This window comes from Crassostrea angulata, chromosome 1 (assembly GCF_025612915.1).
Source record: "Crassostrea angulata isolate pt1a10 chromosome 1, ASM2561291v2, whole genome shotgun sequence".
Lineage (NCBI taxonomy): Eukaryota > Metazoa > Mollusca > Bivalvia > Ostreida > Ostreidae > Magallana > Magallana angulata.
This window is the reverse complement of record NC_069111.1, coordinates 38006177-38137380: the sequence shown is the minus strand read 5'-3', so window position 1 is coordinate 38137380 and position 131204 is coordinate 38006177. Positions and strand designations below refer to the sequence as shown.

General features: G+C 33.5%; 9 protein-coding genes across 25 annotated transcripts; 3 read left to right on the top strand and 6 right to left on the bottom strand.

Moving 5' to 3' along the window:
• Positions 1-7140: 7140 nt before the first annotated feature.
• Positions 7141-30580, bottom strand: LOC128182299 (cytoplasmic dynein 2 intermediate chain 1-like). Of its 9 annotated transcripts, none has more exons than XM_052850884.1 (36): positions 30475-30580; positions 30252-30305; positions 26842-26920; positions 26599-26663; positions 26449-26490; positions 26191-26253; positions 25798-25996; positions 25302-25534; positions 24950-24994; positions 24642-24704; positions 24079-24162; positions 23701-23784; positions 23364-23393; positions 21108-21161; positions 20399-20455; positions 20145-20204; positions 18189-18275; positions 17543-17824; positions 16986-17097; positions 16640-16740; positions 16317-16437; positions 15705-15781; positions 15001-15077; positions 14667-14742; positions 14347-14455; positions 13778-13850; positions 13084-13112; positions 12493-12557; positions 12194-12312; positions 11864-11966; positions 11315-11381; positions 11125-11183; positions 10774-10819; positions 9727-9910; positions 9162-9228; positions 7142-8713 (listed from the first exon to the last, which is right to left on the bottom strand). In XM_052850884.1, exons 1-36 carry the CDS (start codon positions 30487-30489, stop codon positions 8603-8605), a joined length of 3192 nt encoding a protein of 1063 aa, XP_052706844.1. In that variant the 5' UTR covers positions 30490-30580; the 3' UTR covers positions 7142-8602. The 9 variants fall into 9 exon arrangements, with proteins under 9 accessions (XP_052706861.1, XP_052706844.1, XP_052706865.1 ...); XM_052850890.1 differs by having other exon boundaries at positions 7143-8713; positions 25302-25527; positions 25797-25996; XM_052850901.1 differs by lacking the exon at positions 30252-30305 and having other exon boundaries at positions 7141-8713; positions 30475-30573.
• An 878-nt stretch (positions 30581-31458) lies between these two features.
• Positions 31459-36061, bottom strand: LOC128157406 (protocadherin-16-like). Of its 2 annotated transcripts, none has more exons than XM_052819932.1 (10): positions 35865-36061; positions 35624-35758; positions 35394-35516; positions 35114-35302; positions 34788-34981; positions 33873-34230; positions 33544-33702; positions 32034-32247; positions 31842-31909; positions 31459-31715 (listed from the first exon to the last, which is right to left on the bottom strand). In XM_052819932.1, exons 1-10 carry the CDS (start codon positions 35959-35961, stop codon positions 31639-31641), a joined length of 1614 nt encoding a protein of 537 aa, XP_052675892.1. In that variant the 5' UTR covers positions 35962-36061; the 3' UTR covers positions 31459-31638. The 2 variants fall into 2 exon arrangements, with proteins under 2 accessions (XP_052675892.1, XP_052675900.1); XM_052819940.1 differs by having other exon boundaries at positions 31459-31712.
• A 292-nt stretch (positions 36062-36353) lies between these two features.
• On the bottom strand, positions 36354-43422 carry LOC128192318 (uncharacterized). Its single transcript, XM_052864919.1, has 8 exons — positions 43353-43422; positions 41514-41609; positions 38925-39086; positions 38750-38825; positions 37946-38118; positions 37276-37437; positions 36782-36897; positions 36354-36596 (listed from the first exon to the last, which is right to left on the bottom strand). Exons 1-8 carry the CDS (start codon positions 43402-43404, stop codon positions 36354-36356), a joined length of 1080 nt encoding a protein of 359 aa, XP_052720879.1. The 5' UTR covers positions 43405-43422.
• A 3305-nt stretch (positions 43423-46727) lies between these two features.
• Positions 46728-52452, top strand: LOC128161486 (uncharacterized). The gene is made up of 7 exons (XM_052824777.1): positions 46728-47008; positions 47514-47698; positions 47960-48198; positions 48791-49056; positions 49398-49622; positions 50699-50821; positions 50960-52452. The coding sequence occupies exons 1-7, from the start codon at positions 46750-46752 to the stop codon at positions 51352-51354; spliced, it is 1692 nt and encodes a 563-aa protein (XP_052680737.1). The 5' UTR covers positions 46728-46749; the 3' UTR covers positions 51355-52452.
• A 1849-nt stretch (positions 52453-54301) lies between these two features.
• On the bottom strand, positions 54302-59081 carry LOC128185131 (zinc finger protein ZFP2-like). Its single transcript, XM_052854808.1, has 7 exons — positions 58948-59081; positions 58347-58416; positions 58122-58170; positions 57660-57747; positions 56780-57433; positions 56344-56519; positions 54302-56036 (listed from the first exon to the last, which is right to left on the bottom strand). Exons 1-7 carry the CDS (start codon positions 58958-58960, stop codon positions 55461-55463), a joined length of 1626 nt encoding a protein of 541 aa, XP_052710768.1. The 5' UTR covers positions 58961-59081; the 3' UTR covers positions 54302-55460.
• Positions 59082-59676: 595 nt separating this feature from the next.
• Positions 59677-66224, top strand: LOC128185118 (sperm-associated antigen 16 protein-like). Of its 2 annotated transcripts, XM_052854798.1 has the most exons (16): positions 59677-59768; positions 60181-60258; positions 60558-60625; positions 60852-60884; positions 61809-61933; positions 62291-62428; positions 62928-63035; positions 63134-63324; positions 63458-63600; positions 63793-63926; positions 64088-64231; positions 64393-64493; positions 64631-64842; positions 64959-65024; positions 65328-65519; positions 65837-66224. In XM_052854798.1, the coding sequence occupies exons 1-16, from the start codon at positions 59729-59731 to the stop codon at positions 65945-65947; spliced, it is 1884 nt and encodes a 627-aa protein (XP_052710758.1). In that variant the 5' UTR covers positions 59677-59728; the 3' UTR covers positions 65948-66224. The 2 variants fall into 2 exon arrangements, with proteins under 2 accessions (XP_052710758.1, XP_052710762.1); XM_052854802.1 differs by lacking the exon at positions 60852-60884.
• Positions 66225-66264: 40 nt separating this feature from the next.
• LOC128185142 (uncharacterized) lies at positions 66265-68811 on the bottom strand. 2 transcript variants are annotated; one of them, XM_052854825.1, is made up of 5 exons: positions 68655-68811; positions 68195-68320; positions 67710-67811; positions 66454-66587; positions 66265-66356 (listed from the first exon to the last, which is right to left on the bottom strand). In XM_052854825.1, exons 1-4 carry the CDS (start codon positions 68691-68693, stop codon positions 66462-66464), a joined length of 393 nt encoding a protein of 130 aa, XP_052710785.1. In that variant the 5' UTR covers positions 68694-68811; the 3' UTR covers positions 66265-66356; positions 66454-66461. The 2 variants fall into 2 exon arrangements, with proteins under 2 accessions (XP_052710785.1, XP_052710778.1); XM_052854818.1 differs by having other exon boundaries at positions 66265-66360; positions 68655-68810.
• A 1550-nt stretch (positions 68812-70361) lies between these two features.
• On the top strand, positions 70362-92795 carry LOC128184277 (sorting nexin-14-like). 4 transcript variants are annotated; one of them, XM_052853716.1, is made up of 32 exons: positions 70362-70538; positions 70634-70702; positions 72450-72501; positions 72705-72784; positions 73361-73439; positions 73774-73817; positions 74024-74111; positions 74499-74583; positions 74768-74924; positions 75177-75252; positions 76037-76081; positions 76845-76925; positions 77297-77417; positions 77829-77984; positions 78630-78687; positions 79110-79176; positions 81102-81160; positions 81970-82008; positions 84164-84231; positions 84532-84602; positions 85404-85651; positions 85826-85875; positions 86563-86666; positions 87062-87164; positions 88998-89038; positions 89214-89284; positions 89766-89989; positions 90224-90388; positions 90486-90516; positions 90655-90719; positions 91055-91146; positions 91872-92795. In XM_052853716.1, exons 1-32 carry the CDS (start codon positions 70441-70443, stop codon positions 91929-91931), a joined length of 2847 nt encoding a protein of 948 aa, XP_052709676.1. In that variant the 5' UTR covers positions 70362-70440; the 3' UTR covers positions 91932-92795. The 4 variants fall into 4 exon arrangements, with proteins under 4 accessions (XP_052709676.1, XP_052709667.1, XP_052709693.1 ...); XM_052853707.1 differs by having other exon boundaries at positions 84529-84602; XM_052853733.1 differs by lacking the exon at positions 81970-82008.
• Positions 92796-96506: 3711 nt separating this feature from the next.
• On the bottom strand, positions 96507-128948 carry LOC128173962 (B-cell CLL/lymphoma 9 protein-like). 3 transcript variants are annotated; one of them, XM_052839620.1, is made up of 7 exons: positions 128847-128948; positions 112439-112507; positions 111941-111992; positions 109135-109403; positions 108601-108654; positions 106279-106628; positions 96507-102142 (listed from the first exon to the last, which is right to left on the bottom strand). In XM_052839620.1, the coding sequence occupies exons 4-7, from the start codon at positions 109304-109306 to the stop codon at positions 98870-98872; spliced, it is 3849 nt and encodes a 1282-aa protein (XP_052695580.1). In that variant the 5' UTR covers positions 109307-109403; positions 111941-111992; positions 112439-112507; positions 128847-128948; the 3' UTR covers positions 96507-98869. The 3 variants fall into 3 exon arrangements, with proteins under 3 accessions (XP_052695580.1, XP_052695587.1, XP_052695584.1); XM_052839627.1 differs by lacking the exon at positions 128847-128948 and adding an exon at positions 121603-121872; XM_052839624.1 differs by lacking the exon at positions 128847-128948 and adding an exon at positions 113722-114572.
• Between the last annotated feature and the right edge of the window lie 2256 nt (positions 128949-131204).

The following is a 131204-nucleotide window of genomic DNA, read 5'->3' as shown; positions in this document are numbered from 1 at the left end:
TTTGTAACAAAAACGTTGATTGCTTGTTTTCCCTGGTTTTTAATTACCTCTTTATTAAAAAAAAATCCAAAAGATTTTCATACAATGCTTTACTTTTAACATGACTTGCATAGATATGCCCTCATAGAAACTTTGAATTATTGTTTGTTGTTTTATTTATCTGGCCTTTTATTATACATACAAAAATCGGTTTGTCATTAGAGGGGGAGAGTAATATAAAGGCTGGGTATTGTAACAAATCCTATTGTAATGAAATAAAATACACCGTATCTTTAAATCAAACTAACGACCCAACCCTCGAACAAACAGTCATCTAGTTGAACGGGAAATGAGCTGTTGTAAATTCTTTATTAGCGGCCTTGGTGGTGAACAAAGCGCTCATCAGACCTGCCTTTAAACTCCTTAATGTGATATGTTCGGTAGTATATTATTATTACTATTATTTTTTGTTTCAAACAATTACAAAAACCTCCAAATATTTTAGCTTTTAAATTTTGAACATTTCTTCTATCTTTATACAGCGCCCTTTTTCCTGAGGATGTTAATATAGTATGAATATAGCTACGACCGTCCATCTAAGGTGGCATAGTTCTGCTATCATATGTCAGGTAACTTTGACGGAAAAACATTTCACAATCATCGCTTTTTTCTATTTTTCCGGGCTGTATGGGCGTTTCTTCGCGAAAGTCTGTAAGAACCCGTCTAGCGGCTTTTTCTCGTTATAAATCTAATCCTATTGTCTTAAAAGTACGTCGAATAAAATGATACAGAGTCACACACACCAAAGCATTCTTCCAATACGTTGACTCAAGGGTGTATTATAGCAGAAATCATTAATTACTTCTTTCAGACATTATACGTCATTTCAGAAGACGATAAGAAAAAAACCCTGATCGATTCACATTCATCGTTATGTAATATGAGGTGCTTTACAATAAACGCCTGTTGCAATTGTTCTGATAAAATGTTATTTCGCATCTCAAAATGAGCAATTCTTCATAAAGTTGAGATTATTGTTTTGATGGTCATCATGGAAAATGAATATTAGAAAAAAAACACGCCAATATATGTGAACAACAAACCGTTTAAACTTGTTCAAAGTGTAAAGAAATACAATAATTATTTGTAATGTGGTTTCATCATTTTTTCGTTGAATACCAATTTTTATGGATTTCGATGTTAAGTTGATCCACAAAATACAGTTTTCATTTAAGTGCTTTATCTAATAACAGACAGAATCCTTGGCCACGAATTTGCGTATCTTTAAAACTGTCATTTTCACGAATATTTATGCCCACAAATATAAATGAAATCACAGTATACACAGTATGTATAAAAATTCTATGTATTACAATACATTGATTATCTCCAAAATGCTGTGACTTTTTAAAATTCAATTCAAGTATTTTAGTAGGACCTTCTAAAATAAAAACTTAAGGAAGCGTTTATGACAAGGATATGTTGTTGTTTTTTTTATTTCACAATTTTATTTACTTTCAAAAATGTAGCATTGTGGCATCTATATCTACCCACTTTATTTACTTCGGTAGCAAAGATGATTATATTTCACTTCATCGCTGCTTTTAATAAATTATATCACGTTCGAAAGTCATTGATTCATGATTTCTTTGTCGTGTTATAATCTTTTCATGAATTATTTTGTTTGTTTAAAATATTTGACTAGTGCACGCTTTTCGATAAAAAAAAACCAAAAAAAACCCAAACGAAATACAGGAAACCTAATTAATTAAATGCATTTTAAAACTTGTATAAAAAAAACTTGCCGAAACTAGAAATAATTAACTTCCTTTTTCAATTAACCTTCCCCTTTCCAACCCACCTATTGCATTAAGTATTCAAAACTTTATGGTCCAAAGGGACAATAAGGATTGGTTCAAATAGCATGTACTTATAATGTTTAATTAATTCACCTGATCTAAAGTTCTTATATATTTGATGAAACAATTATGCTACATAATTTATAACTGACATATAGCTCATAGAATGAAATTGATAGTCAACATCGTCGGAAACGAAATCCTAGTATCTGTGGTAGACGAAATTAGCTATCGATGTTTCAGGAACCACCATATTCATATCAAGTTTCCTGGAAACAAAATCAACCATGATGTGGGCCAGGCAATAGTGTACACAAAATTTGATATAACAATAAAAGGTGGATTGCTTTTTTGTTATTAGTACCAGCTAATTTTTACATATCAAACACCACATCGGTATACAAGTTGTAATTAATTTTCCTTTGTATTAATTACCCCATAAATATTGTTGGTTATGTGCAGATACCCGATGGGCGTGGACATTATGGCATGAGGGAGCGTAGCAGCTAAGTAGAAATGCGGATATCATGTACAAAGATTTTGTAGAAATCTTAATCATGTGATAAGAACGCGTTTGAATAAACAACTTGTTTTGTGGACAATGTATAAATAGCGCTGGCCAATCGGAATTGACGTGTATCCTTTATGGATTTCTCAATCATCTTTGCCTATTCGCGATCAAAATACATTCCCAACTTTTTTCCATGTAAACACAAACTGTATGCATAGCACATAATATTGGCATCGCAACACTAACAATATGGAGAAAATATAGGAACTGGTGAGAATACAAAAAAATTACAGAAATACTGAAACACTATATTGCTGGTTAAATTATTTAACATAAATATCCATTAAGCTTATAACTCTGTACCGAACCAACAGCCATACGATTGTCCTCTAGGGAATTGCATTTAAGGATCCCTTCATCCTCGGTTCACGGCGCCGCCATTTATTTAAATGTGTCCTTTGGAAGACCCCGGGAGTTATCGTCGATCGATCAATAGAGCAAGAGAAGGTCATGACACAATTTATTTCCTTTTGAAAGTGACCATTGCGGATCTCTGAACCAGGCATTTCCGTTAATTGAAATCCCAATTAGCATAGCAATACCTTAATCATGTCTGTTAGTTCAATGGACAAGCCAAACGTTGTATGTCAATGTTTATTTTGTACGTCATGCAATGTACCAAATGGTTTTGCTCTGTACGTTTACCTTTATCTCGTCAGCTCGCAAACTTATGATTATGGGTGTGAAACAACAACTTACTATTACATTGTGTATCAGTACATGTCGTTTTTTAATATGCTGTGCAACAAACAAACAAAACAAAAAATAAAAGGAAAACCCAAAAGATAATACAAACATGGACTGATTGCGTGTCAATTTGCTTTCGTAATAATCTCACACTAGGTTTATATTTCATTACTATTTTTTTTTACCCTACAAGCAGGATATGTGAAATAAATACGAGATATATAGGAGTGCCATGATTTTATCAAATGTGAGTCATGTGGGATTTTTTCAAAATATAAATTAGGCTTCATTGAGAAACTTTTTCATATCAGTGTGGACTCTGAATTAATTATTGGAGTTAATGATGAATTATTTACATTCACTTTCTTTCTCCCTATTAAATTGCATTGATTGATTTGAGTGATATTTAAGCATAACATAGAAGACCCAATCACTAAATCTGGTGCGTATAAATACATTCAATCTTCCTTCAGTATTTCTCGTAGAATATGACTGACTCTCCTCGCGACTTCTAAACCGGAATTCGGCCTGATGTTATAATGACTCTGACATTTTTTTATGTCTGATTTTCTGAAAAACTGATTTTTTAACAGTTAAATAAATTCAGTTTATTAATTTCTTAGTACACCAAAAGTTTTATTCTTCAAATAACAGAAAGAAAAATAAAATTGTGTTATTAGGAATATAAAGCGCTTTGCACTATTTTTTTCAGCATAATTCGGTTGTTCTAATGGCTATTCCGTTAACTGCGCATCACTCGTTGAATAAGGCAGATATTTTGAAAAATGAATAATAATTGTGGAAGTGGAATATATGTTTATTAACCTAAATGTAAGCGATGAATCATTATTTTTTGAAAGACTGCAACGGTGTGTGCAAACAACTTTTCATAATGCACTAGCGCACGGTATTGAATTCGTATGCACAAACCACCACATCTTATTAAAAAATAATGATTTAATGCTCAAGTGCTCTAGGAAGATTATGACGGCAAATAAAAGACAAGTCTTGTGATGTGGTGCCGTTGCCATGCTTACAGAGGGTAGACATGAAAGAGGAACATTTTAATGAAGAAAAATATCACCTGACCAAAACTTTTCAATAATTAGTGAAAGTGTTTTTATTGAGTATTCTTTTAAGAAAACGTTTGTTCTATTGTAAAATGATCGATGAGAGTACCGGTATGTTGCGAGACGGCTTATTTTGTTAACATATACACGTACGAGTTACACGTTGTTAAAATATGTTAAAATGTGCACTTTTGAAAAGTAGTCCTATTCTTGATATCTTTTCATTTTGTGGGCATACATCTTAAGCAATTTGAATTCCAAGTAGATTAAGAGAGAACAAATTCAATTCAAAATATTTGTTCTACCTGATTTTGATTAAACACGTGCAAGTTTTGATGCCAACAACCATTAAATATGCAGGCAGGTACTTTTATTCCGCTTTGCATCAAGCTGTTCTGATTTCATTTAAACAATAAAATGCTTTCTTTTGGTAATTAATGGGGGAAATGAAAGTGGCGACAAATTTATAAATTTATTCAGTGTTGGTCCATACAAGGTGATAATGTAAATTGCACAGTTGGTTTTAATTTTTAAATCAATAATACACGAACCACGGCTTTCTTTTTTAATATCTTTGATGTGTATATTTCAATTTTAATTTTGCAAGCAAGAAAAATATTCAAACACCATCCTCGGTTTAAGCACGTTCTTGGTCCGGGATTATTATGTTTTGAAATCATCAAACTTTAAACAAAGTATCTATCAAATAGGAGTGCAATAAATAGTTTTTGCTGATGTGTTTGATTTACTCTATGTTAAAAAAAATGAATACCGGTATTCTTTTTATGGCTATTTCCAAAATCTTTTTTAGTAATAAGGAATAAATGTTGGGTAGGCGTTACTTATTAACTGAATTAAGGCCTGTGCTGAATAGGAAAACAAACAACTGCCGGGGAATGTTGTAAGAGTGAGGTTGTTATTTTTTCATGTTGGGTGTCATTTACTGCCAATCTCTTAAAAGGTTTATTTTGTAAACCACTGCAAATCTAAGCTTTTGATAAACGTCACGGGACTCTATTCATACATCAAACATTTATAGCTTGGAATGAATATTGAAATATTTCATACATGTACATGTAGTTAAGTACTGAGAGGGCATATTGTTAAATGATTGGTGCTTTTTTCCCTAAAATCGGAAAAGAGCCGAGAAGTTGCAATAGTAATTGGGGACCTCAATCTCGTTCACTGATCAGCCTTTACCAATGTCATAATGAACTTAATTCCAAGATCTGTATCTGACTAATACTTTTCTAGATAAAATGCTGGTGTTGCTAAAAAATTAACATTCAATTCTAATCGATCCCAAGGATCGAGACGCCGTTATGTAATAGCAACCGTGAGAAGCTAACATTACAGAATTTTGCCAGAAAGCAAAGCATTAAAGCCTTTGAAATACTTTGAAAAATGATTGTCGATTAAGCAATTACATAATCTACTCATCAGAGCTCAGCATGGGATTTATGCTGTATGAATGCACAATTCAAATAAAATCAGCATTGGTTGTCAAGATCTTTTATTGCCGTAGTGATAAATTTAGCTGGCATGTATATTGGTGTGGGATGTGGCAGCGTATCTATTTGTTTAGCTAGTTGCTACAACGGCCCCCTCCCCTCTCTCATAAAAGAAGTGTCCCTAAATCTGACACCGCCTGGATTTACTATGTGAACGTGTCACCTAACACTTGTTAATAAAGAGGACTCAATGGCAGTGGCCTCGTTTTAGACTATAGTTACTTCGATCTTTAGACGAAGCTCTCTATCTAGAGATATAGGAAAATATTCAAAATTCAAAGCTAAAATATTTGGATTATTTCTTTACTAAATGATAGTTTATGGCAAAAAAAATTATCATGTTTAAAAGTTTAAGGCAGATCTCATGGTTAATTTAATGACCACCCACGCTCCCTAGTATAGACAAATATGCACTGTCCCCCAGCGCTTCTTGTAGTTACAGGAGTCGTGGGGTGCGTTTATTAGTTTTAGCTCATCGAGTCAGCGAATTAAGGAGAGCTTCGATTCTATTTGATACTCTCGGCGTCAGCATCAACGATTTGAAGTGTGTAGCTTATACAGAGATGCTTAGAGTAAACTAGAATTGAAATTTTGTAACCGAATTAATGAGCTAATAATTGACATCTTATTGGTCTAAAACTTCCTTGACAGAATTTATCTTATATAGATCCTCAATCTAGCATATTAGATTTCAAAAAGATGCTGATAAAAACATTTCAAAACCAAATGGATTTCACTAAACAGGTGAAAAAAATTACCAATATCTGGATAAATTATCTACGTATTTGTATTTATTGACCGAGTTAAAGCAATTAGATGGATTAAAGGATTGTACATTTCGCAAACAAAATTGCCAAGCTAATGATACTATTACCAACGTAAAGAAGTGGATTGTTGCGTGTGCTACATTTGTGGATAAAAATACTTATAGGGTGCAAGGTCGATTCACAGTAAACCTACATGAATATGAAAATCAATTTCTTAAAACTTCAGAATGAGAATAATAGTTCATAGTATATAACGCTTCCTTTTATTGACCAAAGAAGTATGCGAGCGTAACGTTTAAACTGAGAAACTACTAAAATATTTAAGAAAACTCCGTTCGACATTTTATTACCCTAACAGCTTAGACTATCAATTTGATTCAAATCAATTTTTTCCGCGTTTGTTTTATGGTTTAAATTACACGACACTCAATGCATTTCGTGATAATGCATAAATTAACCCATTCAAGCCTTTATGATATGTTGTAATTTTGACCCGTTCAAAATTACAACATATCATAAACGTTGTCTTACAGGCGGACATCGTAAAAATGTGGCTTAGATGTCAAAAAATCGAAGTAAATTTCTATAGTATTCATACTTATTTTTTTTACCATTCAAAAGAAAAATCAAATAAGCATCCATTCCCAGAGAGAGAGAGAGAGAGAGAGAGAGAGAGAGAGAGAGAGAGAATTTTTTGTTAAATTAAATATTCATTATTTCTTATATTTCATAATACACAAATTGAAGTAGTTCTCACTTTTAAGAAATAATTTATTAGACAATGTTTGTAACAATCATTTTGTAACCAGCAATAAAAGTTTATTGGTCCTTTAGTACTACACAATAATCAACTTCAGCTTGTGCAGGAATGAACCGGACGGTTTCACAAAATACACACAACGAAATACAATACCACTTTATCACATTAGGGCATTAAAATAAATAATTACACCCCCCCCCATCCCCCGCTAAGCACAGCTTAGATTTCTCATTAATTTTTCATTTTTGCATTCATGAAACTCCACACAAAAAATACATAACAATTTACAAAACAATGAAAAAATATAATTATGTACAAATTCATCTTACAGGGAAAAAAAGGAGAGAAATAACCCAGACCCCAACATAAGAAATTTGAGTGCATCAGGATATCCATTGATTTACTTTTAAATGATTAATGACAAACTTAAAATGATGAAGAAAAATGAACCCAAAATCGTTTCCAATACTAGGCAACATTGAATTTGTTTTAATATTTCTGTAAACAATCAGACATTTTCTTTGTGTGTTTTGCAGTTTGTTTAAACTAACTAAAGGTAACTCATGACAACACACACGAATAGAATCAACGTCTGAATCATAGCACAGGAATAGCATTAGGATCAAAGTTAAGTGGCTGCAAAATTCTGATTTGTCATTAGACTATTGAAAACCAGTACAAAAACTGTTAGCAATCACAACAGATGTTATACCTCATTGATACTGAAAATCAGAAGTAGAAGGTAATGTGAGACCATTTTTTAAAATAGAAATACCGTAGTCATTCATATCAAAACTTATGAAAGATTAAAAATAAACAGAATTTCTCTAAATCAAATGGGAAAAACTCAACAACTTGGCATTGCAATGTATCTAAAATGTAAAGGGAATTTTTCCTATTTTTTGAAGGGGGGGGGGGGGGCAGGATGGTGACTCGTGACAAACAAAATTTAACTATTGAAACACTGTCTTTATCAAATTTAAACATATACCATGTACATATCGCTGAATTAATGATGCTTCAAAGTTTGAGTCCTTGTCAAGTACTTAAAAACGCTTCAGAACTACCAATATCATGTCATAGATGAATCATTATGTTATATGGATCACAATCTAGCTTTTTCTAAGAGTGATCATCACATGCCCAGGAAAGGGGTGGGCTGTTTAAAATTACTGATTGATTACACATAATTCATAATCATGCCACATTGATAATTAACTGTTACGAAGCTATGGACAGGGGCCAGAGTCCACTGCCCTGATATGTAAATCAAAATCTTCTAGTTATTACTAAATTTTAAAATAAAAAAAAAAGACAAAGAAATGAACAGGATTCCAGCTAATAAATTACAATATAATTATCACAGACGATTGAGAGGTCAGTTGTCATGGAGACTGTTCAGAACCTGGCTAGATATGACGGAAGGAATTCGTCCTCCAGTGTCTGTTGTTCCCGGAATTCTTTAGCTATGGTGTGGATCTGTGTCACTCCAGACTCCATGCAGATCAACTGTACAAAATGATAACACAATTTAATGCCAAGGTATTTTCATATTTTGGTAACAAGTTACTGTAAACTGGGAAATATTTGTTTTTTTTTTTATTTTCGCCCCTTTCTCCCTTGTTTTCAGCGGGCGAATTTAAGGCTGGGCAAATTCTGTTCTTGCAGATAATATCTTGTTCATCACAACTGCATCTATCGAATTCAAGACGGGACGAAACCGTTTGCAAGTGTAGAAGGGTGAAAATAACACGGGGTGAAAATAACCCTGTATACAGTATCTCATTGATATTATTATTAACGTAATGTTCATGTAAAATAATGGTTTTTAAATATTCATTTTTCAAAAATGAAAATATCATATCACTTTATTTTGTTGACTAAATGAAAAAAAAAATCAGCAAGACTTCAAAGATGGCTTGTTGTTGCTATAAGAAGTAGGATAACTGTAGTTTACCATTTGTGGATTTCTGCCTCCTTGACCCGCTGTTCGAACGTCAGATGTGAAAGCTAAACAGGTTACCCTGAAAGTGTGCACATAAACACGGTTGTATTGCTTAACCATAAAAGCTTTTTTTGTTCTTTCATTTCTCAATTTAACATAGATGCAGAACTGTAGCTCTCCGGTTAGGAAAAACTTAGATGGCAACCAGTTTTTTTCCAGTAGAGCTACAGATCTGCTACTAAATCTAACATCAATGACCTTTATCTACTTGAAGTTGGTTTCTACATTTCTAATTTCGAATGAAGCAAACTGAACAGGAGTATACCTAACATTAAAACAAATATTTTATAATTACCTTGCTCAATAGTCAAGCAGTATCTAAATTTTCATTGAACAATATGACCTGTATCTAAGGGGTGACCTTGATCTAGCATTTGATATGGATATTTTTGTCACTGCTTTTTACGTCGTTGTTATAACATTGTGATGCTTTTTTGTTTCAGTAGCCAGGTGTGAGAGAAAAATATAAAGAATTAGGGTGATAATCAGTAACATCATTTTTGAGCGAGATCCTTACTTGGCGTCCGGAGACAAAGTTTCTATCTTAGCAGGCATGGAGTCGCCCTCTAGCAGATCAAACGTGTAGAGCCGGCTGTTGTCGTCGAGGACGTAGAACACACAGGGGCGACTTGGGGACCACTTAGCACACCTCACCCCCGTGGTTCCCCACACACGGGCGGGCCAGGACACAAGGGCCGTGTCTACAGAAACAATGATAGATATATACAGTAAAACACAGTTATAGGGAACACATCAGGACACAAGGACGACAGTAAAATACAGTTTTACGGAATATAATTGATAGACAAAGGCCGAATTTATAGACAAAATCACAATAGAAAAACATGTACCTTACTGATAATTTATAGAGTACTCATGATATACATACAGATACCATATAATATTTTGTCATTTATATGTACATGTCCCAGTATGTTGAAATGAGATGGATTATATACCGGTACTAGAATGTACTAATCTACATGTACAATACCAAGATACTCTAGATCTGCATTGCATATTTACAATGTTAAATCTAGTATCTGCTGAAAATTTAACTGCTGCTCATCAAAGTTAATAAATATCATATTTTCTGTTGAATGTATAAAACACAATAAAATGAGTTGAACGTTAACATGCGAAGAATCATACAGAGATAGATGTAGTTTTTAATTTTTAATTTTGAACTTTCTAGAGGTCGATATTCCTAAGATTGAGAGCTGAGTTTTGTACGGGCTTCAAGACGAAAATTTCGATTCAAATCAAGATAACTTTGAGAAGTCTGCTGTCAATGATAAATCCAGGAGATAAATTAACAAGATTAGTATCTTATGGGCATAAAAGGCGAAATCTTGGGCGATCTTGTGGTATCATATGATCACACTGCCAGATTATACGATGTGTAGAGAGTCAGAGATAGAAATCATGTGATATCTTGAGGATCATAGTGCGAGAGATTGTGAAAGAGAAACAAGTACATTTATAAAGAGAGATGAAGAGAAAGCTTCATTGTAAATTAATATGATAAAAATGTTTTATTTTGTGACACTTCATGGACATGTACCTGTTTTTGTGCTGAATAAATGAACATCACCATCTCCTGTGGTTGCCTGAGGAGAAAAAATATAAGATATAAGAATAAGATAATATCTGATTTACCTCTCAATGTTTTATTCAACAAATTTAATCTTTATATTTGATATTAGCCATAGTGCACCTGTCTGCACAGGATCAAGATATAAAATATCTTCACTCAAATTAACTACATGCGTTAGGATCCTTTGCTTAAGTCAATCATAAGTAGAGTCTTAAAAAACATTGAAATGTTTGCTCTTCTGTAATTTTCGTCAATTCATTTTTGACAGGAAAAAGTACACTGAAGTACACTTAAGCAAACAAGTGTTGAATATCTTACCAGAAAACAAGGATGACAAAACGGGGAGAAGTCGAGCGTCCGGATGTCCACAGGAGCATCTGAGAGACAAAACATTGAAATACAGACATTAAGAAGTAAACAGGAGCTTCAGCCTTTATATAGAAAATGAAGAGAATTGTTCATTATTTATAGATACTCTAAATAAAGAGATTTCTATCAAGAAACAAACCACTGAGGGCTGTGAACATTCTGGGATATGCTTTGGATCCAAATCTCAGCCCATGGTACACAAAACCCTGAAATTGTAATGCACCGCATATCAACACACTAATCAATAAAAGAACTGACAATGCTGACACATGTATGCCAGTATGGGCAAAAACTATTTTCATTTAACCATCTGATAGACTGAAGGCAAGGAGGTTAGAGTTACAAAATAACCAGGTCCAATAATCAAGGCACCTGTTAAGGGATAATGCACTAATGACTTTTGATCAGAAATCAATGCAAACTAAGACAACACTGTCAAGCTTTTAGCACTATGATTTGCACTTTAAATGGAGTGTGAACAATAATATTTTCTTCTCCCTTCCCTTCTCTTCTGTATATACATTCATAGCTTGCAATCAATATCAATTATAGGTATTTCAAAAATAGTCAGTACACAAATTTTAAAAGTTTGCAAACAATGAAAGCAATATTCTGAAGTTTCTCACAGTTAAATAAAGACACAATCTGGTTACTGTACAAATAATAATGAACGAAGAACATGTATTACCTTCTCAGTCCCGACGTAGTAATGATTTAAATCCCCTGGGGACAACTGTAACTCAAACGTACGTAGGTAACCCTGCTTCTCTTTGGTGGTCTCTGTTTTCTCTCTGCATTTGTAAACAAAAGAAAAGTACAATCAACATTTACCCTGTTTGTACAAACTATGAAAACCTCCATTCCCAGAAGTTAAAAGATATGCCATCAACTTGCAACACACACTCAAGTAAAAGCACCTATCCTTTTAATATACAATCTGAGCACTCTTATTGAGAAAGAACCTCTACTATTCCCCCTCCCCCCCAAAGCCCTCCAAAAAGAAAAGAAAGGTTTTTACCTGAGAGGGTTTCGTAGCTTCATTGAGGAACTCAGCACCAGTTTGATTCTTCCCCCTGGGGACAGTCCAAGGTCAACCTCTGACCCCGCCATATCAGGACTGGAGATTTCAGCTACAACCTGTCACATATACTAGTACATTATAACTTTATTATATGTATATGTAATACTAGTTAGTAAAAAGAACTGCAACTTCAAAAACTCTACAAATATTCTCTCTCTCTCTCTTTCTCTCTCTCTCTCTCTCTCAGTTTCTCTCTCTCTCTCTCTCTCTCTCAGATGTTTAATGTATGTTTTTACCCAGAATTTGAGGATGCCCATCTCCTCACAAGATACTAGCTGGAATGTAAGTCCACCAGAGGAATCTACAACAAAAATCAGGCAAAGATTCGAAAAACTTATTTTTTAAGTTCAACAAATCTTAATCTTAATAAAACTGAAATACCTCTTTATCTAAAGTACTATTATTAAAGTTTAACAAATTAGTTTTACAACTTTTACTACTACTTACTTTCATCCAAGTACCAAATAGTTTGAATATGAGACAATACAAGATACATTGTATATCTGCATGAAATTAAAATTTGAAGTAACAAACCAGAATTACATAAAAAATTAATGGAAAGTGAAACAAATATCACAGGTGTCACTTTATGTAGAGTCTTATGATAGTTATAAGCCTTAATCCAACAGTCCTTTATGCCAGATATTGGATGGTCCACACGTTTTTGGTCAAGCACTATCTGATACAATGTGTATTCTGAGACTTTAACATTACGTAGAAACTTATTGGACACCCAAAGTTTAATTATAACACAAAATGTGGGAAATTTACTACACGTAATCAAACAAAAGACATTGTCAATAAATTGTTTAAGTATAAGTTATTACCTTCATGAGAATCTTGACCTGCTGAGTCACTGTAACAAGAAAAAATTTACAAACTCAATTATTGTAATAGCTTGTTTTATATTGTAAACCAACTTTTAATTTCATAAGATTTGCCAGAGTCTCACCATCAAGAATATACCTCTCACCATGAGAAAGCCCTTGCAAATAGCTGAGATGAAACATTTTCTCACTAATAAATGAAGAATTAAATTACCGGTATTGTGAAAATTTTGATGTAAGGCTAATGTTATAGTCAAAGGGCAATAACTCTCCAAAGACTTACTCATCTGTATCTCTAAGTTGTGTATTTTCCTTTTAATCTTGTTCATTGATAATAGTTGCCATTACATTATTCATTAACACCATCTGAGGATGCTTCCACACAAGCTTCAGCTTTTCTGGCCAGAGAGTTTTTGAGAAGAAATTTATTGAAAAATACTAACAAATTTTTGACAATTCCTAATTATCTCCCCTTAAAAGAGGGGGTGGCCCTTTTTTTCAACAAATTTGAATCTCCATCTAATAATGCTTTGTGCCAAGTTTGGTTGAAATTGGCCCAGTGGTTCTGTAGAAGAAGTCGAAAATGTAAAAAGTTTACAGATGGAACCTGGGAAGACAGATAAACAGACAGACAGGAGTGGAGAGACAGCTAAGAAAACTATTGTGAGCCCTCTGGGACTGAGTGAACTCTGACCTGTCAGTATAGGACACGACCGGGGTGAGGGTGGTGATTGGGCTGTGATGATTGTCCACCTCCACAATACCAGCTGTAACAAAAGGATTCAGTCACAGAACAATCATTTATACATTTACTGTAAATATATCTATCTAGTTTAGAGTGAGCAAATGATGTTAAACATAGAATTTACTTTTGATAGTTTTTGCATTTTTATTCACTTTCTTAAAATCTAGAAGCAAACATAAATATTTATAATGTAACATACATACATGTATGTTACATACAATTTCTGATCTTTTCTCATTTTTAATTCATTTTTATTTGCAAGGTGTCATCTAATATTTGAAATACACAAATTCCTCGAATAAATACCTTTAGAAATGTCAATGAATATTACAATATTTGTCACTTTTTATTCGAGATATTCTTTAAAGATCGGCATTGGATATACCTATACATTAAAAATTACATTAAGATATATGTAGGTTAAATGCACTCTGATTTGCATCAGATATATAAGTATCTATATACATGTACATATTGATATGTACATTGATGGTTAAATGCTCATTTGATGAACTTACCTGTGTTGTAGGTAGGATAACGTAATAAATGGTCCGAGTTTTCATAATGTACAGACTTGTGTAGAGCCGGGGGTTCCCGGAGATCCCAGGCACATACAGAACCATCAACCTATGCAATGTTAAATACACTTAATTGCACAGAACAAAACTTTCTGACAATCTTGTGAAAACTTGAAATTATTGAAAATCAAGACAACATTTCATAATAGACCTAAAAAATCTACAAAATAAAACTTTATACAAAGTTGGTTAAATCAGAATTTAAACATATTTTCTCCCTCTTTAATCAGCTTTAAATGAGATGATAGGGATTAACTTACCATCCCCGCAAAGACTAGAGTGGTCTTGTATGGACTGAAGCAACAGCACACAGGTTGAGATTCACAGGCCAGGATCCTGGAAAGGAATTCAACAGCTAATAATCATAACGTCAACTCAAAGAGACACTAGAAATATTAACTGTAACAGCTAATTATCATGATGACAAAGCCAGTTCCATGACACTCTTTATTTTCAATAAGAGATCAAAATAGGATCCTATGAAAATGATTCAAATTGATTATACTGAGATTTTTCTGATGATAAATATGATTTTTATTACAAACAATATTTATGTAAAAAACACTCGACAGAAATTGCTTCACATTGCCATACCTTTGAGGATAAGATGGCTCATTCGTGTTCCAAACACAGATGATACCTTTCCTGTCTACAGGGTTTGACTCTGATGCCTAGAAATAGAAAACAAACTTAAACTATGGAAAAAGGTAGAATCAAACACTCAAATCAATAGGCGTTGGGTAAATATGATATAAACATGTATTAAGATGTGACTACTTATGGCAATAGCCAATCCACCTATTTGAGCTAAAAGTTATCAATGACATTTCACTTGAATAGTCTTGGGTACGTTCTTATGACCTTGACATTCAGGTCACAACGTATATACTCTCTTTCTAATGTATGAAACTTAAAAGAAACTAAATACATGTAGTCTTAAAAACAAATATACACAGGTTCTATGATTTTGGTTGCAAAAAGTCATTGGTTGAAAAAGATTCCAACTAGCAGACAAGCTAGTACCTAACTGAGACAGAATGCCACAAGTTTCACTTGAAACAGGTTTTGTTCAAAATTATTAACTATTTGTTTCCAATCACCCCTTTTTTTATTTTACTAACTGAATGAATTCATTCAAAAGGGCCATTTTCACTTCTTGTAGCATTTGGTGACCAAGAGGGTTCTATATTGTAAATAATTTACTGACACACACAAGGTATGGGTACTTGTAAAGTCATTCCAAGTTACACATTGAAGATAGAATATAAAGTTTATAGAAACAATATGCCTCGACTTACCTCAGCAGGTTTGTTGTATATAGTAAGTAAGTAGTTTGGCTGGGTGGGAGAAAAATGAGCGAACTGGACACTGCGCCCTGCAAACAGAACAAAGAATGCACAATGAATGCACCCGAGTCCATCGACCAATCATTGTGTTACTTGTGTCACTATTAAACAATTGAACAGTGATTACAAATCATACCAATTCATCTGTTGATTAAATGCCAGTTGATTTGAAATCTAATGTTTGGCTTACCATGTTCAAATTAACATTGATACGTAAGGGAATTATTCAATGGATAAAAGTGGCTGATTATAAGTGACTGTAAGTTATCTTGTTCATTTTAAACCTAATTTAATGAGGTTTCATTAATATTCGTGGGCAACAATTCTCGAAGATTAAATGAAAATAACATTTTCAAGGATAGCTACATTTGTGGACAATGATTCTATCAATACAATGTATTTTAAGAAATTGCACTTCAATGAAAATTTTATTTTATGGATCAACTCATAAGTGAAATCCAGGAAAAGGTATTCACCAAAAATTGCCAAATCCCCAGTACATTTTCAATGTACATGTAAATCTAAAGACAAAAGACCTGTCCTAGGTAGACTTTTTGTAGATACCTTTGAGTATGGAGAGACAGGTGAGCTGGGAGTAGCCCTCACTCAGGGCCAGGTTTGTCCTGTTATCTGCCTTCTCCTGTCTCTGTTGATCTTTCTCTTCATCCAGCAAAATGGATATCACCTACAACGTTCAAGAACAATCTCTTTTGAAAGATACCCAACTTTCACTTCTTTCATAAGCATTTGACAAAGGTCCCAGTAGAAAGCAGATATTATCTTCAATCCAGTAACACAACATATTGTATCGCCAAAGCAAGGCAATTTTTGAGTTTTTTTCATTATAATATTGATTACATTGGTTTTAGTTGACATTGGAATTTTACCTGTCCTGCTTTCTGTATAAAAGAGTTGAGGCGACCCAGATCTTGCTGTTTGTTCTGTTGAGCTGATTCCTCCTCATCAAGGTCCTTCTCACCATCTCCTCCTGGGGAGATACAACACACAGGTATAGATTATACAAACTACTTGTATTGCAACATTGTATTGGTACATTAAATTCCAAGCTTTTTTTTTTAATTTCAAAAGTAAATGATACAATTTCATCCATGTTAATTGAGAATCTCTTTCAAAACTTTATTAAAAACTTCATTGAAACTTTTAGAAATCAATAAACAGTTTTGATATGTTTTGAGATGTTCCCTATTCTTGTCTGTCTGTGTCAGTGCTTACTTCCACATCCTGTGAAGTCCTCTGGAGGATGCTGAGTCCACTTCTGTCGGAGATCTATCTCGTCTGTCTGTATGTCTCTGTCTATGTTGTCATCGTTGGTCTGGACGTACGCCTAAAATATCAAGACCAAATATTGTTATTCCATAAAAATAAGACTTATTATGATGTGCATAAAGATATTATTTAAGTATAAATAAATTTATTTGTTTCTTTCCTAATTACTTACTCATCAACCCTCACGATGTGGGTGTAATTGTATGTATGCTTGTATTTCATAAATAAATGAATTATCAAAAAAAAAAACCAACCTCACGATAAATGCTCAAACTAAAACCTTTTTTCCACATATTATTTTAAAAACACATTTCTCAAAAAACAACTCCAGAGTTAATGCAATCACACTTTCCTTTTTTTTAGCAATGGAATCTAAATTACATCCATAACTTTTTTTCTGCCAGACAAATTATACATTTCCATTATATTTCTTTGCCAAATGCTATTACATCAGCACCAATAACACAAAACAAAACCTCAGTAAAACAGCAATTTAGTATGACCTGTTTGGTATCTGTCCTCCCGAAGCTTCTGATGTAGAGGTCATACTCCTTGACTGGAGGGAGGTCAAACAGGTCATAGGACGAGACGTCCAGCTCTATCATCTGTAGTAGGTCGTGGGCGCGCTTGGTGGTCTTACTGTGAGCCTTACGACTCATTGCCCTCTGTCTGGCCCCTGAGAAGTTGATGAGGCCCCTGGTCACTGGTCTAGCAGGTTCCGAGTCTGAGTCCTGGTCATCATAGTTGTTGTTGTAGCGGTTGTAGCTGGATTCCCTCTGATCTCTCTGCAAGTTTATTAAATGTCTATCTAAAGGCTCTTTCCGTGGTTACATTTTGTGGGGTTTCATAAAACATTTAAAAAAGAAAGATGAAAATCCATATGAAACATTTTAATACTTTCTTATTTTACTTGATCCACAAGATTTGGCCCACTTATGCTGTTCTCACTTTAGAGCACCTCAAGATATATACATGTACAAGTTCCATTAGTATAGCCAATAAGAAGAATCTTTGACTCTTTTACAATCTCTGATTTTCATCTACATCCACATTAATCTGAATTTTAGACTGTATTTTTTTTTTTTAAATTGATACAGTCTTTCATTCTCATCTCTTCATTACAACCATTGCTGTTCACATTACATTTACTGGTGACTCCGGTTGTTGTCTGGAATCCTGTTGCAGTCTTTCATTCTCTTGATCCAGGGCCTTCAGCACTTCATCCATCTCTGAGTCCTAATTAATTAAATTAATTGTAATACATATATGTACATGTAGAATTAGAAGCTCTTACTTTTAGAACTGAAAATGAGAATAATCAAAGATTAAAATATAAATGTACAAGCAAAAATGTATCTGATTCAGAGATATGTGAGAAAAAGACAATCCACATTTCACCAGAATTTAATGATGAACCCCCCCCCCCCCAAAAAAAAAATTCTAACACTTAAATTCTAATATTTCAACTAGTATATCTCTATTGATTTCACCACTGTTTTTTATACATTGACTTGCTCTGTAGCCTTAATTTGACCTGACTAGCACTTTTTGTCTGAATTGACAAAAAAATGTAGATCATTTTAAGTAAGTACAATACATGTATAAGTAAACAGCATTAGTCATATACATTGCATTGTGATCACATCTTTAGTGGTTAAACTTCATCAATCATTAACTGTTGTTCTTCAGTCCATTACCAGTAAGTATTGATCAAAACAAACTAAGGATATTGATTTGACCATCATTGACAGTAATAAGTTACCCAATGCAAAATTCATATTCATTCAATATTAAAGATATTGTCAAAATTGTGATCTTTAATATTGTGCATTGTGTAGGAGTATATTAGACACTGTAATAGTAATGAGACTATCTAGGATTTTGCATACATTCAAAAGTATTTGGCAGTATATGCATGCATAAAAATGGGATCAAAATTATAGCTGCGTTAATACCAAAACTAAGTTATTTAATATTTCATTTTTTTTTTTTATAAAAAAAACCCTGAATTCCAAGCCAGCAAAAAAAACAATTACAGGTTCTAGCATTATTCTCAACAGATATGTGTCATTAGAATGTTAATTTGAATATATAACATGTAGATATTGATCTAAAAATTGACTTGATATTGCAATGAACCCCATCACAAGCAATTACTGTAAACTTCAAAATTATTAAACCTAGGAGACTCGATCTAAAAAAAAGTTTGCAATTAAGCTTAATGTCCCATATCCCCAAACTTTATTACACTGTGTACTCCAAACTGCCTTTGTTCCTTACAGTGTTGAGAATATGCTAGAAAATAATTAAATCATTGCTAGCTAAAAATGCAAACAAATGTCAAAAACCGAAATACAGATAAATTATCAAAATAATTATAAATATTTTTAATGTCAATCATGAACAAGAAAAATAAATTTTAAAAACAGTCATGGATTTTTATCTTATCAGAGTTTTCTTCACACCCATAAAAATTTGTCTGACATACTGAGGTCAAGATTTGCTGAGATTTAAGGGTACAGTACATGTAGCATGTGCAAAGAAAGATTTAACAGTTCATCACAACTGTCTGTGCTCCTCTATGGTTCCAGTGGATCACAGAAGTGAACTGAGTGTGCTTGCATGTAATTACGTATTTCAAATGTCCAGTAAAGGGAGATACAGGGTGAAAAATTGATCTGCATGCATATTAAATCAATTCAACTGTGTCAAACCAGACAAGAGGCAAATCCAAACACTAATCAATTTAAGGAACCAAAAAATGGTGACTGACTAAGGTGGATTCTTTTAAATTCACGGGGACTAATTTTCCTGGATTGTCAATTATCAAAAGTTTCGTTGGGATTTGTTTCAGATCTACATATATGAATAAGACTGTGTTTCATAATTTGTCGGGAATGTTAATCATTCTGTTTCCAGTGAAATCCTGGAAAATGGAGAATATCATTATTCCACATCATTTTATCCCACCTTCCCTCTCTTGAATTTCGAACACTTTACATGTATTTGATTTATTTTTATACTGATCAAAATTTGGATTGCCGCCCAAGTGTTGAACACGCCCAAACAAACAACCACGCAATACAATGATGTTAATATAGTTACAGAATAGTCCAATCCATGCCCGCCTTTAGGTGGGGACTTGTGGAGCTCAAAGTCTGACAACTGTTATGGAAACAAAAGGATTATCACCAGAATTCATAAACAGGGCATGCAAGTGCGGCATACACAACAATGTTTATTCTTTTTAAAAACATTTCAAACATCATAATTATTATGCTTTCAGCTTTGTAACACTCTAAGCATTCAGCTTAAGACTGTAAAATTTCACGGCATCTGATTGGTTAAGATTTTCTCACCTTTCCTTTCGCAACAGGTGCTTCATCTTCCTCATCTTCGAAATCATCTTCATAGTCCTACATAGATATACAATGTAAAACAAAAAATAAAATAAAGTCAAATTTTAAACCTCAGCAATGAACTCAATAGCAAAATCTTGTTTTAAATTCAACGAGAACTGACTAAAATAAATATGCAATATCTGGATTGGTAATACATGTGTAGTTATGGATGTATTTGCAAGAAAGTTTAACAAATTTTTTCAAATATTTACAAAGTGTTTTTCCATCTTATATGGACATGTAGAAGTATTTAGATATACAAGTACAACAGGTGCTCCCTATCTATAAAATCAACAATCAAGGTTTGCAAGTAGCTGCCATTGTTGGCTCCTGATTTCAACTTAAAATGACTTTAGTCTGAAGCTATGCTTTTTTTTGAATGCTATTTTTTTTATCAGAGTACAAACACTTCACATTTCTAGATGAACAGTTATGATGTCTAGAAAAAAAGTTGACTATGCATTAATTAAACTTTGGCAGCTTCCATCAAGATAATTCAGATTAAAATGCAAAATGTTTTGTTGGTATTTTAGCATTAGTACATGTATAGGGATGCTTTTTATTTTTTTAAATACATGTACATGTATATACACTGATTAACACATAGAGGGGAAAGCCTATATATACACATGCTTTCAAAAGGAAATGTCAAAAACTGTCTTCTGACCTCAAAATCGTCTTCATATTCATCATATCCATTCTCCTCCTCCGCTTCTTTGGCCTGGAATATAATTTAAAGTTAATGTGGACTCATCCGCTGATGAAATACTATCATAATGTATTTAACATATTTTGTAGAGATATTGTGTGATTTGGGATATAATGTCAAGTAACTAAAATAAATCTGTTTTTTAAACAATAATTTTCAAACCTGTGTAAAATAAATGTACAATGAAAATAGATAAATAGAATGTTTGCTTGTAAGAAAGTTATCTTTATCATTAATTTATTCTTTCCATAAAAATAAAACATTTTTTAACTGAGATAATTCTAAGATCATTATAATTTTTACCATTAATATATAATGTAGCACTCTATACTAATAACACTAGTCAGGGATATAAGTGGTAGAGGAAGAAACATGAGGAGACCGATTCAATCAGGGGTCTGCACTGATCTACAGAATGACATTTTTTATTTCCAAATCAATGGAAATCTGTGTTTCTGCATACATCCCTGACTAGTACTTAAATAGTCTAAATAAAATTTAACACTGCAAAAACAAAATGTGAATCTCTATATTCTCTCATGCCTTATCAATTATTAAATAATTAAATGTACAAGCATGAACAATAATTCACTTGTATGGTAAAAGAAGCTGAAAATTGTTCCCCTGGCCAATACAAAAATCTCCATTGAATGGTACATGTATATATAACACACAGTTATAATTTTATATTAACATGGAGATATATTGATCATTAAAAAAACGTGCAACCTTCTTTCCCTAAAAAGTCTCCAGTATACTGTAGATTCCTAATTAAATGCGAGGATTTAATATCCGCGTAAAATCGCGAGAAGTACATCTCGCGGAATTTAAAATCTTGCTTTTAATTTTTGGACGTATGTAAACTAAATGAAACTATGCTAACAATTTGGTGTTCGCGATTTTATATTCTCGCAATTTGATGCAAACCGATTGAATCGCAAAATTAAGTACTCGCATAAAATAAGGAATCTACAGTAATAAATTGTAATAATTTGCTGAATTTTCCCTAAAACCATAACTAAACTTTAATGTTGTTCTTTTACAAGCATACATGTATATACCACCAACAGGATATATCTTCAGATAAACCAAAAACCCAGAGCTGTAAACCGCCTTGGATATTTACATTTATTTTTTAAAAAGAATTATTAGGTCTTATGATTAAACTGCATGGGAGGTACCAATAGTTTATGGTCTTGTTCCCATTAAGATTTGTTGGAGCATGGAAGCAAGCAGTTGGCTGATACTTCATTGTTATAATAGCTTATATTTATATATGATGTAAACATCCATGAACTTAAACATGCAAGTATGTTAAAAGCCATTTTATATGTACCATCCCAACTAATCACTGGTAAAATGTATATCTACTTGGGTGCATCTAGCAGGCAGCAATATATGTAAGCTGGTCTTAAGCATGAGATTTCCCAAAATTCCAAATACATGTATATACTCATGCAGTACTAAAGGGACTTTAAAATTCACATTTGCATGAAGCATTTTTTTAATCACCAACACCTTCACTAGCCAAGGGTTTCTGATCCACACTGCTCCTCACAAACCCTTGGCATACTGTGCTATCAAAAGTCAGGATTTTTTTCCTTGATTTTGATTGGGGTTTACTGAAACCGTTCGACCAATCAAAAAGTGAAAAACATATTTGATTCAATCAACAATGATTTAGTAGTTTATTCACGAATTTCTCTAGCTCAAAACTTTTATATTTTAAGTCTTTCTGTTTGAGCCTTCATGATACATGATTGCATGCAATGGTGCAATACCAAGTAACCCTGATTGTACGGTATATCAACAGAGGCATCCATTTGTAGATTAAGGATTTACCGCTCCAAGTCTTCCACCCTTTGAACAAATTCCATCTATATGTAACTATGAACACTGTTCCTATTTTTTAAATACACTGGGCATTAAAATGTTCTTTCTACTTGTCAATATCAATGTCTTTTAAGGCTGCCATTATTGCACCCATGACGTTTAAAGTACAGAATCTTTCATCATTTTGCTGATTTGTAAATAGGCTAGGATATCACATGACAAAAAGAATCCCAACTTTTGATTAGAACGATATGCCAAGGGTTCATGAGGAGAGGTGTGAGTCAGAAACCCTTGGCTAGCAAAGTAGCATCACCAAGTGATATACTGGTACATGCACATGTACATGTATATGCAGTGCCTTTGTCCTTAACTAAAACTCACATGTTTGCTGCTAGTTTTGGCTGTTTTTTTCTGAAATATGTCACTTATTGATAACTTCATACTCATCTTATATATAATCAAATCAATATTATATGATTACACACATGGGACTTGGAGAATATATAATATACTAAACTGCACAAATCCCAACTAAATACTGTACAATTATCTCAATAAAGTAATATATTTCTTTGTTTCTGAAAATATGAAAATGAACCAATGAAACAAATTACAAGTACTTATTAGATTTTTTTAAATACATGTAATACATGTACATTAATATTCCTATCAAATGACAGTCTGTTGATAATTAAATCAATAACAATAAGCAGCTCACCTTTTCCCGTTCTCTTTCTTTCTCTCTCTCCCTTTGTTTTTCCTTTTCTCTTTCCTTCTCTTTCCTACGTCTTCTTTCTTCATCCTGTTTATATAATGATTGTGGAAAGATTCCAGTAGTACAAATAACAATTCCAAAAACTTGAAACACTGGTTTACCTTAGCTACATGTATATCAGTGACAATTTACAAAAAAAAACAACTCATTCTTCTGTAATACTTAAATATCTGACACAAATATTATCCAGAGGCAAGGGTTCTATTCACTTCCAAAAAGCAAGTATGCTTATGTTTAACTTATTCGTTTGATAAGAGTTTTAAGTCTTTTTGAAAAAAAAGTGTTGTTTATAAATGCTATCTGACATATGGTGTGACTTACATCTTCATCCCTGTGTCTACTTTTACCCCCTTCTTTTGATTCCCTTTTCTCTCTTCTCTCTTGCCTCTGTCTTTCCCTTTCATCCTATTTGTGCAATTTAAAGACGAAATTTACTTATTCAACTCAATTTATTTTCTGTATGCCCTCAATATCCCTTGCCCTTAAAACTCAATACATCTATCATAATTCTAAAGACAGGAATTATTTAAAACAACAAATTCCTATTTTTCCACACCCTACTAAAAAATGTTATTTTAAACATTTTAAAAGCTTTAATAAAGTCTTGGACATGTAGTTCACAATTTTCATAATGATACAAACATAAAACTGCTATACTCTGTAATAGACTTGCGAAAATATTGCACTAAATAAAAGATAACAAACACATGGAATGATAAATCCACAATTGATAATGAATGTCAATATTGGCCAGGTACACTAGCAAAATTGTGCAAGAATCATGCAATGCAACTGGAAAAATTTACTCCAAAAGTGATCTGTGCATTAAAACCATCATAATGATAATTGCATGATGTTAGCAGATCAACACAGAACTGAGAGACCTCATCAAGTGTGCTTCTCTCCTCTTCACCGTCCTTCTGTCGATGCCTTCGCTTTTTGTGGCCCTGCACAACAGGCAAAGTGATCTTGTTGTTTATTTAATTCTAAGGGCAGAATCTGTTATCATAAAGGGGGGACCTAATGCATGCATCAATCCAGGCAGAGTGATTATGATCATTCAAATCAGCAGCTGGGCTCTTTAATTTCTTCTTATAAGTTTGAGAGGGAATCTTAAATCTATTTCAATTTGTTCTAATTATGTACGGTGTGTTATAATACATATACTATAAATTAATAAGAAATTCCTTACATCCTCATCTTCCTTGTGTCTGTCTTTCCTTCTTTCTCTGTCATCCTGCAAAACAAATATTGATCACTTTAAATTATGAATTCAGAGAAATTTACTTTTAAATTAAAAAGATGGGCAAGGTTAATTATCTTTACACTTTGCTAATCAACTGCAAGAAAAAATGAAGGAACCTATTTAATCTAAAAAGCTTAAACATTTCATTTTATCCTTTATTTAGTACAGTGTCCTAAATAGTTAATGCCAAAAAAAAGTTGCACTTAAAATTTTGCATGTGGCTCCGATTGGTTATTTATTGATTACCCAGAGCTCCTAAATGCCTAAATCTCTCAATAACAAAGTAAGAATATCCTACCTCATCTTTTCTATGTCTTCGCTTTCGATCTTCATCCTCTTCATCCCTGTGCCGCCTGCGTCGATCGTCACCATCGTCTTCTTTATGCCTCCTCCTCCTGTCATCTCCATCCTCCTCTTTATGTCTTCTTCTTTTATCATCACCATCCTCATCTCTGTGTCTTCTTCGCTTATCATCATCATCCTCATCTCTATGCCTTCTTCTTCTATCCTCACTCTTTCCTTCCCTATCACCGAGAATAAAATCATTTGATTCACAACATTTCATAACTTTGTTTGATTCAAGTAGAGCTAGCTAAAGGTTTTTTTTTTTTAACAATTTAAATGATTAAATTTAAGATCAGGTTCTTCAGTAATAAAAAACAGTACATGTATAACTTCTCTTTTTTAACGAATGTAATATTTCACATACAAAATACATATCATATTATATATCATTAAAACCAATCAATAAAAGTTATGATAAAATGGCTTTATAAGTCAACACATATAATACCGATGCTTTTCATCTTTGTCTCTATGACGTTTCTCTCTCTCTGCCTCCTTCTCTCTTCTTCTCCTTTCTCTCTCTTCATCTCGATCTCTGTCGTCTCTGTCTCGATGCCTTTCCTCGTCTCGATCTCGGTGTCGTCTTTCCTTGCGTTCATCGTCATCTCTATGACGTCTTTTATCTTCATCCTTACGTTTATCATCAGTCTGTGTCATGCAAAACCAAAATACATACATGTATTTCACTGTATAAATGAATGGAAGGGACTACACAATTTAGCAATGTGATAAAAGGAAATATATTTGAAATGTCAAAAAGATTGTTTTGAATTTTTTTTCTATAGATTATCAGTCTTTAATCTAAACATGAGTCTTTATGTATGAAATACTATAGTACAAACCTTGGAAGAGCTCTTCCCTTCTTTTCTTTCCCTTCTCTCTCTTCTCTCAGCTTCTCTTTCCTCCTATATTCAATTTTGATGCAAATTCTTGATAAATATACATGTATACTGGCAATATTAATGTTAAGTACATGATCAAAATTGTTAGATCATATTACAGTAGAAATTTTTATTATTTTTTTAGTTTTGTTTACATATATTTTTTAAAGATTAACTTGAGTAATATCACAATTGAAAACTTTTTTTTTTAAATTTTACCTCCGTCTTTTCTCTCTTGCTATCTCTGTGTTTCTTTCGATCCTTAATATAAAAAAAATTTGAAACATAAAATTCTATATATATCTTTAGAAAAATCATCATCATCATCATCATCATCATCATCTTATATTATGTGACATGGCTGCTGACCTCATCCCCTCTGTGACGACGTCTTTCATCATCATCATCCCTTCTGTGTCGTCTTTCTTTTTCTTCTATAACACAATAAAATAAATCAATACTTCATATTAAATTCGTAACATCTGAACATATACATGTACATTGATTTAATGCCATAATTAAGTGATGTTATTTTTCAAAATTCTTAAGACAATATGTAATTCTTTCAAATCTGTTGTTAGTAGGTACCAAGGGAAGATTGTGAAGACATACCATATTCATTTATATCTTCCCCTTTTCCATCTCTTCTTTCTCGCTTAAGTCTTTCTCTTTCTTTTCTGATCTCATCTTTCTAAAGTTTATAATATTAATAATAATAAAGTAAAAGAAGCTAAAACAGGTGCAGACACTTTTTCCATCAATAACTTAGGAAATTTTAAACAGATGTCACCAATATAAAGAATAATTGGGGTGTCTATGAGATACACCAGGTAAATTTTTTCTTCAGCAAAGGAAAATCAGTGTTATTCGTACTTAATAAATTCAGTATCATCAGTTTTGTGATTGTCAAATTAAACCAACTTTATACATTTCTACAATCTCATAACATTATAATCATATTATAATTATTGTTATATTTTTTAATGTATATGCCCCGAGGGCCCTTGATTGTTGAATAAATAAAGAATATAAGTCATTAAGTGACCATTCCAACCTATTCAATTCAGTAAAATTGTTCTTTCATTTAGTTCTTGTTAAATTAAAATTTTCAATCATTTGAATGTGTTCCAGGAATGTATACTCATTCAAGATAATTAAGCAATAAATCCAAATCACATGATACTGTATCTCATGTTATATGATTCTGCTAGGGTCTGAAATCAAAATTTTGAAGATCTGTTATGTTATTAAAAGTATAAACTCTAAGCATGCTATAGCTAGTGTATTTTGATGTTTGACAAAATTAAATGAGTGCAGAATTTGTGAGTAGCTAGGTATGTATGTATAGATAGAATGTTCTATCGTTAAAATGACAGATGTCCTACAGACCCGGTTTAACGATAGAATTTGTCCCATATACTCGCTTCGTTTCAAATAAAAAAATTATATTGTGCTGTATCTCGCATAAATTTTCATATGATTGGTCTTAAATACCTACAATGTTGCTCTTTTATAATCCCATATTACCACATTTACTGTTTTTGCAACAAAATCACTGCCACTTTTAACATCACGTTTGAAAATCTGCTGTTTATGGTCGCCATGTTAAAGGCCGAACATTTTTACCAGGTGGTAAATCTCAGGTGAGGGCGGGGCTTAATTATTAGAGGTGTGAAAGCCTCCGGGGCTTGCAGTCTACCATGGTCGTAAACGCTGCTAATCGCTATACACAGGAAGCAAATTAATACACAGGAAATAAAGAATTAGTCAGAATTGGTCTTAGTTTAAATATCTTATTGTTCTTATGACCATACGAAGCGATTTTATACGGAAATGGTATGTGTTGTCCGAATTTTCTCTAAGCACACGTGTATAATGCACAATTGAAAAAACGCAGTAAATTAATTCTGCTATAAAAGCATAACTCAGTACATTGTGTTTAGCGCTTGACATTGTTTAAAAACTTAATTTTAACAATTATAATAGTATAAGAAAACCATACGATCAGTATTAAAGAATGTGGAATATAAAGACAGCCATTATACGGTCGACAATTAATGGAGTTCGTTTTCCATGGAGTGACATTTACATGCACCAACTTCCAACTGAGTGAATTACCAGTAAATATAGCTTTAGTAGCACTAGCACAGTGTACGTTTGTTGTAAAAAGAAAATTTTATGTTTTGGAGCTGTCCATGCATTTTCGTGGAATTTATTAGGTCACACACATTCATTGACAACATAATTCAAATATAAATTTTCAATCACTGAATAATTATTTTTCATAATGAATTTTAATACTGGTAATGTTTAAAAATCAATTTTCAATTCCTTCTTTTTAATACATTAAGGAAGATATCAAAGATAACGTTGTTAATTGCTAGTCAACAGAAATCAGCGGACCTGGCAAGATCACGCTCCGACGATCACGTCAATCAAACTGGGTGCTATTGTTTCAAACTTGATTGACAAGCGGCATCATTTTGAAGTTTGTACAGGTAAAAAAAGGGGGCGTTTGTAAAATGTTCGGCCTTTAAGGATTAAATCTGAGACATTGTGAGTGCGATTTCCGACAAAATGGCAGGCAAATTCAAACGTATTTTTTAACAAAATGCCTTGGTACGACTCATTTAGGATATTTTGTGGACTAAACTTACAGGCACTTGTTTCTGAGAAAAAAATTTACCCTATTATTATACTATAGGGTAAATTTTTTTTCTCAGAAACAAGTGCCTGTGACTTAAACTACATATGCATGTTCAAAAAGGTTTGTAATGTATAAAAATGAGTTTTTCCCCAGCAGATTATTCTTAAGAGACTTAAAATCGACGCGAAGCTGATTCGCTTTGGGCTGCTATGTTGCGAGTATATGGGACGAATTCTTACTGTGACCTGAGCTTAGCCTGGTCATGGTAAGATTATTTTTTTAATGTATGTATAGATGTAGCTTTCAGAGTCTAGCATAAACTTAAATTTCAGAATTTTTTTTATCCACTTTTATGTCAATTAAGTTATTTTCTTAGTGTCTATCTGTGTATCTACAATGTATATACAGTCATGTTTTCTTTTCTACTACATTTGACATGTGGCCAAAAAAAAAAATATTCATGTTTCCTGTCACCTGACCAAAAAAATTAGGGTAGGTAGGTTGGAAAAAAATTTTATTTTTAAAAAATATTTTATTTTTAAAAACTTCAAGAGTGTGTGTTATAATGAAAAAAAAATTATGTTCACAGTGACAGTATGTTAATGATGATTCAAAATTTCCAAAGGTATATGTATTATTATGCATGTAATGTATAGAAAACAACCTGCATCGAAAAAAAAATCGATTTTTTTAAAATAAAAACTAATATTATTTGCAAAATTTAATCTACATGTGTATGAATGTATTTATCCTTTTCTGGATAAATATTTCTGTTTTGTTTAAGCTTAATGTCAATACCAAATCAGTGTCTGTACTTTCGTGTATTTGGGGTATTAGACCAACCCTTGACCCACTTACTATCGTACGTTATTATGTAGAGGATCTGTTTAATTTTCAAGATAATATAGACAGCAGTTTTATGATAATTTTAACATTTATTGCAGTTATTAACTAATAACAGGTTATTAACTAACTGTTATATCGGGATTCAAAGTAATAAACATCGTTTTTGTAATTTCCAATGCACAGTATGTTGTTGCATCACCCATATTTATAAACCCTGAAAATAAGATAGTTGCAAGTTATACTATAACCACAAGGTCAATTTATGCAGTAAAAATGTCTGTATATTAGTTTACTATCATTATTTTGCCAGTGAGGTCAGTTTACACGATTGTGAATTTAGAAGACCGGGCACTTTCACTTCTCTTTTTGAGGAAATTCTGGCGAAGTTACCGATCACCATCATGATCACAAAAAAACTTTTAGGGTCGGAGGGTAAAAGATAGGGTCGGTCGGGCGACAGGAAACAGGAATAATTTTTTTTTAGGCCTGTTTATAAGAATATATTTGTAATAAAATTTGTGCTTCTTACGTTCAAGGCCTTTTTGAGCTCGTTGGTCGACCAAGTGTCTTCCTTTGAGCGAATCTGTAATTTGTAACCATTAAAAATGAAAAATTTCTATAGAATAGGTGAACTTACCGCCAAACAGTTTATCTATTTGCAAATACCTTTAAATAGTATTTACACTATGTCTCTCGAAATACAAAACAAAATACATCATTTACATAACTGAGAAAATATCTAAGACTCATACTTTTTCAGAAGGCATTTTTGGAGAGCTATCTTGAAGCTAAAACCACAGCTCTCAATATTTTATCATCACTAACGTCGCCATTTTCAAGCTTTCCAAGGTATTTACGTAAATGGGATTCTAATATTACGACATATAGGTTTTAATTCGGCTTTGTAATTAAAGATCTTCTGTTTAAAATGAACAGAAATAATAACAAAGAAATAAAATTACATTTTTTTATAATGTAATTGGAATAATAATAAATGAAATATACTTTTACGACAATGAGCGTTAAGATTAGATATGTCGTACAAAATTCTTTCGGACAAGTGCGCTCTTGAGAGAATGACATGCGCGGATCTTAGGGGGGGGGGGGGTCTTCAACAATTTTATATACATTATACAATTTTAGAAATTAACATTTGTCCGACTCCAAGTTTTGTCTACGTAATTATCATATTCCATTCGAGGCAATCTATAATTTCATTATTTTAAGCGTTCAATCAGTATGTTTTTTCTAATGTTGATATATCCTCGTATTGATCTCATCAAAATGTTATGAGTGTATAATTAATCCACATTACGTGATTTTTTTTGTTGCGTGACGTAATGTTCGCCCTTTACAATGATTTACATAACCTGCCTTGTTCACCTTGTTCAGGAACTTAGCATCGTTTTTCAAAGTGTGTGTGGGGGGGGGGGGGGGGGGGGGCAGACTCGTCCAAATAAAACCTGAAAAACTATAAAACAAAAAGAAAATTTCTTAAAATCATAAAATTTTTAATCCGTGGGAATTGGAGGTGCCTGTTGTGATTAAAATTTCGTTTGTTTGTTCTTCGAGTGCAATGAATTAGAATTTCCAATGTACAAATGAATACCAAAGAATCGATTGACAATTACTGAAATATTAAATTTTATATCCAGATTTCAATATGGTATCGTGTATATACATATATGTATATTCGTTAAAAACAATTTAAATTACAGAATGAACAACACAAGAAATGAAATGCTGTCTGGAAACTTTTATTGACATAAATGTTTAAACATTATTTTTGAAAATAGCCATTTTCAAGATTTTTACATTCTAGTTTAGCGAAGGTTTTCTTGGATTAAAATTTTGATTGGTTTTCGTAATTTGCACAGTTTTATTTCGCCTGAATTGATCACTGCTCCATGTCCTTTTCAGTTCATTTGGATGGACGTTGTCCAGGGTTGCTCATGCAGGGATCGGTACTTCCGGTCATTGCCCCTCCATTCTGCTGATAGAAAAGAAAATTGTTTTATTTCAAGTACCCATAATAAACAATACTTGATAATTCTAAACCAAGCTTTAAACAATAACCTATGCCAGAATGATTTATGACAATATTTATAAATGTTATTACGTTTGGTTCTGTTATTTCGCTCTACATCTCTGAAGGTTTGTGAATCCCTTGGAACAGTCTTAGATGGGCTTCAGTAAAAAAAAAAAAAGAATAAAAGGAAAAGGTATTAGGCAAATGTTACATTTCCACAATTCACTACGATAAGAACATGGATGTTAAATGAAATCTGATATCATGACAAAATGTGTATACCGCGATCTCCGGCACCACTTTTTGAGCTGTGCGATGCTTCCATATCGGGCCACAAGGTATATTATGAACAGTCCCAGTCCCCCAAACACAGCACAAGACGCAGACAGCCAGGCGACGTTACGGGGGTCCTCCAGAAACCGGATGTGGCGGTCAGTGGTGGTTGGGATGGCGACTGTGGTAGTCTCGATAATTACTATTGTGATGGCAACAGAGTCTGGTAAAAGAGATATCGTTAGAAAACAGTTAAAAAATACTATTAAGGGAGTCAGCAAGATTTCAGTTCCCCGAGAGCAAATCTTTTTCCCGAGTCGAAGCCGAGGGAAATAGGATTGCTTGAGGGGAACTGGAATATTACTGACTCCCTCAATGTTTTTTTATATTATACCGATATACAAACTACCGACCAGAAAAAGATCAAATTCAAAAAAATATAATTCTTCGTATATCCAACAGGCTATAATGTCAAAATAAATAAAATGAAATTGCACGCGCGTCGTACTGTGACGTGGGTAAGTTATAGATATAAATATAAATATGAATAAGTATAGACAATCAAAACGGACGTTGCAACTAGAATTAAATCGTATTGTTATAAATGTTCATGATTTTATTCAGAGTATATCGGAGCCTTTCCTTTGGTTAACAGAAATAACTATGTGTTCCGAATCAGTTCATCGAACTGACGCACCTTTTTGCAGGAAATCAGTCTTTTTTAGGGAATCAGTGAAATATATCAAATTACTCTTATATAAAGAAAAATACCGCCGTTAATTTGTATTTCTTTATTCAGTTTAGTCATCGACATATTACAGAAACTAAACTGACTAGTACTGTCCACGGAAATATATCGGGTTGTTAAAGTCTACATTGACGATTTTTCAGCAAAAAGTTAGTAAACTACTAAAAATATTTTTTTTGCACCAGAAAACACAAATTGTCCAAAAGCACATTTTCAAAATCACAAAAGGAAGATTCACCTACATCAAGTGCTATACTCTGTCCCGAGTTTTTGCTTCCATCACTTTTTGCTTGATATTTCAATAATAGTAAATACCTTTGTGCTCAAACTACGTTCATCCACTAATATGAAAAATATCCAGATTATCTGTTTTGAAACGCCCCCTCTACCGCTTCAGGTTTCAATACACATCCAAAAATTGAAAGTCTACGGAGATTGTGCATTGCATTAGCCATTAATAAGCCCGGATGATAATGTTAAAAAATTGCGCGATGTATTCCGAGTGTATTCCGAATGGAGAAAAGATGTAAACATTTCCCATTACAAATCTCAGTAGGAAAATTGTTTTCGTTCCTGTGGAACTTTATGAGTGAAAAGGGATAATTGTTCAATGAAGATATCTTGGATATATTCCCTTTCATCGATTTCAATTGTATTTCTTTCACAGGTATGTGTATTTTTATTAAAAATCATCAAAAATTGATGGAAGCAATAACTTGGGACAGACTATAACAAACTTGCGCTTGTACAAGTACTATAGTGTATCATAACCTGTCAACCCCCCTGTGTCTGTGACGGTAGCAGTGAGGGACAGGGCCTGTCCGGCTGAAAACGAGTCCAGACTCTGCTTTACATACACGCCCCCGGTAGAATCCACGCTGAAATACTCAGAACCCAGGACTGCCTGGTCCAGTGCATAGGTTATTCCCCCTGCGTAATATGAATGAAAGGTAAATCGTATCACACTGCGTGTAATAAAATGTTTTTATAAACATTCAGTTTTTGTTTACACTTTATAAAAATGTACACTGTACACACTATTTTGCGTAGTCATGAAAAATAGATATAGATGTTACTGATGTATAGTAACAGCTGTTTACCGTACTCTCCCGCGTCTCTGTCTGTTGCACTGATTGACCCCAGCTGAGTACCGTGTGCTGAGGTTCGGGACACGTAAAAAGTGTACGATGGAAGACCAAAAAATGGCGCATTGTCGTTGACGTCATTGATTGTTATAGCAACAGTGGCGGTGCCAATAAGGTCACCATCTGATACCGTCACTACACACGTGACGTTGGACGGGTTGGTGGATTTGTCAAGGTCGTAGTCCACCGCTAATATAAGTTCTCCGGTGTTTTTCTCAATGTCAAATTCAGGACACCCAATGCTGTATGTGTGAGTTGAAAGTGCGTCCGGGTCATTCACGTCAAAGGAAGGCGTTCCGAAACTGGTACCTGCCTTTATATAGTAATTATACATGTATTCAATTAGAAAGATAGTTGAAAATGTTCATGTAGTATTTTAATATTCATGTCTGATGACCATATGAAATCCCAAAATATCTATATATAAAACAATTTATTTATGGAATGAATTCAATATTCATTAGTTTTATACGATATAAAATGGTTTGGGGCAGTTTACGTTTATTAAAAAAACCGTAAACCGTTTCAAACCCTTTTATATCCTATAAAACTAATAAATATTGAATTCATTGCTTGTAATTTAATTTTTTTTTACTCTTCATTGTAGATAAAAATGGTAATTTGACCTTTAAAATGACGTAAAATTGTACAAAATTCAAACGTAACGTCAGGTATATTGATACGTTTTTCACGTTAGTCTTACTATGACGTAGGCAACATTCTTTATACGATATGAAATAATTTTTTAGCCGTTAGAAAGCGCGTTACAACCAGAATTAAATTATAAACCAATATCTCTAGTAGATCAATTCAAACCAACTTAGAGTTTAGAAATCACGATAAATATTGATATCTAGAGATTTGTATTACTGAGCCTTCATCGCCATTGGCGTAGTAGAGGTTTTTGGAGAAGGACGGGGCTTCATTGACGTCAGCTATTGTAACAGTTAGAGAACTTGTTGTATACGCAATCCCATCATACACCATAACGTGAATCAAATATGACGTCACAGACAACGTTTCGTAGTTAATGTTCACCGTTGGTGAGGTGGAAATCAGTCCACCTACAATTAAAATTCAAATTTACCATTTCATTCAATATTCATTAATGAACACAAATTACATAAAATATGTAATATAAACCATGTTGGACATTAAAAAACAAAAAATTAAAACAAGTAAATTATTCTACTTACTACTTGTGTTCATACTGTAAAGGCTGCTTCCTGACGTTGGGGTAAAAGAAGCAGTGATCACGTGGCTATCCCCAATATTACGGTCTGTATAGGACACTTGGAACACCGAGGATCCAAGAGGCGCGTTTTCAGCCACTATGACGTCAGACATCAAGGGTAGATTGATAATGACTGGTGCGGAGTTTAATGCTAAAGATAATTCAAATATGAGAGAAATAAGTTTCAACCAAAGTGTTAATCTTTGTATGCATTCTCATCCCAATAGCTTTATCATACTAACATGGGAATATTACTGTGAGGGTTTTAGGTCCAACTAAAGTTATTCCGTCATAGACATAGATGTAAAGGTCATATCCGGTCACATTGACATCGTGAAGGTCAGAAGAAACTCGAACATCACCAGCTGCCAATAGAAGTGTTTTGCATTAATTACCACGTTTGTAACAAATACATTTGTTCATTGTAGGCAACCTTCCTCTTATTAACACATTTGAAGGAATTGTAACTTACACTGAAAGATTGTGAAAGGGCAATGGTCTGGAATACATGACATGTTGTAAAATAGTTGGTCATTTTCAGCATCGAATGACGTCACTGTATAGACGTTAGTTCCCACTGTAGCGGTCGTGGATACACTTACTGATGCTGAAAGAAATGATCAAAAGTTTTCTGTTTTGGTATGATATGCAGTTTTAAAATTAATTGATAAGACTTCGTTTTTAATCCCAATTGCAGGTAGTATACAACATACCTTGTAAGTTTGTAAATACAGGTGCCGAATTCCTAAGAATGTACACTCTGAAAGTTGATGTCACTGTGTCTTTCGTGTCATCACATGATATCGTCATCGTATACACATTTCTTCTGTCGTATGACAAAGATGGTAGTGCTCGAATGTAAATTCCATAATCTATAATAAAGAAATCATTTCGATTTTTATTTTATCCAAAACTTTGTAGTCTAAATATAGCAGCACTCCATTCAGTAGAATACACTTTGTGTGTGGTTTTGCCCTTTCACTTTTAAAGGTGGTAAGGGACATCTGTCGAAATTAATGTGCATGGATTAAAGTACATGATATAATTAGAACATTCAAATTTTACATATTTAACCACCAAAAAAAAATGCGTTTTAAAAATTTCAAAATTTCCCGCGGGATTTGAACTCATGACTTAATTAACTATTTATAAACTCAAATTTTTTTTTTCGATAATATGTTGGTGCCCCATACAACCTTAATTTATGTTTCTATATATTTGAAATTTGGAAATCTATTGAACCTTATCGTTGGAATAATGTACTTGCATGTTCCTTGTGCTATTTTTGTGAAGAAGATATCGGTGACAGGAGTAACAGACGCTACGTCACACGTGACCGTGTCTGACGGGGAGTCATCTGTAACGTTGATGACGTGGAGGAGAAGCTCGTCCGTCTGATCCTCAGATACATCCACATTATAAGGCAGGTTTATAATCCTAGGCGGCTGTAACACCAACATAATGATATTTTCCATATGGCATGGGAATACGTACATAAAATATTTTTTGGTAAAAAAAAATATAATTTTAATATGCAATTTAATGTTCATTGAATACTTCCGGCATATTCTGTTGAGTTAAAGGGTAAATACGAAACCAAACACACAATGTGAGTCAATCTTAAACTTACAGTATTGGTGACCACCACTGTCAATGACCCAGTCTGCGTTTGTCCACAGATGTCAGAAACTTGCAGGGTTAGGTTTGTCGATCCTGCCGACATTAGAGCGATGTTCTTTATTTGTACTGCAAATACACAAGAAGATGGATGAATGACGCAAACAACATTTATATTTATAATATTTATATTTATTTATATCTATATTTAAAAACAATCGAGCTTTTTAATGGTTTATGGTTCTACACCACCAAAACTTTCGAATCTTTGATCTTTCTCTCGATGTTTATTTAAATATCTAAACCGACTGTAGACTTTGCTTTTTGCGGGATTTCATAATGAATAATTTTTATAGAGCAGTAAATCCCATTAAGAAGGATTTTTTATTCCATAAACCAATAGGCTTTGCTTCATCTCATTGCCCATGTTCTTTCAGATCTTTACTATTGTTTTCGTTTAGTTATAGTCAAAATACATGTATTTACAAACTTGAAAACAGTTCGTACAAGAAGAGGAGTCGAAAGCAAACACGGTACTCGGTGACGTCATGGTAACCGTGATGACATCTCCTACGTCAACATCTGAAGCTGTGACGGTTCCTAGTACAGTCCCAATCGGTGTTGTGTCCGGGAAAGTGACGGTCGCAGATGATATTGTTGGTGTATTTTCTATATCGATAGAAACACATTTTGCACAATTTAAATGGGATGTTAGTTCAATAGCTCAATATATACTGTAATAGTACTGTAGCCTAATCTCAAATTTTGAAAACACTTTGATATGTAAAAAGTAATTTTGCATATTGTATGGATTTCTCGTTCTTTATTGTATTTTATCCATAACTGAGTATCAAACTTCCCCCTAAATTCTTCAAAAATGAACCAAATATAATGTTTTGAGACATTATATGATTTGAATACCCCTGTCTGCTAAAATTCGATTTATTGATCGATTGTAGTAAACAGATGTCCTGCATTATTATTTTGACGATCATTTATATAACATTTAATGATACCTTACATTAAGGCATATAAAAGAAACATTTCAAATTAAAATTATAATTATTTAACAACTATAGCATACACTGTATCATAGTATACACTAAAATAGATTAAATTTCTGTTTTCCCTGGCATTTTTTCATGTGATTTTTACGCTATAGTTTCGGCTAATTCACCTGTTAGATCTGCTCGTATACTGAAATGGCGGTCTGTAGCAGTGGTGATGGACTCCCAACCAAAGCTGGAACCAATCGAAAAATTGCCCAGCTCCGTTGCTGTCGATTGCCGATGTCTTTCACCTTGTACATTCTTTTCATCATACCCGACAACAGACTTTCCCGGACAATAGCTAGAACAGTTTGAAGATTACAGAAGGTAAAATTTAGCTGCCTTTTGTGATTTCCTTGATCACATTTATGCTGCGAATGTGTTGTTTTGATGAAAGTTTTTGTATGTATTTCCTATCCCTATTAAGTGCCTTTGAATTACATACAATTATTAGAAAAAATTAAATGCCCTAAGTCGTAAAAACTTTATCATATTATATTTTTTAAAAAAAGCAACAACAAAAAACACCTTTAAAACTTAAAAAAATATTAGAATTATAGTGGTAATTTTAATCTTAAAGTTAATTTTTCCAACTTTAATCTCCGAATTTCTAACTTTAAAATTGATTTTCCAACTTGAATTTGAGAATTTTCAACTGTTTTGTTTGAATTAATTTCTTGTAAATAGAACAGTAGGCAACCTGTGCGTAAACTCATAGTTGTATATGTCTGAACTAGAAGTTTTCAAATAATGCACAGTATCAGATATCAAAATAATTGTAATCTTAATATGTTAAACAAGAGGGTGTCTTTGATTAAATTGAGAATAGAAAAGAAGTACACAAGAGAGACAATTAAGATAAAGTTGAGAGAGAGAGAGAGAGAGAGAGAGAGAGAGAGAGAGAGAGAGAAAGAGAGAGAGAGATTGCTTACAAACCAATGGCGTCTCCATTTTGGACTAATATTCTCTCTGAATCTGGGACAGAATATGTTACTTTTTTGTCCGTTTCTGAAATAAAGAGAAACTTGTAAGTTATCATGGAACTAGAATGTATAGTTTGTGGCTGAATTTAAGTCCGTTTTAAACAGTAATATACTTGATTCCTGCCTTGAACGTCGTAGACATTTTCTCCCAGCAGTGACCAGGTTGATCCCGAGGGTCGCCACACCTGTAAACGGGCTTGACCTGTCTCTTTCTTTGCATAGAATTCCCATTGACTGAGAAAGGCACAACAACCAAAGACCAATCCGTCTATCAGAACGCCTTCCCCTTTATAAAACCCAATACATAGCAAGTTTAGCTTCATGGGATTGTCTACATCAACACGTTGAAACAGAACATTGTACTAGTATTATTTAATATCAACTCAAGGAAGCTTTATCGTTAACAAATTAACAACCAGATCTTCCTCAAAATTTTGGAAAGGACATTATCTATAATTAAATAAAGAGAAACACCTTTTATTTCAACTTTAAATTTCGATATTTTCCAATTTATAAAAATCATATTTTTTAAGCTCTTTTAATAAATAAGATAAATATAGTCTAGGAATTGCCACAACCATCCAGCCCTCTTAATTAATATATAGGACCAGTCAAGACACAGCCACAGGTGCCTGAGGACAAGACCCCCCCCCACCCCCCACCCCCGATTTAGACCTCCGGGGTTGTTGATGCTTTTAAAATAGAAATTCCTCTAAAGTCATGTTCACAACATGTATGAAAATTAATTGAAAACAAGTTGCTGTCCTTTAAAAAAGGACTACAATACGTGGACCATTTGCATGTGTTTCCAACGAAAACGTGAAAGCTTTTTTTAAGATTATCAGAGATTCCACTGACTCTATAGCCCTCTGCTTTTAACCTGACTAAATTTGTACGTTGTATTACGTATACATGTATGTATAGCCCTGACTTTTTATCTCAGAATTAAAAGGGTTCATACTTCTAAAATAATTATGATCTATTTATGAATGAAGATTTCATACATGTATAGTATCAGACATTCGGTGAATTCTATTATTTGCGCACACATTACGATTCGCACTACTTTGTTAACTAAGCAGTGACAGCTTTGTGTAAATTGAAAAATTCAATTTTTGATGCATTTTTCTTGAGATTTAAACTTTTATACAGTGACATAACTATTCAATCGCACTAATATGCTTGAAAAATTTTTGATGCATTTTTCTTGAGATTTAAACTTTTATACAGTGACATAATAATTCAATCGCACTAATATGCTTTAAAAAATTTAATCGGGAAGTTCTCTAGCCTCGCCTACTATAAAAGTAATGTTAAGTTACTTATGTATTCGGAAAACAAGAAAACTTTGCAAATTATGCCATTTGATGCATGTTGTAGTTTTGGCATAACATTAACTTATTCCATAATACAGATAGTTCATATTACATGCCAATCATTTCTTTAAAAGGAATACTTTGTTTCTGTACTGTTTACCGACAACTTTACAATTACAGCGCCTTTGAACTTCAATCTCTCACCAGAGGGCGCGTTCCGCAAGCTTCACTAGCACAGCATAATACGCCCTCTGGTGAGAGATTGCCTGGTTCCATGAGCTACCCATTACGCACAGGAACCAGGCTAGCTCATGCGCAGGTTGAATTTTCCCCATAGCATCCGGTTTAACCTCGCTTATATATTTTCTGCGTGGACCTCAGGGTCCACGCAATAAACGATTTATTTAAAACAACCACAACTTGCATATAAAAAGCAAGGGGTGTTTCACATTAATGGTTTTTTTCCTTTAAGTTTTAGATATTTAAAATGGAACATGTTGTGTACATGACTTTAAAGGATTTTTTTTATGAAAAACTCAACCGCCCCGGGGGTTTAAATCGGGGGGGGGGGGGGGGGGGGGGTCTGGCTAGGTCCTGTCCTCAAGCAACTGTGGACACAGCGTCAAAAATAGATTCTCGAAAAAACTACTGTTCACTTTCTGTCATGGTGTAAATTAGTCAAACCGCGTTTCTGGACACCCCGTTTTGGAAAGTAAGTTCTTTTGATCAAAACTCAAATCGCATCAAATTGTTCAATTTTATTTGATAACTTTTTTTCATAAACCAAAGATGTTCCATCCATGGTATCCCGTGATGCATGATGAACCCGTACTACACTTTTCGCCATGACGTTAAAACGCGTTCTTGGTTATCCCGTTCTGGAAAGTTCCATACCATTCTCTTTCGCTAGAGGTCGCGCTTCGCTAGCTTCTATCTTTCAAAACTAAAATCGCATTCAAGAAACGAATTGCCTTATTTCATTTATTCAGCATTTGTCAAATCTTAACTTCATGTATAATCCATGTCATTTCCTGTTAAATATATTGTTTACGTAATAATTCAATATCATTTCATTGCAAGTATATATTTTAATGCTCTCTCCTATTAAATTGGATCCGCCAATGCGTGTCCACCACCTTACTCTCATTTTTGCTATTTCGAGCTGGTTTTTCGAAAATGAAAGTAGGTGTTTGATTAATTTTACAATAATTACCTATCAGGTAAAATTTAATTGTAGCTTACGGCCATCATATAACACGTGTTGAAACTATAATACCAAAAGTGTAAACTCTGGTGCAGGCATTTTTTGGTTTATTGGCAAAAAGCCTTCATTTGATAAGTATAGATGTATAAATTCATTACCGGCCAATATTTAGTAAAATTGCAAATATCTATACCTTGATCATTATCCACTTTTTGGTCGAACTTATCTGGATTATCAGCTCCAAGAACATTGCCGTTACAGGAATCATGAAAGATTGTATTCTGAGTCTCTGCAACAAGAGGCATATGGACCGTATAGCTCACCTGAGTAATAATGTACTATGACTAAGTATCTAATTAGCAATTACACAATTTTCCTTGAAGTCAATTTTACCCATTTCTGATTACTGGTGTATCCTTTGTTATTGGTATAAAATGAATTCGTTATACATGATTATAAATTAATTAATTTTACTTAAGCTTCTTGATTTGATTTGAACATATTTTTATTGTACAAAAATACAATTGGGATTGGGCACAAGTTCTATAACTTAGACCGCCCTCTCCCAATACAAAGATATAATACAATATATGTGTACACATCATAAATAAAGGTCAGTGGATAGAATGGACGTATACATATATGCAATTGACATGTATATAATAAACAACGGTGTACTAGTAGTTATAAGATAAATTAAATCTTTCAGTATTTTTGATAAAATTATAAACTAATGTAAATAAATGCTTTTTTTCATTGTCACTTATTGAATTGTCACCCCAAAGTAAAACATGAGTATTGACAATGTTAAGATTTACAATTTGAAAAACGTCATTAAATAGAACATTTCTAGCATCTTTTTATTTATTACATGTGAAAAAATAATGATACGTATCTTCTATCTTACCACACGAACAGAGTGGACTGTTGATAATATTACATCGAAATAAATCATTATTTAGTGCACAATTGTGACGAAGTTTGGTATGAATGATATTCAAAAATCTATCCCCATATGTAAAAAAATTAGGTCTAGTTCTACATGTAAGTACATTTTCGTTTTTGACAGAAACATGTATTTTTTCCTTTAAAATGCGAACTTAAGCTTCTTATGATATGCTCTTTTTTTACTGCCTTTTTTATTAACACAAGGGGATTATTTTTAAAGAAATTGATTTATAATTTTAATTATATATATATTTATATAATACAAGTATTTACCAATACTGGGGTTGAGGACAATATTGATTATGTTAGCCTCCGAGGAACGAAATAATGCCCGACGCGAAGCGGAGGGCAATATTTTCGTCCCAAGGGGGCTAATATAATCAATGTTGCCCGAAAACACAGTCAACATTTGTTTTGTTATATAAAGAAACAAACCAAAATTTAAGAAAGTAATTAAAAACAAATTGTCGTAATTTTTCTCAGCTCAACAAAGAATTCACGAATTCAATTTTGTGACCCACTCGATGACCTTCGCGTCGGGCAATATTTCGTCCCTCGGGGGCCAATATAATCAATGTTGCCCTCAACCCCAGTCAGTATTTGTATAATATAACACAAGACTCAAGCTATGTTTAAAAACCAAAAATTTCAAACTCTATATATATATTACTTGTTACTCGATTTTGACTTTCAAATTTTGCATTAAAATTAACCATATAAATCGTTCTAGACTTTAAACATGGAAAAATAAAAATTGATGAATTTTTTAAAAGCTCAAATCATGTCTAGGTCCCTTTAAAATTAAAGTCTACTTTTATTAGAAAAAACCGAAATCACAAATCTTATGTTACAAAATAATATTTCTAATTCATAGCCGATCATGATCATCGCTCCATTTTTCTTTCAAATACCGACGAGTTTTATTTGTTTAAATGTGAAATATTTTTTTGCAACAAAAAGAGTGTCATCTAATTAACCCCCCCCCCCCACCCCCCCCCCCCCCCATCTCTTTGAAATACTAGTAAATATTGAAAACCTACATTCTGTAAAACGAAATAAAATATCGCATAAACATGATACTCACCATAAGAATTAAAACATTGAAGAAACAAGAAGAGAACAGTGAGTTTGTACATCTCTTGCAGATATTCTGAATTCTGTCAAAGTTATAATAGTAAAACTAAAGGAAGAATTCTAATATAAATCCATATACTTCGTATTTAATCGAATGCGTGCTCGTCCAATTTTTAGGCATGCAGACGAGGATTTAAAAATCGCAACTTATTTTAAATGTTAAAATATGCTGTCCATAATTATAGCCCTCGCGCTTTATGATAATTAGTATAGAACCAATTTTCTGTGTGTCATTTTTCCCCTATTTCTAGATTTGAGAGAAGTAAATAATAAAGGATACTTAAAATCTTCCAGAGTTTCAATGAAGTCCACGGATTTTTGAGTAGATAATTTGAGACAAGATAACATAATTTAAACCACTAACTACTGTTTATGCTTCTCATAGCTTGTTTCATCTCTTTGTGTAGCTATGTGGGCCTAAGGTTTATGTCTTTAATAGGTACTGTTCTTTATAAAATCCCATGCAGTGGTTACACTAATATGACCTCGTTTAAGTCCAAAATTTTGAAAACTCAATGAAATGACAAATGTCGAATATTGTAAAAAAACAAAAACATTCGGTATCTTTGGGAGTTGATTTTAATCAACTCTCCTATGCAGTTACCCTGGCAAACCGAAAGTGAAACAGTGTTTGGACCTAAGCACAAATCATCACCGCTGACAAGACGTAGATCTTGAAAATAATAGATAAATTCAGTGTACTGTCTGGTGTACCATTGTTTTTCAAAAGAAAAGTATCTATAAATACCTTGAAAATAGTCAGATTTTATAAAGTACGAACAATTCAATTGTTTTTTTTTTTTGTAGTTGCATGTATTCCTACGCTTGAGTTCAATGTTGTCTCGTTCAACCAGACGTTTGGCTGTCTCCCGTAAATCTCCGACAAGCAGAGAGTCTCTCTTGGTAGTCGAAGATTAACGGAGACAGCCGAGCGTCTGGTTGAACGAGACTAGAGTTCAATATTGCTTGGATCCAGACGTGTACAATTTTTAGAAACATTTCAATTACTGATACACAGTTTGATGGAATTAATTCTATCTTTAAATATTATACAACATGATTCATGTGGGGTTTTCTCGAAAGTCTTGTCGGAAAAGTTCGAGAATTCATATTATAAAAATTTGCATACCATATCGTTGATTTTAAAATTGATAATAATCAATAAATTCAACTCCCGACTGTTCTTCAGTATTTTGATTATAATATTTTACATCATGTAATGAAAATGACAAAAAGGGGGTATTTTTGTAATATTTTACAACATGTAATGAGTCGAAAGTCCGCTTCCCGGTTCGGCTACCTGTCCAGTGAGATGATGAACTCACTGTATGTAGCAGGCACGTAGCATCTGGGGACGGGGGTCGGGGGGGGGGGGGCTGCCCCCCTACTTTTTGCGGAGCAAAGATTTTTCTTAAATTTACATACACAAAATTGAATTTACATGGAGTTCCCCCCCCCCCCCCCCCCCCCACTTTTATGGGACCATGTAAAAATTATTATTGAATGGAAAATAAGGAAATAAACAGGTAATTGAAGGTAAGGGGTATATACTACCCCCCCCCCCCCCACCCGGATTAGGATTTTCAGGATTTTGGAAAGAAACCTTTTCCTTTTTTTTCTTTTGCTTGTCAAGATTTTTTAGATGAGTCTGTCCCCCCCCCCCCCCCCAACCCACTTTCAAAAATGATGCTACGTGCCTGTGTAGTGCATGTCTACTCAGTATCTGCAGATCTAGAAGGGCCCGCGGTGTGAAAAATAGACATTAGACCACCATCCCCCTCCCACCACCAAAAAAATTTGGACGTTAATAAATTGTAATTAAGAAATGTTTAGGATTTCAACACCCCCCCCCCCTTTCAAAAACACGCAGATTAGGAACTTTGGTTTTGGGAATGGGATGTACATATACTTTGCTGTTAAATTCTGTAGTTCTTTTGTGCTTGCATGTAAAAAAAAAAATATTTAATTTGGGATGGTGTACGGGTGTATCTATCTAGTAAAATTCAAGACCCATATAATATTTAATTCAATTCAATTCAATTTCTTTATTAACCGATTAAGGGCCCTCAAGGGGCAACATGAAGACTGTACATACAACATCCAATGTACACATACAACATTCAATAAACATACATGTATACAAGAGGGAAAGAGTTGGATGATTGAAAGAGCTAGGACAGACATGAACATTTAATTAGTATATATATATATATATATATATATATGTATGTTTCTATACATTCAATACAGTGTCTTCTATATATTTATGTTAAACACCATACATAAATATGTCAAAATACAAATGTACATACAAATTTGAAATAGTTTATCAAATGATTGAAAAGTTACAAAAACCAATATTTGACTAGGAAATACAAATTATGTGTTTCATTTGAGTATTGCCAATCCATCAAATATTTTTTAGTCTGAGATTGTTTTAAAGAAGTAACAAAGTCCTTTTTAGAATATGTCATAATGTTTTTTTGTTTAGCAGCTTTTTCATAGAGGAATACCAAGTTGTTTTTTGTATTTTGGGCGAAATGATCGAAGTTCTTTACTACATAGAAATGCATCTTTTAATAGAGGAAAGTCTGTTACTAAATTTTCTAATCTGTTGCAATATTTTAGTAATTTTTTGACAATATCATAATGTAGAGGAAATATTTGTATATAGACATTATTCGAAATTTCAAGAAAAGGAATGGTGTGTATACACACTATGCGCAACCTGTCTAAACGTGAAAGATGATTTTCTCACCTCCACGCCGACACTCTTTAACGCGGGAGATTGAAAGTTGAGCATACTATGATACTTCCGTGTTCACCGATATTTCTGAACGTTCACAGGTTAGAGCTATAAATGTGTAACCTAGCTGTTCTATAACACCAAATACTCAATATACTGTATCAAGTCAAAAGTTAATGTAAAACGTCCGCATGAAAATATTTTTAACTTCACAAAGCTTTTAAAATAGGATTATATGTATTTGCTGTAGTTTGCAACCTAGAAAATTCGGACTGATCAGCTGATTTAAGATTTTTACAGTAATGCGTTTACAAACACATCTTGGTTTCAGAGATATTTATTTTGAAACAATGCACTCTTCAGCTGTTCAGTTGAAGAACTTTTTAAAACAATTGTATACCGATATATATATATATTGCACATATATTGCATATTGTCCACTAAAATAACGGACTTGGTTGAAAGTGTTGAGTGTTGTCAACTTTCCATTATTGTCCAAGTAATTTATATAATTAAAAAAACTGATTTTATACTTAATGTTATGTTAACTATATGCAGTCCTTCATTCTTCATCAGGGCGTTCCACTAATCAACTTGAAAGATGAGCACTTGTATGGTTTTACACGTGCTTTTCTTGGGGCTCGTCAATTTAGCAAAAACGTCGGCCACACCCGCAGTTAAAGTGAGCCCTGGTTTGGAGACACCTAAAGATGTAGTTGTTGTAGGTGGGGGACTAGCAGGAATGGCTGCAGCAAGAAAGCTCAGCAATTCACCGGACAAATTCTCTGTGAAAGTCCTGGAGGCACGCAAGGAGAGATACGGTGGGCGTGTCTACACGAAAAGGGAATACGGTGTCAGAGGTAATGGACTTATGGTGAAATAAGAAACTGCTTTATACACTGCATTAATTCATTCATTTTCTTCCCTATCTGTGAACCATGACAACTTAAAAAGCTATGGTAGCCATTTAGAGAAAAAGTACATAGAATATTGGACTTTTTGTTACCAGTACCAGTATGTACGTATACTGGGGGGGGGGGGGGGGATATATTATGTCCTAATCTGCCATTATATCACCCTTGTAGAGTTTTGGTTCGGAAAATTGCTTGAGAATCATTTAAAACTTTCATAAGAATTGATACAAATTCATAAAAGTATGGTAAAGGTACGTATATAGTTTAGTGAATATTAAAAGATACCTTATTTGTTTGTTAGTAGAAGTGGCATTTACATCAACATAGACAGTAAAATGAATGAATTCAATGACATGTCCATTTCTTAAACAGCTGTTAAATTGACCAATAATTGTCCTGCTTGATTGTATTTTTTAAGACATTTCATGGAGGAAACATTTTTTCACAACAGGCGTAGATGGAGATTTGGGGTCTAGTTTTCTGAACTCTGGTGTCCCCAATAACCCTCTCTTGGAGCTTACAAAAACTCTGGAAATTGCAGTGGAGTCCACTGGTTCTTTACAGCTCCATGCTCCAGGCCTGAACAAAGTTTATACTGCAGAGGAAACCAAACACATATTTTCTGAGTTATTAACGGTACTAGTATAATGTGTTAATTTCAAGTTAAATCTCTTAATTTCACAAATTAAAGAATATTAATTTTATTCTCCAAAGTAGGTTTTTCTATTTAAATCATATATACATCAATAAACACACTTGAAAGTAGTAGGGAGGAAATATATATTAAATTGTGAATTGGCTTTACCGGTACTTATGAATAGTATAAATTATCGCAATTACATTTGGCTAACTACTTGGATCTTTTATTTTATTATGTAGCTCTTTTTTATACTCTAGGTGGTTCAAATGGCAGTGGAGAAGGCCAAAAGAAATGGAAATGATCGCCCACTACCTGAAGCAATCAAGGAAGAGTTACCTCTCTTTAAGACTGATGTTGACAAGACAGTTTTGGCAGGGCTGTTATCTTCTCATTATGTCTTATCAGACAAAGACTCGTCTACATACATGTTCAATCCAAAGAAGGACTTTGGCTGGGACAAAGTGGTGGTGGATGGCTTTGACCAAATTATTGATGGGTGCGGCATCACCGATACAGTCTTAATTTCAAACTCATTTTGTACTGTATACAGGGAAATATTTGCACCTGTTTTACTTTAGCTTCTTTTACCTTCATTGTCAGCGGGCGAATTTAAGACAAATTCAATTATTTCAAATCATCTTTCTTTAAACACAACTCTGTATGGGCGAAATCAGGACGAGGCGAAACTCTTTGCAAGTGTAGAAGGGCGAAAATTACACTGGACTAAAATAACCCTGTAAACAGTAATTGCTGAATTGATATCTTGATCTGCTCATGTTCTTAATTCTCTAGGCAAGGATTGGTGATGTATAACAAACAAATTGTGTGACAATCATGAAATTATACTCTGTTATAAATCTTGGAAGGTATGAGATCGAATCCTAGTTAGGAGTCACCTATTACAAATCCACATACAGTAATTATAGTGCTCAGGAGTCAAAAGTGCTGAAAGCATTACTTTATATCATTATGTACAATAACAGTATTGATAAGTTGTATTAGATTTGAATTTGCCAGTTGAAATTTGAAATTACAAGTACTAGTAAATGTATTACAGAGGTTAAGTTTTAATTGATATATATTTTCAGCATTGTCAGCGGCATTGATGCAGAGTTTCCAATAGTTATTGAACTACAGGCCATCGTTCGACAAATTACCTTTGACAAGAAAACAAATAAGTACAAAATTCGAACATTTGACCGACAGCAACATGAAGCAGACATTGTGATTGTGGCTGTTCCATTGGGAATTCTGCGGAAGGGAGAAATTGTGTTTGGGGAGCCACAAAAGAATAGTTCAAGTTCAGTAGCCAATATGCCTCAGAAATGGCATGACATAGTTCGGAACAAATTAGGTAAAATATTGGTTAAGATTTTGTGGTGTGGTTTTTATTTTACCAAAAAAATGAATTGAAGTACATACTGTTTTACAATACACTACTTTTGTTTAAAGTTGTGATAACTTTCAAATTTAAAACACCAAAAATCAACTTTGAAACTTGCCAGTTAGCTTCATAGAGTTAAACTACAAATCAGGTTCCTTTTCAACGAAGTTTGGAACTGATCAGGAGTTCAAACATTGTATTATTTAGGACATAATTTGGCTTTGCCTTTGCAATATGAATTAGTGTACTTTCCAAACACTTGTTAATAAATATCATTACCACAAGTTTTTTGTTTTTTTTCCCTCCCATAGGAATATCTTACTCGAACAAAGTTTTGGTGGAGTTTGATGAGGCATTCTGGCCCACCGATGTTGGGGTCTTCACGAGGCCAGCAGAGAGTGAAGAAGAGGCTGGGCTTCTGCAGACCTGGTTCAACCTCCACCAACTTGTCAACAAGCCCATTCTGATGGGCAGTATTGTTGGACCTATCGCAAAAACCTTTGAGAGCTGGAGTGATGATGAAGTGAAAGTCAAAGGTAGGGAACTTTTCTACATATTAACTTAATTATTCGCAGCAATGTTAAGGCGTCCCGGTGCTAAAATACGACTGGAAAATGATATTTTTTTAATCATCGCAAAAATACTTTGTCAGACAGGGAGTATTTCTTAAAATCTGTGTTACATTTATTGACAACGATGTTAAACATTATATTTGTTGCATTTTTGTGTTGCATATGTACTTTGTAATCATGTGACGGGCGAATCCTGATATTGAAAATGATTTATTTACATCGCATTGGCGCAGGTGATTGATGACATTAATTCATAAATATTTTTTAAAAAATTCCTTTGTTATGTCATATACTTTGAAGTTTTTGCTTGGGCTTGAAATAGATATTTCTTTTAAGGAAGAATTTGTTGAAACATTCCACAAAATCATCAAAATAATGCACATTTTTACTTGTCAAAAGCGATTTACAAAAAATTGGGGTAAATCCGTAGGTTTCCCAAGCACGATTCACATTGGTACTTATATTCTCTACCAATGTTACGTGAAATATTCTAAAATTGTGTTGATCTATCACCTGCGCCAAGCTATAGTTTTTACATGCATTAAAATTTCTTCATTCAGTTGTTTACACATAGCAGGGAGAGTCTCCAAACCAATAGTTTATATATAGTCTTTTACTTTAACTGAAGCTTTAAAACTGCCGATTATTTGATACTGGTTTTTAATATGAATGAATTCTGTACGTCTAGCATTAACGGCAGCATCTATGTAAAGGAAACATGTGGTTTTATACTGGTTTGATATACCATTCACTTTTAACGTTAATATACATTCCCTGAGAATGTAAAATCAATCGGGAAGCCTTAACATGCCCGCGTTGAAAATATTTCAAATTAAAAAAGCTATACATACAATATTACCTGGTGTTATTCTACATGTATAGTCACACTTAGTTTTAAAGTTAATTTTTTTTTGTTTTTTAAATATGTAAAGATTCATAGAAAAGTTCACAGCATGACTTACTCTACGTAAGATGATGAGTTACGTAACTTATCTAAGAGTTCTCAATAACTTTGATCTAAACACAGAATAAATTTTCAGTGAAAGCAGTTTTGGAGAAATTCTTTGGGACAAAAGTACAGGATAGAACCATTAAACAACTAAAGAGGTCTGCTTGGCAGGGAGATGAGAATACAATGGGGGTCAACTCATATCCAAAAGTGGGTGAGTGGAAAAGGAAAAAAAATAGTTCTTTGATACTGCAGATTCCTTATTTTGCATGAGATTTATATTGAATGAAGATTGGGCTATGTTGTGATAAAAAAAATAGAGGATTTAAATAGTTATGCGATTACTTTTTAGGGACAACTTCAGAAGACTTGGAGATCTTGTCAGAGCCCAGATGCCCAGGACTGTACTTTGCAGGGGAGTACACAATCACAGAGCACATGAACACAGCCCATGGTGCCTACATGTCCGGCATCCGAGCGGCAGAACAGGTCATGTCTGGCTACTGCATACAGCAAGCTGAGAAAGAAAAGGAGGAAAAGAGGAAAAAGAAGATGGAGAAGAAGAAGAGGGATAAAGGAAAGAAGAAGGAGGAAGAGTCTGAAGATGATGATGAGGAAGATGAAGATACAGGTAGTGAGGAGGAGGAAGAGGAAATGGAGATGCCATCTAAACCAAAGAAAAGTAAGGAGCGGATCATATTGTCTGAGGAACGGAGAAAGAAGGCACAGGAGAGGGATGAACTATGAGTGAAAGTTGGTAAAATTCTGCTGTATGAATGAGGAGATATAGATGGAAGTGTAAGTTCATATTCAGTGATTCACAATTGGGAAGAGTTTATAACCTTAAGAATTGTTAAAGTATGTACATGTAGCCTACATGTATACATTAATGTGATTTCTTTTTAAGAGGTTGTAATTGTGTGCCATTGATAACTTATTATCTTTTTTATACACAATGTATTTTAATTAGTAAAATACAATAGGAAATCCATTTGTAAATTTTAAGACAAATATACTAATGTATGTGTTCATTGTTAATTTGACCCACTACAAATCGATTTTTACTATAAATTTTGAACAAGGCCACATTCAAATAGATTCTTTGTTTGCCCACTCCTGAGTTTAGTAAGACTCAGACACCCAAGGGATAGGATATATGCCATAGATAAATAAAATCCTCAAATATATATGTTGAAATCTTAAGAAGGAATAAGCTGACTAGCCATAAGTATAATAAACTCTGATGCTTATTGTTTGTACATCAGTTTATTCTGTAGGCAAACATATACATGTAAAGGGACATTTGATTCATCTCTGGCTTCTGGATCAATTACCATTAATTGTATGTTTAGCTTTAACAATAAGTGGTATCAGGGAACATAAATTTTAGATCTATGTGTGACAGTATCAAACATATTTCTATATGTATTTATTCGTTTTATCTATTTCATTATCCGTTTTTGTTAAACACAGTCTTAAATTTTAAATAACCGCCAGTTACACTGCGCAACTGGATTGAGTTAGCTGAGTAAAGTCTTTCGTTTTTCATTGGTTCTCTAATTTGATTGGTCTTTCTTATTTTCATCATCCAATAAATTTAATTCTCTGTTTGATATAAGTAACTGTTCAAACTAAGTAAAATTAGGCAGTACTTCATTTTCAACATCGTCGATCAATCCAGCCTGTAATGCAATACAGTATGTGAAATCTTCAATGATTCCAAAAACAAACCCAGATATTGATAAATATATTTGATGTCACCATTAATTGACTATTATTCATTTGGTAATCTCTACACTTTTCTTACCTTTTTTATTTATTTATTTTTTTTGGGGGGGGGGGGGGGGGGGGGGCTAAGGAAAATAGAATTAATGTATCAGAAATTTAGAAATGTTTTTTCAGTGTCATCTTTCTTAATTAAAGAGTAGCTAACAAATAAAATAGTCAACAGCATGCAGTGTCTGTATTAAAGTTTTAGGAGAGTATTAGACTCTTTCCAACAAATGGCATCATCCTCTGCTGTTTATGGAAAGCATATATCAATAGAGTAAATGGTTGAAATCTATTTGATTTTGACATTTTACATTTCTAGGCCCAGATCTTAAAAAGCCAAAGGGCTTTCTAATATAGATGTACACGGGATTATGTATTTAGTAAATACTTTGAACTGTCTGTTCTGACAGCAGTAACTGTTTCTCTTTGTTGTTACCCTATTGTGCATGATGAACATTTACTGTATTATAATATCCAAGTCTACAGTGCTGCATTTTAGTTGATAAATGTCATGGCATCTCTTTGAAGAATTTATGCATAATTTACATGTATATCTTTCTATAACAATCTGATAATTTATATTCATACCTTGAATATATGCTATACGTATGTGTTTAATAGCAAGTTAATTTTGTTAATTAATATGGCAATATTCAATTTTATTCATCTGTTGGAAGTAGTTGTCAAAGCAATATTTAGTGAATGTTTAGATAAAGATTTGATATTGTAAGAGATAAACTCTGACTTATAGATTTATTTCTGTATGAAATATCAAATTAATAATTGGTCATTATTGGTGCATCTTATTTCTTGTTTTGCATTCTACAATTTATCATTAAGTCTCTTTTGTATTTCCTATGTACTATTTTATTCAGACTTGATGGTCTTCCATTCAGTAAAATACTTAAAAAGGCATTCTGTAGTTATTGATTCTTTGTATGCTTATACATGTACATGTATTCCATATATGTGTACAAACTATGGTACCTGAGGATATACATATACTGTGTAGGTCGATATTTGTGTTGATTAAAACATGGATTCTTTTCCCAACATACATACAGTGTAAAGATTTATTCTAAAATGTTTTGTAGCTTTAGTTAGTCAATACAAACTTTTTCAATTTAATTTTATTGTTCATACATATATTTTGCATTCTCTTTTGTTCAGACAGTTATTGTTTGGAAAATTTAAAAACTGAGCTTATTGATAACTAACAACATAATATAAATAACTAGTGCAGTATGTTGCACTGGGATTATCATTTGGGAAAACTTGAGGAGGAGTGAGATGTATTTCCAAGGGTGCTTGGGTCGTTCTCATGAATATGTATATATGTACATGGTACATGTAATAAGTGTAAAGGCAGAATTTTAAAGAATGATATACTGTGGAATCATTGAAATTCGTGGGGGCCAATTTTCGTGGATTGCTTAAATTTTACTGGTTCGTGGGAACGTAATAACTAATTTCGTGTATTCTCCTATACCAACAAAAGGAAAAATGACTTTATAACACTAATTTATTAATTCGTGGAGAATGTTAATTCGTGGATGAGAGATACCCACGAATTCCACGAAAATTGAGCCACCACTAAATCTAATGATTCCACAGTATGCTGAATATAGCATGAATCCAATACATAATATTGTACTTATTGATGATTAGGACACAAGCACCTGTTGGTCTTTCGCAAAAAAAGATGAGTTAACTTATCCTGGATACATACAGTACATGTAAAATACTTCATTAATAAATCCAAAACAAACTTTTACCTTAACATGTATCTTTGCAGGTCAAGGGCCTGAAGGGGTCACAGTATAATCTCATTACCAGAACTAAGCAATGATTGGCTTTTAGGCTTTGGGGCCACCAACACAAATCATAAAATAGGACCAAATCAAATACCAAAAGACTAGGAGAATTTGAAACAATTTATTTCTTGTAACGTTACATTCTATCACTAAACATGCATGCATAAAGCAAAGAATGATTATACAAGAATCTGATTTATGTCATAAAACAGCAAACCAATTAAAAGAAAGAAAACCAATGCATATATTTATCCCTTTCAAATTAATTTCATGTGTTAACAATAATGAAAATTTTATAATAACAGCCATGTACATATTGTATGTCCTCGTTTTAGATGTAAGACATGCAGAGAAAACTAAACTCTACAGATTGAAGTCCTAATAATTCAAAGGAAGTTCAACACTTCTGTTTGTTATTGGATTATAACAGAGAATCATTGTAACAGAAAACCAGAATATACGGTATATTGATTATTTCAATGCATTTTGTATTGCAGAGAATAACATTGAAAATACACCAAATACACATTATATGTAAGTACTAGTATGTAAAATCTACAAAATATTTATCTTTAGCACTATCATTTGTTATCTTCTTTACAGGTTAATAGTCAATAATTTACATACATAAATATATAAATCGAATTCAAGTAAGTTGGTTTAAACATTGTTTTCAATAATCAATACATTTTATTCAATCAGGATAAATGTCATGTTTACTACATGTATAAATGTATTGACACCCTGTATTTTGTTGGGGCTGATGGTATATGTTCTGGTGCATGTACTGTTATATATGCAATATACAATAAATATATTACACTGAATTTTTTCCACTGATGAAAATGTATGTCAATTATCAGGAATGATCAACCAGTACTGTTCATAAATGTTAAAAGCTTGATTACTTTGCACATGCCTATAAAATGGGTTTTTTTTCTTCAAATTGTGGGAAAAAAATTTTTATGAAGAGATCAATGTATGTCTTTGCCATATGATATTATTTAATCAACCTTTCAAAACAAGATACATGTACAAGAGAATCAATTAAAGCTCAAAAACAAGTTGAATGCATTTCTGTTGCCTTTCATTAAACTAAATGTAATTCCCTTGCATGTTCATTACTATTGTTCAGTGTTAATAAATGCCTGTTCTAATGCAGTTATGAAAAGAATCTTCCCTTCGAAAAGATAAGTGGAATTTATAAAATATCTAACAATAACTACAAGTAAAATATATACAACTTTGATACAATTAGTCCTACTTTCAATTTACCACCTCCTCATGTGAAATGATTTGATGGTCCAGTTTCTCTTCTCTCAATTCATTTTCCTCATCAAACTTGATCTCCGGGGAAACACACTCCTCCTCATTACTGTCTTCATCTGATTTCTTCATCATGCCAATCTCCTTTTTCATCAGAGAAACTTCTCTTTTGAAACCTCTTTTGAAACCTCTTAACTGAAGCCTCATTGTTTTCATATGTTTATGTATGTCTAAGTATGCATTCTTAGGAGTGACTCCTTCATCCCCTTTTCCACAAATCAGGCATCCTTTAGTACTCTCTTTGGCATGTTGTCTGAAATGAGATTTAAGGGCATCCGCCTCCAGAAAGCACTCTCCACATTCCCTACATCCATAAGGCCGCTCCCCAGAGTTGATTTTTATCCGACGGAGCAGGTCCATTTTGGCAGTGAATAGGGTTTTACAAGCATCACATCGACCTGGAATATCCTCTGCATGCATTTTCTCGATTTCACAATCGGCCGAGTGAATGCGGAGATGAAACTGCAGGCTTCTTTTGTGGAGGAACTGTTTGTCACAGATACCACACCTGTAAGGCTGTAATCACAAACATGGGTTCTGTTTATTTCATTGCTAAAATCAAACTTTTTTTCTCACAGAATAGCAAAAATATCAGTTTACTAAGTTTCAAATTAAAGAGACTTAACATTTTTCTTACATAAGTTATTTATATCAGGGCAAATAGTTAATATAAAGCAGAAATCTTGCATTGGATGTTATTATACCTGCACTTTCTAAAGAAAGTATGAGTATATTGTTTTTATTTTGCTCACTGTTTTTAATGCAGAGAGACAATGTAAAAAAAAAATGAAGCCAAATAATTTGCAGTTTGGTTAATCCCTACCTTTTCTCCTGTGTGTTTGCTCTGATGAGCTTTGAGGGAGTGCAGTTGTCGGAAGGTTTCATCACACACCCCACACTTGTAGGGCCGGTCCCCAGTGTGGAGTCGAACATGAACTTTGTAATTAGAGGAGTAGCTGAACGACTTCCCACATTCCTCACACTTGTAAGGTTTTTCCCCTGAAAAATAATTCCCTGTGTTACAATCTTGTTATCTTTGATAAGAAAATCTTTTAAAAACTTGCATGAAATTTAGCAAAAGGCTATTTATAGTAGAACCTTGGTTTAAAAGATTTACTGTAGGCTGTATTCAAACATCTACTGTAAACTACTGTTTATATTTACGGTTACAATTAATCATTGCAGAAGGATAATGAATTAAAACCTTTGCATGATCATATTTTATAGCTAGTCTTTAGTTTTTGGTTCATGATTTGTACCTGCATGTATCCTGAGGTGATTTTGAAGGTGTTCATTCTTGATAAAGGTTTGACTACAGAACCAGCATTTATAAGGAGGATTGGTGATGTGAATCTTCATATGAGCTGACAGCGCACTCTTGTCTCGCACAGCCTCATTACAGACAGTGCACTTGACGGCCGTCGAACGGTTGTGGATACGCAGGTGGCTCTGAAGTGGTCCCCGCCCACTGAAAGTCTTGGAGCAGTGGTCACAGTGATAGGGCTTGTCCCCAACATGCTTCTGAATGTGTTTCTTCAGCTCGGACTTGGTGTGGAACTGGTCACAAAATGCACACTTGTACACTGGTTCATGGCTGTCCTCATCCACTGTCGTAACTTCTTCAGTGCGCACCACTTTGGCAACTTCCTCTTCCTCTTTATTGGCAGTTTCATCCACATGGTCTATAACACAATTTACATCCTGGTTATTAGAGCTAACTTCTTCATTAGGTGTCTTGTCTTCCTGGTCTATGTCCTCATCACTGGTTGAAGCTTCTTCTGTGTCCAGGGTCTTCCTCACTTGTTTTGTTGGTGAAAAATACTCATGCTCATTTAAAGCACCCCCACCTCTCTTTAGTTTGTTTTTCTCTAAATTTGCCTTCTCTTCACTAGCAATAATGCTGTCTCTCATACCTGTAGAACAGAGGAAAATACATTTCTAAAACACATTCTACAACATTGATCATGCCCACTTTTTTATTTTAATATACAAGAGGAAAAAAACTCAATGACATTTCACATTACAATATGTTCTTCCTTAAAATTCTCTCAAACTAGATCAGCAAAGGACATTTTTTTTAAATAAGGAAATTCACTGTATGCACTTTTATATTCAAAACTGCATTTAAAAGTACTCTACCTAAGAGAAGACTGACACCCTCTGTATCATGGTCATGAATGGATGCTGGATCCACAGTGTTACATTTCTCCACTGTTACAGGGGTCACCTGTCAAAGGTCAAATTACATAATATGCTATAACCATTGTTTACAATTTCAGAGCTTTGAGTAGACAAATCTCATTTCATATTAAGATACATTTTCAAATGCAATGCAGCTATTTATAGGAATTCAAATGAAATAAAATCTCAGTTAAAAGGGAGATGTAACTTTTCTTATCCTACATATCTCAACATTTTCTCATTTGACTATAAAGTACCAGGTATCTCTGAGTCAATAAGAAATTAAAAATTCCTATCTCTTAAACTTCCTTACAATTAAGTTACACTTTATTCTGAAAAATTGTCTCCATTGAATGTTACCAGCATTGATGATTTTTTTGTAAAATTCAGTTTGAATACGGTAATTTCAAACAAACAAACCTTTTCTCCAGATGATGAACCTAGATCAACTTCTTCTTTTGCTTCATCACTGATACAAGAAATAAAATCAATAAATAAACAAAAGATAGAAGGAAGATTTCAATACTATTTGGTTTTTGTTTGCATTAGAAATGCGACCATAAAGGAGAATTAAAAGAAAATTATATTACGAAGAACAGCATTGATGGTTAATATAAGAGGTGGATTTTACGAGAATACAATTACCCAGAAACTGTGTTTTCTGAGTTGGTTGTTGAGGGTTCTAAAGCTTTTTCTGTTCGGTTTGGCTGCTTATCTAGAAACAAAAATGAAAAAATAAATATATAGTGAGATTGATAAATCAAGTCAAGTTAAAAACTTTACTTTGGGATATGATACATTATCAAGACTAATCCTACATTCCTCTTTCTCATCACAATATAAAAGCGGAAGTTAGTGTCGAAGGAATCTTTGATTACATCAAGATCAGAGAATGAAAGTTTGCCCCTTGCATTTTTAGCCCTTTTTTTTAAACAAAAAAGAAAAAAAAAGCAAGGACTAAAGCACTGTAAATTTGTTAATTACAGTGATTTCCAATGATTACCTACTAAACTACGGAGTACTTTCCATTGGTATTTTCGAGGCACGTTTGCTTAAAGAATACTATTAAAAATGATGGGATGGGTTATCATAAACCATTAAGTAAACCAATTATCTCTATATTACACAATGCAATATGCTAACACCAGAAAATGAACGACTGCGGCGTGTCTGCACGCTTACCAATGATGTTTCATACACATACATAAATAATTCAATTTTTATTATATTCAAAGTATATTCAAACCTTTTCTCTCCATTTTAGCATAAAGACGCCAGTTATTTTGTTTGAAAGCCCTCCAATACAGCAATTTCTATATAAATTTTCGGAAGGATTAGGATAGAAAAAATTAACACCGGAAAAGATACGGTCGAAATAGCAAAAGAACCATGCAAGGGGAATGCTAAATTCCGGAAAGAAAGTGCTATATTTGCATACTTTAAAAAAAGAGAGAGAGAGAGAGACCGCATACGAATGATAGGGTAGTGGGTGCAGAATTTTTTTTCTTATTTTTCTTTTTCAACATGCATACCTGCAATCTTACGACTTTTTTGATTAATCAAGAATATTTGATAAATTTGAAATTATAATGTAATCTATTAGTATTAGATAAACGTATTAATTCTATTTGACATGTACAATTACATCTCCAACAAATATCGCCTATTTTCAGCTGATTTTTTTATACACCAAAACATTTTAGTTTCAACTGATTTCATGTGCGGATCCAGGTGGAAGGAGCATGCATGCATGAGCATGATGAGGAGTGGTGGGTGCTTATAATTTGATATAAAAATATATTTTTCTCTTTGTTATTATTCAATTTTTCAAAAAGCAAAAAAAAGGTTAGACAGCCCCACCGGGTACCTATCAAATCGTATTATGTAATATGTAAACTCCTACAAGTATTCTGACTCATTAAATAAAAAGATCGTCGACATATTGTCGTACGAGTTACCTTGTCTTTAGTATACTCTTCAGTCAATGAAGGGGATAAAGCGCCATTTCCTTAGCGACGATCCTCACAATGATGGCAGAGGAAGAAACCGAGAAATTCTATCTCCAAAGTAGGTCGATTTCTATGAGGATCAAGCCATTTTTAGAAAATCTTAGCTTGACACTTTGCATACATTGTAACATATCTGAATGATAAGTAGTTATCGCTGTCATTATGTGACTTTTTTGTTGTTTCTTTGAATTTAATTTTAGTATACTTAAACAAAGTTAAATCCCTCTGTTTACAATTTTTTGTCGTTTAGAAAAGCACTTTGAATTAAATGCATGAAATGTGCTAGCTAGTTCGAATGATATTATTACTGTGACTCTGGCCGAGTCCACGCCATAAGGGTCCTTCGGACAATTCAACTGAACAATATATGTATACTCCTACAATTTGACTTTATATAGATAGATGGTCAATGAATGAAAACTTCAATACAATTTTTCAACTATAACATTTTATACACAATTTATTTACAGAGGAGGAGCTAGTGGTGGACACTGATGATGAGTACCAGTATGAAGAGGTTCCAATTGATGAGATCTTCATTGGTACAGGTAAGCTGGATATATAACCATCACAATTCAACTCCAAAGGAAAAGGAAGAGGTAGTTTCCTGAATATCATTGTGCCTTGCTAATCCACTTTCTAGAAACCTCTTCATCTGTCTTTATAAATCAGTTTTGATGGAAGATTTTTATTCATTCTTTAAACATTAATTAATTAACTCATTGCTATTGATTTAATACATTGTGAATTTCCAATGCTCTGATGTGAGATACTTGTAAACAAGGTAAAATCTTCAGTTCAAATTCATTTTTTTTCTATGTGTGATTAATTAATTTATTTTTTAAAGAACCAGATGAGGATCTGGACTTGGCTGTCAGAACCATCAGAGAAGCAGAGGAAGATGCCCTAGCAACAGTAAGTCCAGTGATAGCTCTCTCCTCATTTACTCATTATGTACAAGTACTTTTGAATGAATGAAACTAACTTATGTTATTGAATTTGCTGTGCATGGTGTGAAAATGTGAAACGTGATGCATGAACTGCATGTAGAATTTATTAATTTTGCATGCTCTGTCTTTGACATATGTTGGTGTAGAATGTAGAAAATTGCATGATTTGTACTCTGTTGATGTTCTTTTAGACTCGCACAGTCATCAGTTTTAGGTCAGATGAGGTTAGTTATTTTTGCCTTCAGTTGCTAGTCCTCTATAATATTCACTGCTTCTAATATCTTTGCATATTTCTACATACAGGTTTTTTTATACAGAAATTCCAAGGTCTCTATTTTCATGTTATTCAGAAAGGCATTTAATTTACTTAGTGCTTAAAAACTTTGCTTTCTTTTTGATGTAGTTTAAGCTGAATCATTTAATATCATATACACTACCAATTTTAATATGATTGACAAATATCCCATGAAAGTGAAAATGTTTGATGGTTCCATGGGTTTTAATTGAGAGGAGCAGATCAAATCAAACATACATGACAGATCCTGTATAATGTCCTCTAATGCAGCCATGCAAGATTTTAACTCTTTCCCTTAATAACTGTGATATAGAATGAATCAAAATAATATTTTCCAAATAAAGTAAGGTTACTTACGGTAATTCTTAATTGCACTAAATAAGTTTTCTTTGTGTTTTTCACATTTTTTTATCATCTCAAGTACATGTACCTACAATTCAATCAACACTTTCCTTCCTGGCATTTTTAAGAAATGACACAGTTATACACTAATTGATCAAAAGAGCCAGCTTCATCACCTGCAATTGATCTGTTTCATACCTGCGTTGCACTGCACTGTTTAGAGCCAGCATTCCAGGTTGATAACAATTAATAGACAAGAGCAATAGCACAACGATATCATGCATATACACTTATGATACTACATGTATTTCAAAACCATGTATATCAAAAGATAAAAATTAACACTTATTTTACTTTACAGGTGATTTTGACTTATATAAAATTTGCACTTTCTTCTCCTAAAATGGAGCACTATACAATGGTTTACAAAAAATTCATATGGCATCAATAACTTTGTAATATGCATTACTACATTGCTTAATTGGATGATTCTGAATATTTATTTATATAGTCTCAGAAAGATGGTCAGACAAAAGCTTCTGTGACTCAACGGCCAGAAGTTGTGGATGATTTTGTTCGAAATTTCCTCGTTAGAATGAATATGGACAAGACTCTGGAATGCTTCCAAACTGAATGGTATATTTATATGCTATATTTTGAAACAGTATTTTGTGAAGAAAAATACAGCACAGTAAAAAAATATCACAATAAAGCAGCTTGGTGTTTATTATCAACAGGATTCTTTTTATCTTCAGGAGGGCGAGGGGGCAATTATGTGCAATTTGTCCCTTGGAGATAATGCATATAGGCAAATGATTGAAAAACATAAAGTATTCAAGATTAAAATCTTTGTTTCCATATATTTAAGGATGACAGAGAGTGAGGGAAATCTATGCAGTCAATAATTACATATCCCAACTTAGTCCTAATAATAACTATATCACCAATGTTTGGACTGATTTTCATTGTATACATAATTTGTGTGACTGACAGGTACGAGCTCAAGCAGAGAGGCTTGCTGCATGAGGAGGACATCGGAGTGGTGCCGGACATCTACAGCCGGAACCAGGACCTAGACGGAGAGGTCAAATTCTTGAAACTTGAGGTCGCCAAGTACAAGGAAGCCGCTATGTAAGTCTGCAGGACTAGAGATGATGATTGTTATATGTTTGCCAAAACTTTTCAATAGAAATACTTGCTTGTACTTCTTACTTTATGTGCATAATATGATTGTAAATAAATAATGCATTGATTAGTTCATTTAATGAAATACTCTCCTGGTTTGAAAAAAGTGCGTAAATCTTGATAATTTCACTGCAACCGAGAAACACGGTGAGGCAAGGTGTACGCCACCACAGGTGAGACATCTACAGCGATATACTTTGAACTGTTAAGAGGTCTGTGGCTTATATAGGGGTTGTAAGGAGAGTGGTGCTGAAAGAGAAATATGGCGGACAGTGCATATTTATGACCATGCAGTGTTCAGCTTTAATTTAACATGTTTAAAAAGTATTGACCTTTTTCTCATCTTAAAACACAGGTACATATACTTGCAATGATGTTCTCTCAGTATACATGACTTGTATTTGATGAGGATAGAAATGAATCATAGTCTTTTTTTTTCTTTTAGGAAAGCTAAGGAGACGTATGTGAAGTTAAGAAAAGAACGGGATTACCACAGAATGCATCATAAACGAGTTGTCCAGGAGAAAAACAAACTCATCAATGACATCAAGAGGTAACAATCATGAATGACATATCCACTGTTGATTTACATGTAGTCAAATTAATTTCTTCTCTGCTGGTTCATTATTGCGTCACTATCCTTATGTACAGACTGAAGCGACATTATGCCCAGTATGAGCCAACACTGCAGCAGCTGAAAAAGAAATATGAGGTGGCCATGAAGGAGAAGATGCTGTCCAAGCTGGAGAAGGACCGTGCGGTGGGACAGGTGGCGGGGCTCCAAAGTACCCTCAAGAGTATGGAGTCATTTAAAGGGACACCACCCAGTGGATTCCAGACTGGTATGTACAATACAGGTACAATCTGTACAAAATGTACCTCCAATGGAAGTCACTCTTTGAGAAATTAGAAACTTTCAAGCACTGAAGAAGTCACAATCACAGCCATATTAAAAACTGATCTTGCTGTTTTCAGCTTCCAATTCTGCCCAGAGGAAGAACTGGGATTTGGATGAAGCTGGAAGAGGCCCCACCCAGAGGACTCTGGCCATGGAGAGAATGAAGGCCATGTCTGGAGATGTGAGGGATCTGCCAGAGAACTACACCCGCCATCCTAATGTAATAGTCAAAAATTGTTGATACTGAAAGATAAGCATATTGCATTTGTAGGGAAATACCCAGTACATTTTGTGCTTGCACAGAACAACTAAAGCCTTTGATTTGAGTTTTTGTAGGGACTTGATGTTTACGTCCTGTTACAATATGTAAATATAGTTACTCCATGTAATTTAATGAAATTAATATTTTTAGGATTCTGAATTTCCAAAGGACACTGGAATTAATCCAATCTTAGCCCAAATTAAGGGTCCAACTGGTCATTTGGCCAGGAGTGGGGGATTCCGACTTTCCAACACATTCCAGGCTCATTCCCATCCCATCAGCAGGTACAGAGAATTTAACACATGCATGTCAAATATACATATATTTTTTTTCTTAAAAGCAGTGACTGTATGATGTGTGTACTGGGAGGGGGTGTGACATATTTCTTATGAGCTGCGTGAGTAAACAAGACCGATGGCTTTTTGATGTAGTATTTTTATTGTAGTGTTGTCCTACATCCTCGAAAGCAGATCCTGGCTACCACCAGTGATGATCACACGTGGAAAATGTGGGCGGTGCCAAGTGGTGACATCATAATGACAGGTGAAGGTCACACAGACTGGGTGTCAGATTGTGACTTCCATCCCTCGTAAGTACTTGGAATTTTATTTACTAATTATCAAAAAATGGGCAAATACATAATTATATGTATCCATACTATATAATATAGACCATTATATATTACTTATACATTCGTATGTATCCTTTTTCTTACACAATATCTTTACAGCATTTCATTATATTTTTCAGTGGCTCTAAGTTGGTGACGTCCAGTGGAGACACAACAGTGAAGATTTGGGACTTTTCTAAAGCAGAGTGTGTACACACCTTTACAGACCACACTCATGCAGGTACTATAGAAATCACATACTTTTTAAATCTAATAACTTGAGAAAATCTCTCTCTCTCTCTCTCTCTCTCTCTCTCTCTCTCTCTCTCTCTCTCTCTCTCTCATGGTAGTAATTAATTTCAATGTTTGTTGCTTCAGTCTGGGGCTGTACCTGGCATTCTTGTGGAGACTTTGTGGCGTCCTGTTCTATGGACAATACTTGTAAGCTGTGGGACCTGAACAGTCTGAGATGTCGCTTTACAATGCGGGGCCATGCAGACAGTGTCAACAGCATTGAGTTCCTGCCATATTCCAACACACTCCTATCTTGTTCAGCAGACAAAACACTGTCACTCTGGGATGCCAGAACTGTGAGTTAGATCTATGAAACTGCTTTTTGAGGTCAGCAATAAGATTTTAATTGAAGTTTATTATCATACATAATATAGCTAGTACCAATCCATTTTTTTTTTTTTTTTTATTTTAGGGACTCTGTGCACAAACATTTTATGGACATATGCATTCTGTCAACAATGCTACATTTAGTCTGAAGGTGAGTGTACCTTTTGTTTAGTAAGCATAATACTTGTTAACAATTTTAAATCATGAGTACCAATTTTCTTTTTATAATTTCCCATTGTTCAAAACCTCTGAATAAATAAAAACGAGATTTTCAAATCTTCGAGGGTTGCTTCTTGTGATTCATGGATATAAATTGCTTGCATTGAATAAGGAATCTACAGTATCTATTCCTATTTTATCATCAAGGTGCATGGTGCCATGGTCAGATAAAAATTAAACACACTATATTTAAACTAAATTAAGAATATCTAACTAATGTAAAATTGATTTGTAGGGTGATACAGTGGTGTCTTGTGATTCCTACGGGACCGTCAAACTTTGGGATGTCAGGACAGTGGCTCCTATGGTCAGTTTTGATGTGGGACCACACCCAGCCAACAGGGTGGCATTTGACCCTACAGGAGCAGTGGTAGCTATCGCTAGCAATGATGCCACTGTCAAGATGTATGAAGTCTCCAATGGAAGGGTAAGAACCATTTTTATATGCTCTCTTAATGATTAATTTTATCTCAGATATGGAAATGCATTATATATCTATATATTTTTTATTTGATTCGTATTATTGTATGAAATGCATAAATGAGGCACTTCAAAATGAGATACAAATAACTTCTTCAATTATATTCATTTTGTATATGTTATAATATATTGTAATGCAGGTATACCGGTATTTACATATTGTAAATTACTTGTATGTGTTTATATTGTTGCTTGGGAAGAATTCAATGAACAAATACTAACGAATCATTAAATTTCATTTGTAATTGAAATTTTAAATTGTAGATCGGAACCTTGGTTGGACACGAGGATGCTGTGCAGTGTCTCATGTTCGACAAGACTGGAGAGTTCATGGTATCTGGCGGAAGTGATAACACCATACGAATCTGGTCCTAGCCAACTTACACTAAGAAGAACAGAGAACAAAATCCAAGGGAGATAACAATGACTTTCTGATACTGTACTGTCTTTTCTGGAGTTGTACTTTGTATTGGTTGTAGGATATATATTTTGATTTTATTTACAGTTTATGGCTGTTAAAAAGGAATAAAACTGACATATTTGATAAGTTAATTGCTTGGTTTTTAGATTGTTATAAGATTTAATGTATATTTATTAAATTGTATTTTAATTTGTATACCAATTAATACCTTAATAAACATGTTACAAGTTATCTCCCTTTACAGCTAACTAAAATGGAAAAGCTAATCCACTGAAAGTTTTTGAGGTTTTATTTCTTAAAATCACACCGAATTTATAAAAACAACAGTACAAGACAGTGTAACAAACAAAGTTGATGAGAATTCTATCTGAAAGACAAATTCATTTATATGTAATTATATTTTTTTAAATAGAAATCGATATCTTTAAAGGTAAAAATCAATATGAAAAATCATATTTACCAAAGTTTCTAGATTCTCTCTAGCTGCATAGCACCATTTGGGCACATATGGGCTATATGGGCACTCATTATAGCAAGGGCATCATGGGCCACCATCGTTTCATTGGCAGCTCCAATCAATTTTACCATAGCCAACTGCAAAATGTAAGAGATCAACTGCAGTTTTATTTGTAAGCCTGTGTTAATATCTTAAGAATTAATATATTTTCTTAAAGTTTGTAATGCATGGTCCAAAACATTTCATCAAGGACTATTGTAATATTAAATTGTTAACAAAAAATCATATACATGTATATGATATACTAGTAAGTAATAAGGAATCATTGTTTGAATATTAATATTATGCGGTGATAAAGATCGGGCGTGATTAAATTAATCATAAAGCCCTTTGGGTTTTATTGGATTTGATCACCGATTACCGTATTTGATCACCCCTTGATACTATATAAAAAAATGAATCCTTATTCCTTAAATAAAAGAATGAACTACTTTATAAAACATAATTGAATTACTTTATAAAACATAATCTGCACTCAGAAAATTTTCATTTTGTATGTATGTATCGTGATTTGAGTATAAATGTTCTCAATTTGAAATCCCCCTCTTCAACTTCTTCCCTACCCTTCTACCTTCACGACTATGATAAGTACAGTAACTGAAAATCAAAGTACTATTATGACCAGGATGCTTCTGTAGAAGTTATCTATCTCAAATTGTTTGTAACTTGCAAATACAGGTGACACTAAGCCGAAAATCAAGTTTGTTTTTTTTTCTTGAATTAATATACTTATTCTATAATTATATTAATAATATTGCAATATGTTAACTTACGATAAGTATACACCGACGAATAAGGGAGAGATCAATCATTCAGATATATTTGTGAAAATTACTTAAAATATATATATTTAACTTTTTTAACTTTCCACATCGATATTCCTGAAAGGATATACAATGACTTCCTTAATCAGCAATAATTCTTTCACCATAGTAATCATCGATTAAAAAATCGGCCTATCCCTAGTTTAATGATTTTTCCTGAATTTTGTCTGAAATGAGGCCTATGCTCCGCATCGACATATGCCCCGAAAAATACGGTAGATATATAGGACAGAATTACGTGACTTAAAAAAATGCTCTCAATACAATTTTGCCAATATGCTTTGTACTATGCAAAGCGCTTAATCAATAGTTTTATAAAGATATTTATATATAATAAGTAAGAGAAGGGTAATTTTGATAAATGCAAAACAGAACCTCGATCTCAACGATTCCAGCGGCATCATGAACTTTAGTGGCCTCTGTATCGTCCAGTTTCATCAAGTAACATTTACTGTCGAGTCTCATCACCATGTGGTGCTAAAACAAATGTAGATCTCAGACATCTATAATAAGCACCGTCATATAGAATATTGTATCTACTTACACTGAACTTTTTTTTCAGTTGAAATAATTTTTGATAAGAGTTGTACTTTGTTTGCATTAATCGGTCATTTGTTTCATGATTATTCCATTATCTATAGTTATATCATCTTTAATAATTCAAAAAAATTAAACAAAGACGGTGATCTTCGTAGTGGGGGAATAAAGTTAAATTAACTCGTAATTTAGTTAAATGAAAATAAATATATTTCAACGTCATGCAATTATCTAGAGATGTATTCCAGTAAACCTCTTCTTTCATTGTAAGACTGAATTAATTGCGCTCCTTTCTACGGCCACGAAAAAGAACCTTTTCTTACCGTTTTTGCATCAAAGTAAAATGTGGAGGTTCCGTGCTCATTGTGTTCGTGTGAGTGGGTGTGGTGGGGGATGTGGGTATGGGCGGGGTCATGAGTCGGGTGGCTGTGAGGGTGGTGAGTTGCAGCCTAAGAAAAAACCCATAATAATTATTTATTAGTTATCTATTAATCGAAGCAACAATATTTTCTTTTCCAAGACCTGCAATATTTAATATCTTCCGTTTTCACCCCCCCCCCCCCCCCAAAAAAAAACCAACTGGATAATTAAAAATTAGACGAACATGTTCAATGAAAAAATCGAATTAGGTTTATATATCAAATTTCAATTTATAAAGGTGAGCACATGATGATATTAATAATTCAGATATGCTAACACATTGTTCACGTGAATTTTTGTTAAAAATGATGACTTTTCTCAAATGCGTTTCAAAACTAAATAAATACAAAATAAAACACGCACCTGCGCGGCTACTACCATCAAAGCCAGTACAAAGATCATGGTGACGATATGTCGCTTTCAAGACCAAATGTTCCACTGGTCCACTTCGGAATCATCTGTATATTTATATATCCAAATGCGGACTCTATTCTAATCTCTTGTTACGATTTAGCGGCACGGTGGTCGTTATGTGACGGACAAATTGGCCTGTGACAGCCGGAGAGGATTAGCCGATATATGACGTGCTTGACGGGAAAATCACCAATATACTCAAAATTTTAAGAATGATGACTTTTAAGATCGAAAGAGAAGAAACATGTGACCTAAATGTGAACTATTGCTTGGCTAACAAAATTGAATTATTGTAATTGCTGAAAAAAACCCGCTTTTTTTACTTACCGAACAGTAATACATATATGCGCGTATATAAACCAATGAAAAGTTTGCGTTTATCAATTCGCGAAAGTATCGCACCATGTCGCGAAAGTAAAAAAAAAACGCGTAAGTTTTTTTTTTATTGGGGGGGGGGGGCAGTATGGCAAATCTATATAAAATGCAGTTATGCGTTTTAATATGCAAAGGTTATGCGTTATAATATATATAGATTTGCTATACTGCCCCCCCCCCCAAAAAAAAAAAACCAAAAAAACTTACGCGTTTTTTCTCTCGCAACAATATATTCTTTACGAAAATAAATTTATTGGACTCTGGTATAACCCAACATCTTGACGAGCAAAGAACACTTTCTTCAATCATTAAAAATGAAATCCCCAAATCAATTCGTGAGGAAGTGGGCAATTTTCTCGTTTTCTTGAATTTACTTTGATTTATACACATGTGAAAATATAAAAACCTGTGATCTCGTTGTTCCCCCCCCCCCCCTGTTTTTTACTCTGACGTAAATCTTAACAAGGTGTTAAGCTAGTTCGCTTTAAAATATTCCATTTTATTTTTTTAAATGTAGGTAAAGGTTGGTTGACACCCCGCCTTTTGTTACTTGTGTGGAAGAAATGCAACAGTGTACAATCACACATGGCGACGTTTTAAGCCAGACACAACGATGCGTAAAAAACGATATGTGACATTTGCAATATCCGTGCGAGTTGAATAATTAGAAAGTTTGAAAAGACAATCAATTGATTAATTTTTTAATAAATGAATAATTAATTTAAGACTTCGATATTACTTATTTGAATCGTCAAGATATCCGAAACTCAGGTAACAATTAAAAATATATCTTATTTTATCCAGTATATATATTTCATTAAAACAAACACTTTTTTAAATAGATTTCTTACGGGTTTTTTTTTGGCAGAATATTAGAATATTTTTCAGGTCCAACCTTCAGTACTTGAAGGGAAATTTATCGTCTTGAATTTTGTATAGTAGAGCTTTTAAGATTTCTTTTTAATTAATGTTATCTTTAAAACTTCCGTAAAACACCAAAACTATATTTCAATCAGAGACATATATAAATGTTATTTATGTCTCTGATTTCCGACAATATACATGTACATGTATATCAAAAAGTGCAAAAGGAATCAGTTACATTATTCAGTTTTTTCAAAATCTGGCAAAAATGATATAAGAAAACATTGAAAAATAAGTCTTGTTTTCAATGAAATATATCGGGGGAAAAATATATATTTGCGTACTTTTTGGCACGTGAAACAGATTGTACCGGTACCTCTACCATGTCTACAGCCTATCGACGATATGGGTCGGGATCGGAATACATGTAGTCGAGCAAAGGTGGCGTTTGGAATTTGTTGACAATCTGCAATCTGTCCATATTCATATTGTCAATATGATTCCATGGTATATAATCAAGCATTACTTACAGAAGCATTCCAAGTTTTGTACTTCAACAGTCATCCTTCTCCTATTTACATTCATTTTCTACAGGTAGATTTCTTGGAAGAAGTGAAATTTGCAAGATTTTAATGTCGATCGAATTTCCTCATATCAAGTTTAATTGTGAATTATGACATATTTTCCAGATATTTTTCACTTATCCTCATAATATGGTCGTTCATCTTTGGACTTGCGGTAACTTATAGCTGTATAAGGTAGGTACAATGAAAAATGCACTGTGCTGCACAAACATGGTGAAGTTATTTTATTTGTTATTATTTACTGCAATGCATTTTAATCTGTTAATATGTGCATAATATGCAAAGTAAAATAAACTCACGAATTATGACCAAATTAAAGCTGACATGAATTCTTAAAAGCGTTTGGTCGCCATATTAATATCAATAGCTCCTCAACTGTCACCGAGGTATATATACCGTCAAGAAAATTACAGTCAATTGCTTTCCGATCGAGGCATATAGGTTGCACAGACTTCCAAATGATAGAACTAGGCAATGTAGCAATATATTTGTAAAATTGAATAAAGAAAACTATAGAAAGAATAATCTTACCGTGACCAGGCTTCGCTCAGGTAACAGTAAGACAACGTCCCATACACTTGCAATGTAGCAGCCGCGAAGCAAATCAGATTTGGGTCAATTTTAAGTCTGTTTAAAATAATCTGCAGAGAAAAAACACATTTTCATACATTACAAACCTTTTTGAACATACACATGAGTTTAGTCTACAAAATATCCAATTAATGAGTCGTACCAAGGCATTTTGTTAAAATACGCATTTGAATTTGCCTGCCATTTTGTTGGAAATCACATCTTGAAATGTCTCGGATTTTATCGTTAACATGGCGACCATAAACGGCGAATTTTCAAACGTGATGTTAAAAGTGGCAGTGATTTCGTTGCAAAAACAGTGTATGTTGTAAAATGGGATTATGAAAAAGCAACATTGTAGGTATTTGAGACTAATCATATGAAAATTTAGGCGAGATACAGCTCGATATATTTTTTGAATTTGCTACAGAGCGAGTATATGGGAAGAATTCTATTGTTAAACCGGGGTCCGTAGGACATCTGTCATTTTAAGTTTTTAATGATAGAACATTCTATCAAGGAAACTATTATCAATACAAAAATAAATGATGGTTTATTCTTATATAGAATATTCAATGTATCTGCATTATCTTGCATAGACAGGGCTGTGTTGTCTTACTTGGCATGCCATTGAACATGTGTGTCATTCATACAGAGTACATAAATGTCTGCATCTTATTGTAAACCATGGCCACACTACATCTAATACAGTTAATAAGTGATAGTAAATCTAAGAAAGTAGAAACAGAGTAACACCACTTTTATCAGTTCCTAAAAAACTCCATTTTCTAAAATCCATGTTGTCACTGCATGATCTGCTACTGTGTGTTGTTTGCACATGTGAGATATTGTTACAGTAAGAATTGAAACAGGAGAACGGCTACAATGATCAAGGAATTCTGAAATTTCAGTCTATTTTGTTTCATCTTTCATTGGATATTCTTTATACCTGTGCAGTGATCGTCATATTATTTTTGTTCAATGTGCACTTATTCAATTCTTTCCGTCTAGTGTAACGTGTTCGGGTGAATGAAATACCTGAGTGCGGTGAAGCATGAATAGTGCTCTCAGCCTTATATAGGGGGAGTGTAGCGATGAACAGAACAACAGAAATTGACAACTAATATGGCGGTAGTCGCAGATAAAAGGGAAATAATGCATATTTATGAATTCATGGCAGCTTAAATGAAAGCTTATTAATAACAAATAGCTAAGAGTTCACTCAACATTGTTTCAAATTTAATTCCAGATATACTGTTTAGTATAATTACGGAATTGAAATAGTTTGAATTAATGTATTTATATGAAAATTATTGTAATATAATCATGATCATTTATTGTTTTCTTCTAGCTCAGACACACTTTTACCAAGTCTTCTTTTCCTGTACCATGGAAAGAAAAAGGTAATACAGCCAGAAAACTTTGTATGCTATGCTTATGATTCTCCTTAACATTTTGTGTAGGCTTTGAATAATTTAATGTCTATATATACCTTGTCAATTAATCTCAAAGCATATAAATATTGTTAGAAATCTATCATTCACTTTTAATATGATCCTTCTCATGTTTTAATCTGTTTTATTGCATCTACTTCTGTGTTTTTCAGAAGGATGATGAGGATGATGAGTTGACTTTAATGAAGACAGTGTGTACTGTGTGTGGTCAGCGTCGCTGCCCAAGACACAGGTAAGAAGGTGTATTGTCAGTAGTAAAACAAGACACAGTTAAGGAGTTGTATTGTCAGTCAGTAGTGAAACAAGACACAGATAAGGAGTTGTATTGTCAGCAGTAAAACAAGACACAGTTAAGGAGTTGTATTGTCAGTGGTGAAACAAGAAACAGGTAAGAAGTTGTATTGTCAGTAGTAAAACTTTGATGTTATTAGGGTTTTTTCACAGTATTGTAGAAATGACCGATTGGAAGATCAGAATTGTGGGTACCGTAGTTGACCTACGATTTTATTATGCACGACAATTTATGCAAAATAATGATTGTTCAAAAAAGTTTTCTTATAACAAAATTTTGTCCCATTGAAATTTCCAAATTCAGACAAAATATTCCTATGAGTATGAATTATTTGCTATAATTGTGTTTCTTAGTTAGTTATATGTACAAGATATGTACTGGTTGGTTGTTATTATTTATATATTCAAGTAAAAATGAAGAAAATATATATGTATAAGTAATAGGTAGTTCTCTGATAAAATAGCATTCTTTCACACAACTTTCTGCTCTGCATGATATCAATGTATTGAATTTCAGACCAGAGTTGAACATACTAGCATTCCAGCCGTGGACATATCTAAAAGTGCGGAAGCGAGTGGATGAGTCAGTAGAGGAGGTGTGTTGACTGTTCTGTTTCTGTGTAATGTTTATAACTGCAACCGTGTCAATTTTCACACAGTAGTAATGTACATTTACATATTCAAGTGGTACACGTGTATACACCCACAGACGGACATATCATTTCTTAAAGAAACATATGTATAAACTTCTATCATTGACACAATACTGTTTTGATCTTTGAATTGTGTATTTGAAAACATGCATTAACTGAGTTAGCATTCCAGTCTAGGATTACAAGTAAAAACTTTACTTGCAGAGTGATACTTTTTTGGTACATGTACTATCAAGCATGATGATGTTGAAAAAAAATACTTCATTTCATATTTCAGTTTGCAAACATTGTTTTAAAGGAATTCCTCTACACTTGGTATAGGTATGTGGTAATTCTCTGGTTGATATGTAAATCAAAATACCATTCATATTTCTTGTTATCATGCTTTGACCAAATCAAAGTGTTCATCAGTTGATCTTTAGGACTGTCCAAGCTCTTCTGAGTTTAATATGAGATGTTGGTGTCAGCTTTATAATATACAGTTTTCTTAATGCTCCATTCCACAAATTTTGTTTGATATTTGACAGGGACCTCAGTACAGATGAGGGTTTTCCTGACGAGCTGAAGACCAGTATTCGCTTCTTGGCTTCTGTGCTCCTCAGACGGCTGAAAAAGGTAGGTACTATGATATAATGCTTGTATATATTATTGACAGTTTACATTATACAGTCATATACATGTGCATCAGTATGTACAAGAGTTCCCATTAATAGATGTTTTACATGTACATGTTCAACAGTACTTAACAGTGGTGTCAATTTTAGTATGATGGGTGTAAAATGCCTACTGGTAGTTTTTCTTTTAACAGCTAGTGTATTATAATCAACAATATAATATAAAACAGTCACAAATTTCTGTATATGCAGAAGAGTTGGATACAGATACATGTACTTTATATGATTTAATTAGATTAAATTATTTATTTATGTGTAATTTTTTTTTTAAATACTAGTCCATAATTCATGAATATGGTTTAATTGTGGACTATTTGTTGTGATGCAGGTGGATATTTCAAAAATGGTCAGTGAGAAGCTAATCAAAGCAGCTCTCCAGCATCTCCATGTCTACCTGGAGGCTCGCAAGCACTGTGAGTAAATGTCTAATGTTTTATAGACAGCTAAAGGCAGTGCTGTGGTTGTACATGTAATATGCTTTGCTAGCACTGCTGTCTCAAGAAAACTGAAGACTATTAACTTGTGCATTAACAGTGTTGTTAAAGAATTGACTCATTGTATCTTGTCATAAAGAGGATAGTAACCTTCATATAACAGCTCCCCCTGGTGGTGACCTACAACAGGCGACCTTGGAGAGACTGGGACCTAACATGCATGTAGCAATGTTGAGTCGTAAGTGTGAGCTGGAATATCTTCGTCGCCTAGTGGAGTCCCTATTTCCTTATATTCTACCTCCGCAGGCTGTCAAATCCAAGTGAGTTTATATAGCAAAATATCTTCTTCCTTTACTTTTATGTGTTACAAAGAGGTTACAAGCTCATCTGAGGTAGCTTTTGTCTATTTTACCATGCATGTTTACATATAAAATCATCAATCAAGTGATGCTTTGAATGACTAGTACATGTACTGTATATGATAATGATCATCCAAATTATTTAAGTTGAATAAATGAATTAGGAGAGAAGTTTTGAATAGGACACAAAGTTACCTTGTTGTTTTTTTTCAGGTGTACCTGTGCATTAATCAGGGAAATTCTAGCCGGCTCAGTTCTCTTGCCTGCCCTGGATGCTGTCGCAAACCCTGTAAGTTGTACACCATTCAGAAATTGATTGATGTGCCTAAAAATTCATGGGGCATATTGGTACTGAGTTTACTCAGGTGACCTATTGCTATCCATTTTTGTCCGTCGCCGTGTGTTAACAATTTTACATGTTTAACTTCTTCTTAAAAACTACATGCAAGTCCAATTGTTGTTGATTTTGATGTGAGGCATCTCTATGGTAAGAGGAATCTAAATTGTGAAATTCATGGCTCTACCACCATGTGACCTTGTTTTGAGATATAGTGCTTAACAAACATATATCATTTATGATAAAAAAAAAATGCAATTAGGGTAATGGGAATTTGAGGGTTTTCTTTCACTAATTTCACCAAACAGTTTAAATATTTCATGTGCAATATGAATGTAATTTGAAGAGTAAGGGCCATTATGTAACTTTTACTATGAAATATATATCCACAATTTTAGCTGATGGAAGCATACTGTGACTTTATCAGTGCCGTAGCATTCAAGTTCATTTTCATTAGGTTTGAAGAAAAGAGGGCAAATTGCTTTGCTGCTGTCTGTCTGTCGGTTGGTCCACCAACAGTTTCCATTCATTTTCTTCGCAGAGGTTTCACATATTGAAATGAAATATGGTATACAGATTTAACATAAGTATATCTAGGTCAAGATATGTTTTGGGTACGATTGATCAATTTGTAGGGGGAGGGGAACAAGTGTTTCACAAACATATCTTGTTACCACAGCCCTATCACTGTACCATTCATCTGTTGGGAATTGAATAAGTTTTCTATTTTTTGTAGGATATGGTGAACAATCTCATCCTGATATTCCTGGATAAAACTCCAGTAAGTGTACTCAATTGTTGTAGTAGGGACTACGTGAATCATGGTTATTGGCCTGGGCTGCATTTTACAAAAGAACTTGAGACAAAGTCGTAAATATTTTCAGTTTCATGGAATGATCTTTGACGATCAAAATTTAATATGTAAAACCATTAATTTACCTTCACCGTATTTTGATTTCTATAAACATATTTTACAGCCTTTAAATTCAAAGATTGATTAGTGTTATTTAATTATTTGATTGATTATTATAAATAAGCATTCATTAATTTGGTCATAAGTCATAAGCTCTTTTGTAAAGCTCAGCCCTGGATAACTGTATGGTAAAGCACATGATCAAAGATGTACGGGTCCTAGGTTCAATTCTTGGCCAGAATGCTTTTAATATCCACTGTTTTTTCCTATTATAAATACATGTACAGTTATCTCGAACACTGGTATCTCGAATACAATGGATATGTCAAAGGGATTTGAAAGTCCCAACCACTTATATTTTAAGTATTTTACCTTCAATATCTCGATTACTCAGATATCTTGAAGTTTTTAAACAGTCTTATCTAGTTCGAGATAACGAAATTTGATTGTAAAAAATTGGATTACATTGTAACCCCATCTGATTGATGAATATATTGGTGTCCAAAACAATAAGTTGAATTTGTTACAGATAAGCGTGGTATATTATATTCATTGAAAATTGACTTGGTAACTTGTACCGGTATTTATTATAGAAAGTTGCATTGTTAAGTGAACATTGTTTCCATTCCAGCCTCCAGCTGCCATGGACCCTCCTTCTCCATATGTCCCATTCCTGGAAAACTTTGCCAAACCATTGACACAAAATAAATCAGTATGTTGTTTTATTTCACTATCTCGTACTCACAATCAGTGGCTATGTCACTCTTATAAAGTATATATGGGACAAGTATTAGATAAACATTTTGTGCTTTATTTTAGAAACATGTGTTTTATTTCATTGGATAAACAATCTTTTTTTTTTTAAGTACATATAAATGAAAAGGCAGTACATGTAATAAAAAATGTATGAAATGGAATTTGTTTACTATATTCACCAAAATGTAAGCAGGGGCACTACAACTGCACATACCACATTCACAGGGGAGAGGAGAGAGGGTGTTCACAAACAATTTATCATTTTAGTTACTGGGTAAATGTATACATGTGATTTTTATTCATCACTTTTACTTGTGATATTTGCAGTGCCTGAGGGTAGAGCTGAAGGATATATTATGTAGAGATAATCCCAAACACCTGTACCCATTCATGCAGTTCTTAAAGAATGAAGGAGCCATTAATGTACTGCAGTTCTCCTTGGCCTGTGGTATGTTGTCCATTCTAACTGAACACCATCAAATATACGTTTTTAAAATACCTGCTGGAATTATGATACTCTCATTTTCCTAGAATACATGTACTTGCATATATTTTATGTTCATTAGGTTAATAGCTCATTATTTTGAAAAGCAGGTATTATTTGAGAAGTTTCTATGCATAATATTGCAAACAGTGCACCACTACACTGGGCATGTATGAAAATTTTTGTGCATAGAAATGAAAAACAATCTGAATCAAATACTTTATGTGCATGTTTTTTTTCCGAAGTCAACTTTCAACTGTGGACAAATGGTTAGAAAAAAAAACAATTAAAACAGGAGGAAAAATTAACCGTCCTATTAAAGTGCTGCTCTTATCTGTTTAAGACATCATCTCATTAGCTGATTTCCTGTTACAGAGGACTTCAACACTCGCATCCTGAGCCCAGAGCTCTCCCAGGGGGACTTAGTAGAGCTCCATAATATGGCTAAGGACCTATACAAAAGCTACTGTGCAAAGGATGCAGTGGACCGCATCAAATTTGATGAAGATATTGTTAGTGAACTGGCTGAGGGTAAGACTCGAGCACAGTTTGGTATTTTGAACTTCTACCAGAAAAAAAAATCATTGCCAAACACCAGCTGGCTTGATATTGTTTTAATTTTTTTTTTTGGGGGGGGGGGGGGGGGGATGGGGGAATCGGTTTTGAGTGTGGAGTGCTTTGCCTAAATTGAAAGATCGGTTGAAGGTTTCTTTCCAGTAGTAATTTTAAGAAAAAAGGTACCAAAGACATTTAGTCAGAAAACGAGCAAAATAATCTATAGTTTTTAGGAAAAATTGTTTTACAAAATGAAAAAAAACATTTTGATACATAATGGGATGATAAAAGCTTAGAATTCTTTACCAAGTAGTTAATAAACATGTTTTATATTTAAAAAGATAAATTGTTTCCCCCGTTGTTGTGGCTTGAGCCAGATTTTTTAAAAGGAGCAATTGATTTGATTGCATCTCTTTCAATTGATATTTGATATTGATATAACCTGATTCTAGTATTTTTTAGAGAGGTTTTGAAGAAATGTTTGAAAAAAAAAGAGATTAACTGAGAAAAAGACACAGATCTATGATAACTGTAACAGGAGTGTCTGTAACTTATTTCTTTTGTGGCTTACCTTATATGGGTGGTATGAGACTTTAGTCCCCTGTTGTTGTTTTGTTACAGTTGTAGAAGGCCCCCCGCATCAGGTTGTGAAATTAAGGACATCAACACCACTGTTCAAGTAAGCTACATATGCATCGTTGCTGTTTGTCATGAAAAAGCATCAATTATCGTACAAGTAGGCATTTCTGGGACTCTGGCAATGGAAACATTTCAATTATCTTTTTATTATAGCTTAATAATTAAGCTTGATTTAAGTAAAATGGTATTCATGTGTTTTTATTTGCTTATAAAAACATATTTTTACCGGTACTTCATAAGAATGAGAATGAGATTTTATAGGTACCCTTTTTGCATTGCATTTGTGCTTGAATACTCACACTGAATGAAAAAATGGTTGGTATGACCATTAACTATTATTTACTTTACCAGTTTTGTTTCCGTGGACAGGGTACCAGTACTTTCCAAAACGTAGGACAATTCACAATAATGACAACTGTAGGTTAACATGGGTTTACTCACTGCATAATTTTCATTCTGCAGAGCTTATGACCATACTTACGACTTACTGGAGAATACATTCCTTCCATTATTTCATCAGAGCAATGATGTAAGTACATGTACTGTTTTACATGTATATTATTTCCTCTCTAAATATTATGGTTATCTTAAAGGAATCATATTTGATGATTAAAATATAAGTACTTAAGTGTGTTGTACATGTAACGTAGGTATTGTAAGTAAACATCTGAGATCTTGATGGTATGAAGTAGTAATTTTCAAATGTATTAAGGTGGCTCACTACACCTTGAAATAGTTTCACAAATCAGCAGAAAATTACTTGATTATGATAGATAGCATGATGGATAAAAAGTATGTATGTCAAATAGGCGGAAAAAAATGTGCAATTTCGTATGAAAATGAAATTTTTGAAAAATTTATTCTGTAAAAATTAACAAAAGTAGGCAGTAAGTAGGCAGATTCAAACTCATGATCAGCGGTTCCCAGGGCTGATACTTTACCACTGAGCTATGACGATATACAACCAAATCAAACAGTTTTAATAGAAGATTCAGATCACCATCTTGTGACACAGTGTCTTTAAAAGTACAAGTCTTGGTGTAGTGATCGAGATACCTTAAACTAGAATATAGATAAATGTATGTAAACTATGCAGAAAGTTGAAAATATAAATTTGGTTTTTTATTTTTGTTATTTTCAACAGGTTGGGACCAATCGCCCAAAATGGGATATAATATCCTGTTTGGGATATAATAGCCCAAATGAGATATAAATTTTAAATGCAAAAAATAAAAATTTTTGATTTTTGAAATTTTTTATATAAATCCGCATTAGAATAGATGTAATGCAACAACTTTTGGTAATTAACTTTTTCTGGAACCATACTGTTCAAAGAGATTGATCCCTCAGTACACTAGACAAAATTTCTAACGCATCATTTAAAATAAAATGATATTTACATCCTAAAATTTTCTTAAGATGTATTAAATGTTTAAATAGGTGACCTTAATTATAAGTAAGACATTTGAATGCCTAAACGGATAAATACATGCAATGTTAACCGAAGCGTAACTGTTCTTTAGAAATGCTCAAATCGTGCTCACACTTCTTTTGGAAAAATAAATCTTTACTTTCTTTTTTGCGATCTTATTATTGATGCATGCATTACTAAAACCTCACAAAAAACCCGACGGGGTATGGCGGGTTTGACCACAGAAGAGCGTGGCAGGGCAGTTGGTATGGTCTCTGCTGGGTGCTCCTTTAAATAGGTTAGAATAAAATGTTAATAATTTAACGATGACCGGTGATATTGGCTAAAACATGATGCAGCATGCTTATCAAATAAAATTATTGTCTGTTTAGGTAGCCACAGTGTTTAAAAGGCACCACACTTCAATTGCAAGGTTGTACCAGAAATTTGTACAAACTGGAAGTGTGAAGGACGGAGCAATTTCAAAGTGCCGAGTAAATATTAGGCGACAAGACATACACATCGCATTTATCCGAGCAAATGGAGGCCACACCCTATATTGATATCTGAATCACATGATGGGGGTGGGGGTACCAATGTTTCATAAACAGTATTCAAAGCAACTGGTCAATAAATTTGCAACAAATGATGTTTCATTTTCTGTATTATAATAAATTGTTAAAGTAGTATACTAATCAATCTTTGTTGCGTTCAGATCTAAAACAATCAAAGAAATAGTAAGTGGTGCGTTAGCAATTTTGCCTAGTGTATATCCAAAAATTCTTGGGAATCAATCTTACAAACTATAGACATATAGAAAAACTTCCTAACCAAAAGTTGTTGCATTTGACAAGTATTAATGCGGATTTATATCAAAAATTTCAAAAATCAAAATTTTTTATTTTTGGCACTTAAAATTTATGTCCCATTTGGGCTATTATAACTCAATCGGGCTATTTTATCCCATTTGGAAGATTGGTCCCAACCTGTTCAAAGCATTTCTATGTATCACGTAGTTCTATTTTTACTACTTTTATTCCTAGTATTATACCATGCTGTGTGGTAGTAGAGAAACAAGTTATGTTCCCAAAGCTCTAGCAAGGTAAGCACTGGCCCATGACTTATAATGCTAACTTGATAACAACACAGCATTTGTGCATAGTACATGTATTGGTATGACACAAAATTTTAATTTTCAATCACATTTACTCACCAAAAAACAATTTCACCTTCATTACCGTAACTACCATTCTTGGTGTTTCAAAAATTGCACAGGAAAACAAATACATGCACATCCATCTTCTGAAAAAACAATTGCTATGGAACAAATTTTCAGAAAAATTTATACATTTTGAGTATTGATTTGAAACCACAATATCCAATAATGCATCATACACAGGTTGAACTTAATTTGAATTCAATTCAAATATCATTAACCCAACACAATTACCAAAATGCGTCATACACATGTTGAACTTGTATTGAATTCAGATTTTTTCACATTATAGTAGGTTTAAATCAAATGTCATTAACCTACAAATGAACAATATGTTTTTTCCTTCATAGTGTTCTAGGCTCAATTGAGAGAAAAACAAAGATGAATCAATGTCTCTATACACATACAAAAATGTACTTGGATGTTATTCAGTTTTATAGATTTTGTCTCCTAGATTGTCTCAGTGTATAATAATAAATCCTGTTGTTTCTTAATTCTCATTTTAAATTTGTTCTTTACTTAAATGTATTCTACTCCGAAATTTATTTTTTGAATAACTGTTTATAATAGAGTATTTGTAACTTTCTGTTTTCTTTTTAATCAGTTTGCCTTTATACTCAATTTTATAGATACTAGAACAATTTATTTATTTGACATGTAGCCTCCTTTTGATTTTGACGACCTTTTAATTTCAGTTCGTTAGCCCCTCCCAGACCAGTTCTGTGTAATTTTAGGTACAAACATCATCATCGTTAAATTCATTTCTGGAATATTTTACAGCAAAGCTTTATTTACCTGCTACAAATTGTTTTCCTAGTTCTGGAAATGAATTTTTCAATAAAGTTATGGATTTCATCAGCTGATAAAATAGCAACAGCAGACACATATAAATTTTTGCTAGTTTTTTTTGCTAGATATTGTTTGCAAGATCTTAATTCAAAAACATAGTGCTTACTTGGTTTGTTGCTATGACATCAGTGGATGAAGATTGGAAGAATAAAATGAATTCTGTTCGACGTATTCACTAACATTGTTGCATTGTTCCCGTCTCGTAGAATACTAGAGAAATATGTAACTCTTTTACGCTCCGTATCTTGTTATGTCACAGAATAAGGAGTTCTGTTGCATGGTCCATTTGTTTACAATATACAGATTTACACGTATGTTTGTTGATGCATTTTTATGTATTTTATCTGGTATATTTATTTTCCTCTGTCAATATATCTGCCTATTTCTTTGTCTTTTCCTGTACTTTCTGTCTATCTGTAAGTGTTTTATAGTCTATCCCAAGTTATTTACGCAGCACATTTGGACAATTTTTTAATACAAATATACATATCTGTGAAAGAAGTGTAATTGAAATCAATAAAAGGGAAAGCTTCTTGACACATTATCATTTTTCACTTGAAAATTCACAGTCTTATGGTGATTTATAATGGGGAATGTTTACACCTTTTCTCCATTTGGAAGTCACTCGGATTACCTCTCGCAATTTTTCAAATTATCATCTGGGCTTGTTGCAATACAAAATCCCAGTAGACATCACAATTTTTAGCTGTGAATTGAAACCTGATAAGCAAAAGGGGGTGTTTCAACTGAAAAAATTTTCATACTTTTGAATGAACATCATTTGAACCCTGAGGTATTTATAATTATCAAGGAATTAGGCTATCTTGGGACAGAGTATAGTCAATTATATTAAATGCATGCAGCACATTTTATTCATGGGCAATCATGCTGATTTCGTTTCTATTACATGTATGTATATCTCAGACATACCAGCCTGCATGATTGTTCTTGTTTTATGTCGAGTTATAATTTGCATGAGGCTCAAGGATCACAAGAATGTAAACATTAGGTAACATAATTATATAAGTCAGTAATGCATGTTTATGTACTTAATAGATGATTTTTGTAACCAGACATCTTATGTTTTGAATTTTCTGTGGTCATTCTAAGCACATAGGGAATTTTTATTATCATTCTTTATTCAAACACTCAGTTATGTACTGTAATTACAGCGTTCAGGGATGTCAATTTTATTCGGTTTACTTAGTCGATTAATCGGAGGCTTTAGTCAAGCGATAGTCGAGTACTCGATGATTTAAGCGTATTTGAAACTGTAAGTCTTTTTTTAATCAAATAATGTTACTGCCACATTGATCTTATCTTAAATTAAAGAACATTTAAAAACTTATGATAACATATACTAAATATATTTGATTTAAAATGAATTTGAATTTATTTTATCTAAATATCTGTTAGAAAATGTTCTGGCTTTTCCTTTTTTCTCATGACTCTTACATATAATTGAGCTCTGTATCATCTTAGGCATTTAAAATGTGACCTGTTCCACTGTAAGTCATTGTCCTTGCCTAATCAACAATCAAAGTTTAATGATTATAAAAACAAACGCCTTAAGATGATTATTGATATGATTAAAGTTTTAATTATACAAACATCTAATCCAATAAATAATTTAGAAGAAACACAAATTCTTCTCAAGTAACGTTATATGTCTGTCTAAGTAGAGATTAATTATGAGCCACTTCAAAAATACAGAAGGGACATTGATGGAAAAGAGCATAACTTACGGATCAAACATGTCGATAAAAGAAAACTGTTATCAACATTCTTAGAACTAAAACTGCCGCGTTAAGAAAAAACAAAAAATATTTTTAAATTCTATTCACTTTATTACGAGTAATCGACTAAGAAAATTTTAGTCGATGATCGTTGTGACCGAGCGATAGTCTAGTACTCGTTGACATCCCTAGTTAAAATGTATTGATATCCTCCTCCTGTTTTCTGTACCTTTTTGCTGCATAACAATACGAACAGTTAACATACTAATGATACACGTTTTCTTTATTCCTTGACAATTTATAGACCTGTGGAAAGGAAAGGCTTTGGTCTGTCTAACATTGGAACCAAGATAAAAGGAGTCTTTAAGAGCGGTAAGGCTGTATTCACTGATTCTGTGCTATTGTTCAGCTGAAAGGGTCCACAAATTACAAAGTATTTCAATGACTGTTCATGTGTCATGGGGTAAAGTATCAAAATACAAGACCTCTTATTCCTATTTTAGATGCAACAAGAGTGATTCTGTCTTCTATTTATTTATTTTTAAAAAGTCCCTTTTTTTTGGAGGAAGGGGGAGGGGGGGGGGGAGGGGTAATTTTGTAAGTGGGTTTGAAAAATGACATTGATGCATGCCAAATTGATTTGACTTTATATGTATTTTTTTTTCATAGGAGAGGGGAGACAGAATCAACTGATGGACCCAGGGATGACTGATTTTGAAGATGCTGATAAAATTACAATAAGTGTGAGTAAATTGATATACCGTAAAAAATTTGGATTTGTTTGGGCTATCTCCAGTTTCAAGGTTAGTATGTAAAGAACTATATATGATAAGAGTTAAATTTGGCCCCCATAATTCACCATTTTTTTAAGTGTTTCGGGTACAATAAAATGTTAAGTTATAATTTAGAAGAGTTGATATAAAATATATTTTTCACATATTTGTTTGATTTATTTGCACTCACTTGCAGTATATGACGTCGGAAGTTACGCTATTTCTATAATTCAATCAAAATCAGTCGAAATTGACATTTTTCTCATCATTTTACGAATGGGAAATATAGAGCGCATGCTTGAACCAGGACAAATTTTTTGTCACTTATTAGTCTTGGCTAGATACAGCTTTGATTAAAATGTTTTGTTGGTTCAAGTATGCGCTCAAAACAAGCTTTTTAATGCTAAAATGCAAAAATGGCGGGAAAAGGTTGTCTTTACAATGCCGTATTTCTAAATTGTGGGCACTTGAATCAAAATGAACATTAAGTTAAAACATTACATATATATCTGTACAAAGAAAACAAAGAATTACAGTAAAATAATGATATTCCTTTTAGGGGGCATTTTAGGCCCATACCATATATAGTCCTTTATGGTCTGACTCATTGATCCTATCAATACAATTTGCAATTATAGAAATGGCTTTTTAATAAACTTTTAATTTTGAGGATCAATTTAATGGAGAAATTCATGAAAATTGGTATGGTATTCAACTAATCTTGATGAAACTGCTGTTATCTGTTACATAACCCACATTTATTTTGTGCAGTCCTGTAACTCGCTGGATGACGAGATTTCGGAGTCGGTGATTAGCGACGGAGAACTGCCAGACTTCACCCAGATAACCATTCCTGACCTGAGTACATGGAGGGTTTCCATCCCACGCATCGGGGCCAGGCCTGACCCTGACAACTTCAAGAAGCAATTCTTTGTGTTTATCATCGACATTCGCAGGGTGGACATCTCGGAAGATAACATTGGAGCTAATGCTGGAAGAGCTAATTGGATTGTTGCTAGGTAAATGAATTGTATATAACTGTAGAATGGAAGAATTTATGCTGCATGATAAATCAAGATTTTTAGTTAAAAAAAAAATATATACAGTGTACATGCACCAATACTAATAATTGATAAATATCTTAATTACAGTACTAGTGCCTTCTTAATTGTTTGAATTGTAATTTTTTGCAGAAGATACCAAGAATTCTACGTCCTTGAGAATAAGCTGGCTGAATTTCATGGTAAGTATTTATACAGTTGATTTTTGATAACTCTAACATCGATGTCTCGAATACGATGGATATATCGTTGTGATTTTTAAGTCTCAACCACTTATTTTTTTAAGTATTTTACCCCCAATATATCGAATACTCGGATATCTCAAAGTCCCATCTAGATCAAGATAACAAAGTTTGACTGTATTCAAGTTGTTAGGTGAAATTGATGATTTTTAAGTACATTATCAATTAAGTTTTTTCATTGATTAAAATTTTAATACTTTGGTCATTTTTTAATATACATTTCTGGGTGTATTGAGAAATGGAGTTGGAAAACAAATTTGTGTTAATTAAATTTGTGAATAGTGTGAGTATTCCAAAACAATGAAGTCAATCTCTAGGAATACAGTTAAACACTTATAGCGAAGTGCCGGGGATGGGCGATTTTACTTTGTTATAAGTGTAATTCGTTACATCCATCAAGATTACAACATTTAAGAAAGTCAAGCTGTAAGCAACAATTCATTTTAAGCATGTTTGCTATAACCATGTCAACTGTATAACCAAACTGCAAAAATTTAATCAAATGTGTCATGTACTTATGAAACTACCTGCCCCTACGAACATGTAAGCAATCATCAAACATTGAATTTGGCCTTCTTAACAGAACGATTTGACTGAGTCTGAAGTTTTGTGTTTTCTGTTGTACAGAGGGCCTTCTGCAGGACTGTAGACTCCCACCGAAGAAACTGATAGGGACCAATAATCAGGAGTTCACAGAGAGCAAAAGGGAACAGTTCGAGACTTACCTACAGGTAACAAAATCTGACATTATTGTGAAGTGTATTGTGGCTACAAGTATCATCAGACTTGCATTGACTTGACAGTTTTGGCCTGGTCAATTTGTAACCTCTTAGGCCTAGATTATCATGTCATAATGATAAAATTTGTCAGACAAAATAGAAAGTTCTGTGTAATTATGATCATAAAAGATGAGAGAAAATGCCAACTACCAGCCGAGTGCCCTCAAACAACTTGGCGATGCCTTTCTGGTTTCTTTGGGGCCTTACAAGTTTTGCATTACCATTTTATCGTATGATTTTCTGAGTGCACACCTTTTTGCCTGCATTTTGCCGGGCTTACTGTAATGAGAACCAGTATATCTAGGGCACTACTTGTTTTACCGAAATCCTGAATTGATTAATTTTAGAAATTGTTAACCAAGCCATACCTGACAGGCAGTCAGCTTCTGTACAACTTCCTGACAACAGAAAACGAGTTCACTACAGGGTTCTTATCAGACATCAAACTAGGTAGGTTTTCATAAGTGGGAGTCGAAATACACATGTTCTAGTACACGTGTTTTAAGTGTTAGAGTACAGTTAATACCAAGAAGTCACTGAGTGATCAATTGTCACTTTTAATTATGGTACGTGTGATCACTGTGAAACAATGATCAGATGGTTTTTAAACCAAGCAGGTGTTTAAAATTAATGTAATTCTTGGATTTGAGTTCCCCAGCTGTTACTTGTAAGCACAAAAGCTCCAAGTCATTTTTGTGCCAAGGAAAATACGTGAACTAATTAGAGCTCTTTTTGTAAAAGCTGTCTAAAGAAGACTGAATCACACTGATTAAATGAGACATGTCTGCATCTATCTTCAAAACAAATCTACGAGTAGATCAGTTTTTCTTTTCTAATTAAAAAAAAGTTATGCAAAGACTGTTTGATTTTGAAAATCTAATTTAATTTTTAGCTCACTTGAGTGAAAACTCAAGTGAGCTTTTATGATCACTTTTTGTCCGGTGTCCGTCCGTCTGTCCATAAACTTTTTACATTTTCGACTTCTTCTCCAGAACCAATGGGGTGATTTCAACCCAAGTTGGCACAAAGCATCCTTAGGTTAAGAGGATTCAAGTTTATTATAATAAAGGGCAACGTCCTTTTCCAAGGGGAGATAATAAAAAAATTATTGAAAATTTGTTGGTATTTTCAGAAATCTTCTTCTCAAAAACCATTTGGCCAGAAAAGCTGTAATTGTGTGGAAGCATCCTTAGGTAGTGTAGATTCAAGTTTGTTCAAATCATGATCCCCAGGGGTAGGGTGGGGCCACAATGGATGATCAAATTTTTACATAGGAATATATAGAGTAAATTTTAAAAATCTTCTTCTCTGAAACTGAACAGCCAAAAATGCTGTTTTGTGGAAGCATTCTCAGGTAGTGTAGACTCAATTTTGTTGAAATCATGATCTTGGGGGGTTGGGTTGAATTTTTACATAGGGATAGAGTAAATCTTCAAAAATCAAAAATCTACTCTGAAACTGATCAACCAGAAAAGCTGTAACTTATGTAGAAGCATAATCAGGTAGTGTAAATTCAAGTTTGTTCAAATCGTGGTCCTCGGGGGTAGGATTGGGCCACAATGGGGGGTCAGATTTTTACATAGTAATATAGATATAGGAAAAATCTTTAAAGAACTTCTTCTCAGAATCCATTTAGCCAGAAAAGTCTTGTAGTGTAGATTCAAGTTTGTTCAAATCATAATCCCCAAGGTTAGGGTGGGGCCACCATTGGGGGCTGAATTTCTACATAGGAGTACATAGAGAAAAATCTTTAAAGAACTTCTTCTCAGAAACCGATTGGGCAGAAAAGCTGCATCTTTTGTGGAAGCATTCTTAGGTAGGGAAAATTTAAGTTTGTTCAAATCATGATCCCCAGGGGTAGGGTGGGGCCACTGTGGAGGGGTGTGTGTGTAAAATTTTTACATAAGAATATATAGGGAAATTAAAAAAAAAATTCATCTTCTAAAACATAATTTGTCTGGAAAAGCTTTAACTTTTGTCAGTTCAGATAGTGTAGATTAAAATTTGTCAAAATCATAATCTTCAGGAGTAGGATTGGGCCACCGAGGTCAGGGGTTGACTACGTAAAGCTGATTTTATTATGTCTATTGTTGCTCAGGTGAGCGATGTGGCCCGTTATTAAACACTGTTATTATGACTCATTTATTTATTGAACTTGAACTTCAGCTGCATATTGAAAATTACTTGGTCTGATTTTATTTTAGTATTTGAATTATTTGTGTATATTGTTTTGAAATACTGTTATGGCCAAACAAAATTTGATCATTGGTTTGCCTTCCATAGGGAAAATGTTCAAGTCTGGAGCCATGAAGCTTGTTAAAGAGGTTAGTTTACCACAAATCATTTTAGTTTTTAAATGCTCGATGTCTCTTTTTATCATTATTAGATAGTAGTGTTATATCGTGTAAAATTTGATTGTACCAGTATTCATTATCAGATGGAAAATTGTATTGGTCATGTTCTTGTAACTTTATGTCTGCATTTTATCGTCACTTTTAGAGAGGGCAGCACTTGGACATGTACCTGAATTCTTTTGTACAATCAACCGTGGCTCCCCCTCCCAAGCCCAGGTATTTCACTCAAATGTACACTTTTCCCCTTAATTTACACTAATAGACATGTAAATGTACATCATATCACAGTATTTTCTCCAAAACACATGCATCTCCACTGCCTACACATTGAGGCACAAATGAACAAGCAGAGGTACATGTATTATGTCAGATTTTTATTGCCATGTGTCTCACCTTCATACATATCGGTAAACAAATTCACAGAAATGTTAAAGCCTCCGGGTACATACTTTTTCTGAGGAATTTGACTCACCTGCCCTCATTAAAGTAAATCTTGTAAAAAAAGTGAAAAAAATAATTCAGTTTCTAAAAGATAATACATGTATTCTGATTTTTTTTAACATGGATAACATGTACAGATGTGTACATTTAAAGTTTTCATGAAGACTTTGTTACATACAAGCATGTAGTTACCCATTTACCGGTATATATATGACTGTGTACAATGTCAGGAGTATCACGTTGATATTTATTTCAGCAAACCAGAAAGACGGGGATCCGATACTTCTCTGAAATCTACCTCCAGTGAGAAGCTTTGTGCAAGTTTGTACGAGAATAATGCAAACTACTCCAATGACAGCATCTGCTCCAATCTGTCTCGCAGCTCTGATGGAATGGAGTGGTATCCCATGGCAACCACAGACATGGAGACTTTCAGGGGCCAGGATGTAGAGGGAGCTTTTGATATTATTGTTTACATAGGTGAATATTAACAATATGCCTTTATCAGTAATTGGTGTCTTAATTTTAGGTTTAGTTAACAGAGACTTTTCTCAAGAAATCTTTTTATGTGCAGTTTTTTCAAAAGGTTAAATTATCATAAAATAGAAGACAAAATCTTCAGAAATGATAGCTGTTTTAAAAAGAAATGATAATTATATTCTTGACAATTTTTTGTGGACTATTTGGGATTTTATGTACCCGTATATCTTTAAGCTCGGTATGTGTATGGAGTTCCTGATTGGTTCCATCACCTCCTGATGACGGGTAGAATCCTCTTTAAGTCTTCCCTAGAACACTACTTGCAGCTGTTTATAGAACAGAAATTGGAGCAGGTCACCCAGGAGCACAGAGTTGTGGCCCTTGTTCACTTACTCAGGGGTATGTTGCAGGAATTCTCTAAATGCAGTTTTCCTGATTTAAAATAATGATCTCCTTTCAACGAAATTTGATTTTTTGTGTCTTGTTTTATTTACAGATGTGCTTTTCTTTGACAAAGATCCTCCAAGGTAGCTATTATTAATCTGGGAAAGTAAATACCAGTACTCATGCACAGTTTAACACATAAAAAGCATACATGTATATATAATGTAGAGTGCTTGCAAACCTTGTAAATTGTATCCATTATTCGCTTCACTATTTAACAGAACTGATGAACAGAAGAGTGAACGGTTCAAGACCTGTTTACAGGGCTGTTTAGATTACTTACCCGGTAAGTTATGTTGGTTCTTCTATCATTTTGACATGCTCTTGTACGCTTTGTAAAGAATATGCATGAGATGCAGTAAAAATTTCAAACTACCCCTAAGAAAAATAAAACCAAGAATAAACTGCAGAGAAAAGCTTTATGTCTTAGTAGATAAAATGTTATTTTTCATACCCAAGACTATGTGTAGATTGTTTCTTGTGTTAAGAATTTTCCTATCAATGTATTAACAATACCTAGCCGAGTCAGTTGAATTTGCTTTAGCAAAGAAATGATTTAAAATTAAGTATTCTATGATAGTTTTATGTGCCATGTTACTAAGATGGAACTATGTGTCACAGGTGCTTTTGTCTCGGTGGTGGGACGGAAAAATCATGAGGAGGGAACCAAACTGGTGTTGGAGGTTCTACAACAGCCAAAACTTAACAAACAGGTGAGTGTAGAAAATCAGATGTACATACAATCCATGTCATAGGATATCAGACTACATACAATGTATGTCATAGGATATCAGGCATACATACAATGTATGTCATAGGATATCAGACTACATACAATATATGTCATAGGATATCAGACATACATACAATATATGTCACAGGATATCAGACATACATACAATATATGTCATAGGATATCAGACTACATACAATGTATGTCATAGGATATCAGACATACATACAATATATGTCATAGGATATCAGGCATACATACAATATATGTCATAGGATATATCAGGCATACATACAATCCATGTCATAGGATATCAGAGGTACATACAATGTATGTCACAGGATATCAGACGTACATACAATCCATGTCATAAGATATCAGAGGTACATACAATATATGTCATAGGATATCAGATGTACCGTACATAAAATCCACGTCATATGATATCAGATGTACATACAGTCCATGTCAAAGGATATCAGGCCTACATACATGTTATATCAGAGGTAGATTTCAGATCAATCCTCTATACGAGTAGTTCAATAGTCATTTTTTTTTTCAATTATAAACTGATTAATTTTTTAGAAATAATTTTTAAATGACAAATTAAGAAAAGGAATAGGTGTGCAGGCTTTCAAGTTTTCAATGCAGGATTTTTCTGCTGGGACTTAAAACTTTAGAAGAAATTTTTGTCTTTCATTTCAGTTGTCATACGTTTTTCTGGATATTCTTCTGCAAGAGCTATTCCCAGAACTGAGAGGATAGACCAGAACATATTTACTATACTGATGATAAGCACCTTAGTATTCTTAACCCACCTTATTGATCTTCAAAACATATTTAGTGTGTCTGTCTCATCCATTTCATGTCAAACTTGTTGAATTTTATTTTGTGCACCATAATTTTCTAGCAGGATTTGATATTGTAAGTTTTTAGTCTTTCAGACACCATTATTTTATTTAAAGATAGTATTTCATGTTTTGGGTAAAAATTAGGGATGTCAGTTTTACTGGAAGAGTGTAGTCGATAGAATGGGGAGTTAGTTGATCGATAGTCAAGTATTTGTTGCTTTATTTGAAACTGTGAATTCTTTCTAATAAAATAAAGCTACTTTTACATACATTGTATCTGTAATTAAAAAAAATAAAAAACTTATAATTATACTTCATTGAAAATAAAACCGAAAAGTATTTTTGACATTCATTTAAACATATCTGAGCAAATGTCTTGGATTTTTCTCTTTCTTGTGAAGCTTGTGAGGCTTACGCATATTTGTGCTACATATCATCTAAGGCAAGTCAAATGTGTTTTGTAAAAAGTCATTGTCCCTTGCCTAATAAGGATTAGGTTTTAATGATTACTAAAACAAACATATAAAGATGATAATTAAATTCTTATTCATACAAACATAATTAAATTGTCAATAATATTTAACATTAAAGGAGACGCCAAATTGGTCTCCTTAATTACATGTACATGTATGCATAAGTAGTTTTATTCAAACCAATAATTTAATGTGACAAATTTATTACTGTAGCCACTTTAAAAATACACTAAGTGCATTGATGGAACATACTGTAACTTATGGATAAAAGATGCCACCAAGGAAAGGCAGCTTACAACTTATATGAAATTTTAGTCAATGATCAATGTGACAGAGCGATAATAGGGTACTTGCTGACATCCCTAGTAATAATGCCTGTAACCTACTGCTAGTCTTGGATGAACTCACTGAATTTTTCCTGTGTTTATGAATAAATCATGATCGATTCAGATTGGCCCCTTCACATTTTCATGAAGAAAATCTCACCAATCATGTTGATGCTTACACATGCATCTGTATACATTTGCATGTTCTCAAGAAATTGATCTCTGTTTTCATACCTCCGAAAACTAAAAACGATCACTCTCTCATAAGTGGATTCGGAATAATAGACCTTCACAAAATCAAAATATGAGGGAATTTCAGTGAGTTGGCTCATGATCATTAAGCATATCCAAGATTAGTCGTAGGTTTTCAACGATGGCAATTTGTTATTCAATCAATATTGTACTCATCAATCATTTGTTGTTTAACATCAAATTTTATTATTGCTCTCGTGTTTGAGATTGGGGTTACTGGTTCATTTGATAAATGGTTGCTAGATTAATAAATATGTAAAAAGAGTACATTGATTATACATATATATCTTCTATAATATCGCAAATTTAATTTGTGGTTCCCATATGTGAAGTTTCGTTGTTGTTTCTTTTGTGTTTTAACTTATACTTCTATCATTCATAATTGTAAATATCATCAAGTTAATGCGGTCTCTATTAATATACATCAATGTATTGTAAATCAAATTTTATTCACGTTTTCCAACACTACTACATGCATATTTCACCTTTTTTGTGACCATTTGATTTTTGCATATTGTTCAAATATATTCAAAAATAATTCTTTGATATGGAATACTGGATAACTAAATATTTTCAAATAAAAGTTGGTTTTTAATGATCATTTAACTTTGGGGATCAGGTCAACATTGAAACCTATGAAAATTAATAATCAAACTGCAGAAATGCCACTTGAAAAACTATAAATATTGATCTTTTTTTTTGGTCCCCCTTGCATCTCAGATCATGACTAAATTCATATTGGTATTTATTTATTATTGTAGATTGTTATTTATTGCTCATGTACATGAACGAATGGGAACGCGATGGAAAATTGAAAAAAATTCTATGATGACAAGTTCATCATTTCTTGATGGAATATTAAGTTAAATAAATGATCAATATTAAATGCTGTGATACATGTAATTGCATGTAAAATTCTTTTATTGATTAAGAAAGTTACTCTTGAATATTAGTTCAATGAAAGGAAGTTGATGAAATCCATTCAAGTGAAATGGAACAGTAGACACTAATTTTTAAAGATTGTATATGAATGACAATTTTAATTTATAAGAAGAGGGTTCATTTTTCATGAAGTCAACTGATATAAAGATACTTATAAACCTACATATATTTGAATGCATGTCCATGGATACATCCATCGTCGATAGTTTTAACTTTTTTGTATAGTTAATGTTCTTAATAATTTGCAGCAGTATTTCATTTTTTTTTTGTTGAATTGCATAATCAAATTGTACTTGTGCAATATTGTTGTCTGTGATAATAAATATATGACACCTGATATCATTTTAATTTCTTTCTTTTGAGTTAATTAACTAATTATAAAGGTGACCTATTCAGAAAAAAAGAGTGCTCTCTTTATTGATAACATGGCAAACAATCAAAATACATTTCACTGGTGTGTTCCCGTTTTGCACACATTTGATTATTGGGTATAGTACAATAGGTGTGAATTGTGTTGTGATAGCAATTATAGTCTGCTTTCGGTCAAAGATTATACCTGGATTTTTATCTGTGTTTTATCAGTGCCTTAACGATAAAACAAGAAAGATACAGATATTTTGTTGTGTTTTAGGTCTAATAAATAATAACTATCACCATTTTTTTTCGGTTTATAAAATAAAGATAATGATATATTTAAAAAGTCTGATAAAAAAATAATGATTAGATTAGATGAATTGACTTTTACATTTTTGTCCATTTACCTTAAATATAAAACCAAATGAATTAGGAAAAATGGCCCAAAGCCAATTGGAGGCTGATTCAATGGATAATTATATGATGAAGGGGAAAACTACATAGATAGTCATATGGGGTACTCCGTGTCTTTTTTTACAATCGAGTTGCAAATTATGTAAAACGCATGTTTATAATTGATTGTCTGGTATCAACAGAAAGAATATTATGAAAGAAAACAGATTTTTATCACAAAATATTTCAATGTTTGAAGTAGCGACCTTGACAGTAGTTCCTATGACATCACCGCTTTAGTATATGGCGGGTCACTTTCTAGTTTTTCAAATCGGAGGTTAAATACATAAAAAATCTGACAAAAATAATATTTCAATATTGATGCGATATACGGGTACCTCAAACTAAAAAAGGTTAAAAATGCATGAATTGGGAATACATTTGATAGGTTTTGTGAAATAATATTTACAGTTTTTGAAGCATGCATATAAAATTGCCTATTTATCATCATACAGTTTGTCTATTTTCTTCGATTATTCAAGATATAACACAACATAAATGAAAAATATTTAGCAGCGTTTTCACTAGACACATTTCTTCCATTTATGTCAGCAAAAGCAATAATTAAATATTATGATATTCTCTTCAAACTTTTAGCATGTACATGTACTTCCTATCGGCAGTTAGTTAAACAAACGCGCTACATATTCAACACTTTTGCAATAATCTTTCTTGTTTAAAAAAAATTATGAAATTGTTCATGACCAAATTGATGTTTGAAATCAAATTTATGAATATGGATGTCAATTATTATGTAAATGTGCTTTTATGCAAGTTATATTGTAATATAAAATACATGTAAATTTCAATTGCGAGTAGATATGTTTTATTTATTTTATTGTCAATTGCCCTCGCAGGAACTGTGATATAGACTATAGCAATTAAGCAATTATCTCACCTGGTCAAATTCCCGTTTCGCACACATTTTTTCGATACCTAATTTTCAAATGTGTGCAAAACGGGAACAAACCATTTCACTTACCCGTACATCTCTCAATTTGAAAAACACTGAGGAAAGATATCCCCAATACAGCAAAGCCATTTTGATTGTCATTATTCAGATTTAGTTGATAAAAAATTGAGAATTTAGCTCATTTACAGCCAGGATTGACTTAAATGTCGCTACAAATTTCTTTTTTTAATGGCATAAGTTTTTACAAATGATACGTTGCTTCTATCCAATTTCAATTTCTTTATTTCCTTTTGATCCTTGCTTTAAATCTTTTCATTCTTGGGGAAAAATAAATTTTCTTCCATACAAGAAACTATACTTCATGTTCAGTAACATAGATTCCATAGTTTTGACACAGATGCAAGTTTTATTTTTAGAAGTATAGATGGTGAGGCCATATTTAGGCTATATTTACCTTTTTTTTGATAAAGAATATATAGGAAAATGTTTACTTTCATAGCTGTAGTATTTGAATTTTTTTTCTATACCAAATACTAGTTTATGGTAAAAAATAGTGAAGTGTATACTTCAAAGTTTAAAGCAGATCTGATGGTTACTTTGTTGACAATCATGCCTCTGTAATTGTAATTTCAAGAACTGTCATTTCATTTCACAGTAACATGGTACCTAAAGCAACTATAACTAGTTCAGGTTAAAAGATATATATAGTATTTTGTCCCCATTAATATAAACACTGTGCATATATAGCCATATGAATTAACAAGCAAAGAAGCATGTTATGAATGACATTTTAATGTTGGAAAAACTGCCTACATAGAACCACATTCAGTCTCTTCTGTAATCAACACTTTGTAGAAAAATTATACACAATCACTCCACAGATTCTAATTCACAATAAATTAACAGACAAGAAAGGAAATATGACTCACTTAACAGTCAACAGTCGTCTGTGAAAGAATCCATGGCACATATTTTGACGTGACCTATTTTAATCCTGTTAGACTTATGTATCATCAGCAGTCCAGATATATAACTATATAAAATGTATCAAAAATAGAAGGTCAATGCTTTCATTTACTTCCCCACTTTTAACATTCCTATATTAAAACCACCTTTTCATGTGAAAGCCCTCTTCTAAACCATTTTTGTTTTTGTTTTGATGAAGAAAAAAATTCCACAGAAAATAGAAAATTCATAAATAACAGTGACCTGACCTTTTTAAAATGTCTTGCATTCAAAAGAAAAGATTGATTATAAATTTTGAGAAAGTATTTGATAAACACTGTTTTTCTTAGAATATTTTCTAGCTTTCTGCATATCAGAGAAAGAGAAATCAGAAAACTAACACTCGTGTCAGAATATAAAGCCACATTGTTTTGTCAAAAATTCACACATACTTCACTTGTTCAATAAACTACCAAAAAATAGTCTAAACATTATGGTGCTTGTATTGCACGAGTGACCTTCAGAGCAGTCAAAGGTCAAGGTCATTTCTCCTTGACAACAGATATAGGTAACAGTAAGTATATAATCCTTCTACATCAAATGATATGCTCTTTGTAGACCATTAAGTAAATGATGGGGACCTATATACAGTAATGAAACGTCTGGATGGAGGTTTGTCATCAAAATGAAATGATGTCGTAATAAACAAAATAACTGTACATGACATATTTACAATGTGTAGACAAAGATATAATACATATGTATATAATATATATATATATATTTATATCAGAACTATAAAGTCTTTGATAAAAATGTTCATAAGTGTAGCCCAAAAATGAAATTCTAATTAAATATACAAGAAAAAAAAATTTGTAAGTTTCAGGAAAAAAAATTAAGACAAAAAAATATACATATAATTATGAACAACCACACAAAATGTTATGTCATGCTTTGCAGGGTATTAAAACCTGTTTCGATGTTTATGGTTTAAAAATGTCTGAAAACACACCCAATGTAGAAATAATTAAATATTATTGTAATATCACTAATTAATGTAAACATAAATTTGTGTTTGATGTAAAAATGAAAGACATTTTAAATCCTTGGAGAGAGTTTGTCTAATAAAGAATTCAGACTGATTTTTAAGTCAATTTGGTGTATAAAAAAAAATAGAGAGAGCTTATTCTTTGGTAAAAAAAAAACAAACAAAAAGAAATGAATGCTCTTAAAGCTATATTTCTCCCCAGGTACCTACAAAAATTCAGAGGGCATAATCGTCAGCAAGGGGCATATAATTTTACCCCCAAAAGATCCTACTTATCTACAAGTATATCTAGAAGTTCATAATCCCCTCTGTTGAACATAAAGTTCCAATGGTTATATTCCTACACAGCATGCTATACCCTGTAAATATTTGATAAGTACCCTTGTTATCGGTGCAACTGTATCACATGTATACATATTGCAGCAGGTCCTTTGAACTTAAACGTACAAAAATGCTCAGTTTTCCCAAAACATGCCTGTATTGTTCATCATATGAAAAGTCCCCAGTGTCATTTCCATTTCATGGATAGTAACTAATTATTCTTTCCCAAAATAACACATAATAAAAAAAACCCCAACCGATTTGGACATCCTGCTTACAGTGAAATCAAAGGAAGTGAAGGGGTTCAAAAGAACAGTGACAAATGCTGAGTATTTTGTAAAAAACTTTTGTCATTCTTATCTCAGAAGAACTGTCATTTGTAAAAAAAAAAAAAAAAAAAAAAAAATAATTGTACAATCAAGATTTGGTAGCACTTAGGAAAATAAAATTAAACACGCCCGTTATCACAACCTATAAGTACAAAGTCAGGCCATATTCAACATTATCAGGCAAAATAGCAGTGTAAACTTTGAATATCAGCCCTGAACAGTGTACAATTTGTAGAAAAATCATTTCAATGCAGCAATCTAACAAAACAGGAATACACATACCCTTTCACAGTTAGCAGACATAGTTTGATATATAATCTTTATGGTCCCTGACTAACAAGAATTAGATTGTGATGACTTTTTCTCAAGCAGATTTGAAACAAGACATGTACCCTTAAAGGACTTGAATGTCGTCAATTCACTGTAAGTTAGACATGATTTTAATAAACAAAATCACATGATCAACAATTCATAATGTAACAGCATTATATGGTAACTATGGCCCGGGCATATTGGGCATCATGCCCATGTACTGTCCACCGGGGCCCGGCCCTCCCATCATGCCCTCCATGGGCGACATTTGTCTGGGACGTCCTTGAGAATACAACTGTTGTTGGAATTGTTGATATTGGGCAGTATAGGATGGGTTTCCAGCCTGTGGGCCACCCATGCCCATCCCAGGCCCTCCAGGCATTCTCATTCCTCCATGAGGAGGCATCTGTCCTCCATGAGGCTGCATGGATGGTCCAAAGTTGCTCATGGCTGATAATCGTGCTGCAGAACTTCCACCAGGCATCATTTCCATTGAGGAGGGACCTCTACCTCCGGGCATCATGTCTGGTGGGAACCCTCGAGCTGGTCTCCTTGACCCCATAGGTCCCCCCATCATCCCTGGACCAGGACCCATCATTTGCTCGGGTCCAATATCATATGGTGGTGAATTTGGATGTGGCATAGGGCCCATAGGATCCATTCCCATAATCCCTGGGGACATGCGCATGTTTCCTTGCATCATTCCTTGTTCATTTGGCCCTGGCATCATTCCTGGCGGCATATTTCCCATAGTTGGCCCCATGGGACCTCCCATGTTATCTCCCATGTTGTTCATCATCATGTCATTCATTCCTCCCATAGGAGGTCCCCCAGGACCCATAGAGGAGAACTCTGGACCTGCAGATCCCCCTCGCTGCATCATATGTTGTGGAGGCATTCCTCCCATTTGATGTCCCCCTGAAAATGGAGACATTCTCCCTGGCCTCATAACTTGATCCTGGGGGTTGGAAAAATACTGCATTTTAGAGGTGGGTACTTTTGAATCAAAGTTGTTCATTGGAGATGCAAACCTTTGCATGAAGTTGAGATCAGGAGGTTTTTGGGGTACATTTGGTTGATTAGCAGGTGGATGGGCAGGAAGATACTGTATTGTGTTGGGGGTCTTTGACTGAATTTGAACGCTGGCATTTCCCATGGTATTGCCAGCATGCATGTTGGGAGATCCAGGACGACCACTCTGTTGATTCTGGGCCATCATCATTTTGTTGCCCATTTGAACAGAGGCCTGTTGCTGCTGCATTTTGTTCATGTCTCCCTGCCCCATGTTGGGATTGCCCATCATGGCTTGGCCCTGTGACATGGACACGGATGAAGGAGGCATGCTGGGATGTCCTGGTCCTGAAGCTGACACAGACATTCCCATTTGCTCCATGTTCATTTGTTGCACACTCATTTGAGGATTTGGGTAATTTTGCCCTCCAGGGCTGGCGTTGACACTTTGGATATTCAACTGTTGTATGGACATGGTGGCATTCACATATGTATTGTTAACACTTGGTGTTGTGTTTGTCTGTGAGGACATTTCTGCAGTTGACACAGATGAAATCGTTGAGGATTGTGATGTATTTGTGTTTGATGTTGCTTGCTGTCCTTGCATTTGAATACTATGAAAAGGTCCTCCCTGCATCATATTTTGTTGCATTTGATTTGATAAATGTTCTACTCCTTTTGCTAAGTCGGCGAGAGATGATGAAGTGATGTTGGAGAGGGATGATTTGTTTGATGGGGTAGGGGGAGCACTAGATGTAACATTAGTTGATGACATACTATTGGCTATAGAGTTTGATACAGGTGGTGGGTCGTAATGTGAAAGTCTCATGTTGGCCCCAGAGTGAGGACTCGGTCCAGTTACCGACATCGGGCAGGGTCCTGGGCTATTGAGAGGGCCTCCACTCGATGTCTGGCTAGAATTAGACATGGGGCCTTTGTTTGTTCCTGAATTCATATGCATGGGTGAGTGCGCAACTGGATTTGATCCAAACTGATTCCCTGGCCCATGATTCTCTGGTGTATTGGGGTCACGATATGCAGAGTTGAGTTGTTTTGTAATTGTTAGTTCCTGTCCTTCGAACTGGTTGAGGTAATTGATTTGCTGAGGAGAAGGTGTAGGTTGAAGATTTTTGTAGAGGTCCTCCTCGATTTCGGATCGTTTCCTTTTCAGTGATTGTGCATGTTGTGCATAGCTAGGCGGTGGCTTGCTCACACTAGTTCCTACGCTGGTTCTTGATGATGGACGACTGGGGACAAGCTCAGGAACTAGAGGTTCAGGATTGCCTACACGTTGAAGTTCAGATGAACTGCTACGACGAGATGACTTTTGCTGTCGCGGATGCATTGGACCAGACATGCCAGGAGCCATTGCACCAGATCCTGGCATGTTGGGCATCATAGGATCAAAATGTCCACCGGAACCCATCCCAGGATTTATCATCCCAGGTCCTTGTTCAAGAGATCCAAAGGAGGACCTACGTGGTCCTTGAGAGAACATGTCATGTGAATCAAAAACACCCTGTGAAACCATTGGGGGAGAGCCAAGAGGTCCATTACAGTTTGGGGAGGTAGAACTAACAGAGCCACGTTTTTGAGCAATAGAGTGTTGGTATGAAGGTGGAGGAGGTCCATTTCCTGACATTTCTATGTTAGGATGACCCATGCGCTGAACCATACCTTGACGCCGAGATTTCTCCATGTAAAATTCACGCTGCAGACGTTGCCATTCATGCTGTGCTGGGCTTACATTATGCATCCCTTGTGGACCAGGGCCTCTGGGTCCCATGAATGATGGCCCTGGCCCAGGGCCATACTGAGACATTGGCATCATGCTATTTGGAGAACCCATCATACCATCAGGTCCCATCATACCTTGCTGAGGCATCATCTCATGCCCAGGCATGCTCTGCTGTGTATTCATTCTTTTATGGGGTGGAGACATCATGTTCTGTTGCATCATTGGACCTCCCTGCATCCCATCCTGCATCATTCCTCCCCCCATTCCCTGTCCTTGGCCAGGTCCATACGGTGGCTGATGTTGCTCAGGAAACAACATTTCTTGAATCTTTTGTAAGTTGTGCAAGGCATCTTTCCGCTTCTTTAGTTGTTCAGGAGTTAAGTTTTCATTAGGCACTTTCTGTTGACTTAAGCTTGGGTTATGAGGACCCCCCATCCCCATCACACTGGAATCAAATCCATCCCCCATCATGCCTCCTGGCCACTGAGACATCCCTGGATTATTTCCATTTCTAGAGTTCATTCCAGGGGGGAAACTATACTGTTCCTGCAGCTGAGCATTTTGCTGCTGAACCCACTGTTCGACTGAAGAACTGGGGGGAAAGGGTCCCCCCATGGCTGCCTGGTTCTTGACCAGGTTTGGTCTCACGTTACGCGGAGGCATGCCTCCTGGATTTCCGCCAAAGGGGTTGATTTTCATCTGATGCTTCTGAAAAATATAATAAAAACCCAATTAGTGTCCACTATTGATGTTGGTCATTGACAGAAACTCTGGTTTTTTGTTTTTTTTTAACCAATGAATTTTTTTTATATAATTCACACAATTTAAAATCCTTTAATCTTCGACGTATCACAACCTTAGTATTTGTTGCTTGCAATATTTTTTTCTTTTTATCAAAAGATGAATTCGATCTCTTATTTCAAGCAAGAAAAAAATATTGTACAGAAAGTAATCCTTGTACTTTATCATTGCATCAAAGATGAAATTATGAATGGGCTTGTATAGACACCATTATGTAATGATATTTGTTTCATTAACATATCATCTCTAAGACAAATTGGTTTTATGGAGAGACTGTAGAACATATTCACTAAAACTATGCACAACTTAATGATAATGATCAATAGTAAATCAAAACACCTACACCTACACACAGTCTAGTCATTACTCCGAAAACAGAGTTAGTGTGGAATCTCTAGAATTCGTGGTGGCTCAAATTTCATGGTATTTGTGGGTAGTCCTCCCCCACGAATTTACATCCTCAACGAAAACAAATTTAAAAAAGAGTTATCTTTGTTACTGAAACTGAAAATCTAAGCCGCATCCAGGAAATTACATCCCTACGAATAAGCAAAACACCCCAAATCCATGAAAATTTGCCACCAGGAATTTAAATTATTCCACAGCAACTCAGAAAACGGTGTCTTTGGCTCTATCATACACGTATATAATGTAAACAAAGTGAGAGTTAAGTCCCTTACTTTCAACAAAATCTCTTAAATCTGCCGAAATCATGCCAAAAATTAATTTTAAAGTATTATCAACATTTCTGATCGTTAAGGTGTCATATTTATGTCATATGTTTATAACTGTTTATTTGTATTAGGTCAGATAAACTTTTTAAATGAAAAATTCACCCACCATTTCAATTGAGCACAACTATAACTTTTTAGAATAAATTAAACATTTAGATGTTTTTATTAATCATTGTTACATTAAAGTATAGTCTCATTTTAATCATTTATACGCTTAATTATTCAATTCTCATGAACTCCAAACATTGGAAACGCTGCAAAATTATTTCAATGAGAGTTATATCTGATCAATCAAGAGTTCTTGTATTTTGAGTGACAACTTGTTTCATTTTCTAGGCCTTTGAACAATCAATCCTCTTTTTTCAATACAAATAAGACTTTTTCAATCATCGCTAGAGCAGCTAGTGTTTGTTAGCAATCAAAGCTCTTCTCAGTTAAACGTCTAAGTACCATATAAACCTCCAACTTTGGAGATAAATAACTTTCTTAAGAAAAAATAAACATCTACATGTATTTAGTACAAATATGATTGAGGGTAAATTATATCCACGGTCTTCATAAACATGTTAGAAGTCTGCCAACACATGCGGCACTTTGCAAGATCATATCTAATGGACCCCACATATTTATTTACCTTAAGAATTGCCATATTCAGTATTAATGCGCATGAGTAGACTCCCAAAAACAGAGTATAAATTGTTTACAGAAAATCACTTCTGTTGACTCCATTTTAGAGTCCCACTAGGCTGATATATGTCATCAAAATAATGTTTGTTAAACAGGATGTAAAAAATTTACCCAAAAATATTTTTATTCAATTGTGTATGCCAATATGTCCCCAGCAAACAATGTTTGGAGGGTATAAAGAAATCACCTTGTCTGCATGTCCGTCCGTCCAATCGTCTGTGTAAAATTTGTGTCCCATCAATATCTTTCTTATGGAGACACAATGGAAGTACTTACTACATATAAAGATTGCTTATTTTAAAATTTTAAAAGGACTATATATGGTTTGAGCCTAAAATGGCCCCCTTAAATGAATATTGTCATTTTACTGTAATTCTTTGTTTTATTTGTACAAATATACATTTGAAGTTTTTTCATAATTTTCATTTTGATTTTAGTGCCCACAATTTAAAAATATGACATCATAAAGTTTACCTTTTCCCGCCATTTTCTCATTTCTAGCAAAAAAACTACTTGTTTTGAAGCAGTTTTTCTTTTAAGGAAACATTGAGTGACTGCTTGAACAAACAAAATATTTTCACCAAAGATGTATCTCTCCAATACTTATAAGTGACAAAAAGTTTGTTCTTGTTCAAAGAGTCGCTCTATATTTCCCATTCGAAAAAAGATAATAAAAATGCCAATTTTTGACTGATTTTGATTGAATAATAAAAATAGCATCACTTTGACGTCATATACTGCCAGTGAGTGCATATAAATCAAATAAATAGGTGAAAAACATATTTTATTATCAACTCTTTTATAAATTAACACAACAAATAAATGTACCTGAATCATTTTAAAAATAGCGAATTATGGGGGCCAAATTTGACTAATATCATATATACTGTAGTTCTTTGGGTTTTTTTGTGGTTTTTTTTTTTTTTTTACATATTTGTGATTGGGCTACAATTGAAAAAAATCGCCTCCTTTCCTTGACACTCTTTGTCTGAGCTTTGGTAAGATAATAATAAAATAGATTTCGAAATAAATCTCAGATCAAATACATTTAATACTGTAGATTCCTTATTTTACTCGAGTACTTAATTCTGCGATTCAACTGTTTTCCATCAAATCACGAGATTATAAAATCGTGATTGTCGAAATTTTATCATAGTTTCATTTAGTTAACATATGTTCCAAAATTAAAAGCGAGATTTTAAAATTCGCGAGACGGGCTTCTTGCGATTTTATGCAGATATAAATTCCTCGAGTTTGATTAGGAATTTACTGTACAGATAAATTAAAAGATATTGAACATAATATGTAAGTGATAGTACTTTGCATTATGCTACTCTAGACGTTAAGAAAAGGACAAATAAACATGTACTTGCTTACATCATATAAATTTAATGTTATATGTTCGTAACTGTTTACTTGTACACCTACGTAAGATAAATTTTGAAAACAAAAAATTCACCCATAATTTCTATCATGCACAACTGAAACTGTATAGAATTAATGAAACAAGGATACATTTATTAATCATTGTAGTCTCATTTCAATCATTTTTAGGATTAATTATTCAATTATCATGAAGGAAATGTATTTAACACGTTTTCCTAACACCGGAAATGCCACGGTTATATTTGTTTTAACGATAATTATCTTATCAATTTAAAGAGTGATTGTATCCATTGTGACAATTTAATTAATTTTCTAGACCTTTAAACAATCAATCCTATTTATTCAATACAAATAAGATGTTTTTCATTCATCGCTAGAGCAGCTAGTGTTTGTTAGTAATCTACTACAAAAAGAATCATTTTTTTAATATTGTCCAAACATTGAACTCCAGAGATAAATAACTTTTTAAAGTGCAAATAAATATATATTATGTACAATAGAATCAATAGTAAATTATATGCGGGGCCTTTAAAAACATGTAAAAGGTCTGCCAACACATGCAGCACTTTGCAAGATCTTTTCTTGAAAAACCCACGTTTTCATAAAAAAATTGCCACATTTGTATAAATGCGCATGCGTAGACTCTGAAAAAGGAGTCCAAAATGCATGCAGAAAGTCACTTCTGTTGACTCCTTTTTCGGAGTCTGACTAGACTGGTTAAGACCCAAATTTCATTATATTTAATTGATTTTAATCGAGTGCTGAAAGGAATGTTGGAATACTTACAAATGAATAGTAAATTTTTAATACTCTAATCAATATTTAGTATTCGAATATTTGACTGCATGATTAAAGCCTGTATGCAGCACTGTAAACTATACAGCATCGTGTTATTTCGTTAGGATTGAAAAGGGAAGCTGAATTTAGGAACATTTTACTCTAAACGAAAGTAAAGACAATGTCATTTGTAAACTCCGTCCAGTTGTTACAAGTAGTATTACATAGAAAGGCACAACCTTATTAATCCTCTAGAAGGCAACCACCTGATCTACGAATGCCATACTTGATAACATTCAATTTGAATGTAAAAGCATGGTTTACATCCGACGGTGACAAACATTTCGAATATTAATATGAAAAATCTACATAATTTTTTATCTACAGTAGTATTTTGCCATGCAAATAACTAACAATAAAAAATTGAACGAATAACTCTGAAAAAATAGTTGTACATACCTGAAGAAACTTCTTGGTGTTTGGCTGGTCCATGTGGAAGGACAGGATGTTCTTGTACTGGCCGGCCATCACCGTCTCTGCCGCGTCGTTGGCCATCTGGGTAGAGAACACAAAGATCTGACTCTGCTGCTGCATAAACTGGGACTCTCCACTGGTGGGTGGGGCCTGGTGGGGCATTGGCCCCATGTGGCTAGTTGGGGGGGTCCCCTGCGATGAGTTGGGGGGTGGGGCGGCGATTGGGGACTTGGACGTTTTTGGGGGCTGAGGCGTCTTGTTTGGGGGAACCATTTTTGCCGGCGAGGATCGACGGTCATCAGTGTCTTCACTGAGTACTTCTGCCAGGGTTTGAGCTGTAAGAGACATTGGAACGGTTGATAAGAACAGAATCAAAATGTTTCATGAATAACCTGTCTTCTTATATTGTCAAAGAATCAACTCAATTCACATTTCTATTGGTCTGTACTTATTGTTATATTTTTAGTTCACTTAACACCAATCAAATCATCTTTAAATACAGTACAAATAACAAACACCATCAAGGACTACATGTTTAAAAATGTGCCACATTTCCTGATCAACATACAGTATTGTTAATTAGATATATAGATCTTACAAGCTGCATTCTTTGATTAAAGTTCCTGTGGTTTAAAATTAATATCAATTAGAGAATGAAAATCCACAGGAAAATATTTGGTTTAGATGAAATTTGTGGAAAAAAAGGTTATTCACAAGAAATCGAATGATGGTGAATAAACTTTTTAATTTTCACATCATCAAAGTTGTCGGATATCATTTATTTTTTCGTTTTTGGTCCATTTAGATTAAAAAACTTTAAGCAATATGAGCTGTAATTTTTATGCTAAATTTTTTTTTTTTAGGGAAATGCTATTTTCTACTAAATTGACAAAAATATCATGGTTTTTAAAGTTCTGTTAGCCACATTTTTATTGGAAAAGATGTAAGGAAGCCTTAACTGAAGCAAAATTGAATTATTGTTGTCCTGTTCAAAAAATTGATCTGCTATATATTCCTTAGAAGAGAGATCTTTCTTCTGACAAAATTAATGATTCTTTCAAATTTTATTTGTCATAAGAGTTTAAGTTACATGAAGACTTGTCATACTAGCAGGTTTTTGCAGCAAAATAAAAAAAATTCTAAAAAAAAATACAGCTCAATTGCTTTAACTTACTTTTGAATTTCTATTTCTACTAGACTTTGACCCGTGCGTGCACAGGTTGACATTGCATATGGTATCGGACATTTACGAAATAGATACATCGACATACCGCATGGTTGACATTTACATAACCAAGCTTTAAGCCTACAGTGATGCTATTAATTTCACTTCACTCTGCTTTGTTAGAATAATCTAACTGTATCTCGGGACAGGCTTTCGCCACGGTTGAAATGCCTCCTATATAGCCATAATGTAGCAGAAAATTGCAGATCGAATCGCTCCAAAAAGATTTTGGAGAAAATTAATGATGCATTGAAATAACAAATTACTGTAAATGTATTATATTTGGCATGTACAATATTTGGCGGAAATTAGTAGTTGGCTTGGATTTGAATTAGAGTATTCCTGAATGTTACTATTCTTATACATGTATGCATGACATTAGCGATGTACTTGATTTAGCGGAAGTCGCTTTCCGCCAAAAGCGTTAAATAGAATACACAGCCAAATGTAGTACATTTACAGTATTCATAACAAACCATTTTCAGGCTATAAATACCTTTCATCTAAAAATTTAATTCTATTATTGAAGAATTCAACACTTTTTCACCAACTTTTTTCACTCGCCTCAAATTTACATTCAAACTCCAGGGATTTTTCAATGCACTGTCTTAGCGTTATCTCTCGTATTTTCTTTGATGAATAGAGTTTTTAGCAAATTTCCAGTAAAAATTTACACGTATTTGTATCATCGTTTCTGAGTTTATCCATGCAAATGTGATATTTTGGTAACATAAACTAAAGAGCCTCCCATGATTTAGCGTGAATGTAATGCACATGTGCAAGATCGAAAAATCCAAAAAATCCAGATGATTTCCAGAATTTTTTGAGGAATTTTCGTTGATTATTAATTAGCGAAGCTTGATTGAGAAAAAAAGAAAAACAAATTGGTAATCTTCAAGTACCAATAATGTTTAAAATATATTAAACAAAAGACAGTATTCTTCCGATTTATCGGTATTAAAGCCCAGAAACTCGCATCTATTATTTTAATATAGTAGTATAAATGAACATCCAAATTGATCAAAAAAGGTTGAAGACTCTTAGTCTTAATGCATACAGATACTCTGCTACTGAGCACTTACGTGGCAGCTTCTCTTCTTTCACTTTTGGTTTATCAATGGTATGGTTGTTGTTATCTGAGAAGAAAATCATCTCTAGATATACTTGTACTTAATCCCATCAATTTAATGAATAATTTTTAAATCACAATTAATCTAAACATTATACATTCTAAACCAAGTGACATAGTCACAGTATTTTTTAAATCTTATAATCAAGAAAACTTTTTTTTTTAAAAATCAACATTGTAAATAAGACCTCCTTATACACTTCCCAACACCAGACCTTAAGAAGGATGGGTGATTGTAGCCATTTTTAGACTATATAAGCCTTCATCAGAAGAAGAGCTCTGTATCAATATATATGGAAACAATCAAATTTTAAAGTTTGAATATATAATAATATTGAATTACCTTACATAATAATAGTTCATAATGAAATTGTTTATCGAAAATTTAAGGTAGCTAAGATTTGATAATTTGTTATTAACATTATTAAATGACCTTTGCTGTTTACATCCTAAGCTGCCACCTTTTACAGCATGCCCTGATTCCTACCTGTTTCTCCATTGGTCAGTTTGTTGCTTGGAGGCCCTGAGGAGTTGTTGGTTGAGTTGTCCGTCGTCCGCTTCTCCTCCAGCGGCTCCTCTTTGACCTCGACCTTGACCTCTGACTTGACCGCGGTGCCGTTGAGTTCTGTGCCCATTTTATCGGCCGACTCTGGCAGCATTTTTGTGGCTGACGGGGGCGTCCCTCCTTCCGCTGTCCCCACGCTGTGCTGCCTATCACTCTCCAGTTTCCTGTTTTAAACCAAGTTCCTTATGTCCCTGAAAATTCACACCAAAACAAAGATATGTGTGAGTATGTATATGGACAATTCTTTTTCTTGTACCTTCAAGATGAAATTTAAGTTGTGACAGTGCATAAGAAAAATCAATATCAACATCAAGTCTCTACTAATATTAATACAGGAAAAAAACTCGGATTCTCACTTTCTGCTATGAGACAAATCCATTTTTTTGGTGGGTACTTATGTAATGTGACTTTATTTATTTCTCTGGATCATCTTAACAAGCTTTGAATTATACGTAGGTTTAAAACACTCCCTAATACTCAAAATCTTCTCTTCAATATTTATATAATTTCAAAGTCAAAGCATGCACAAAAAGAATATATGACTGACATCAAATCTTTTTTTATACTTCATTTTCAAACCAAATCATCCTCCCTGAAAAGGATCCTGAATGTGTACAGAGTGAATTATTTACGTATGTTGATGGCATGCGATCTGCCTTTTCAACATGATAGCAGATCCCTGTAGAACACACTATGTACATTAGAAATCAATAGATACCGGATTACGATTAAAACTGTTAAATAATTGCTCCCATTGCCCTTTTCATTGTCAGTTTCGGACTCTAAGCAATCTTTAAACACACCAGATTTTAAAAATCATTTTCTCTCGTTTTCCATTTTTTCGTTCTTACTTTTGTGTGATAATTTGAGAACATCAATTTGTGCTTGCTATGATTGGCATCATGTATGGCAAGATCAATACACTGTCACTAAATTGGTCTCAAAATGCTTGATCTTGTTAAAAAACCAATTTGCACCTGCTTTTACAGATCTGTCTCCTAACCCATTTCTACTTCTCAAACAACTCAGCTAACATTAAAAATAAAATTAGGTATCAGTATATTCTTACAATAGTTTGTAGTTGTTAACACTAGATATACTTTTAAACCTAAGTAACATATAATTAGTTTCTCTTTGCATGTTTTCCTGTCCTAGTTACAACATCATGGTAATTAAAATGTTTAATAACAAAAACTCAATATTACATAGTCATTATAATTCTGACCTAATGAATGAATTTATAAGAAAGGCAGAAATTTTTACAAATATTTTCCCCTAACCACTAACAAAGCCAATTAACACTCAGAATTAATTACTTTTATGATTTTATCGTGTCATTGTTATTATGCTGATTGTTGTCTAATATAGTAATTATAAATGAACTGTAAGTGTTTGTTTGTCTAAAATTTCTCTATTTGCATGGGTTATTTAAGGAATAAGGAATCATTCTTTGAGTATTATGAGGTGATAATTTTGGTCGGGGCGTGATCAAATTCCGGCTTTATGATAGATTTGATCACGCCCCGACCGAAATTATAACATCATAATATTCAAAAAATGATTTCTTATCACTTATATTTATATAATTTTAAGCCATCATACAATTAAATATTCAAATATAAATAAGCAAACCCCCCTGGCGCCTCAATTTGGGGTCATTTGAAGTTATGAGTTATATTGTACAAAATCGATACGTAGTGTTATCACAGGCAAAGACACTGGAAAATGTAAATATAAACCTTTAACGGTGGATCTATTTTATCGGAGAATCATTTTTTTAATTATATTTACATTTTCCAGTGTCTTTGTCTGTGATAACACTACGTATCGATTTTGTACTATATAACCCATAATACAAATGACGCCAAAATGAGGCGCCAGCGGGGTTTGCTTATTTATATTTAAATATTTAATCGTACGATGGCTAAAAATTATATAAATATAAGTAATAAGGAATCATTCTTTGAATATTATGAGGTGATAATTTCGGTCGGGGCATGATCAAATCTATCATAAAGCCCTTCGGGCTTTATTGGATTTGATCACGCCCCGACCAAAATTATCACCTCATAATACTCAAAGAATGATTCCTTATTCCTTATATAAAACATACATATAAATTTTAAAAAAAGAATTTCTTGTATGTAATGAAATTCTCATATTTGTTTACTTCGTTTTGATTTGAGAAAACGTGCTGTATAACCATGGTCCTTATCAATTAATATTGCTATGGAACTTCAACTCTAAGTTTAAAGAACACACAATCTAAGTTTCATCATTTCTAAAATAAACTAACACAATATTCAGAATCGCTTGTACAGTATATCACAAACATGGTGAAATTATAATATGTAATGCTGTATTCCAAGTCTATAGTACATTGGCAAAGCATTTTTAACACCAATGTAACTACCAGTACATGAATACCATGGAATTTAAGGGTATAACCATAATTCAAGATTGGTGCACTATTTTCATTTGTGAAAAAATTTCTTTCAAAGTACATTTATCATATCAAAGTAAAATCTATGGCGATGTAAATTTGTGCTAAAGGGATATCTAAGAAACCCACCAATTATTTGTATGGTCCCCCATGAAATACTTCACCCTATAGCTAGTCTTTTGTATGAGCATATGACTATTGCTGCAACCCTCAGGAAAAAATTGTAAAAAATAATTTTCCTTTCAGTTTAGCACTTGATACAACAGACTCCCATCTTCCACTCACCAGAAGAATGTCCTCTGTATATATCGACATCCTGTATTTGGTTTCATACCACCTGAAATATACGTAGATACATAATATTATATGAAGTCAAGACATATGAAATGCAGAGAGAAAGCATACATGTAAGCATCTACATGCAAAGCATTTCCTATTTAATAATGTTTTTAAAAGAAGTTGGACATATTCGGACTGCTTTGGTACAAAATTTACAGTAAACCAACTTTAATTCTTGTACGACCAAATTTGCAATGTTTACGAGAGCCTCACTGTCACAATTATTTCTCACCACAAACCAGATCTTGCATTATTGGTGAAAAATAACAACATGGGTGTGAATAAGACTCGATCGAGAAAAATAGTCTTTGTAAAACAGTTTACCTACGGTAAATTGTGAATTAAAATAGTCACGATTAAAATTTGGTTTATTGTGAGAACTTACTAGTCATTATATGCATGTAAACATGTTGTGTTACAAAAAGGTAAAAAGCCTTGATTTACCTGACATCTTGTAACAATTTTACTTCACCATGTTGGATGTTTCCTCTCTCAATCAATATTACATTATATCTGAAATGATGAAAAAAAGAGTTCTTTTTAACCTCTAAATAAGACTACTCAGTTATAGCGAATATATCCAATGGATTTACTTAGGTATATCCTTAATTCATAATAACGAATTTGTAATAATAAGTAAAGTGAAATCGCTATAAACATGTTCATGTTTTTTTCCACCAGACTTCGATCTTTGCTAATTTAAAAGGCCTGGAATGAAAATAAATTCTTTTGAAACCTATATTAATCTGATAGTTAATTAAAAAATTTATGTGGAAATAAATTCATTTATACTATCAAACGGTAGTGCTAAGCTTTTCAACTATAGAGATATTCATTATAAAAGTTTAAAATTTCATTCAAAATCAGTTTGCTTTATCTGTTTTTTAAAGTTATTAAAATAATATGTGAATTCGTTATAATCATGAAATTTTGCAAGGATTTGTACAGAATTTAGCCAGTAAGTAACTCCACAAAACTTTGCTATATCTGATGTTCGTACGGAGTTTTACTATACTTTACTCCTTTTGGGTACATGTAATACTGGGTAAGACAAACACACTTTATACAGTAATCAATCCCCAAACTGCAGGAGTACAAAAGACAATGTTTCTACATTGATCATAATGGCAAGTGATAAACATGCAAGCAACAACAGTCATTATCTACTAAAAAATATTGCCTGTTGTACAAAACATTTATTTTTCTCCTAAAAAATGTTGTATCTATGGTGTAAGTATTTACAGTTTCAGGTGGGTAGCTGAAGTACTGTTATGTCTGACCAGTCAGAGGCCAATAAACTGGTTGCAATAACAGAAATACACTGTACAAAGACAACACAGCTGTTACTTTTCATACATCTACTACCAGTGCGACTGCATGGAGTTATGTATCTATTAATAGTTGAAAAATGTTTAACCATAATCTCTTTCTCTCCCTAACTCTCTCTCTTTCTCTAAAACATTTATATCAACATATCAACAGCCTGGCTCCAAAAGAGGGCCTGAGCATTAACTAAGTGTCACTCAAAAAAAAAAAAGAAAGAGTAAAAGTCCTTTATCTTGAGACGCACTCCAAAACGTAAACATCAAACAAGCAATGTGTTTATTGAGGCACTTCAGTTAAAACACAACCCATGCCGTGCCCCACTGGCATATAACATGTATCACTGTTAGATTTGTCATAAACACTATTTATCAATGAAATCATCTTTTTCTCTGTAAACTGACCTGAATCTGAGAGAGTAGCCTCCCTTGGTGCTGGGTGATAGACACTCGGCTAAATGATACCTTTCCAGTTTGATAAATTCATGTGTGACCTTCCAACTGAAATCTCTTTATCACTAACATGCGGTACACAATATAATCGGACTACATTCCTTTAATTGTAGCTTGAACATTTAAACTACCTGAGAGTTCCCTGATGACCTCCCGACCTTATCCACTATAAAAAGCTAACTTATATATCTACAGAGAGAAATTGAACTTCGCACTGATTAATGATATGGAAAGACACAGAAATTTGCATTATGACCTAATAATCTGGCAGCCTTCATTGTTATGATCTTAAGACAACACATACACACATTTCACACACAGATTTTTTAAAAAGTTCATCAAGTGTGAAAATGAAATCGGAGCTGGTAGAGTGTTGGGGGGAAGTTTTGTTCACTTTGGGGAGGGGAGATAGAGCTCCTCTCTGATTCATCTTCTGTAAGGTGACCTTCTTAAACGCTGGCTGATAAAAAGAAATATCTTTCACAGGTAAATCTAGACCTTCAAATAAAAACACCATCATTGAAGTGCTGGTTTAAATGCAGGACTTAATCCTTCACGTTGCGAATATATGTTATCTTGTTGCACATCTCTGCAACAGAGAAAGTGTCCTGCATGTCATTTCCTTGACCTGGCCTAACCTTGTGAGTGCAGGTCAATTCTCACTTGTTTAAATGTACCGGCCCAGAAGCTGCAAGGCTTTTGTCAAAACCAGAGAATCACAGGTAGCAAGAAATATGTAAATTGACTCATAGCTTAAGCATTTCAAATTTTATGAAGCTTTTTATAGTTGTCATGAGAACCTGAAATTGACAACGCATAGCGTATAGTACATTTCATACAAGTGTGTACAATAGTGCTAAAAATCTTCGATGCACACTTCTACATGTACTTTCACGCCTGCCCATCAATCATAATGATAGATAAATATATTTCTTTTAAAAGCGGGCTAATTATAAATGTGAACACGGGGAAACAGCTAGTACGACCCATATTTCAACAGTTCTAACTAAATAACATGTTTTCTCTGAATTAATTTCCAATTTAAACCCTCCGTATTTCAAAATTTACCTAATTATATGCATTTAATATGAAAATTTCTAATTTTAAAAGCACTAAGTCCACAGCCACGGTATAACATTCACTCATTCTGCAAGACAAAGAAACAGGGAATGAACTCTATGCCTATTACACTAATCCAGAATAATTAGGGGAATTAAGTAGACAACCATTCAGGTCAGGGTTGCCCATTTTGTGAAGTGGTAGATAAAAACCTTATAAAGCCAGACTTGGGCCATAAGTTAATCAGGCGAGGACAATGAACCATCATCATCTGCCCAGGTAACTGTGATGTAAACCTACACACTCTCACAATACACACAGATTGACTACACGCCCATCGTCATATCGCCATCATCCTAGTTATATTCATATATCTACGTGTCACAATTAAAGGATGGACTGAAACTGTACCAGTCATGCAGTACCATTTAGTTTGACTAAGGATGGACTGTTACGACACTGAATTGGTTGGACTCTGATTCATGGTGATGATCAAGTGTGTAGGAACAGGCTAATGCTACTGAATCACTTCCTAAATTCTAGACTGCACAACATTCAGAATATGTGCATTATTCATGCTTACAGAATGTATCTACAGACACTGGGCTCAATTCTGAGATAACTGAGGTTAATTATTGAAGCAGAAAGATTAATTCAAAATAAATTAAAAGAAATACAAATGCCCCTGAACATGGCAAAGCAGTAATATAAACAAAAGTTCCAAGACATAAAGTACTATTTATGTGGACAAAGAAATGTTATATATTATCAATTCATTATATTTTCATTCAAAGCTAATTACAAATAAGGTTAATATCTACATATCTTGTGCAATCCAGATCAGCACCTCTTTTATAGATAATATTTATTTTATGGACAAACAGATGAACATATGGTCTTAGAGACCCACATGGGAGAGTGCATTACTAGTTGGGAAAAAGCGCCCAAATTTGTACAGAATACCTACCTAGGTTCAAGAGTTTAAGTTTTTGAAGACAGACAGACAGGATGACAGGCAAGACAATTAATTATGTCAAGGATCTTTGTTGTTAACAAACACAGAAGTACATATGCAAAAACTTTCGAATGACAAGAGAAGATCTATTCATACAATATTGTAATAATTACAAGTATAAAACAATAAATGTTGAGTTCAATTTAAAGATCCTATTCACACTTAATTCGATTACCATAATCTATATTACATTTAAAAGGAAGTTAACATCTTGATAAATGCAGCTTCAAAGTGCATTTCATTTATAAGAACATGATTCTTTGCCATATCTCTAAACTTATCTGATCTGTTCACCATAATCACTAATTACCATAATCATAAATTACATCAATAATGTTTTTAAAAAAACTGTACTATAGGAAGTGACTCGTAAAATGCAGATTTAGGTCTCCATCCCTACAAACATCTGTGGCACATCTCTAATTCCTGTGCATTGATTTATTAATTAATTGTCCTTTTAATGTCCTAGGCCTGCTTATTGATACTGAAGATCATACAAAGAACACAAATCACGTTTTCTAAGTTAGACTACCATATTCTATTCATTTAACGTTGATTATTTATTTATGATTCTTTGAATCAAGCAGATTTGTAAATTTCCCAATGTTCCATTTGACAATTCATGCAAAGCTGCTTTATCATAAAAATTTTAATACACATATCCATGATAGGAAAATCCCAGTTATCTCCCTTTGTTTTAAGATGTGATTACCTCGGTCTTCCCATTGATTTCTACACATACTCAAGATCCAGTTATCATCTTATTTAACAGCTCTGCAGAAAGTTTACTATACACACACAAAAAAAAAAACCCAACCAAAAAAAAAACCCTGCTAGACTCTTCACATTATTGTGTTTTGTAATTCCTCCCTGTTTAATTTTTTTTTCAAATTAAAGAAAACCAACCCACACTCTCTAGTGTCTGTTAGGCTTGTAATTAATTATCATTACCCAGTGATAACACTGTCTGCTGTTTTTCTGCACAACAAGTTAAACAAACCCCTCATAAACAAAAGCAGAAAAAAAAAAAGAAGGAGGGAGGCCGGTGAATGAACAGAGTTAATGGTAATAAGGCACAGCAAAATATATATATCTCACTGTATATATAAACATTATCAGAATCTGACAAAACATTTCAACAGAGTTAAGCTGAACCACTGGTACCAAGGAGACCTTGAAGAAGAGAAATTGTTACACAATGCGGCAATGTGGCAATGCTTGTACAGAAGCCAACATTTAATGTGCCGTGTTCTTAGAATGTAAGACTCCCTCTCTCCACAAACTCTTCTCTCCTGCACATGGTATGCCACACATCCTAAAAACGCCACAGATCATACACGACTTGATAAGAGAGAAATTTTTCTGACTGAAAAATTGAAAAAACCCAACAAAACACTTGTACAATATGTAACAGAGTTCGGTGAATATTGAGCGGCATGTCACTGCTTGTACAATATTGACAACACGGTCGTCAGCGTGAAAGATCATAGACTGCAGAATCAATATGATACTCAAGTAGGTTATTGTAGATTTTTGATGTGCAAAACGAGACTTCATGAATATCTGCGACTTTGATCAACTCTTCAGTTGGCCTTTTGGTGCTCATATCTCCTGCTTAGATTAATTACGTGTAATACATATACTGACCATGAAGCTTAGTCAGTATTAATTGATTAATGTTTATTCACTTTATGCCATCCATCAATATTGTTTTTCCTCCCTCTCAAAATATCAGCTGAATAGGTGCATTTTATTGAAAAAGCCTCTCGTAACAATGATAAGCATATGTATCAAGTACAAAATCAAAATTCAGTGAACTCTTTCTAAAAGGCTAAAGACAGATTTAAGAAGATATGAAGCACTGAAACTTAAAGTACCTGTACACATTTACATGAACATTTATCTTCATTGCAAAAGTAAGACAATTAAAACAAACCAATCACTTGCTATAATCCATAACATACACATTCACTTGCATGGCACCACTAAGCACTTCTAGTCACAAGCGTGTACCATCAAAGCAAAATTAAATACTGCACTCCAAAAACAGAGAAAAAACTTAAACTTCCAATATTTACAACACATTCAAATTTAGAATTTCCTGATTAGACGTGTGGCAAAACAAGTGTATGATTGCAGTAAGTTGATGTTTCACATAGGTCAAAACAATAACATTTTCAAGGTCCAAAGGAGCTCACACCTGTGTTTTCTTTCCAATAGATCATCAATTTTACTTTTCAACTATACATCTTGCATCTGATAACCTTGATGCTGTACCTTAGTACCTGTCAGGAGTTATCGTTTTTCTTGAAACAATACTATCTCCCATTTTGCATTTTCTACATCTATGTGCATTGTATTACTATATATAATGATATATATACTACATTTAGTAGTCATAAGTTATTTAAAAGTAAGAAGTCACAAATCCATGTAAACCAAAAGTTTCAGAGACTAAAATGTACGGTAAATTATCCCTTTTTGTAAATTCTGAAACTAAAAGGAGTTTGAGGGCTTGCACAGGACAAATACCAATCTCCTACTGACAAGTTATGAGACAGTCCCTAACCATCCAATGTTTGATTCCCCTTAGAGTTTATTATTTCCCATACTGTCTAATGGGGGTGGGGGGGGGGGGGGGGGGGTGTTAGCTCAAAACACTTTGGCTTTTGCTCACACTGACTGGCCATGAAGGCTTCAAATGTTATCAAAATAAAGACTTCAGTGTTCTAAACAAGTGTGTAAAGGCCCTCACTCAGCTAAAACCACAAACACTGGACCCATGATCCTCATGGTTTCATTGGACAGCTTCATAATTAGCTTATCCCCAAGAGTCACAGTGAAAGATCACTCATGGCCCACATCCGTGTGATAAATAGCAAGGTGTCTATGACCATTAAATAGGCCATGGCTACACATAATATCATAACATGTTTGAAATCTGAAAACAGGTGCTTCAGATATATCATATATTTGTAAATAATGCCTCTGAAAGTAAAAAATTGAGATAAAGACATGATCACGAAGTTACACTTAGTCTCCTAGCGAGTATTGATATTATTGTATTCAGTTACTGACATGGCATCAGGCTGTAATAAAGTCATGCTGAAAATCTTTAAGTTCCTCCAAAAGTACATAGGCATGTAGAGAGGCATTGTGAAGAGTGCATACTTGTTAAACCAGAGATTTCGATCGACTCAAAACACTGAACAGGAACACGTATTCTCCCCGGTCAAAATATTCATATAAATGCCAGACTTGAAACGGAAAAATGTCAAAGTACAAGAAAGTGCCTATTCTTTCACGTCTCATTTATTCTTAACTGCTATCATTGTTTTTTTTTTTTCATTTCCTTTCCTCATATATTAGGATTTTTACTCATAAGCACAATAATAAAAATCAGGGGAAAATAAAAATAGCATAAGTAATATACCTTTGTTGGCTGTTCTTTGGCTTCCCAATGTTATCATTTATATGTGTTAGCTAATTATATACAAGTATACGCTTCAAATTGGATGACAAATTACTAAACACTCGCAATCGGACAGGTGAAATGCATACTGATTTTATGAGGTCGTCATCAAACTTGTTAAGGAAGACTGCGACGGAAAAAGATCTGGACAAAAAAATAATGTGTATAGATTTCACAACGTTAATTTCTGTAAAAATGTCTGCAGTCAAAAAATAAAACACTGGAACTCTGGGAATCAAAAGAGATTTTAACTATTATCTATGTCACAATCCAGAATTGGCCTATATTAAATAAAAAGGAATAGTAAAGAAAATTTAACACGTTTGCAGATTACCGATTGTTTTGATTTTTGTTACCATTTTGAGTAAAAATAAAAATTTCATTACTGATGTTTAACATTGAAGTAACATGTAAATACACCCAAAAATTACAGCAAATAATGCATATGGTTAGCTGTGAAGTCAGATTGATGCAAGTATAGTGAAGGTCAATAGAAATGTAGGACATCATTTGAAAATAAGGTCAGCAATTTCTGCACCAATCACTATCCTTATTATTGCTATAACACGAAGAAAAGAGGTTAATTTTGCTTTTAATGATAAACTAAAAAATATTAATCTCTTGTCGCTATTTTGGCCCATGACTACTAGATAAATCATAATTTTGGAGCATTTGGAATCTAGGCCTGTTCACAGAATAATTACGAGGTGTCCCATACAATGAACTGTAGTCAAAAGCATTAAAATCATGTTTTATCAGTTTCATCATCATCTCAATACATGGACCTAAGTCTTCATAAAATAAAGCTTGACTTGTTCAATGTTTCAGATAGAATTAAAAAAATCAAGAATACCCTAAAACTTCATCACAGCATTCAAGTTGATCAGGGACTATTTGAAAGACAAAAATTCTTTTGATAGAGAAGATCAATTTTTCAATGTCCACAAAGCCAGACTGGTATGTCTACATATACATGCAACGCACACAAAAATCAATCTGCTAAATCAGTAACAACTTTGATTTTTGTTGAGATCAGAGCATCCATTGTGAATGTTCTGACAGTTTTTTTTAACTGCAGTTGCAGTGTCTTCTGATGTCTCCTATCCATCTCTCTCCTGACACTTTCATCCCGGGTGAAACTTTTTCTCCATCCCATACATTGATTATAAACCTGTACTACGTTGTTCTACTCTGGATTTGTTGTTTTGTTTTTGGCCTCAACGTCGCATTGATTAGCCCAACAAAAGCTGCAAGCCTCGATCTTCGTGGAATTTTTTTTTTGCCCAAGTCTTGAATGTCAAGCATCAGCTAGTGACAAATCAAAGACTTGAATGTCTTGCTTTCTTTGGAATTCCTGAAATATGGCTTCCCAAAGGACAAAGTAGGAAACAAATGACTCCATGGACCCCCATAGACTGTCTGGTCCCTACACTTGCGTCTTACACGGAGAAGATGGAGTGACATCCCAATTGCATTTGATTAAATCAGATTTTCTCTCCATGTGTTCATAAAAATTAAGCTTAAAATTTATAAACGTAACTATTGTTCAAATTCACAGCAGTTGATGTATTGCCATGAGTAACCAATTAAACATCATATTATTGAAAATTAATTAAATTTACAAGCATTCTTTTTATAAACACTATAATTATCAATTTTTAACTTCAGAGAAATTTTACAATGTGTTCTGGGAAATGTTCATGACTTTTTTTTTTTTAGGGATGCTTGATCAAGTATATGAAGTTACCTGTCCTGTTAGCTGTGCAAACATAACAAAAAGATAAAGAGAAAAAAATTCTCAGACACAACATCAACCTTGCTCTGTCACCCGTAACTTGCGAAAGAATTTCAGCAATTAAACTCCACTTTCTATAAGGCTCTCTTACTCTTTCCCTCTCTCTTTTTTTCCCCACTCTGTATAAAAGACAGACATTGGTTTGTGGGTGTGCTTGACTTGTTTAAACAGTGTGCGTTTTGTGTGTGCAGACACTACAAAGTTGTGATAACTGATCAAAGCCGTTTTATTGGATTATCAAACATATTTGTGTTAAAGCACCTTCAACAGACCATCATGGCGTAACAATAAATCACTTCAGATGAGCCCAGATCTAGCTAGAAATCATGGGTACCATAACTTAAATTTCAAGTCTTGAACATATCAAATTGAACCCTTACTAACCTTTATGTATGCAAAACTTTCCAACGTCACAATTACAACAGCAAAGAAAACCTTGCACAATGATTTGTCGCTGTTATTTACAACTTTAAAAGTGCAATTAATATGTACCTTATTGGGATGCACTTTGGAACCACTGTAGTCACAAAAACCCCTGAAGCTATTTCAACACATTTTTCTTGTTAAATCCTATTTCCTAAAGCAGCCCAGGCAATTTTTACCTAAGTAAAATAGATTTGGCATTACTTTATTCAGTGATAAACACTTAAAGTATGTCAATAAAGAGATACCCAGGTCAGAAGAATGTCTCAATATCCTGTTATCATGGGTCACAAGAACAAGAGATAGCTAGATATTGATCTTCACAAGAGTATCTATATTTCTGACACTAGAAAAATCAACAACTTGTCCAAGCAGCCCCACATTCACCTTCTGTGCACAGCAATTTATTTTTATACGTAGGAAACTTGCTTGAATGGTGAATTTAATCTTCAAACCCCCTCCCACCATCCCAAAGGATTTTTAAAAAATCTTTCTCCACCCGCCCTCTCACAAAGCCACCTAAATTCCTTTTATATCAATTAATTTATTCCAAACCTCATAGAATGATTTTTACAGAATGTGTGGAACAAATAATTGTGGAAATACAGTATTAGGCCAAGAACAACAGTCTATGTTTTAATTGTTAGTACCTGTAATGAAATATACACACAACTTTTGATGATGCATGCCAGTCAGAGCTTTTTGTACACAAATATCAATTTTCATCTCATGACCTGTATTCAGTTGTCAAATAGAAAGATAAAGAACTAAAGGGACAAAATCCTTCAGCGCCCCCCCCCCCCCCCCCCCTCCTCCAAAAATAATCCCTGACGAAGTGATAATGTAAAAAGATCTTTTTTAGTCCTGCATCCAAATTGGGGAACAAGGGGATCAAGAACTACATACTGAACCTAAGCAAATAAGGTAAACATATATTTACATGATGTACTACTGTTGGTGGGTATTCTAACAAAACTAAGAGCATCTGTTATTTCTGTAAATTCAATAGTACTTAATCATGTTTACAAATGAGTTACCCAGGTGGTGACATGAAAGAATTCCCAGCAGGTGCTGTGTTTACTGTGAGGGAAAGGATTACACAGGCAAAGCTACATGTAGTTAAATGTAGCATGTCATACAAAGTACACAACTTAGTGAGCTTACATACATATAGCAGAGGACCATTGATATCGTACTTCTTGGAAAGGATTGAAATAGTGGTCCGTACCATCACCTTCAGTTACAAGTGGAAGGGCAAAACATTGTTAATGAATTTAATATCATAATTTGCAATGCAAATCAACTAGTTTTCAGTCAGATCTTCATATATTTTGAGATTTCTTGGGCCATTTGACTTTGTATGAAACTGTCACACATCCTGCTCTTTGTTAAGACGATTCATAAAGTTCCTGTAATGTCTTCTAACTGTCAAGTTTATTGAACTGAGAAAATAAAAACACACACAATAAACTTGTTGCACAGGAGGTTCACTGAGACTTTCAATTAAATTCAAATAAAATACAATCATTTAAAAGAAAACACACAACAAAATCACTTGTTGCTGGAAAAACTGCACCATTTCATAAATGAAATTCATTCATAGACTAAAAAAGTAAAAATGATATGTATATTAAGACTACATTTCCTAACTAAATGGTTTAATACAGATTATCAGCTGCTAAACAATTCTCTAGATTTTATCCCAAAATTTTATTTTTAAACTTCCCACGTGTACTTTAATGTCACCTGAGTCCCCCCCCCCCCTTTTTGATTCAAGAAACCCATCATAACCTTTAAAGGATAAAACACTTCTCATCAGGAATAAGAATCCTCCAGGTGTGCTATTACTCATTAAGTTCAGTTACAAAAGTATCAAATACCGTATATACTCGCCTATAAGTATTGTTCGCCTATAAGTCGGTTGCCATTTTTCGGGTTCATTTACAAGATTTTGCCATTGACCCTTATAAGTCAGGTAATTTTTTTTGGATAATCAGTCTACAGATTGTCGATCAAATAAGCACATTTTATCAAGCATTACTATATTCTAGCTAAAAAATATTGGTGTTTGACCCCTCTGTTGTCATTTGTAGATGCAATGCATTTTAAGCGTTGGTGTTAAGACATCTATCCTGGATTAATAACTTTCGATTTTGGACGCCATTTTTTTTTTGATACACTAATGAAAACTTGTCAAAGCTTTAAAAATATTTTAAATACTATTGAAAATAAAATGATAGTGATTTTGATCCCCTACTGACTGATTAAGATGGTATAGCCCCTTTTAAAAGTGGTGTGTTAGCTTGTGTTGTTTTAGGTGACATGCCACCTACAGCCACCAATATAGCTATTATCACCTCATGCAGGTGTAATTAATTATGAATAATTATAAAACGATCTTTATTTTTTAAAACAGACCAGCAATTATTCTGGTGTTTAATTTTTAAGTATTAAACAGAAATTGCTGTATTGTAATCCAACTAGATCGCTTTTAGACGCCATGTTTTTTAAGAGTTTTCTGTAAACAGAGTTATCTTTCTTGAAGTTTGTAACGTACGATTTTGGACGCCATTATATTTTTTAAACACTCAATACAACTTAATTGATTATAGCTCAAAAACTATTTTAAATGCTACTGGAAATAAAATGACAGTGATTTTATCCCCTACTGACTGATTAGGGTTGGTAATTAGCCTCTTAAACTCATTGTTGGCTTGTGTAGTTTTAAGTACAGTCATACCTACAGCTATTATCACCTCAGGCGTAAATAATTGCCTGTTTAAATAAAAAATACTTTTTCATATTTTTAAGAAATACAGTTGAAACTTTCAATGTATTTATTAATGTGTTTATCTTTTAGTAATTAAAAAATGAACATGTCAAGTATAGGGATCGCAATTAGTAAAAAATTGGAAGCAAAATGGCACCCAAAAACGAAGTTTTACTCAGTGGAAAAATTATCTGATTGTATGTCATGCCTATAAGTCGGACCCCAACTTTTCATTCAAATTTCTACTCCCAAAATACCGACTTATAAGCGAGTATATACGGTAGGTCATAGACAGGTGCTTGTCCCCCTTTGTCAGCCATACCTACATCTATCTCCCTAGCTGATGCTAAGTAGTCTGTTTTGCATTATCCTGCAATGTGCTTACTGGATGAAACATCAATAAAAAAAACTTTCAACAACTAGGGCAATTTTTGCTTGTGTATTGTATCACTGTAAGATGTAAAAAAAAGCTGTAACGTAATAATGGGAATAACGATAACAACATGTCGAGGAGGCAGACTCCGCCCCTGTGATAGGGTGATCTCATGCTGCTCCATGCTGCTCTGCACTATCAGGGACCCTGAGCTTCACTCATCACAACGGCAGCAGTCAACTCAACCAACCTCCTCCTCAAATTTAAACATGTAGTTTCATTGTTAACACTCTTCCCCTTTTTCCAAGAACAATATGTTCCTGCTGTAAAATTACTAACCAATTACAGAACAAAAGCTTCTTCTTCCCCTTCACAGAACAATTTGCCCCTTCATTCTTGCCATATAATGTCAAACTGTTTAGTTAGAAGCGGCCTACTCATGTCCAAATATCATGGCCCTCTTTGACTCTGTTGCTGCCTAAACATGTTAAATGTATATAAATATCGGGCTTTCTTTATCTCTGAACCTGTCAACTCACAAGATGGCTGACAATTTAAGTTATTTTTTTTATTTGGATCTGACCTATTTTGGAAGCTCAAAGCCTCAAAATGAAACCCAGTAATGACAAATTTTTGAAAGGTCAATGACTTGAAGTCAAAGAAAGAAGAGTCATCCAAGGGAGATTATTGTTTTGTAGCCAAAGCTAAGAACATTTACAACAGAAAAAAGTAATAGTGAAGAAGTAAATTATATTGAATATTTGCATGGTTACATTTATAAAAAGAACACAGTGATGAAGATGGAGACAAGCTATTTCTAAATACCTGATAATAATAAAAAAAGTATGTCATACTTAATCAGAAACAACCTACTTGACTGAAAAATCAAATTTATGAACAATCAAGAAAATTTAATGTACAATAACATCTAAATAACCGAACAATAAAGAAGAGACTGACTCCTAATCAACAAACCAGCAAGCAAGCTCAAATAAACTAACCAACAAGAACACTGACTTTGTTTGACTTTACATGCATTTAAGACAAGTTGATAAAACTTGAGTTCGAACCATTTGTATGAAGATCTTTTTTACATTCAGGTAGATTCAAATCACAAAGAAGCACAAAACAAGGTACAGTTGTAAACAAACAAGCAAGCAGTCACTATAAAACTCTTTAGGTAGCCTTTGAGGGGGGCTAGGTGGTCAACGAATTAACCACACTTCAATTCTTAAAGCAATATGAGCTGCATTTTTTATGTTGATTTTGTTTTTTACTAAAATGTTCTTTTCTACTAAAATGACAAAAATATCATGGTTTTTTAAATTCTGTTTGCCATATTTTTGTGGAATAAGCCGTTAAGAAGCCTTATTTTGAGCAAAATTGAATTATTGTCGTCCTGTACAAAAATTGATTTGCTATATATTCCTTAGAAGAGAAATATTTCCTTTGACAAAAATTAATGACTTTTTCAAACCTTATTTATCATAAAAGTTTAAGTTATATGCAGACTTATCATACTAGCAGGTTTTTGCAGCAAAATAAAATTCTAAAAAATACAGCTCATATTGCTTTAAAAATGACGTTTTAAGGCATAAACATTTATTTTGTAACGAAAAATTAAAATATATATTAGTTTCAAAATTGGATTATTTTCCTATATCTTTATATAGAGCTCTTCTGTTTAATGGGATCAATATAGTCTCAAAATGGCCAAGAGAGTGAAGACCAACGAGCCCTCTTCAGGGACTTTCGCTGCTATGACATGAACTTGTTACTGAGTACATGTAGGTGATAGAGAAACCCATAAAGAACACAAGGTATCAAGCTAAGGTTTATTATTTATCACAGTCTTCAAGTGTTTAAACTGTTCAATATCATTTAAAAAGACTGAACAAAAGAAAACACTAAATATCTATGTACACTCATTCAAATCAATTTCAAAACATTATGGAAAATTTATCATAAAAGTGAGACATAATTAGCCCGGTATTGGAAGAAAAGAAAATCACAAATCCCTAGCTTCCCTTACAGAGTCCCGCTCTGGAATTGGGAGTTCTTATCACGTGGAGTGATTTTTAAGCTTGTAAATAGTCCTCTGGTTCTCTGCCAGATTGATCAAATTTAAAGGTCCAAATAAAAAGCTGGGCCTAAACAAACATTCAGAAGTCAAATAGTGCTATTATGTTAGTAGCCATGCTAAGATCTTGGAGGGATAAGACAGAACTTATTGTCATGATGTGCAAAACACACGCTTGCTCAAATGAAGTCATTTGAAGCAGGTGCAATTCAACAATTTCAACATTTAATATTGCTCAATCATTTCTGTTCACGTTTTTTAAACGTTTCAACTTTGGACAAAACTCTTGCCTCAATCAGTCATTTTCAATGCTTTGTACACAAAGAAATGGAATGTATGGTTTAAAATCTATTCCCCCCCCCCAAAAAAAATCAAGGTTATGCTGAAGAAAAACTTTCAGTCTTACACAATGATTATGAATTGCATTTGACAGCCCTAGAATATCTTTCAGTGAATCACTCAGCTTACAGTTTTCTGCAGTTGTTGTGAAGAGACTGAATTACATATCAGATACAATTCTTATTAAATTTGCTGCACTCAAAATATGTTGTTTAATGGTTTTATGTTAAGCTCGGGTGACTTTCATACTGCCAATGTGGTGAGGTGATACAAAAAATCTGTACAAAAGGCAATAACAGATCTTTAAAAAAAGACCAAGACTTTCTAGAGAAAAGGTATCTTAAGTACAAATTTTTATTTTATTACATGAGCTTGAATAATAATATGATTCTTTTAAAAACATCTTTTTGCAAACATTTCATTTTAACTGGTTATATGTAAATCTGCCTCTTACTCTTTCTGCATGTGCTCTATACAAATCAGATACAACCAAACTCCAATTCTCCATAAAGAAAATAATGTACCATAATTGATCAGTGATTTTCCTTTTTTTTTGGTGGAAATAAGGGGGGGGGGGGGGGGGAAATCACAGATTTTAATGATCAATTCCATTTGCTTTAACCCTGTTTTTTTTAACATGTTATGATTTTTTTTTTAAAACACAATGTAAACATTCATTATTTCTGCAAGGTGTCTTAAACTAACTAATCTATATATATACAAAGATCTTCAGTTCATAAGCTGTAGCATAAATTGATATGGGTAACCAAAAAATAAATAGAGCTAATTAAGTGACTCTTTAAATTCAATTTTTAACTTATAGTTTTAATTAAATTACAACAGTGTGTTGATACAATGTAAACTATTAATTTACTTGATTGATATTTAAAAAATATCTTTCAATATTTTTAAATTTATGATCAACTTATTTACAGACTGAGAGGGAAGTCATTCCATGATATAAAAATTACAGAATTTGAAAATTCATTACAGGGTCTTTAAGAAAAATGTAAAAGTTTACCATAAGATTCTTCATCCATATCAGTATAAATCAGATATACAATATTTATTTATCCTATTTAGTATCAATGTCAATCTTCACTCTCTAATAAACTGATCAGATTTGTGTAAAATATGATATTTTTTGACTGGTCTTATTCAACAAAAGAAAAATAAACATTCCATCTTCTCACAAACACTGCTCTCATCCCAACCCACCTAAATTGATTTCAAGAGTGAAGCAAAAGGGAGATAACCTCATGAAGTACCACAATGGTCACAATTAACATTTGAGTTAAATTCATGTTTATCAGATAGTTTCTCGCACTATTCCTGTAGGGACATATATATTAATTCAAACGAACCAATCTTAGACAAACCGACAGTATCCAAACAGAAAATTCGCTACGTACACACCAACCCGTAGTGTAAACAACATTCCTTTGCTTTGTCTTGCAACAAATATTCACCCAATTTCATAACCGTTACAGGAGCAATAATGGCAGTTGTGTGAACAGTTTCTACACTTAAGGACTACTCTGTCAGAATTCACACATTAATTTTACCCACATGACTACCGTATTATCGTATCGTTACCATAAAGACTCTATTTACACCATTACCAATCCCCCTCACACAACTTTTCATTCACAAATTTATACGAGACTACGCTTTGAGATTTCGTGCAGACATTAATTAGATATGAATGGTACTTATGACCAATACACAACAATCTGAGTTCATTTACTCACCTGTATCTAAACCAATTTGCTGAAAAAATGTCACTCAAATTGCACTCTGTGCACACCACTTTCTCAAATCATTTCTTGACCTCCATATTGAATACAGTCACGTGATTAAATCAGGTTCATTGATTGGACTGTGTCTGAAATCGAATTTCGCGCAAAAAAGCAAACAAAACAATAGAAAGAACACAGGTATTTTATAGGAAAACAATTTAATTGATTTTCTTCAGCGATAACATGACTTGTGGGTAAACATTTAAATGAATCCTTTATGATTTCCATGATTATCGATTTTGTCGACAATTCACTGGCAAGTCGCTGTCTTTTAAAAACTCTCTCTCTCTCTCTCTCTCTCTCTCTCTCTCTCTCTCTCTCTCTCTCTCTCTCTCTCATTCTCAGAGAGTAATTCATTCTTGTTCAAATATATCATGCTCCAAAAACCTTAGATACATCGATAAAAGATCCAAAGGATTTTGAAATATTCGATGTATATTTATGCATTACAGACATAATGCGGCTGACATATATACCGGTATGTTGTTCAATCGAGCTTTATTTTGATTATATATACATGTACATATTCTTACATTTTGTAACTATTGGGACATACATTTTCCCCCATCTTTGGGGCACCAGGCTTTGTTTCGCTTTAAAAGCTACACGTTTCGTCAGTGATGTTAGTCACTTTTTAAAAATGTTGGATTTAGCATATCAAAATATCCCAGTAATTATTTAAAATTATTCTCCATAAAAAAAACCAAACAAACAAAAGTGTTAAAAAACTGTTTAAAAAATAAAAACAGAAGTAATGAAAAATTCCCGTAAATGGATGGAAACCCCAATTAATATCTCAATTTAAACTGCTTAAACGTTTTTAGCATATTGTATGTAAATGACAATCAAATTATTAATATGCATACTTCATTTGTTGGCCTAAATTTATAACACCCTGATTTATAAAAAAAAAAAAAATTCACGCAAAATAAATGCCAGATATGGATATTTTCCTTCGTTTTATAAGCTAGAAAGATTGTATTAATGGTTAGGTATATCCACCGGTCTGACTTTTACTTTTTTAACCAAAAAAATATACGAATTAATATTTATACATCCATGTATCGCGCATATATATCCGACTTTTCAACGAAACCTACGAAAACATTAAAGAAATATTGAGCAATATCAATAAAATCTACTTTTTATTTGCGCTTTATTTGAATTGAACTACATGTACATGCATAATAAAGGCAATTTAATTATGATTTTCACATTATTAAACAAACTTGTAAAGACTTCCTGGAATTTCTATAAAATCCAATTATATATTTTTTAGCACCCGGTCTGAAAAAATCGGATGGACTACCTGGGACGACCACTTTTTTGTGCGCAATAAATGCACAATTTTTTCAATGAGGGGCACTTAATTTTCAGGTCGTCCATCCGCATTTTTATTAGACCGGAGCTACAGCTAGACTTGCAACTATTATATTTGTGAACTCAGAACAAGAAATCGAAGTACAGTTTTTAAGTTGTCTTTCTTTGGCCATGACGTCAATTGATGTCCCTTGCATGCGATGTAAAATGAATTGCTCATAGAATAAACTTTAAAAGCATTACCCAAAACAAACAAAGAAAAGCGGTGATAAATTTTAGAATTTCACCACCACCAAACTTCAGTACGCATTAATGGTCAAACATTTCATTAAATGAAAGAATTTGTTTGATTTGTAATTCCGGTCAGACAAGTTTAATTCCGGTCAGACAAGTTTCATTCCATTTTGCAAAGAAAAAAAAAGTTATCGAGTATCATGCAGTGACTATATATCTATATTTTTAAAATCCACAACCTTATGCGAAATTATGCTAGACATATGATTTAAATAGTTGAGAAATAAATCATAAATGAGTTTTTTTTACGCAGTCTGTGGAGTCTGTGCAGTCTGTGCATTATTATTTATACCCCCTAGCTAGCGATGTGCATATGTGTTCATTGCATGTTTTTTTCATCACATTTTGCTTTTATTGTGACGATATAGTGTTATACTACTGTTCCCAATGTACACACATGACCTAAAAATATAATAATGAAATTATGATTCTAAAAAGATCTGCTAAAAGAGGTGGGGGGGGGGGGGGTCTGGTTAAACTTGAATTTGTAGAATAAAATAGAAATTTGTCTTCGATGCGTTTGAGAATCATTTATTTAGATACAAGTATTTTGTGGCAAAGTTCACTTTATAACATTAATTTTATGCTAAAAATCCCTATAGTGCAGGCACGTAGCATCGTTTTTGAAAGTGGGGGGGGGGGGGGGGGGGGGGGCAGACTCATCCAAAAAATCTTGAAAAGCAAAAAAAAAAAACA

Excerpts from the sequence above, each read along its gene's own strand:
- LOC128182299 (XM_052850884.1), bottom strand. Across the intron at positions 16,741-16,985 it reads GGACTTCACAGGATGTGGAA|GAGGAGATGGTGAGAAGGAC; the intron begins GTAAGCACTGAC and ends GTATCTCCCCAG. Across the intron at positions 15,078-15,704 it reads TATACAACAAACCTGCTGAG|GCATCAGAGTCAAACCCTGT; the intron begins GTAAGTCGAGGC and ends TTCTATTTCTAG.
- LOC128157406 (XM_052819932.1), bottom strand. The coding sequence starts at position 35,961 with ATGACGATATCATGTGATGACACGAAAGACACAGTGACATCAACTTTC. Across the intron at positions 35,759-35,864 it reads TGTATTTACAAACTTACAAG|CATCAGTAAGTGTATCCACG; the intron begins GTATGTTGTATA and ends CATTTCTTTCAG. Across the intron at positions 32,248-33,543 it reads AGACACAGGGGGGTTGACAG|ACTCTGTTGCCATCACAATA; the intron begins GTTATGATACAC and ends CTCTTTTACCAG.
- LOC128192318 (XM_052864919.1), bottom strand. The coding sequence starts at position 43,404 with ATGTACAAACTCACTGTTCTCTTCTTGTTTCTTCAATGTTTTAATTCT. Across the intron at positions 39,087-41,513 it reads AAAAGTGGATAATGATCAAG|GGGAAGGCGTTCTGATAGAC; the intron begins GTATAGATATTT and ends GGTTTTATAAAG. Across the intron at positions 36,597-36,781 it reads CAGTGGTGGTCACCAATACT|CCGCCTAGGATTATAAACCT; the intron begins GTAAGTTTAAGA and ends TTGGTGTTACAG.
- LOC128161486 (XM_052824777.1), top strand. The coding sequence starts at position 46,750 with ATGAGCACTTGTATGGTTTTACACGTGCTTTTCTTGGGGCTCGTCAAT. Across the intron at positions 47,009-47,513 it reads AAGGGAATACGGTGTCAGAG|GCGTAGATGGAGATTTGGGG; the intron begins GTAATGGACTTA and ends TTTTCACAACAG. Across the intron at positions 47,699-47,959 it reads TATTTTCTGAGTTATTAACG|GTGGTTCAAATGGCAGTGGA; the intron begins GTACTAGTATAA and ends TTTATACTCTAG.
- LOC128185131 (XM_052854808.1), bottom strand. Across the intron at positions 58,171-58,346 it reads TCAGAAAACACAGTTTCTGG|TGATGAAGCAAAAGAAGAAG; the intron begins GTAATTGTATTC and ends TTCTTGTATCAG. Across the intron at positions 57,434-57,659 it reads GGGTGTCAGTCTTCTCTTAG|GTATGAGAGACAGCATTATT; the intron begins GTAGAGTACTTT and ends TCTGTTCTACAG.
- LOC128185118 (XM_052854798.1), top strand. The coding sequence starts at position 59,729 with ATGATGGCAGAGGAAGAAACCGAGAAATTCTATCTCCAAA. Across the intron at positions 63,601-63,792 it reads ACTACACCCGCCATCCTAAT|GATTCTGAATTTCCAAAGGA; the intron begins GTAATAGTCAAA and ends TAATATTTTTAG. Across the intron at positions 64,232-64,392 it reads GATTGTGACTTCCATCCCTC|TGGCTCTAAGTTGGTGACGT; the intron begins GTAAGTACTTGG and ends TATATTTTTCAG.
- LOC128185142 (XM_052854825.1), bottom strand. The coding sequence starts at position 68,693 with ATGATCTTTGTACTGGCTTTGATGGTAGTAGCCGCGCAG. Across the intron at positions 68,321-68,654 it reads TGATGGTAGTAGCCGCGCAG|GCTGCAACTCACCACCCTCA; the intron begins GTGCGTGTTTTA and ends GTTTTTTCTTAG. Across the intron at positions 67,812-68,194 it reads TTTACTTTGATGCAAAAACG|CACCACATGGTGATGAGACT; the intron begins GTAAGAAAAGGT and ends CATTTGTTTTAG.
- LOC128184277 (XM_052853707.1), top strand. The coding sequence starts at position 70,441 with ATGATTCCATGGTATATAATCAAGCATTACTTACAGAAGCATTCCAAG. Across the intron at positions 84,603-85,403 it reads CTGATAAAATTACAATAAGT|TCCTGTAACTCGCTGGATGA; the intron begins GTGAGTAAATTG and ends TATTTTGTGCAG. Across the intron at positions 89,285-89,765 it reads GCTCCCCCTCCCAAGCCCAG|CAAACCAGAAAGACGGGGAT; the intron begins GTATTTCACTCA and ends TATTTATTTCAG.
- LOC128173962 (XM_052839620.1), bottom strand. The coding sequence starts at position 109,306 with ATGCTGCCAGAGTCGGCCGATAAAATGGGCACAGAACTCAACGGCACC. Across the intron at positions 106,629-108,600 it reads GAAAGAAGAGAAGCTGCCAC|CTCAAACCCTGGCAGAAGTA; the intron begins GTAAGTGCTCAG and ends TGTCTCTTACAG. Across the intron at positions 102,143-106,278 it reads ACACCAAGAAGTTTCTTCAG|AAGCATCAGATGAAAATCAA; the intron begins GTATGTACAACT and ends TATATTTTTCAG.